Genomic DNA, 144,179 nt, shown 5'->3' on the forward strand with positions numbered 1-144,179 from the left:
TCTAATATTCGCTTATAAAACACAGCAAAATGCAAGCCCCATCCAGCCCTATGTTACACTGTTCCGTCCCTCTTGGACATGCTTTCATCTACAAGGGTTATTCTCACCTTCCCGTTATCACGTACAGCTGGGGGGGTAGGGCACCTCATCCTTGGCAGGGGGGACGCTATGAGCTAATTCAGGTTTTACAAATGATAACTGAACGGCTCCTCTGCTTGGCTTATTATTTTTAACTCTTCTTGTGCTTTGGCTGACTTGTTTCCTTGATTGAAAGACTCGTCAAAGTGTTTCACATTAACATTAGTGACACGTGCATGATTATAGGAGACTGACCAATCAGCACACAGCAAGAACTCAGGGCAAAAGTGAAATCAAGATCTTTTAATTGAAATAGTAGTTTACAATCCCCATCCCAGCTCATAGTGTACCCCCCCCCCTCCCCTGACATGGATCAAGGGTCACCTTATATACAGCAATGTTTCCCAATTCCAATTCTTGACCATCCAAATACATTGGGAGGGGCAAGCCTTGTGATTGTCTGCTTTTATTTTTCTTTTTGTCCCTGAAGAACAGGATCTTTCACATACTTCACGTTTACCTATCCCTATAAGACACGCCCACTACACCTTCTGATAATAAACCCAAAGTTTATTAAAACTCTGCATTGTGTAGATCTATTAGATGATAGACAGACAGACAGATGGATAGAAAGAAAGAAAGAAAGAAAGAAAGAAAGAAAGAAAGAAAGAAAGAAAGAAAGAAAAAAGACTGCATGGCTGGAAACAAATCACACACAGTTTAGTTTATATGTTTATGTCCATTTGTGAGGAAAATTCATTATGTACAGCAATAAATAATATTGTATTTTAAAAGCTCTAGAGGCATTTTTGTGATTAATACTGTAGGTGCTTAAATGAATCTAGTTTTTGCTTAAGTGCAAATCCTTCAGATAACAGGAAGAATGATGAAGATATTTCAGAGAGTTTGAGATCTTCACCATCTGGAAAAAAATGTCCACTAGGGGTCCGACACCATGTTTGGTCGTTTATCATCTGGTGAAGCTTCTCTTTGTAGGTCAAAGAGATTTGATGCTACTCTCCTCTGTTCAGCATTTGTACAAATATCTAACACATAGTCAAAAACTAGAGAAATCACCCAGACAGCTATTTCACACTTACAGGTGCATCCCAGCATGATGCACTGATAACAATGTCACTCTTATTAAGAGATCTGTTCTTGATACATAGCTGTGCTCACCACATAAAAGGCCACGAACCTCCGATTATTCCAGATTATTCCAAAAAACAAAAACATGTGCTGCCATTCTTCCTGCCACTGGAGCCTTCCAGTCTACAGGGTGTAGTTAAATTTAAGTTTTAATACATTTCACCGGCTGCCTTGAATTACATGATATATTATTGGAAAGGAGGCTCATTCCAGACTTGAAAAGTTCAGTCATGTGACCTCCCAAAGCCAGTTAAAATGTTGCATTGCCTTCCCACCCCCATTTTTACCCATTTAGGCAACTGAATGTTTCAGTAGAAAGAGGGATTGCAGACATGCAACCTCACAGTCAGAAATCCATGTTGTTACACCCCTCACTGCCTGCCTGTGCATCAAAGCCGGAGCAAGTTGGACAGCCCAGGGCTCTGGCCTCAGATATATGCGGCAGCCGAGGAGCTGTAGCTCACTATTAAGTGTATTTTCCAGACTGTAATGAACATTTTCAGCACAGGTGGTACGTAAATGTACAAAAACACAGACACGGTATAAAGACCTCTTTAAATTTATGCCAAAATGTTTTATGCCTGGGTTAAATATTTTTTAAAAATCACATTTAAATGTTGAGAAAAAGAGTGGATTCAAAGCGGTAATATAAAATCAGCTTGCAGAAATACGTATGACAAAAACATGGAGAGCCTGCATAACATAGGGGTGCACGATCTCAGAGCTGGGGGGGTTCGGACAGATGCCGTGAGACGTGTAGCCCCCATATCTGCTGGCTGGTGTTTCCTCATCCCCGCATTGTTCGCTGATGTATCCCAACAGGGTCACGTTTTTCTTTCACGAAAAAAATGAATCACTTTGTTTAATGGTGTTCCTCGGGCGCAAGACCGTAAACAAACAAACAAGAGCTGGGTCTGGGCTCCTGCATTTCCAACATGGCAACGTCCGGCCCCTCCTTGTGACTTCCTGTCCCAGACAGGAAGCAGCGCGTGGCCAGCGCAGGAGGCCTCTAGGACCTGCAATGACACACCTCTCTGTGAACCTGGCATTCCAACTCATTTGGCAGCAGGGGGACTGGGGTGTGGCCTCTGCCGCTCCAGCTGCTACACAGGAGAAAAAAGGGTGGGGCGGGCGACCAGAGAAACAGAAAAGCAGGAAATGCATGGCCATGATGCTAATGCTAAAATGCTAATGTTGACCGCAAGTGCGAGAAATGGGAGAGGGCGAGTGTGTGCAGCGATACGTTCGGCCAATTCCTCCACCCCCTCCCCCCACCCCCAAACTAGGGGGATGGGGGAGTGAGGAATGTGACGTGAGCCGGGACAGCAAATGAGGCTCTCGTCCCGGTGATGTGGAATTGGCGCTTTAATGGAGAAAATTAATAAATAAGAATCTATGATTTTGGAAATGGGGAGACAAAATAAAATGGGAAAAAGAGAGAGTTAGTTCAGTTTCCTCTTTAAAGGAGATTCCTAATCCTGCTCCAGCCTCCCTACTGCATCTGCTGTGGTTTTCCTACATGAGCTCCTTGTTTCCAAATTCAGACTGAGCTGTTGACAGATGTCACAATTCATTCAGACCAAATGGAACTATTTCAGAAGGTCGATCCACGCTGCTAAGCAGAATTATTAAACTTTTAAGTGTTTTTTTTTTTTTGTTGCTGCTCTGGATACATTTTTTCCATTGTAACTTGATTATTTAATCCTTGTGCATTACATTTAATGAAACCAAATCGTAACAGCCCTTAATCACACCAAAACTTAATGGTGACATATCTGGAAAAAAAAGGCGTATTAGGTATTGCATTTGCGTCATCCATTATGTCAACCGTCCATCCGAAGCTTGCAATTAAGAGCTTAACCGGAAAAAACTAGGAAAGACAGAAGATCGTCGTGACCAGGATTACAAAAACTGCACTACAGAGCAGGTGAGGGCATCAATGCAGAGGAACAAAAAACGCATGTGGCTTGTTAACTGTAAAATTCCTCACTATCAAATCTATGTTTAATATATACAAAGTACTGTAGCCACTATTAGGAATAAATGAGCATTTGGAAAATGCTCATTTAAAACTGTCCGTAAAAACTGACTTTCATAAGGACAGAGTGGATGTAGAGTAGTCTTAAAAAAAATAAAACCTGTATACCTGATCTGAATGAAAACCAGTCTGTCTGATAATTTTACCATAGTGTGTTAATGGTTACTTAGTTTGGGGGGGGGGGGGGGGGGGGGGGGGGAAAGGGACTCCTGAGCTCCAAGTCCTTGGCCTCCCTTTCAACACCAAAGTTCACAATAACTTTGGTTTAATAGTTGGCCCGGTCACTTGGTCCTCAGACATAAACCTGCTATGTGCCTATGAGATTGCGAGGGTGGGCTTCAGAGGGGGCTTAACCATAGTTGTGTGCTTCACAGCAGTGCATGGACAGGGGACAGGGGACAGGGGACAGGGGACAGGGGACAGACCGGGGAACGACGCTGACAGTAGTCGCTGAGACAAAACCGCAGACAGGAAATCTACACTAACTGTTCTAGAACAGTGTTTCCTGATCCGGTCCTCGGGGACCCACAGATTGTTCAGGTTTTTGCTCCCTCCCAACTCCCTGACAGACAGTCCTCCCCTACCCTGGAGCTGGGAGGGGAGCAAAAACTTGAACCGTCTATGGGTCCCCAAGGACCGGATTATTAAACACTGCTCTGAGGTGTGGACATCAACACTGGAATTTTGTATTGTTAAAATTAAAATTACAATAAAAATAACAAAATGAAGCATTTCAGAATAACGCAACTTATATTTGGAATCTGCCAAGTTATCTGGCGCCCCCTAGCGTGCAGGGCTGGGACTCACTCGGATCCTGAGGAGTCCCCATCGACTGTCCCTGCCTTGATGCTCATGGCCACAGGAGCCAGAGAGACCCCCCCGGCCAGTTCCTGCGGGCTGCCGACGGCTCCCCCCCTGCGGCCATCGCTGGAGGAGCTCCTGGAGGAGGCGGGGGCTGGGCACGGAGCCCTGGGAGACAGCATGTCGTGGGTGATGATGAGGCTGTTCCTCTCCACAATGGGGGACAGCGGCTTCCTTTTCAGGATTCCTGCGGTCAGCAAGCAGACAGTTGAAGTCTTCTGTCATTAATACACCCAAATCCTAGGCATGAATGAGGCCTGTACCTCTCTGGGGGTACGCCCCCTGCAGGAACAGCTGCATGTTGCCCCGCCCATGCTCCTCCCCCCTGTCCTCAGGCCCCTCTTCCAGCAGCTGTCTGGCGTTGCGGGGGTAGACTGGGTGGGGGTTACTCAGTGACTCCACATCCAACCGCTCTGCGCTCCACAAGCACTCAGCGTCATTCAGCCCATGCTGCTTATCTGGAGGAAAAGGAAATAGAACCAAAAAAGCATTTCTATATTTTTTATTGATATTATTAAAGTAACAGTAACGTAAATAATAATTATTTATGTCAAAAGTTACGGTTTTTTTTTTGCTCATTTTTGCAAAAATAAGGAAAAAATTGAATGCTCAGATTTTTTTTAGACAGGAAGTGACATTACTCTGGAAGGAGGTCACGGGTTCAGGAAGCCAAAGCACAGGATACCTTTGATGGCTTCATGCTGAATAAGCCAGCTGGCACTGAGGACAGCCAAGTTGTTCTCCCAGCATGCCTCAGCAGGATAGGGTCCCTCCCCCTCACTGTCTGAGGAGCGGGAAGAGGCGAAAGAGCCACTCCGGTCGTCCTCCAGGGACGCCTCGCTCTCCGAGTCGGAGGCGTGATCTAAGGGCACAGGGGGAAGGGACAGTCAGGGGTGGGAGACAGTACCTCTGTGACGGGGCTTCGAACCTCCGCTTAGAAATTCATGCTTTCAGTTATGGTGACTACAAAAGGGAGGAAGTGACATCAGAGCTTGACCAGGGCTATCAACACTCACTTATCTGGCGAGACACTCCCACTTTTAGACTCTTAAGCAAGAAATCTTACAGCAAATCTATATTATTTATTATTATACATCAAAAGTATTTGGGTAGTTTGCAAACCCTGCAGACTATTTACAAGGCAATGAAACTGTTACATACATGTAAATGCAGAATTGAAAATCGAATTGAAAATCTCACCCCAGCCAGCTGACCAGAGTTGGCAATGCTGGGAAAACTTTCTGCTCTAAAATGGCTGACATTCCCAACACGAAGGGGTGGCGTTACAAAGCTGGCATACATTTAGAAGATTCTATTCACTTTTCAAATGAAAATCAAGACTAAATCTAATCAAATTGGACCAAATGCATAATTCACCTCTGCAGCGGATGGCATTTCATAGAGGCAGCACATAAACAGCTACAATCATCATTTTTACTAAAATGATCAGGATGTGGGTGTGAGCAGAGTGGCAGAGGAAGGCTTTGACCATTAGCCTGGTCCTCGGGCTCTCGGAGCAGGGAGCTGTGGTCTGTCAGCGGGAGGTGGCCTTGGCGTATGTTCAGGCCGCGGTCGTCCCTGGAAACACGGCGAGGGGTTAGAGGTCACCACAGACAAGTCATTTATTCTCAGTTTAACATTCACTATATGGCGTGAACCACACGTCTGACGAAATCCACTGGCATCACATGGAATAGCATCAGAGCTGGATAGACCCTCTCAGATCAGGAAGGAAGAAGGAATCAGAAGGAACTGAAGAAGAATAACCTTCCATCCAGCAGCTTACATGGATTGAAATAATTCCGTTGTCCAGTTTAGGTTAATCGGTGTCTCTAAATTGCCCTTTTAACCTGTGTGCGCGTGTGTGTGTGTGTGTGTGTATGTGTGTGTGTGCGAGCAGGTATACCTTATCATATGGGGACACAATGTCCCCACAACGTGATGAATACCCATTTTTTTTCCACTTATGGTCCCCATAAGGGAAAACTCAATTTAATAAAAATCTGTGACTGCAACGGAAAAGCTCTTGTATTTTGCTTGGTTACTTATGGTTATGGTTAGGGCTGGGTGGGGGTTAAGGTTGTCATAGTTAGCATTAGCAATTTCCCCATAGAAATGAATGAGCGGGCCCCATAAAGATATGTTTACCCGATATGTGTGTGTGTTTGTGTGTGTGAGTGTGTGTGAATGAGTGCGTGCGTGTGAATATGTGCCTGCCCCTGTGACGGACAGGTATGCCTCCTGAGATGTCACCTGCTTCCTGCCTTACCAGGTCCAGATACCAGAGAAGCATGACCAGGTAGCTGAGAAGATGGATGGATGATATGATGTAACAGGGACACTGTAAATTAACAGGGGGTTGTGTGTGCTGGGTTCGGAAGGTCACTGGTTCAAATCGTTCGCAGTGTGATGTCACTGTTGGGCCCTTGAGCAAAGCCCAAGTTACTGTGGAGACTCTGAACCTGTTTGTAAAATGTACATCACTTTGCATAAAAACGTCTGCTAATTAAGTGTATTGCATTTTACTGCTGTCCTTCTGCACCACAAGGTCCTGGTGATAATCCATGACTTTATAATCCATGACTTTATAATTAGCTGGCAAGCGGAAATCAGGTGTGTGCAACACAATGAGAACTATCTGGGGTTGCCTGATCACTGGGGCGAGACCCTACATAGCGTTCATCATAACCGGGGTTATAACAGAGAGAGACTGGGGCAGTACCGGAAGAGGAAAGGAGCGTAGCTCAGCTGGCTCTTCCCGGAGGGCAGCGTGCCATTGTGGGAGATCCCGGAGTCGCCAAAGGGAGGCTGGTATAGCCGGCTGTCCAGGTAGGGGGCACTGTAGTTACAGGACTAGAACAGAAGGGTTAAAGGTCAGTCACAGAGCTCACGAGGAACCCAGGGGCCATCAAGTGAACAAAGGACTGATCTGTCTTCAGTTGGAATTTGTTTATTTATTTATCGCTGGGAGAACTGAGGATAAAAAAATCGGAAACACCCCTATAACATTCCCCTACTGTCACCAGCATTACGCAGCAGCCAGAATGAATGGGAGAGGGGCAGCCCACCAGATCCAGAACTGTACTGCTCCTTTAGCTGCTCTCATCCTCGGCAATGGTGCTGAAATCTTTAGCAGAATGTCCAAAAATGGGGCCCTATTCTAACATTCACAGTCCTTCAGGTAACGGCTTCCATTGTTTTTCTGAGAAATCATGCGACACATAGGAACGGCACTTGTAGAGATTTACTTCAGCACACCGAGATGCTGATGTAGTTCTCTTGGGGTGCTGTAGGAGGTGCTAGGTGCAACTACTTAAAGGAGATTCGAAACCTGTCCTAAAGTTTGTTTGAATTAGTCTGCCCTGCCCAGCACAAGGCCTGTTAGTAGTGGTCCCCCACACCGCCCCCCCATCTCCGATGCACCTCACCGAGGCCAAGGACTTGGAGCTCATCATTTCCTTGTGCTTGTGCCCACAGCAGCGCATGGCCCTCCGGGCCTCCTTGTCAAAGACGATACGGAAGAAGAAGATAACGGGGCCCTGGAGCGGAGGGACATCAGACACGAACAGTTGTACAGTGACACTGGAGGGTTCAAAGGTCACAAGCAGTGGTACAGCGACATTGGAGAGCCAATAGGTCATGTGCAGTGTTACAGTCACAGCGGAGAGTCAAAAGGTCACAAGCAGTAATACAGTCACAGTGGAGAGTCAAAAGGTCACAAGCAGTAATAAAGTCACAGTGGAGAGGTCAAAGGTCACATGTAGCAGTACAGTCACACTAGAGGGCTTGGGGGGGTGGATGGATCGTCACAAGTAGTGGTATAGTCGCACTGGAGAGGTCACAGGTTATAAGCAGCAGTACAGCCATACTAGAGAATCCACCATAACACCTTATTTGTGAAAATATACTACACTAAATAAATAAAATTCACTGAAAACAATAGCTTCATACACACAATTATTTGTGCTCATTAAAATGTAGGACTATATTACTACGTGGATTTATTATTCAAGCCTTTCAACAGATATGCTTTTATCTTTCAGTAGATTCTGCTTATTTCTTTCATTGAAATGCTTTTCTTCCTTCAGTAGTTGCTACTTAATTTTCACTCATATAAATTGAAACATTAAAAACTTGGCAAAAACTCCATGGCAATTTCACAAGTCTGCCAGCAGATGGATGGATATTCGCACTTACAGTGTAGTCTGCTGCACATGGGGAAAACATTTTGTTTACATGCTTGTTTCAACAAAGGAAACTAACTTAAACTGGAACAGTTTGTGTAGTGAATCACCAGAATGAACAGGCAATATCTTAAAGCAAACTCTTTTCTGTCCACAAATAATTGAATTATCCTACATTTTGGTCTCAGTTCAGATGCGATTCACATAACGTTTCAGTCGAGGTCACTCTGCCTGGAGGTCATTACCTGCATGCAGTTGAATATGGCAAACAGGTAGTGCAGGATTAGGGATTCGCTGTTTACTGACAGCAAGGCCAGCAGGCAGGTGACCGTGATGAGCAAGAGACCGGCGCACGCTGTTCGCAGCCCCAACCTGCAGGGGGCGACATACAGCCCCATTCAGGACAAAACTGACCACATTACAGCCACTGGTACACATCAAATATGCTAAGAATATTTCAATACAATGTAACAAAAAAAGCAATGAACAGTCAGAAACACATTTATACCTGTAATACATCTCATTCATTCTGGAGTAAAAAGGAAATAACATTTCAGCACATCAGAGCCAAGAATACATGAAAGGAAACATACAATATGAAAATATCTGGGAAAGCAGCACTATTACCTATTATAGCCTATTATACAGATAGTCTGAGGGCTCAGCCTGGCTCTCGACAACACAGCGCATCCACGCTGAATGACAGCGCAGGGCACAGTTATCCAGTGCCACTGTAAATACTGGACAACCAGCAGTTATTACAGAATATCGTTTTTTACTGCATAGCTGCAATCCCATAAAAACGCTGTATTTGCTCGGGGTGCATATTTATATCCGGATGTTTCCAAAATCAGATTCTAGCGCCCTGTCACACACGAACAATACTCCTGGTAAACAGACATGTTACTTCTTTAAAAGCCACCCCACCAGAACATACACTGTCGAGTCTGTTTAAGAAGACTGAGGCTACTTTTTGTGTCTGTCAGCCTCTGAAAGAGTCTAGCGCCATACACTGGACAGTTCATTCTGATGCCTGACAGTAACCATTGAGTGATGTGGGGGGGCGGGGGGTGCATTTCAGTCTGCAGTGGGTGGGTACTCACACTGGGCCTTTCTTCTCCAGGCCGAGCCGGTGAAGCGAGTGGGAGGCCTTGGCTGTCAGGATGTACAGGAAGATGCTCATCTGGCAAGCCGGGGGGGGGGGGGGGGGTTGGGTCAACAATACACAATGAGGGCGGTTTGTGTTATCAGTTACACGCCTACCCGTTTACACAGGTGGTCAAACGCAATAGCTAGCTAGCTAATTGAATAATAAATATATAAATGTGTGTGTGTATGTGTGCGTGTCTGGGGGGGGGGTACTCACGGACACAGCTAGGACCACGGGTCCAGCGAAGCTCCAGATTAGCGTGTCGTAGACGGAGAGCCAGCAGAAATCCGGGTTTCCGTGCCCCTCTGGGTCCAGCCCCACAGACAGCCCTGAAAGGAAGAGTCGCAAGGTGGGGGCCGGGAGGGGAGTGGGGCTCACACCAACACACACCTACTGTAGCAAACCTACAGGAAAGAGACCTAGACAACCTAGTGCTTGTTTTTATATTCTCTATTACATGGACAGGGCAGAAGGCAGAGAATGTCACAGGCTGTAACGGTTCCAAGCCACCAACAGGGGGCTCACCTGTGATGAAAGCGGGGATACCCCATCCAATCATGTAGTAGAAGCGCATGGGGGCCGCGGTTCACATCGCGCACCTCGCTCAGCATGCGGTACATGTGCAGGCTCTCCAGGAAGAGCCAGGCAAAGGTGCACGTGTACAGGAAGTGCAGGAGGATGCCGATCCCCGTGCACAGGACCTGCATCACAGGGGGACCGACAGGATGTCAGAAGCAGGAAGCGGGGCTTTCCTGTGAGGCCATAACACAGCCAAATATAATACTTTTAGGGCTTCATGGCCGATCCTCTGACATACAGTCCTCTTGAATTCAACGCAAACCCAGAAATGTCAGCCAAAATATATGACTTGTAAGTCAGTTCAAACGCTAAAAATCATAAACAGAATGTATGATTGTGCTTTCAGCAGACACTGCGGGGATTCCGTACCGGGCTGTCAGCCTGATTTATGCCGAGGACGAAGAGAAGCTCGGAGAGCAGGAGCGCGGCAGCGCCGTTGCAAGCAATGTTGCTCCGGTTGCTGCGTACGGTGCGGAAGCAGCCGAGGAGGAGGGCGGTGAGCAGCAGGAAGGTCAGCGTCACCCCAACGCTGCCCCAGGTCACCAACTTGGCTGGCAGGATCTCGCCATTCTGGTAGTGTGAGGGAGAGATGGGGGCAGGCAATCCGGGGGGGGGGGGGGGTTACGTATTAATCGTTTGATTAATGGATTAGAGAGAGAGTGATAAATCAAAACACCATAAGACCCTAAGCAGAATTAGGAGGCGGAGTTTGAGTACAGACAGATGATAGGGCGACAAAGTGAGATGGGCGCTTTCGCTGCAGGCTGACCTCCCGCTGAGAGACGTCCATGAGCACGGCGAAGCTGGTCATGTGACTGCACCGGCAGCTGATGTGCGTGTAATTGCGGAAGACCAGCTCACAGCCCTTTGCAGACCAGCCGCCCTCGTCTCCAGCAGCCCTGACAGCAGACAGGAAGAACTGGCCTGCTAGCATCACTTCGAAATGTAATTAATACTTATCGTTAATTAACTCTTCGCAGGTGTGTCCGCTCATTGATGCCAGACCTCGCTCATGCCAGTTTCTCGCAGCTTGCTGTGGTTTTTAATTTAGAAAGATAAGAAGCGATATTACATGCTGTTATCTCGGCTGTTAATGATAACAATGGTGGTGGGGAATTTAACCCAGTGGGGGCTGGAATCTGAAAGCTGTGACTCCGTGTCCAGAATAGTCACACCAAGCCGCCTCTGAAACCAGTTAAATGGATTTGAATCCTACCAGACACTTTGCAGTCTTGCATAACTAACTCTGTTAAACTGGTCCTCTGAGCTCCTAAGGATTTTCATATATTTGGACCAAGCCCCCCACCTCACACCCTGTGCCAGATTAAAGACATCTACCATGCTAATAAGAAAAGACAAAAAAATCATCTGTGCCAAATTAAAAAGCAAACATCAATAATCTTTTTCTAATGTGTGTTAAAGACGAACACAATCCCTAACTCGCACAGCTATGCTCGCTCACATTGTCATCGCACAGTTTTGACGCTCACTTAAATTTGACGATTCATTCTTTGAATGCACCATTCTAATGTGAATGAGATAACTAGCTGGTCAGGGGTGCATAAAAGCCGGGGTGCGTGCATGGTGGGACACGACTCGGAGGCTGACTTGGGTGCTCACAGGAGGGAGTGGTTCCAAAAGACGCAGACAGGTTTGGCGCGCTCCTCAGTTCGGCTGAGCCGGAAATGCACGACGACGGGCCTGTGAAACAGCTCGTCGTCGTCATGCACCGTGATGCTGACTACGGGGGTGTTGATGACAGGCCGCTTTGGAACCCTGTGGAGTAAATTAACTCAGACCTCCACCCAAATTCCACTACAAGCTTAACATTATACCGATTGTATAATTTAATTTATTATAATATGGGGCCGGGGACACCCTGGATGGGATGGAAGTCTATCACACACGCAAACAAAGAGCTGGAGCAGAAATCAAACATGCAACCACACTAACAGTGATTCATTTGTTTTCTGCATCAGTAAACAAATCACAAACATGGCTCACCCCAAGGAGAGGGCAAATGCTACCCAATCAGAAGCTGGTAAATTTTCACCCATTTTACACTTTACACATAACTGCAATGTCAAAGCTTCATTAGCATTACAGCAGCAGTGTTTCACCAGCAGGAGGCTAACCTCAGGCTTCTCTTGTCTGGGTCATAGCGTGGGGGTAGCAGGGAGGCCAGGCTGTGGAAGATGATGACGCTGGCCACTGCTTCGCGAGCTCCTCCACCGGGATGCCTGCGCCCGCGGCCCGCCGCGCCATCCATGGGTCTGTCTCTGGCAGCCGCGGGGTCCTTGATGAACACCATGTCCGGCAGCGTGACTGAGGTGTCAGGGTCTGTGGGCTGCACCCCCCCGAGGGCCCCGTAGCGAGGGAGACGCGCACCGGAGAAGTCATCTTTGTCCAGACGATCCACCGAAAGGACTGGGGTGAAAGCAGAGACGGAATGAGAGCAGGACACCAGGGCACAGCCTCTGAGAGCCACAGCACGCAGAGTTGCACACTGGCCTGCAGAGTATAGCCACACATTGGCCTGGGGAGCAAGCCGCACACTGGCCTGCGGAGTACAGCCGCACACTGGCCTGCGGAGTACAGCCGCACATTGGCCTGAGGAGCGAGCCACACACTAGCCTGTGGAGTACAGCCGCACATTGGCCTGTGGAGAACAGCCGCATACTGGCCTGAGGAGCGAGCCGCACACTGGCCTGGGGAGTACAGCCGGACATTGGCCTGGGGAGTACAGCTGCACACTGGCCTGCGGAGTACAGCCGCACATTGGCCTGCGGAGTACAGCCACACATTGGCCTGGGGAGTATAGCTGCACACTGGCCTGCGGAGTACAGCCGCACATTGGCCTGGGGAGTACAGCTGCACCCTGGCCTGCGGAGTACAGCCACACATTAGCCTGAGGAGAGAGACACACACTAGCCTGTGGAGTACAGCCGCACATCGGCCTGTGGAGAACAGTCGCACACTGGCCTGGGGAGTACAGCCACACATTGGCCTGGGGAGTACAGCCGCACACTGGCCTGCAGAGTACAGCCGCACATTGGTCTGCGGAGTATAGCCGCACACTGGCCTGCGGAGTACAGCTGCACATTGGCCTGGGGAGTACAGTCGCACACTGGCCTGGGGAGTATAGCCGCACACTGGCCTGCGGAGTACAGCTGCACATTGGCCTGGGGGAGTACAGTCGCACACTGGCCTGGGGAGTACAGCTGCACATTGGCCTGGGGAGTACAGTCTCACACTGGCCTGTGGAGTACAGCTGCACATTGGCCTGGGGAGTACAGCCGCACATTGGCCTGCGGAGTACAACCACACATTGGCCTGGGGAGTACAGCTGCACATTGGTGTGCCGAGTACAGCCGCACACTGGCCTGGGGAGTACAGCCGCACACTGGCCTGCGGAGTACAGCCGCACATTGGCCTGAGGAGCGAGCCACACACTAGCCTTTGGAGTACAGCTGCACATTGGCCTGTGGAGAACAGCCGCACACTGGCCTGGGGAGTACAGCCGCACACTGGCCTGCGGAGTACAGCCACACAATGGCCCACAGGGTGCAGCCGCACACTGGCCTGTGGAGTACAGCCACACACTGGCCCACAGCCGCACACAGGGAGCACGATTGATACGGCTCACTGAAGGTAGCACAATCCACAGCACATGCTAAAGCAATGACGCACTGATCCACACCGCTGACAACGAAGAGACAAAAAAGAGAAAGAACACATGCCAGAGAACAGGAAAAACAACAACAAACGGCAGCAGCAGCAGCAGCACACAAAAGCTTGTCTGGTGCGTCCTCACCGATGTTGGGCGTGACCACAGTGAAGGGCCTGAGGTAGGTCCTCCTCATATTCTGCGCCAGAGTATTTGCGTACTCCTCGTAGGCGCGCAGCAGTGATGCCGTCGCCCCTTCTGTCCGCTGGATCAGCTCCCAGTGAGGCCATGTGACAGGGGCCAGGATGGAGCTGCCCACACGCACCAGGTTCTGTGAAAGACAGGCCAGATGTTCCTCTCTCCACACTTGCACCGTGTTACGTCCTTTATGTTCCTCTCCCCACACACGTGCTGCACTAGTGCTTCGCAATTCACGCATCCCTCTCCCTACACGCTTGCCGCATTAGGGTTTCATGTTTCATTAAATCCTCTCCCCTCACCCTGCATCCAGCCCCCACCTCAGTGAAGCCTACGTCCTGCGTTGCGGCCAGTCTGAAGCCACGCTGGCCCCTCTCACGCCGCAGCAGGCTAAGCGTCAGGCTGTAGGCCAGTCTCACGTCTCCGCCGTAATAATGTTCCGTGTTCTCGCTGGCGTTCCACAGCGCTGCTGCCATCTGACGGGCTCGGGCCGTGTCCAGGACGGAGGGGTCATGGGACAGCTCATCTGACTGGGGGGGAACCGGAGAGAAATCCTTTGGGGTCTGTGATCCTTGCTCTCTCACCACCAACTTTCTGATTCTGAATTTCTAAAAGTGATACTTTTGTCACATTAAGCTGACTAACTAGAGAAGATTAGTTAGTGAATGTTGTGCTTGGCCGGTACTCAGCTGTGTGTGTCGATAACTGGGCCCAGTGTGGGGCACGTACCACGGCCTTGAGGCTGAAGAAGGTGAGGGAGGTACAGTTAAACAGATCTGGGGGCAGCCAGCCCTGATGTTCGTCACAGTGCCGTATGGCTGTGCCTGAGGGGGGGGGGGGGACAGAAAATAACCACACTAGATCCTTTTTATCCAAAGTGACATACAACTGATTGAACAGATTCCAGGAATCCCTGAAGCAACTGGGGTGAAAGGCCTTGCTCAAGGGCTCAACGGTGGCAGTCTGCTGACCACGGACTTTGAACCCACGTCCGATAACGAGCACACACCCCCAGAGCCATGAACCGGCCCATTGAGACCCAAGATTGTTTACACGGGTGACAAAGGGGCAATAGGTGACGCTCTAGACCAAACTAAGGGCAAGAGAAGCCACATCGCTGACAGGCGAAAACACGAAGCTTATGCTCCACTACAGTGATGTCTAATCAGCTTCTCTGCTGACCGACCTGCTTCTAAACGCTAAAGGAAAAGAGACACAAACAACAGGGGAGACAGTACCGATGGACCCCTTTGGGCAGGAGACAGCGGCCGGTAGGCCGAACCTCGTCCTGGGCCACCAGATGTCGGCCTCCATGGTCTGGGGACAGCTGTCGTAGATCACTGCCAGAGAGAGAGGAGCGAGAGATTATTATGGACGTCGGATGGTAAGAGCTCCACCGACGCGTTCCCATCCAGCTGGATCCACACCAAAACCCTAAGCCAACTTTCAGAAGCGTGACCACTTTTATAAAACCATGACCTTTATGATAATTTGCATGATTTTAGCATAAGTCCAAACCTTGATCGGAATCCACAATAAGCCCTCACGAGAACAGAGGTATTTCAACGGCAGCAAAGCGCAGGGGTTTGCGGTCAGAGCTGCCGGAATGTGCCATATTTGGCGCAAAGCCATCAGCTTAGATTGCGGGACCGGGGGTGTGATGAGGCTTCCTAGGGGTCACGCAAAGGCCTGTTTTTTAGTAGAAGTAGAGTTGGCTTTCGTGTAAACTAAAGACGGCTGGATATGGGTGACCAGCTTAAAAAACTTTAATTTAAAAGAATTATTTGAGCCAGCAGGGGGCAGCACCCCTGCCAGTAGGTGTACCCTCACAGCCGGTGGCTGACACTTCAGCGAAGGGGTTGTCGCTAGCAGGTCGCAGCGGCGCCCCATCACGCCTGGCTTGCAAGGGCACTGTCCCGACAGAAGATCACAGGCCCGGGAGAGGGGAGCCCACGGCATAACAATCGCAGCGCAGGCAGGAGGTGCTGCCCGCAGGCCGGTAGTGATTGTCCTGAAGAGATAGGGGGGAAGAGTGGGAAGGGGAGAGGGAGTGAGAGAAGGGAAGGAGGGAGACAGAAAAAGGGAGTGAGAGAAGGGAAAGAGGGATGGAGGAAGATAGGGAGTGGGGGGAGGGCACAAAGAGAGAGTGAGGGAGGGGAAACAGAGGGAGAGAAGCAAAGAAATGAGGGAAACAGGGAGAGAAAGAAAGGAATGAGGGAAACAGAGGGAAAGAAAGAAGGGGAGGGAGCCAGAGGTTTTTTGTTCATCTGGCACATTGCATACAACATTATAGAAGCAAATGGGTTAATTCTGCTAATAATTAACTTTTTATTTGGTTCTCTAGATATAATAAATTTGTATTATAAAAGCACACACATCACAAAATAATTTTAAAAAGTTATGTATTAATATGGTTAATATTTCTTTGATTATATAGTTGCTCATAATGCCCAGTCTGTAATACACAAGTTATTCACCAGGGGGGTGCAAGAGTGCAGGAATGATGATATTACAGGATGCGGGACAAGCAGAACGATCTCCCATGAGGAGAGAAGCGCCCTCGGGGCTGGCTCACCTTGCAGCGACACTCTCCATTTGTCTTGTTGCAGTCAGTGTGGAAGCCTTTGTCCGGCCGGCAGGAGCAGGGCCCACAAGTATTGTGCCCCCACCATCCCCGTGGGCATGGCTGGTCAATCCTGGGGAGGGACGTGCAGCATAATGGATGCTGACTTGGGGGTTTAGGAGTGGATGATCTGTCTGAAAGGCTTGCTTGCGGCTGGGAGGCACGGAACTCAGGTTCCGAGCAAAAGTGAGACGCTTTGTGGCACCATGTCAAGTCTCTTGTTATTCATCCATTCATTTATTCATCCATCCATTCATTTATTCATCCATTCATTTATTCATCCATTCATTTATTCATTCATCCATTCATTTATTCATCCATTCATTTATTCATTCATACATTTATTTATCCATTCACAATAAGCATTTATGTTTTCACCTACTGTGGGTCACACACCGGTTAGGGGAAGCTGGAGCTGATTATGGTGGGGGGGGGGGGGGGGGGGGCAGACGTGCCTGGGAGCAGCAGCTCCATGGGAAACTGGACCGTCAAAAGAGGGCGGGGCTTATGCCTCCTGGGCTTAAATGAGCGCTGTCATTGACTGCATGCTCACCTGGTCTCGCAGTACTGGCCAAAGTAGTTGCTGGGACAGTGACAGGCAAACCCATGGGCTGTGTCCGCTTTCCTCACGCATGTCGACTGGTTCTCACACGGACTCAGAGAACAGACATCTGTACAGCGATCACCATAGTAACCTGGTAGCAACAGAGACATTTGTGGCTGACAGGCAAACTCCATTTCCATTTTATTGGCTGGTTATTCATTTCCAGGTCGCAGTATACTGTCAAAAAACATTGTAATTGTACAATGCTTGAGGATACAATTATTTTCACTGGGGCTCTACCCTCGAGGGTCTGTCAGTTATACCCTATAGATGTAGGTGGCGGGGGGGGGGGGGGGGGGGGGGGGGCGTGATATGGAATATTAGCCTAACCCTACATGCTGAAGAGATTTACAGTATCAAGGTTTCCTTAATTGCAATATCTCCACATGACCCAGCAGGTGACACACTGATCAAGAAACTGAACTTGCTGTTAAGAAAAATTCCAGGAATATTGTGACATTTAACAAACAAGTTACAGCTCCGGGGAAACACTCATCTTGCTATAAAATGTTGACTTCTAAGTAATCAAGTTAAAAGCCCCCCACCCTGCCACCCCCCTCACCTGGGTGGCAGGTACAAGTGTAGCCATCCCACTTGGTTTTGCATTCACTATTGGCAGGACAGGGGTTGGAGTGGCAGGGGTCTGGAAGGCCACACCCACGCTGCACGTTGAGCCGCCTGGCCCTGGAGAAGCTGAGACTCGCGGCACTGGGGGGAGTCTCCCCCATCCGCAGGCCCTGAGGAAGAGGCCGCACATGGCGAGGAGGAGCCCATACAACAAGGAGGAGGATATACACTGCAAGGAGGTTACACACGGTGAGGTCGAGTCCACACACAGTGAAAAGGAACCCAAACACAGTGGGAGGGAGCCCAAACACAGAGCTCCTCAAGACTCCAAAGAGATTCAGTGCTGCAAACACTTTGGGTGCACTAGAGAATGGGGTGCACAATGATGATGTCATCTACCTGCAGGCAGCCACGAAAACCATGCTGCACCGTTCCATCGAGAGCGGGGACACCTCCCACAGTCATGGTCTTGAGCTTCAGGCCCTTCAGCTTGCTGTCCAGGTCCATGCTGGCCTGCAGGGATTTACATACACACACACACACACACACACGTTTGTGTTCATATCCATCCATTTCCATGGGCATAACCTTAATCTCAACGATGACAACCTTAACCCTACTCAGTCCCTTGTGGGGACTGAAAAAATCATCCGCACAATGGCAAAATAACAGGTTTGTATTACATTGTAATCTATACCACACACACACACGCACATACACATACACACAGGACATACTGTATGCACGTTTCAGCAAACACAGACACAGGCATACAGCACACATAAACAGGCAGGTGTGCATACACACGTCTGTCTTTATAGTGCAAGCTGTGTGCTCTGCATTATGGCAAATCCTACTTTTGAAAACCTACAGCATTCACATGAGAATGGAGTGGAGACCCTGGCATCTGCAGCCAGTTCTCTGGGAGATATCATTATGGACACCAGTTGGTACAGCACCACTTATCCGGATCTGATCCAGTAGAATTCATGCCCAGACCCTGATCCACGCAGATCTGAGAAGCATGATTTTTTTCTTTTAATCATGACATATAGAATGATTTTCACTTGTTTCTCAACATGACCTTTACAATTAGGAGTCTCTGGTAAAATGTCACCCATACGGACACCAGGTGGTGACACTGGCATGATGGCACTTAATAATAGGTCAAAACCTAACACTGATTACTTCTATAACAACGCCGATCACAGATGTAAACAAATACACCTGATTCAGAAGCAGACAACAGCGCCATTTCTAGGTCAATCACCAAACGGCCAAGAAGACAGGATATGATGTCATGACTTCTCTCATTCACATGGCACCCAGAACATCAGCATGCCCTGAGATACCATTCCCCGACTCACCATGTTCAGCCCATAGTCGAGGGACAGGATGGCCTGGTGGGGGGCAGCCGTGCCCCCCGCACGTAGCTCCACCTGCAGGTGGTGCCACTCTCCATCGTCTGCCCTCCACGCGTCCAGACAGGAAAGGAATGAGTCCTCACCTCTCTGCAGAGCCACTGTCACATACCCGTCCCGGAGCTGCGAGCAGAGGGGACGCAGTGCTGCAGTGTGAAGCGCAATTTCCGTAACTCATTACAGAAACTTCTGTAACTGCATTTCACCTGCAGTTTGGATCTGTGCTCAGCTTATTATGCAGGCAAAACGCAGCTTAATAACAATGGCTGAAAAAAGCAGCAGTCTTATCAATCTGAGTACCAATCAGGCTGTTCTTCACGTATGAAGTGTAGGTTAGTAATCGCGCTGCCATCAAAATCGGCTTTACCCACCAAGTACATTTAAATGATGGCTAACAAGACTCCACTACCCAGAGTGCACTTTTAAAATCCAGAATATATAGACAATCTACAACAACTGTGACAAAAAGGGAGATTAGAGAAGAAACCTGGAACAGCATCAGGCTACATGAGGCGCCCCTCTGGAGGACACACTCCGAAGTGACCAGCACTGCTCCCAACACTGAGTTAATCACACCATGTCAGCACAGAACGCCGAAAAGTCGGCCACTTTTAACTAGCTATTTGTAGCCGGAACTGGCTAATTTATGAGTTACCACAAATAACATCCCGGTTTTAACAATTACTTACATTTTGCAGTGCTGTACTACTAACAGCGACAGTTACAGATTCAACATAATTTTTTAGGTTGCCTAGCTAGGTAAGTTGCTAAAACGGGCATATTATGGTTGGGTGACTGTAAAGAACACCGCACGATATCCTTCTGCTAGGGTTTAAAAATAATTCGGATATTTCCATCCACCCTTATAGCAAGCTAGATCAGGAGGTTAACGAGCAGCGTTTAACTCTCTCAGTAAATGTTCTTCTTGAGCTGCTGTTTTCAGAAGTGAAGAGAGGAGCTTGTTGTTGCTAATGTGTTTCTCTAATTGACACATCGAGGCCGTTTAGATTGGCATTATGCTTGGATTCTGAATATATCTCACTTCTAAAAAAGAAGTTAAATTTCTATTAATGCATTACCACACTTCTGTCTAAAACGTCATTTAAATGTTAGTTCACACAATACAGAAATTTGCAATTGTTCATTAGATACAGAATGAAAGTTATTTTCTTTAGAAAAAAAAATGTGTAAGGAAAAATAATGACTTGTCTTTGTTAACTGGTGACTTGGACTTGACCACTGATGATGTGTTACTTGACTCAATAGGGTGATTTTCCTACAACACTTACCTACTTACAGTAATTCATTGAACGGACATGTGATGCAATACCTGAGATAGCCAGCAGGGGCACTAGTTCTAAAAGTCAAATTCAGTAACTAATCACCTTATAGAATTCTTAACCCTTTTTAATGATATGAAGAAGGTTTTTATTGCTTGAAGAAATGTGAGAGAAGGGAGAGAAACTCTAGAAGCATTCCGAAGCACATGATGTCAGCACATTCTTAGATCTGCTTGGGGGGGGGGGGGGGGGGGCGCTCTTGCTCACTTGCAGTGAGATGCTGTAGTGCAGTGCGGCTGCTGCCCGGAGCAAGGTGCCACTGGCCTGCCTGCTGCGGAACATCATCTCTGCATACCAGGGCACCGCGGCAACCGCCTCCAGGTTATTCCACTGTATTAGGCCGTTTCCCTGGAAACGCTGGGGACTGCCCATTTCTGCAACACAGGAGCAGAAGATGGGGGGGTAATGAGGGTTTAGGAGCAGTTAACTGCTGAGTGGAGTCGGCACCAGCTAGCTGGACCGGGAACAGCGTTTGGAGGGCAATGTAAAGTCCAAGCTGCAAATGAAGAAACACAATTCTGTTCCGTCAAGACATAAAAGTCTATGCAGTCCTCCAACTGACATATATATCTCTAAAAGAACAGCATGCAGGCTGCAAAAGGCCACGCCCCCTCCGCATCACCAACACCAGCGCTCATTGCAGATGGCGCGTCCGTAAAACCGTAAGCAGACAGCCTGGGGTGAGGATACTTTTTCCCACTCAGGCCTGAGACAAACCTCCATAGGCCCTGTGACAGGCCCCGATGATGATAATTCATGGTAATAAACAACCTGTGAGTGGCACTTCGAGATCAGTGGGAGGGGGATATAATGGTCCAAAGAAAGCTCTGATTAAACATTGCTAAAAATACTGAGACGACAGCTGGCACGCACGAAAATAAGGCAACCGGCCCCGATTTCTCTACAAATATGAAAAAGCAGGGATGGGGGGCATGACTGCTTATAATGAAGTCTGCAGACTGAGAACTGGAAACTGCTTGTTCTACTGTGTGTATACCCCCCCCCCAGAACCTTGGTACCTCAGCCCCACCAGAACAGGCATTCCTCAAATAAATGACAAATCAACAACTGGCCACTGGTACCCTCTGCTGGGAGGAAGAGTTTTGTTCCTCCTAACTCCCCCCTCACAGTCCTCCATCCACCCAAGACTCTCTCCCATGACCCCCCCACTCTGTGCCCATCCTGACTACCCTTTGCGGGGAAATGGGATTAATTATGCAAATGAAGTCCACGGGAACTCCGCAACTAAAGTACCCAAAGAAAGAAGCAGGCCCAGGGTCTCTCAGACAGTCCCCGTCACGGATACTCTAAAGCTCCCAGCATGCCATGCGGCAAGAAGAAATGCCCACAAGGCTCACATTCCTCCAAAGAGATCAATGCATTATGGGTATAAAATCACAACTGTCAGTCACTCATTCCCAGCATAAAGTATAAAATGCTGTTTTCTGGTCCAATCTCACTAACTTGGAGCCAATGGAGAAGCCAAACCCTCTTAATTTCAGCCATCAAAATGAGGCCTTTGTCTTTCGTGTTAAACAAATTCTGTCGCCTTGACGCCTTCCCCACCGCGCCTCTCCCGAAGCAGACGGCTAACTAAGGCTTTCCAAGGCAGCAAAGGGCATAGTGTTATATGGCTTTGTTCACCAGTACGTTCCCAAATATCACTGTGCATATACAAAGCTATAATGACTTCTAATGGTGCTATCATCCCATAGTAATAAATGACTACTAAAAACAGACTTTTTTTATATATCATTACTATTCAAACTACACTTTCATTCAAACCCATCTGGTATAACGGCTTATCTAACACAGAGTGACAGTGAGTGTGGAGCACAGGACGCTGACTGTGGCAGGTCTCTCCATCACAGGGCACCAGCACACAGCCGCTCATTTCAGGCCACAAGAAGATGGAGACATGCAAAGTGCATACGCAGGGGAAGGCGGGCTTCTGAGGGCGGGGTAGCTGCCCCCCCACCAACCCGATTTCTTCCCCATTAAAATTCCAGGCTCTTGGCCCCCAAGGCCAGGAATGACCAACACCAAACGATGTGGAATCTTTTTGAAAGAAACAGCTGAATCAGTCCACCCCTTCACAACGAAAGAAGGTCTTGCACTGTAGCCACCCCCCCCCCCCCCAGACCTAAACGCCTCAGCAGAGAAGTCTCTCTTCAAAGCCAGTCGTGCGTGTAACAGCACAGGGAACCACAAGCGGAACAGGAGCCTTCCAGTAATCTCTCCATTAGCGCCTGCGAGAACAGAATCGCCATCAGGCTGGCACAGCGAGTCCTGAGGAACCAGCAGGGCTCTGCTCAAAAGCACCAGCGTCTCTTGCTCCTGCTTCTCCTCTTCCTCCTGCTCCTCCTCCTCCTACGAGGCAGATCTATACATAGCAGCAGGATTTCAGCCTCCCTGACAGGCCATCCCGCACACCCAAGCTGGGGTTGCGCGACTGGCGTGGCACGGGGAAGCCTACCGTGGGCGACGGCGACAGCAGAACAAAGCGTGGAAAAAAACTCACAACCTTCTGTGAAAGGGCTTTGAGCCAAACGATCAGAAGGCTAAGATCCACCTGCAGACCCACTCTAGGACTCACTGGATCAGCCTCAAAGAAGGAAGGTGGTTTCAGAATATGGGAGTCTATTAAATTCAGCTACAAACGCTACATCTCATGAAAAAAAAAGTCTTTCATTATTATTAAAAATTAGCTATTTGGTGTGCAGGAAAGACTGGGGAATGCAGGTGTTTGTCTCAGGTCTGCAGCAAATGACAGACAAACGACAGCATCCGCTTGCCGTCTCTCTCTCTCTCTCGCTCGCCCCGACCTTCTTCCACACACCAGGAAGGGAATGGATGCGTCAAGTTCCTCAATGTGTGTTTTATACCAAACCGAGCTGCACCAACGGATCCCCAAGAGCTGACAGCGCCTCCAACTGGCACCGTTCATTTAAATATAGCTGAATGAGCAGTGTGGCGTTTATATAAATGTTACATAAACGTTATATAAATGTAAAGTCCCCCCTTTAACGCTCCCATTCTTTTTCGCGATGACAGATGGCAGAAAAAACACACATCATAATTTCCCAGGCTGTAGGGGGAATACGGCTGAAGCGCAAACAGAAAACAACGGGAAATTCTGGCGAGTCGATGGGATGAATGACTTCACAGCATCTCACATTTACAGGCCTGCAGCGTCTACACAGCGACACCCCCCATAGTGAAACAGGAAAATAACTTCTGCCATTCTGGGTTTTAACTAAAAATGCCACACCACTACATTCAGCCAGCTCGTACTTTGCTGTTACTCTCGATGCCAACAGTCTGGCCAAATGGTGATTCACTGGTGAGCAGTTTTTATGTTTAGCCTCAGATTTCTGTGGCACAGTGAGGGGAGACGGTCAGGTATTGCGTTTCTTCGAAGGTGGTACAATATCACCTGGGTAATGCAGAGGACTGAAGACGTGTATCGGCCCAGCCACCTTCCATAATCCTGGACCGGGTCACGGGGGGGGGGGGGGGTCACAGAAGGGGTCACGAGAGGTCATGGGGGGCTTGGAGGCTTTCAGCAGGAGGCACAGAGTATAGACACTGTGGGCAGCTTATGTGTCTGTTCAGCCCAGGCAGCGGCGGTCCCCACAATGTAATGTAAACATAATTCACACACACACACACACACACACACACACACACACACACACACTTGGCAAATATGTAAAACACACCAGCATTTCCTGCTTCTCAACTGAAATTGACTGCCTGAGGGCAGGACCATCATCTCACACGAACCGCACACTGATTTCCTCCTTTCATACTTCCCTACAGTAGGGCCTGCAAAAACAATGTTGGGGGGGGTGCATCAGGAGCCATATTTATGGGGGTGTTAGGGAACAAGAAGGAACTGATCCACCGACACGTCTGATAAGCTCACACAAGCGGCGTCTGCTTGCCTGTTTGATAATCGATACTGATGAATGCTGTGCCGGGAAGCTCCGCACTGAGTGTTCTGTCCTGAAGCGACAGGGCTGCCCCCCCCACCTGTCCACCCCCTACACTTCTTGGTTATCAGTCATTACCATGCAAACACCAAACTGTGAATGGTAACATTATTTCGTCTCTATCTCCTTCACATGACGATCAAGCCACCTTGGTTTCAAACTGACGAACAGGCTGATTCTGAAATGTCTGTTCTAGTGGCAGGGAGGCCAGCTTCCCTGAGATTTTCAACCCAGACACACATGCACACGCATTTACATGCATGTCACAGATTTGTTACCTTGTAAATAGTCTGTAGGGTTTGCAAACTACCCCAATGCTTTTGATGCAGCTAATATTAGGTTTATAATAGAATGATACATATCTGCTGCAGGATTTCTTGCATGAGCAGGAGGGTTGGCAACCCTGTATTGGTATCATGGAAACTCTTACACTAACATATATGGCCTGGTGTGCTGATTTAGTGTTTATAACCACTGTCCCTGTGTGTGTGTGGAGATTGTATACTGTCCCTGTGTGTGTGTGGAGCTTATATACCGTCCCTGTGTGTGTGTGGAGCTTGTATTCTGTCCCTGTGTGTGTGTGGAGCTTGTATTCTGTCCCTGTGTGTGTGTGGAGCTTGTATTCTGTCCCTGTGTGTGAGTGGAGCTTGTATACTGTCCCTGTGTGTGTGTGGAGCTTGTATTCTGTCCCTGTGTTTGTGTGGAGCTTGTATACCGTCCCTGTGTGTGTGTGGAGCTTGTATTCTGTCCCTGTGTGTGTGTGAAGCTTGTATACTGTCCCTGTGTGTGTGTGGAGCTTGTATTCTGTCCCTGTGTGTGTGTGAAGCTTGTATACTGTCCCTGTGTGTGTGTGGAGCTTGTATTCTGTCCCTGTGTGTGTGTGGCGCTTGTATACTGTCCCTGTGTGTGTGTGGAGCTTATATAACGTCCCTGTGTGTGTGTGGAGCTTGTATACCATCCCTGTGTGTGTGTGGAGCTTGTATAACGTCCCTGTGTGTGTGTGGAGCTTGTATACTGTCCCTGTGTCTGTGTGGAGCTTGTATACTGTCCCTGTGTGTGTGTGGAGCTTGTATACTGTCCCTTTGTGTGTGTGGAGCTTGTATAACGTCCCTGTGTGTGTGTGGAGCTTGTATACCATCCCTGTGTGTGTGTGGAGCTTGTATAACGTCCCTGTGTGTGTGTGGAGCTTGTATTCTGTCCCTGTGTCTGTGTGGAGCTTGTATACTGTCCCTGTGTGTGTGTGGAGCTTGTATACTGTCCCTTTGTGTGTGTGGAGCTTGTATAACGTCCCTGTGTGTGTGTGGAGCTTGTATACCATCCCTGTGTGTGTGTGGAGCTTGTATAACGTCCCTGTGTGTGTGTGGAGCTTGTATTCTGTCCCTGTGTGTGTGTGGAGCTTGTATACTGTCCCTGTGTGTGTGTGGAGCTTGTATACCGTCCCTGTGTGTGTGTGTCTTTCCTTGGTTTACTCCAGGTCCCAGCCACTGTCTCACAAAGCACGCCTAGCTGAGCTGACATGGATAAATTGTCCATAATGTGTGTGACTCTTTTTGTGGGCAATGGACTGGCATCTCAATCAGAGTGTTACCTGCCTTGTTACCTGCACTGTCTGCTATAGGCTTACTGCCTGCTGGGGTCCTGTACTGGGTAAGCGGTTATGGAAGATGAAAGGAGTGAAATGGCATGCTTAGACCGAAATGCCAATGCTGAGGTGTATAATCCCACATGCTGACTAGGCTGCTGCGTTAAAGGTCACGGACGTCACAGCCAACAGTAGTGTTATTTACCCTAGGAATTACAATAAAATCACACAGCCAGAAACTGCTGCAAATTACACGATAATTCCCCAGGCACGTGTGGATTTCCTCCGGGAGCTTTTACAGTGAAAAAGCAGGAGGTTAATCGGACAAGTGTCCTGAGAAGGACTGGCATCCTGCTCCACAAACCAGAGCCTTAGAGGTCATTGTATGGTTCTTTCTGGCACCTCAGATTCAAAGTGCCTGAGCTCTTACCTCTCTCGCAGTTCGGACCTCCAAACCCCAGGGGGCAGCGACACGCAAAGGATGCCCACTGATTCGCACATGTGCCCCCATTCAGACAGGGGTTTTTGCTGCAGAACTCCCTTTTAGAGGGGCACCCTGGAAATATCAAGGGATTTTGAAATGGGTTACTGCCCCAAATTCATTCCCACAACAGCCACTGAAACTTAACGTTTTAGAAGCACCGAGTGTCTTTATAACCTTATACACTATAAATAATAATAGTAATAATAGTAATTATCCACTAAATATAACATAGCAATACAATGACATATAAACATCACAGGTCTTCACTAAATTATTAATGTATTCTAACTAGACCAGGGGTCTCCAACGCCGGTCCTGGAGAGCTACTATCCAGTAGGTTTTCTGTCCTACCTGGCTTCTGATTGGCCAGCCCTGTTCCTGGTATTTACCTGAGAACAGGTGTGGCTCATGAGAAGCCAGGTAGGATAGAAAACCTACTTGACGGTAGGTAGCCCTTCAGGACCGGAATTGGAGACCCCTGAACTAGACAAATTTTATTTCAACTCCATAATAACTTTTTAAATAAAATGAATAGCAATAGATATAATTATGGGGAGATGCTATTTCATTCAGATTAAGTATAACGATTTATGTTACCTGTACCTTCATAATGCATTCATAATGCATACATAGAACATTCATAAGCAGCATGTAAGTATACCTTAACATCCTAACATACCTTACAGCTTTAATATACATTAATAACAAACATTATATAATAGTAACAACCATTGAAATAGTATAATCATGTAATGTTTTAGGTTTGTTATTAATGTGTATTAAAGCTGTTGTTGTATGTTAGGATGTTGAGTTATACTTACATGCTGCTTATGAATGTTCTATGAATGCATTATGAATGCATTATGAAGGTGCACTGAATCGTCGATAATCCATAATGAATACATAAGAAAGGTGCAGTTAATGTAAAGCGTTACCAGATTAAGCAGTGATGTAAGTCATTTAAGTATATTCTTAATTCTTGTATGGCTACTGCATTAATGAAGATATTCTGGGGTTTTTTTTCTGAATTGTGCATATGTTTGTTTACAATTTTATAACTTTTAATTTGACCATGAAAATATCAGCCAACTACATTGAAACATCCAAGACACAAATGCCCCTGACATGCACCCCTACACCCCTATTAGGCCCTCTGCACGGCCCATGACATACCTGGCATGGTACCGTTGTTAGCAATGTAGCCGGCCATGTCCACAAGCTGCCGGTCAATCTGCAGGTCCTTCATGCAGCCCACAAACTGCCGGTTCCGGACAGGGAAGTCCTCCGGGAGTCTGGGTACACCCCCCAGGAGTAGGGGCCCCGTCAGGTCCAGGGACCTGGGAGAGGAATAGCACACAGAGGACTGAAGACATGTGTGACTGTTAAAAATTGCACAGAGGACTAAAGATATGCATCACTTTTAAAAACTGCAGAGGACTGAAGATGTGCATCACTGTTAAAAAGTGCATAGGACTGAAGACGTGCATCACTGTTAAAAATTGCATAGGACTGAAGACGTGCATCACTGTTAAAAAGTGCATAGGACTGAAGACGTGCATCACTGTTAAAAAGTGCATAGGACTGAAGACGTGCATCACTGTTAAAAAGTGCACAGAGGACTGAAGACATGCATCACTGTTAAAAATTGCACAGTGGACTGAAGACATGCATCACATGCATCAGATGTTTCCATGGCAATAAACATTATGCTCACTTGTGGCATCCATGAGGCGTTCATTTTTTATGATTATTTTTAAGCTGTATATCTTTAAAATATTCCCATTTACAAAATTCCCATTTAATTCTTCACAGCCAACTCGTGAATAATTCAACTCAAGTTTTTGTAATTATTACATTGTGGGGATCAGATTTTTTCTGGTCCCCACAAGGATAATCTCAATTTTATAAATATCTGAGAGTGCAATCAAAAAACTACAAATGCCAAACAATATATATTCTATAGCTCACAAATTCAATCAAGTGATGCTTTGTAACATCTGAGCAAGCCCTGAGATTTGGCCGTCTTATCAACATGGGGTGTCACTCAGGGATGCATGTGAAGGTCGTGAGGGGACTCTGCGTAGAGCCAGAGGGGGATAATGTGACGAAAGGCGGCCCATCTTACTTTTTGGACCCCGACTGGCTGCCCTGGGCAGCGCAGGAATAGTTTCCGATCATGTGACCAAACTTCAGAGCAACAGACGTGTCGCAGTCGTCCACTGTCACCACGGCGACCTTCTGCTCGGAGGGGCCCTGCGGGAGTCCGGCCTGACTTAGGATTGGCTGGAGAGGATGGGATTGGGGGGGGGGGGGGACATTAAACAACGAATCAGTGACAAAGCTCCCAAGATTTATAAAAAGAAATTGCTAATGTCTGGTGGAACAACAGACAAACAACAACTAACCACAGACATATAAAGTCAATAAATAACATATAGCCTTTAAATTGACTTATGACTCGTATTAGTTAATCATTTATTGAGTCTTTTGGTCAATGAGAGAAGGGTTACTTTTAACAATGACCAGCATGTGAGATGAGGGACATGGATACCCCAGACACAGGCCAAGCCCAATGGTCAGCTCCTTCCACTCGCCTTTTTATGGAGACAAAGCAATCTTCTTAAACCAAAGGCGATTGGAGCATTTCCTGCAGAAGCAGCAGTCTTGGCTGTGGGCTGGGCAGGTCCAGCCTGTACACGGAGGGTGCTAATAGCATCCCTGCTCCACGCGGCAGGGGCCATGACATTTGGACATATTCTGCGCGCCAACAGATGGGAATTTTACGCAGCATTATGAGAACAGTTATTCATGCTTGTTTTCAAATCCGAGCCGGGCTGGAGTCACCTGGCCCGTACAATGCCATGGTGAGATGGGAAGCACTCTTAGTCCTTAATCTTTTTCTTAACCCATCTGTCTAAAACTGATAGAGTTTTATTTATTTATGAATTTGGCTGATGTGTTTGTTAGAGTGAGTCTAACCCAATACCCACCTGACAGGAAGCCGTATGGACACTAAGCCTTACCGTAAGAAAGAGCCAATTACATCTACTGACTTAAGTGCACAATGTGGGATTTGATTCGGACAAAAGTATCGTCCAACAGGCAAAAGCGATAAAAAGGCCTCCGAGGTTCATTTAGGAATTTTTGCCTTAAGGGTCCCAATTTCCTCAGAGATGTTTTCTGTCTCTATGCCCTCTCTTTGGGATGTGCGCTCTTTCCAAAAGCAGGGAATGAAAGGCTGATTGCAAATAAAAAACATCTAGCAACATTCCTGCTGTTTAAGGACAACAGCTGGTAGACGAACAATATCCATCTATCACACACACACACACACACACACACACACACACACATACACACACACACAGGGCAAGGTACCTATCTAAATAGGTACGCTCCGTTCATTTTTATGGAGAAAACTCCGATCCCCGCATTTTTAGTTTTTTCATTGGATTCAGGGATCTTTGTGGGGATCTGAAAAATGGGCCCACAACATAAATATAACAGGTTTTTATTACATTATGGGTAATATTTGGTTCACCAAAACATCTGGTCTCATATAAACCACAGACAGGGTCACCAAGACATCTGGTCTCATATAAACCACAGACAGGGTCACCAAGACATCTGGTCTCATATAAACCACAGACAGGGTCACCAAGACATCTGGTCTCATATAAACCACAGACAGGGTCACCAAGACATCTGGTCTCATATAAACCACAGACAGGGTCACCAAGACATCTGGTATCATATAAACCACAGACAGGGTCACCTAAAACATTCAGCCCCAGATAAATCATAGACCAAACCTGCAATAAAATACTGTATGAAGGAGATACAGGTGCAAAAATGACTGACTTCCTGGTGAAAACCCGCATTTACACTTAAACGTCCACAGGCCATATCACACTCAGCCCAGGCCCCTGTTATTGGAATCTTCAGAGAAAAGCTTGGAACCCAGCTAATGATGCGTTAATTGACGTGTGCTAAAACCTAATTACCGATACCCTAAAAATTCCCCAGTTTCCAGACGCTTCACAGGCTACACTGGTAGGTGCATTTCTGGAGCACTGGCAGCTGAGCTACAGATCACCCAGAATTATTCTGCTCGCGTGGCTAAACCCAGCTAACGGATGCCCCTGATTCCAGGACAACAATCAACAGCCTCCGGCAGCTATTCTCCAACGCAGCCATAGTGTTTGTATCCTGTTAGAAGCCACTGCCTGGCATACAGGTCTTCCCCAAAGGAGCTTGTGGGACAGGCACCAAGGTCAGATGTTCCAGACTTGGGGGAACATGCTGGAAGGAATACCTGCAGAGTGCAATGGGGCGTATCGCTGAAGATGGCCGTCCTTCAGGATCATTCCGGGCTTGAGCGCAGATTCCTGCCTGTTAGCAGTTCTGGGTCAGCCAAGAGACAAGACACTTGCGGACGTCACCACGCGGGAGAGAAACGAATAACACAAAGCTTGCGATTTAAGGTCCTGGAAAGGGTTGTGCTCTTTGTACAGCACTTGACCCAAACTCCATAAAATGCCCATATAAACCTCAAATGACAACAAGTCCACATATGTAGGTCTGTAACAACCAATCAGAAACAAAAAATTAGATCGCCAGACCTACAATACAATACCAGTGGGGACAAGTGTTTAATGTCAGTTCATAAGGAATATTTCATTGATACTCCTATACAAAAATGACATGCCCAGTCTTAGAGCCTATGAATGAACCTGCTGTGATAAAGTTTAGTTCACAAAGAGAACGACCACGTAAGAGGGGTTTGTGCCCAGCTCTGTGTTCGGTCTAGGTTAGAGGGGATAGGAAGGATCCAGTATAATTGCCACGGTAGGGGTTGCCCGAATTTGCTTTGCCCACTGGGGCCACTAAGAGCTTATGTTTCCATGGTGCCTCAGGCCGACATGCCATGTGACAACAGAGCAGGACGACAGCCTGCCAAGCACCACACCGTCCCCATGATCCCTGTCGCCTGACAAGCCTGTCATCCCTCGAAAACGGCCAATAATGGCACTGAAATCCGCCCTCCCACAGCAGACGATGCGTGCTGCTGCCCTCTGTCATCGCGATCCACGTCAGGTCAGGTGACTTCTGCTTACAGCGAGCAGATGACTCTGTCGGAAGGCTGCTATAAATAGACACACACTTAAAATCATTCCTGAGAAGCACATCAGCCTGTCATCGAGCACGATGCACTCCAGGGCGGTCATCAGCAGCACTGATTCAAACTGAGGACCTCCCGTCAAGAAAAACGAACAAATGAAGATTAGGACAAATTTAAAAAATAACCATCTGCAGTCATTCAAGCCGTCTTTGATCATTATCATCATTACGGCAGAGATGCACTCAAATACTGTACGTCCCTAATGGTCTCTTATCAGTCACAAAGTTTTTAATGACTTGCAAATGGAAACTTAAAAGAAGTTTCAAGTTATAAGCATTTTAACTATTTATGAATCGTAAATGAGAATGACAAACACATGCACACATACGTTCAGTTCTTTTTGAATTCCATACATTTTCTTCTGTTTCAGTTCATATTCACAATATTTGCCAAACAGATCCTTTCTGTCCTCAGGAAAAAGGATTTAGCTTAACACCGCTTAACATAATAACCCTGCTGGATATGCATTAAAAAGATTCTGATTATGCAGCTTTGCCTTCTCCGACTTCACATACAGACATCCGTCTCTCCGCTTCTCCAGCTCAGGGTCACTGCACGCCTGGAGCATGTCCCAGAAAGCGAAGGGCACAAGGCAGGGGACACCCTGGATGGGATGCCAGTCCATCGCTGACCAGATATGCGCGCCATGAGAGATTCCAGGTCACCACTTGACCTTACTACATGTTTTGCGCAGTATGAGGAAGCCTTATTAGTGGGAGGATATGTGGGGAAGGCACACAATCTCCTCTCATGGAAACAGAACGTATCACATGGAGGCGCGAGGCCAGTGTTCATGAAGACGGACACCGCTCTGGAGGCGCGAGGCCACCGCACATGAAGACCGACACCGCTCTGGAGGCGCGAGGCCGGCGCGCATGAAGACCGGCACCGCTCTGGAGGCGCGAGGCCGGCGCGCATGAAGACCGGCACCGCTCTGGAGGCGCGAGGCCGGCGCGCATGAAGACCGACACCGCTCCGGAGGCGCGAGGCCGGCGCGCATGAAGACCGGCACCGCTCCGGAGGCGCGAGGCCGGCGCGCATGAAGACCGACACCGCTCCGGAGGCGCGAGGCCGGCGCGCATGAAGACCGACACCGCTCTGGAGGTGCGAGGCCGGCGCGCATGAAGACCGGCACCGCTCTGGAGGCGCGAGATCGGCGCGCATGAAGACCGACACCGCTCTGGAGGCGCGAGGCCGGCGGGCATGAAGACCGGCACCGCTCTGGAGGCGCGAGGTTGGCGCGCATGAAGACCGGCACCGCTCTGGAGGCGCGAGGCCGGCGCGCATGAAGACCGACACCGCTCTGGAGGCGCGAGGCCGGCGCGCATGAAGACGGACACCGCTCTGGAGGCGCGAGGTTGGCGCGCATGAAGACCGGCACCGCTCTGGAGGCGCGAGACCGGCGGGCATGAAGACCGACACCGCTCTGGAGGCGCGAGGCCGGCGCGCATGAAGACGGACACCGCTCTGGAGGCGCGAGGCCGGCGGGCATGAAGACCGACACCGCTCTGGAGGCGCGAGGCCGGCGCGCATGAAGACCGGCACCGCTCTGGAGGCGCGAGACCGGCGCGCATGAAGACCGACACCGCTCTGGAGGCGCGAGACCGGCGCGCATGAAGACGGACACCGCTCTGGAGGCGCGAGGCCGGCGCGCATGAAGACCGACACCGCTCTGGAGGCGCGAGGTCGGCGCGTATGAAGACCGGCACCGCTCTGGAGGCGCGAGGCCGGCGCGTATGAAGACCGGCACCGCTCTGGAGGCGCGAGGCCGGCGCGCATGAAGACCGACACCGCTCTGGAGGCGCGAGGCCGGCGTGCATGAAGACCGACACCGCTCTGGAGGCGCGAGGTCGGCGTGTATGAAGATCGGCACTGCTCTGGATGGGCATTATGTTGCCTCAAACATAAAGCCAGCAGCTTATTTCAAAATGACTCTTCAAAACAAGGCAGACACTGCTGTCTTCCTGTTAAGTACCAGGCCTGCTGTCACATGCTAATGTGTTCAAAATGCCTGGAATCCCACGAAACTCAAAGTACTTGGAATCATGGTTATATTTAGGTATTTCTATTTCCACATTGGCTGATTTATGTAAAAGAAATCTCTTTTTTTTATCTATCTCAGGATTTTAGAGCAACAAGAACCTTCTGAAATGGTATCATCTAACAGAGTTCTAAGGTGTGGAGAGTATTTTTTCCCCATATAAATTAAATTGGCATATAAACGAAACATCTGCCAGAAATAAATGTTGCATTGAAAGTGAGCTATAAAGAGTCCTATTGTACTATTCTGTCATACAATCCCAGCAATATGGTATTTAGATTTAGAGACATTTTTTAGAAGCAGTCTAGACAAACGGAGAGCATCAGCTATTACCCATGAGCTTCTGGGAAATGCTTTTGCACTGCAGATGAAAAGTGGTCCATGGTACATTTAGGATGATGAGATTCAACACCCCCCACCCCCCCCACCCCCCGCCATCCGAAGCCGTACATAATTTGAGAACAATTAAAAGCTTCGGTTATAAACAAGCAGGGGACAGAGAATCGGCTGAGACCAAGCGAGAACATTTTCTCTGCTTCTCAGATTCAGTCTCTCACTGTCTCTCACCTCGCTCAAGCCTCTGATTGTAATAGTGAGAACATCCGTCCATTTTCCATAACCACTCACCCTCTGCGGGGCCTTTGAGAGCCTGGACTCATTTCCAGGAAGCACAAACCCTGCTTGATGGGATGGCAGTCCCTCGCTGGACCGCCACACGCATATTACGGCCAATTTAGAAATACCACTTCAGATAATTGCATGATACTGGACTGCAGGATGAAACTAGAGTCCTGTGAGGAATATGTCAACTGCACATGCACAGAACGGGGGGGGGGGGCTCCCCAGCCCTAACCCACGGAGGTGTGGGGCCCCAACTCAGCCCACTGAGGCACAACAGCACCCCCCAGGAACGCAATAAACAGTGATACATAATTTAAAAGTAATAAAAAGTAATTAATAACAATTTTTTGTTTTTTTTTTTCATATGTGATTGTTTCCAAACCCTTCAGCTATAAGCAGTTCTGAATCTCACGTATTGTTCTACAAAGGAGCACATTTTCTATGCAGGAACACCACCGTCATTTTGGTTGGGTTTATTGTTCAGCTCGTTCAAACAAAATTAATTAACATCTCAGAAAGAACAAAAACTTCAGAAACTGTGTTCCTAGGACGGGCTGCAGGACCACAGCAGGCGCGCAGGGCCCCACAAACGGCGAGGAGGGCAGAGGGACAGGAGGCTTCATCCCTGCCTGGCATGGCCGCCGTCCATCTCGCAAGCTGTTTACTCTCAGGCCAAGTGAGCCGGTTGGGCCTCCTGGCAGAGCCCGGACTAATACTGGGGGGGGGGGGTGTCTCACCCCCCTCACCATTTGGACCAAAGCTGGTGCTGTCAGGCCTGATTGAAAATTACATATTTGCTCTTCACTGCGACAAAAGGGCCCCATTACAAGGGAGGCAGTTTGGAACAATCTGGGAAACAGAGGGCTGCTGTAATGAGCACAGACTTGGAGCCTGTCACCCAGCGTCGCGGGTGGGGGGAAGCCAGGGATGGGGAGAGAGAAAGAAACGTTGGGGGCCGGGGCTTGTCATTGGCCGAAAACCATGGCAACCTGGAGGCGAAAGCTCCAGGGCCAAATGTCAGCCTGGCAGCCTGTATCGCCCCTTTTCTCCCCCTTTTCAGTCACACGAGAAGAAAACTGCCTGATGGAAGCTCTGCCCCCCGCCCCCCCATAATGGTTATTTCTGTGGGTGTTTGTGACCTCAAGACAGCGAGCAGTGTCACCCTGTCCTCTCAGCAATGGCCTGTCTTTGAAGGACATCAGACAGTTCCAGCTGACCGTAACAAAGAAGCAAGAAAAAAGCAGATAGATAGATAGATGGACGGACGGGCAGATGAATGGATGGATGGTCGGATAGATGGATGGATGTGTTTTCCACTTCTAACACTAACCCCCCCCCCAGATTGTCTAAATTACTCACCTCAAGCAAGTGAGTGAGCTTAATTGCCAGCCCTAATAACTTATCACATCCAGGAAGGACCCCAGCCTTATTCACTATGCTGCTGGGACAGGCTCCAGGCCCCCCTGGAACCAGGATAAATGGTTAAAAGATGGATGGATGGATAGATGGATGGATACACTATAAGGACACTAACTAAAAGGATTTTGTTGCAAATATGAAACATTTTTGAGTATTTTGAGGGTATTCAGAGCGGCCTTTCTACACACCACTCCTACACGTGTTATATTTGTTATTTTTGCACTAGTGACCTCCCTGTTTGCCTTAGCATGTCTGGCCGTTCTCCTCTGGTCTCTCTCATTAGCAAGGTGTTTTCACTAACAGAATAGCCGCTGTCTGTAAACCCTAGGCACCGTAATGTGTGAAAATCCCAGGAAGGCGGCTGGGATCAGCAATCACACCACATGTGCCAAACAGCCAAACAGCAACCAGACTCGTTGACCATGTCACTGTTTGAAGGATCCAGTTGGATGTGTTAACAAGCAGGCATAACTAACAGGCGAAAGATGGCAAAAGCATGAACTGAATGCTGCATTTCAGAAACCTAGCAGGAAGGACAAAAAAAAAAAAACAATATTATAACAGGATCAAGAAGGAAATAAATGTGAGCTGGTTTTTATAAGACGCTTCAGAAATTCCAGTTTCAAGTGGGTATGCTGGTAAAGGTCAAGGGGCAAAGAGCAACTGAAGGAACAGAGAGGAAGCAGAATGACCAGACGACCTCTACAGTAAGTACATCAACAACCAAAAATTATTTAATGAGGTCAGATACCTGGATGAACCGTATATAATATAAGAGAGGGGCATAGCCAAAAAGGGAAGGTCATGGGGAAAGGTGCATGTTTCAATTACGAAGACGAAAGACCTCACAGGGTGTGCAAACTAGTGTGCAATGACCCTCAGATCACATGCCAGCAAGATTCAAAAGATGCCAAAGATCTAAATATGCTAAATATCCTTGAGCGAAAATTACAACACAACACAGAAGAAGAACCTCCTGGCTTACAAGGTGAATTCAGAAAAGGCCGAGAGACATGGGGCATCATTGCCGATGCACGATGGATAATGGAGAAAACCAATGAATATGAGAAGGTCAACATTTGTTTTATTGATTACGACGAAGTCTTTGACTGCATCAACCCTGACAATCTATGGAATGTTGTGAGGAAAGTGAGTGTACCAGAGCATCTTATGGTCCCTATGAAGCATCTGTACACTGGACAAGGAGCTGAATTCAGAGTGAAATATGGAGCAACTATAGTAAAAGAATTAGACCAGGACACATATAATTAAAGTAGTGGAAGAAGACAAGTGTGGACTCAGGATTGGTGGAAGAAACATCAATAACCTTTGATATGCTGATAGAACCACAATTACAGAGGAAAATGAAGAAGATCTGAAGACAGCAACGTTCCTGACCATATGGCCAGCAGCTAACATTAGTGTTTATAAAGGCAGCGTACGGCTCAGCGAGCTAAGCCTCCGTGCCTGTGATCCGAAGGTCACTGCTTCAAGTCTGGCCTTGGAATGTCTGTGGGCCCTTGATCAAGACCCTTAACCCCCAGTTCCTTGAGTAGTGCTACAGGTGGCTGCCCATTCCTGCCAAGCTCCCTCTCACCTGTGTGTGTCTGTGTGTCTGGGGTAGGTGAAAAGACAATTTCCCCCCAGGGATCAATAAAGTTGGAAACTGAACTCCCCAGCCCTGGCAATCCAAACACCCCCAATGTTATCACTACTATTACTAGAACTGCAACTTCTACTACAATTGCTAATAATTAACCTCCATCCATCCATCCATTTTCCAAACCGCTTATCCTACCGGGTCGCAGGGGGTCCGGAGCCTATCCCGGAAACTATGGGCACATGGCAGGGAACAATGCAGGATGGGGGGCCAGCCCATCGCAGGGCATAATAATTAACATGCACATGAATATTGCCAAGTAACTCAAATATTGCTGCCATTTTCTCGGTCAAATTGGTAAAATCTAAGTCACTAAATACAACATCTTTTTTGCCAGTCTGGTTTAAACAAAAATGATTTATGTATCATTTTGCAGGAAGTTACTAACTGCTGACTAGCGCTTCATAATAAACGGTTACCTTGTTCCTATCCATCACTGTAACTGCTGAATCCCAAATGGAGCTGCAGGGGGGGTGGGGGGAGGGACTGGAACCTATCCCAGGAACAACGGGTGAAGGCAGAAACCAACACACTGCAGGGGGCACACAAAGGGCCAACTTAGATTCACCAATCAACCTATCCGATACACTTTTGGACTGTGGGAGGACACCGGAACCCCTGGTGAAAACCACCCCACATGGGGAGAGCATGCAAACTCCACACAAAAAGGTCCTACACCTGACCCGGGGACCAAACCACTGTGCCACCGCTACGCTGTGCCCTCTGACGTGAAATCTCCACATGCCTGCTTACAAATGACAGGCACTTCTCTCAAGGTTCCAACGCAAGAGAGTCATACGCAGCTTATGCCATAATGTTATCATTCTTTCCAGCGATTATGATTTTATTGATTCAATTAATAGTTTAATTATCTAAAAAAGAATGTTGTTTGTACTGGTATTTCCTGAAAATTCTACACTGAAGAAAGTAAGCACGACATCAATGTATTGAACGGTTTTAGGTTTTAGACTATTTCTCCGTTTTCTTTTAATAGCTTGCTAATTTTCAAATATAAGAGGTCCTACAGCAGAAGTCACAATCTTGGCATTTGCAAAACACACAAATGGCCACAATTCCCTGTAGTAATGTAAAAAGTTCATGTTTTAAAGTAAAAGCAAAATTTGCATTTTGCTGACCTTGAACTACTCATTTGCAAATTAAAACCTATACAGTACGTCCCTATGTCTACAGAACATGAATTAACCGACATCAGAAAGTTCTCGACTTTCAGGTCTGTGAGCCAGGCCAGCCATTTGAGGCGATGGCATAGTATCTTATGAAATAAAAGTCTCCCAGTCCTACATTCAGGCAACATTAGACCAATAAAAACACACATGCCAAATGCGTCATGACTGAGTTACTGCAGTTAAAGTGCTTCTGGTCACCTGGTCAGCTTCTGGTCATCCATGACAGAATACTTCATTACTGCTTCATAATACATCGTCCTTAACAAAGTTTGCTGGCAGTGATTCTGGTATGTTATGGTGTCTAATTCACTTAAATTAAGTTTTTCTAGTAGGAAACTCAGGAGTGTGCTTATCTTACCATAGCTGTGGGCCATAACTGCAATAATTTGTACAAGTTACAAATGTGTCTGTTACGTGAAACAACAATTATGGCCACAGCTACAGTTCCAAGAGGCAAAACATCAACTACATCAACTAAATAAACCCATTAACCTACAGCACGGCAAAAAGATGTGATTAAACACAGTTGTACATAATAGATTTGCGTGATTGCAGATTTTAAGTCTTCACAAATGAGGGAATTGGGCTGGTCTCGACCGGATCATAGCCTCTGTCCCGTCACCCATGACACAAAGCAAGCTCATTCAGTTCCTGTGTTTAGGCAACCTGAGATGCCGTCAGTGCTAATGATGTCCGGCTGGTCTGCTAATGAGCGTTCCATCGGTTTCAGGTGTGTTCCATTATTCCAATTTAAATCAAACATCAAGAAAGCAAAACTCATAAGAAACTCGGCATGTCTTGCGTAGAATCAGTAGTTTAGTACAGCACTTATTTTTAAGGTAGCTGAGGGCTCATAGCTAGTTTTTGAGTATTAGCGGAGCATTTCGTCAGCACAGCTGATAGGATGTGGAGTGGCTCGTGGCTTGGTACCACTCCCTCTATAGCCAGAGACTTTCACCTAAATGGCAAGTAATTACACCCTTATAATTCCAACATGGCAGACATTTCAGCCAGGGTGGGGGGCGCTAGTGTTAATTGTACTGTGTGGTCTGTAGTTCTGGTGTGCATTAATCCTCTATGAAAGCTTCTCTGATGCAGTCAATAGCCTTCTGATGGTTGGGAACCGTCATGTCAGCGATGCTGCCTTGCAAATGGACAGCACCCGCAGAACGGAACGGGGGGGGCAACGGGTGGCAACAGCTTTATGATGCTAAGTAACTCCCCCAGCTAGATGAAATGTCACATCCTGTTTATGGAGAAGAATCTGGAATCGGGGAAGAGGTCCATGGGGGGCTGGTCCAAGAATTCACAAACCACACTTGGAATTTGTTTCCCTTTTTTGAATATAGGTCTAGCTGTGGAATGGAGTGTCCTCGTTTACAATTCTTCTAGCCTCCTGGTGCCCCCCCAATCCATGGGCACACCTCAGTGGAACCAGGCAACTCCTAAATGGGGGTCATCTGTAATTAATATGCAGGACAGGTCAGGGGATCTCTGTGCCACGCCAGACTTAAAGAGAAGGTCTCGTATGCTGTCATGTTTAACAAAATGACAGTATATGAATCTATAAAACAGCCACAATAACGGCAGAGCAGCCTTCGCTTCCATTGGCAAATCTGTACCAATCACATTTTGATGGATTCACAAGACAAAACACTATTATTATACTGAAACTGTAAAAGAAATTGGATGGAATAGGTATCAGAAACAATCAATTTCTCTCCTTCACAATTTCACAATTTTTTTTCTTTACAGTTATTGTATTTTGCTGCTTCCAATAATTCAGTACTTCCCAAAATCCATCTTCCAAAATTCTCAGCCTTAGAACATTATGTGCTGCTGGCTGTCGCAGACCTAAGCGCTGCTTGGAAAAACTGACTACAGGAATCTAAAAACAGAGATTCAGAAGCTGGGCAGCGTGGGAGAGGCAAGTGAACGGAGAGGGAATGGAGTGAGGAGGGTCAGTGGGAGCGAATATAGAAAAGCAGCAAGAAAACATGCTAAGAGAAACGAGAGAATCACACACTTCACAACATTAGTGGGAATACAAACCAGATAACTGAGCACAATGCACACACGACCCTCCCGAGTGATGCAGAGCCTCCCACTGCTGGTACGACCTGCCAGAATGCTAACCTGCCATCTCAGTTTTGGGCTAATTATGTCCTGTGAAGAGAGGCTTGGTCAGTTACTAGGTACTTTAGAGGCTTCACGCCTCTTGGTTCCTGTGTGTGAGGTTTGCTCTCCCTGTCTTTGCTCCCTACAGCTACACCAGCTTCCACCTGCAGGTAGGCCATTTTGCATCTCTAAATTGTCCTTATGGTGTGACTGCACGCTCTGTTCCCCCGTTTCCTGCCCTGCGTTTTCTGGGATGTACTCCAGGCTGGCTGGCCACAAACCTGCAGTGGGTAACTGGTAACAGAAACTGGAGGGATAGATACATGTGTGGCTTAGCATTCTGATCTGTGCGGGTTCTGTGATCGGAAGGTTGCTGGTTTGAGGCCCGGTCTTAGCTGAATGGTGATATCCGTGACTGCTTTTTGTTAAAGGTGAAAAGAGAATTTCCTCATGGGGATCAATGAAGTATTATTATTACTATCATTGTGATTAAGCTGGTAGACAGTCAGCAACAATCACTGAGCAGACGTCTAGCTGCTCAAAGCAGCAATTTGGGAAATCAAGCTCTGAGCAGAAACACACATCTGCCAAGTCTCTTCAAACTGTTGCATTTGCGTTCCGCTATTTTTTTTCCTCTCCTAATTTTTTACGCGGTTATGAGTGCCAAGTTGGCAGCACGTGTCATGAGATAAGCCAAGGCAAACAACAAAGAGATGATTCAGTCCATTCACTCGCATATAAATTCTGTAAATTGTTTTGTAAGGTAGCGGCACACGAACAGCTAATACTAACATCTCACATCCAGGCTGCTGGTTTGACTCCTGCCTCCAGTCTCTGTGGAATTTGCATGTTACCGCCGTGTCATTTGAGGTTCCCTCCAAATACTCTGTAGTGTGTGTGCCCTTCAAGGGACTGGCATACCATCCAAAGTGTACCCCAGCCCTATTCCCTGTGATGGACTGGTATCCCACCCAGACTGTACCCCAGCTCTGTGCCCTGAGATGTACTGGCATCCCACCCAGGCTGTACCCCAACCCTCCACTATTCAAATGTGAAACTCCAAAAAACAATGCATAAGACATAAAGCTGATGTTTCGTACATGGAGAAATATGCATAGCCTTTATAACGAGCGAAAAGAGAGCCATGCTTTGCACTTACAGCGTCAGGCACCAGCCCCCTTACCTTGTTGTAGTAGTGGATTTGCACCACGTGCCACTGGCCATCACTTACACCCCCCGGGATAAAGGGCGAGACTGTCGTCTTGGTCTCTCCTGCACAGTGAAATGTCAGTGATCAGAGAATATATACCACTTGTGTCTTACTTGTCATGTGACCCTTCTTCCTCTCACGATCTCTCCCTCTCACGATCTCTGACCTACCACAGTTCCTCACCCGTCATATCGATAAGCTGCAGCAGTGCTAATCTAAAGCAATGCTAACATCCCCTAATTCTAAGCAGTGGTCATGCTAGCCTGAAACATCCAGCCATAATACTAACACTGCATGCTGGCATCCAGGCATTCGCACACCATCAATTTTAAAGACGCTCCTTATCATTAAGTTCCACATTTCCAGTCGGCAACAATTCTTCAGGCCTGCAGATGTTTACAATACAGTTTCGTACTTCGAACAGCATCTCGCCAAAAGCCCAGACATTTTTGGACACGAGACCCGGCGAAAGCGGACCTGCCGAGAAGGTCATCTGGACCTGTCCATCAATGATCTCCATGGCGACGAAGTCATGCTTCTCATTGAACCGGCCATTGTAGAGAAGCAGCCCTTCCTTTTCCACGGTGGCAAACCTAGAAAACAGACAAGTGCACAGATCTGTAGAAAACGGGCAGTAACTTCAAGCAGGTTTATGGGCCACATCATGCAATCGAGTTTCTGCAGCCTGGACTCACACTGCCTGCTGCAATCGAGCTCATGATCTCTATCTCACTCTGCTCTACTCCCACTGAGAGCACCAACATGATATTGAAGGGTCAACGCTTCCACTGAGAAGGTCCATAACATATACCCCCCTCTCAATCACGTCCTGGCCTCCTCACTGCCTTAACTCTCCTTCCACTTGATTTGTTTTTGCCCCCGAGTCCATGAGTGATGTTTATTTACTCCGTGTGCAGAGGAGCATAGAGCCGAGGAGACCGGCCGCGAATCCCACATGCTCGCGAGGTTACCTAACAAACTGGAAATCATGACGGAGGCTGCATTTATTTGAAAGCACGATGTCCGTTTCTTGACTCTGTTAGCCCTTAGATTCCAGGATTAATGCACCAGTATTGGCTCTCATGTCTATTACAGAGTTTCCAAAAAGAGGCCACAGGTGGGCTGGATGTTAGACAGAGCGCTTGGAGGGTCTGCGAGATTCTCTAATATATAGGGTGGTCTTGAAATCTACAAAATCCAGCAGGGTTTAGACAACCACTACTAAATATTTACAGTCAATGTTATGGTGACGTGAATAGAACAGGGCAACACTGCAGGGTGAACCGGGAATCTCGGCGGGAAAAGTGATCCTATCAGCCTCTCGCTCGTGATGATAAGGTGTGTCCGTCCGCATCACATTAATGGCTGTCCCCCAGACACTTCACAGTCAGCACCATCGCTGTGAGAGCATTCGGACTCCTCACATTGGCCAGCATCACTGCAGAAATGCATTAGCACTCGGCGTAAGTCAGCATTACCCCAAACACACTGCCATTAACCCCTCTTTCTGTGAATATGGTTCAATGGCTGACGTGAACTGGAAAATCGCTCGGCACAGCCTTAACTCTCCAACCGGCCAAATGCATCTCATTCAGGATCAAACAGAAGAGATCAAAACCAAGTTACTTCTGGGCAGTAATTTTTCACATAATTACATGGTTATCTGGCACAGGAGAATATTCTGTAACACTGTACATTAATTACACATTCATAATACCTTTATAATGCATTCATGGATCATTCATAAGCATTAATTTAGAATACTATAACATCCTAACATACAACAACAGCTTTAATACACATTAATAACAAACGTCATATGATTATGTTTATCATATAATGCTTGTTATTGCTTGTAATGCTTGTGAAAACTGCTGATGAATGTTATTATTTTAAGAAGTGTATGAATCTTCTATGAATGCATTATGAAGGGGCAGTTAATGAAAAGCAGGACCTTAACTAAATTAAGTTAAAATGAATTTTAAATTAAATTAAAATTACATTAATATTCAGTTTCTTAGTTTAAAGCTTTGGCCTCTGTGGGCAAAAGCTATAGAAATTAAGCTGTTCCTAGACTGGGGGGGTGACACGGGGGGTTCGGCTGCAACTGACACCCAACCAGAGAAAAAACCTGGAAAAATATTTTTCAAAGGAAAAAAAAGACAGACCTCGTAGGATATCTTTCATCTCTGTAACCATTTGTTGTCACATTTTAAGGTCTCTGATGTACAGTGGATGTAGAAAGTTTTTTGATGCAAAAAATGAGACCATTAAACGATAAATCATTTCAAAACGTTCCCCCCCTTAATGTGATACAAAACTTACAATAAGCTGGTTGCATGAATGTCCACACCCATAAAGTAATACTTTGTTGAAGCACCTTTTGATTTAATTACAGCTTTCAGTCTTTTCGGGGAAACACGTCAATTAAAGTTACTCTGATTAACTGGAAAAAAAAAACTGTTGGGGGAAAGATATATATTTTAAAAATCCTGCATCACAGAAACAGGGTTGTGTACACTTTGTATCCACTGTGATACGTGTGAAAAGGCAAAAAAAAACCTTTCATGTTTGGCTCATGTGGTTACAGGAGACGGGGACGGTCATTAAGAGGTTAATTATAAATGGGCCTCCCCGACACAGCGAGCAGCCAGCTAGGCTCCGGGCTCAGACATGCTGCTCTGTCTCATCTCACTCCTTCTTATTCGCACTCTTATAACCCATTTGCTTTGTCTTCGTCTTTGAGGACTGTGTCCTGCTTTTTTTTGTTTTCCCCAGACTCACGAACCATCTGCACCTCTCCTGCACACCTCATTTCACATCCCATCATCCAGCCTGGGGTCTCCTGTCCCAGCGGTTATCTGTGTCCCACACCGTCCAATCCAATGGACAGATAACCTGACATCACAGGTGGGCGGTTATCTGTGTCCCACACCGTCCAATCCAATGGACAGATAACCTGACATCACAGGTGGGCGGGACAGCCTGGATCCGGCTGCTGTGTATCTGGATCTTGTCCAGTTTTACAACAATATAACCGGTTTCAAAAACCTTAAGTTCATTTGTGAGTTTCTATCTGCTTATCCAGTTCTGGACCATGAAGAATCTGGACCCAATGCTAGGAAATTTAGGGGGTACGCTAGACAGGATATCCACCCCTCACAGGGCACACAGACACATGAGAAGCCAGTTCACATATTTGCGTTTTTGGACTGTGGTACAAAAGCAGAACAATGGGAAGAAACCTGCAGAACATGGGCGGAATATGCAAACACACACACACACACTCACACACACACAGGCACACACACTAACAGACACATGCACACACTCTCACACACACACACACACACACACACACACATTAACAGACACACGCACGCACTCTCATACACACACATCATGCATGCATGCACGCACACACACAGTCACATCCATGCATGCACACACACATACATTTGTATTCATATGTGGGGACCGTCCATTCATATCATGGGGAAAACACTAATCCTAACAATGACGACCTTAACCCTACCCAGCCCTAACCCCCACCCAGCCATAACCTTAACAATAAGTCACCAAGCAAAATGCAAGATTTTGACATTTGTGGTTTTTTGATTGCAGTCACAGATGTTTATGAAACTGAGTTTCCCCTTGTGGGGACTGAAGAAATGGTGACACAATGCAATATAAACATAACCCCCCCCCACACACACACATGCAAATAAATAAATCAACAACCAAATAAACAAACATACAGTGAGACAGACAGTGCATATTATCTTGCATAATTGTGTACCAGAACAGCACTGACACAAGTGCAGTGGTGAAACACACCAAAAAACACATGAAGGAAAACACAACTGGAAGAAACGTGATAGTTCTGTCTCACTGAGGATGGTGCAGTTCTACCCTTCAAAACAACAGGAAATCAGCACTTTCACACTGTAGGATCAGCTACAGGAAACCTGCAATAGAATGTCTATTTTGAATCAATACCAAACAGTGAAATATGTAACGTGATGTGTAACGTGATGTGTAACGTGATGTGTGACATGATGACATACGTAACATGATGTGTCTAAAATGATAATGTGCACAGCACATCTGTGAGCATCACACATAGAAATTACACATACTGTGTAGGAATTAATATTAATTAAACGTGCAGTTTCTAAGTGGAGTAAGTGGGATGTCCTGGGGTGGGAGGAACACAGGGACAAGCCCCTCAATAACCTTGAAGCTGTAAACTGACATTTAATTAATTAATGGTTAATTAGCATTCACCTGTGATCAAGGAGAGTATAGACTAAAACAGGCTCTCGATCTTTCTGACATAACGAACGTCCTCCTTACACCCTCATAACCCCAACATCATGTGGGTCTGCTCAGCATTCTTACAGCAAGACTTCTGCATTGTTTCCCACTTTTCAGTGATTGCTGCAGCATTGTTTGTGAGCCAGATTCCTCAAATGAATAAATAAAATGGGACAAAAATCAGCAAAGGTGCTTCTCAGACCATCGATGCGCAAAGCAAACCATATGTAGCCGGAGAATTCTAGTAGGTCATTGCTGAGGACACCTGCACTTCCCACAATGCACTGATCTCTCCCAGAATGCCACTCATCCTATATCCTGCAGTGAGACTCACAATGGAACATTGCGGAAGGTCAGGGATGGTGTGTCTCCTTATAATAATCATTTATTAATAATGATTTTGTCCTTTTGTACCTGTACTGGCTACAGCAAAAATAGAAACCAAAAGTAAACTTACATACGTATTTAACACATATTTGGAAAAAAAGGTCATATGTGGAAATGTAAATAGGAGCACACAGCAACAAAAAACACTAATAAGTACAGTGTCACCTTTTTTAGCAGCTTGTGGATGCAGCATTGTGTAAGTTCAGCTTCCAGGTTACCCAGAGACCGAGGTAGAAGACCTCAATGACGGAAAATCATTCATTAAAGTACCGAAAAGAGCAAAGCCAGACTAAGAACTTTCGTTTGTGTTCTCCTCAAAGAAGGAAACAGCCCCATTTTGGGTGGGCGGGGGGGGGGGGGGGGGCAGCAAAGCCTGGAGAACGACTCCAACCCCCAGCTGGGCCACAAAAGGGCCGCGATGGTCCCCAAGCAATGGAATGCATCCATCATTCTTTCTAGAACATTCCATATGAAAAGGGCCCTTTTTGGTCATTCCTGTGCATGATCCTGGCATTTGCAGCCCATATTATTTTAAAGAAAACCGTTGCCCTCGTCCACAATGTCACCGCGCCTGTCATTAAAGGCGGCTTCACCCCTCCAGCTAGACATGCACCAGCTCCCCAAACGCTCGCCGTTCTTCCACCATGAATTCCCACACCACGCTATAAACTTTGCACATTATTTCAATAGTTTCTATGAACTTTTTAAAATTCATCTCACGGCTGAGGAATAATCTGCACCCCTGGGGTACAAGACCGTTAGCCGCACAGGTTATGACTGTTAAGTCCTGCTCTAGTTGCATATTTCAAAATAAAAGGATTTAAGATTTAAGGTTTTGTGATTTTTACAAGGAACTTTTACGAAGCCTGTGGCAAGAGATTCATGCCATTGCATAGAAATTACTACAGCTAGTAGAGGGTGTAGCTAGAGACACAGCAAAACATGATCAATACTGATGTAACTGCAATATTAACCCAGTGATTAACTGGGGGCAGCTAATGAGCAGTGGTACAGTCCTGCTATCACTGTCACTGTTGATTATGCTGTTAAAGATGCCAGGCCACTCATGTGAGAAGTCATTGCAAACAGCAGCCACAGAGTCAATGAGTCAGATATGGGAGTCAACCCTCAGCTAGAGAGGCTGATCCAGACATTTTAATTTACACTATTGAAATATAACAGTACTACACAGAGATATGAAAAAACAATAATTTGTCATAACCAGCTTACTAACTGACATGAATTATTTCCATGTCAGCAGTAGATTAATGCATCCAGTTAATAAAAGCATGTCTGTACTTATACGAACATCATCGGTCCAATAAAACTGCATGCTAGCCATCTGGCACTGTCATTAAACTACGAGGAAGCCTTGGACAAGATATCTAAAAAAATAAATGTCCCTGACGTGTGACTTACTGGTTTAAACTGGTTGGTGAAGGTGAAGCCAGCAGGGAGGAAATGCAAAGGCAGGGCATGGTGACACGTGGGCATTTCACATGTGCTGTGGTGCGCTAGCGAGGGGCACCTGTCTCTGCGGGGAGGCCTGGGCCAGGGGCAGTAGGTTCCCCACCGGTGATGGCAAACTGGGCCAAGCACCCTGGCTTCCTGCAGTGTGGCAGGCCTGATCCCCCCACCCCCTCCCATCCCAAACCCCGACTCGGCACTGGGTGAGAGTGGCTTGGCACTAACAGGTACTGACCCAAAAACGCCAACCGACTGTCAAATGCACGGCTCCAGCTCCCCACTACCACCCCCCCCTGTCTCTCCCCCCCTCCCTCACAAGACCCCCATGTCATCCTACCCCTACACCTGTGGAGAGGTTTTTCTTTTTTATATTTAATTATTCATTTGGATGTTACAAAAATACCTAGATGAAAATCTTTCTCAACCAAACTAGTTTTATATAAAGTGCAGTAATGTCTCTTGGGTCTCTCGGTAATTAATGTGAAAATCAAATAAGTTCCCTAAAATAGAAATGCATCTGCGGGGACAGTAAGCTAGAGCAAAAAAAAAAAACTACTGCAAAATAAACAAAAAAATCTGTCAATATCTACGAACGAACCGGTATCATATTCTGGCCATGATGCGTATAGTGGGGAGAAATGTAATTTAAAAAATAAAATAAATGTAATTAGTCTGTAGCTACCCCAGTCACTGGAAAGGAGGGAATCGATCGTGAGTGTGAGGGAGGGCTATTTTTGGTAAGGAGGTACAGGCCCCCGTGAGGGTGAGGAACATTCATGGTTGGGGGGGGGGGGGGGTGGTTACTCACGTCAACGAGAGGGTGAAGTGGAAGCGCTGACGGAGCCCCCTGAAGGTGATGAAGGATTGGGGGGGGAATCCACGGGCCGACATGTGGCAGAAGGGCTTGTCGTAGGCGCCGGGGGGGCACTCGCAGCGGAAGCCGCCCACCAGCAGGTTGACACAGGAGCCCCCGTTCCTGCACACGCCAGGGACACAGCGGCCTGAGTGGGACGACAGCTCGCACATCTCGCCTGCGGAGACACGGGGGACGGTGCAGTTGGTACCGAAACACACCCAAATCTCTCAGACTCCGCCCTCACGTCTGTGATGCTGGAGTTACATGCAGACAAGAAACAGAATCTTTAATAGAATGTGCGGAAGGTTCACATGCGATTTGGCACAGGTCCTGTTTGGCCCCTCCCACTCTGACATACATGGACAAACGGCATAAATAATAAGTCCCCAGGACTCATAGACCCCAACCTTCCCTTTGCTTCATTGTCCTGATGCAAAGGTCCGGTTGCCATGGTGAGACCCCCCCCCAGGATTTAAAATCTGTGTCATTAAGACCTGTAAGGGAGTGGAAACACTGGTAAGTCTTTTATGACTATATCATTATTACTAGTACAGGTGTTACTGCTCATCCAATCCAGGATGTACCCCAGCCCTGTGTCCTATGCTACCTGGGAGAGGCTACCCCCCCTGTGTCCTATGCTACCTGGGAGAGGCTAGCCCCCTGTGTCCTATGCTACCTGGGAGAGGTTACCCCCTCTGTGTCCTATGCTACCCCCCCCTCCCCCCACCTCTGTCTGGCACGACCTGCCAAAATTCTGAAGTTTGGACTAATTATCTTCAGCGGTGGATAGTCCAGGTCCAGAGTAAATCCACACCAAAATTTTGTTTCAACCAACCAGTTCGGTCACAGAGGACCTCGACTGGTTGGTTCAAAATCTTATTCTAGTTTTTTATTTTCTAGTGCTGAAGCTAGTGCTGATTATCTCCCACTAAGGGCAGCATGGTGGCAATCACGATTCACACCTCAAGCACTGGGGGTTCGATCCTGTGTGCAGTTTGCACGAGCTCCCCACGATCATGTGGGCATTCTCCTGTGGTCCAAAGATATATGATTAGGTGTCATGGTGTCTCAAAATCTCTCAAAAATGTGGGAATGTTTGTGCCCTACTTAGGTTTGGCATCCCATCCAGGGTCTCCTCTCCTTCTTGGGAGAGACTTTAGGTTCACCATGTACTAGATAAGCAGCTCTGGAAGATGGATGCATCGATTATACAGGTATTACAAATATTACCTCATGTAATATGAAGCTTGTTTGTGCAGCCTCCTGGTAAGAGATGCAGACTGTCTCACACATTTATTTACCTTTAGTGACCAGATGTTTTCACCCAAAGTGATGTATATGTGAGAAAGCAGGCTCAGGCAGATCCTGGAGCGATATGTTTTAAGGGTGTTTCTCAAGGGCTCAACAGTAAAACAACTCTGCAAACCACGGGATTTGAACTGTCAACCTAATGATCATGGATCCACATTCTAACCTATAGATCCATAAGCTCATAGCTAGAAGAGCACTTGTTTGAGTCCCAGGACAGACTGGGTTACCCCTGAGCCAGGTATCAAGCGGAATCAGTAAGCTTTGCTTTGCCAAAGGGTGACACATAAAAAAACCGTGAACCAATTCAGGGCATCGCTGGATTTACACTTACTGTTTTGGCTTTCTGGACTACAGTGGACATTCCCAAAATAATAATCTTATTCTATGGGGGCGGGGGATGAGGAGTCTTTCTGACTGCCTTGGAGTCCAGACACTGACAGGACCCTCCCCCAACTAAAACAACCATGAATCTTCAAATGAGATTTGGCAAGTTGCACAAGACTGTGCTCATGCTTCTGACAGTAGTGAGAGGGACATTTGAGTCCCCCCCAAGCACTCATCCTGACATCTAGCTCTCGCGACACTGATGAACAGAATCTGTTTTGGTGTAGCATTAGCATCGGGATAGCACACGTGAATCCATTCTCGTTACGTATTTCAAGGTCTTGAAAATTCTTTTTCATAAGTCGGTGACCGCTGCTGAAAAAAACCCCACTATTTCAAAAGTAAACTGCTTGTCTATACAGTTCCATCCATCTTCTAACCGCTCATCCAGGACAGCATCACAGGAGGCCTGGAGTCTATCCCAGAAAGCATGGAGCATGAAGCAGGGGACACCTTGGATGGGATGCCAGTGATTTAAAAAAAAATAATAGTTAAAAATTATTGCACAAATGAAACAACGTTAACCTAAAGCAAGACTACAGAGCCATCTGTTACGAAAAGGAAGAGCTCGCAAATAGCATAAGAGTCAAAGGAATTGGCCTTGTTACACAAGAGGAGCAGAGTTCAAGTCCCAAGAAAGGGAGACTGCAGTAGTGACCTTGGACATGTACTAATTAAAACGTTTTCTTTGGACAAAAGCATAAGCTACCTTAAAAAAAGAGTGTGATTTATGTACTTGACTAAGGAACAGTAATGTTAAGCAAACGGTGAATTCCGTAGAGGGGATGGAGCTGGGAACGTTCTACATGATCCAGTGTGGATCACAGAGTTACGGAGTGAGAGTCTCCTCGCAGACTATCACCATGTCTGTGCAGTCAGTGCTGATTCAGTCTCCGCACCACGTGTTTAGGGCCTGGAGTCGCTCTCCAATTCTGCTTCCGGCCAAGACATGTCTCAGTCGCTACGCCCCTGGTCCCAGGGCCCATTCCTTCATTTCTTCGTAAGTCCAGCCAGAGCCACACTGACTCCTGCCTCGCGTCTCCGCTCAGGTCTTGTTACCTGATCCTGCCTGCTGCCTTTCCCATGTTTCACTTCCCACATGCTGAACCTGAAATGACTCTCACATAGCAGATAAAGCTGCGAGCTTCATTTCCGCGGTTCTGTCCGCCGAACCCACACTCCTGAGCTTCATTTCCGCGGTTCTGTCCGCCGAACCCACACTCCTGAGCTTCATTTCCGCGGTTCTGTCCGCCGAACCCACACTCCTGAGCTTCATTTCCGCAGTTCTGTCTGCCGAACCCACACTCCTGAGCTTCATTTCCGCGGTTCTGTCCGCTGAACCCACACTCCTGAGCTTCATTCCCGCGGTTCTGTCCGCCGAACCCACACTCCTGAGCTTCATTTCCACGGTTCTGTCCACCGAACCCACACTCCTGAGCTTCATTTCCGCGGTTCTGTCCGCCGAACCCACACTCCTGAGCATCTCTGACTAGGAGACAGAGCTGCTCTCCGTTAAACAGGCTTCTCCAAAGTATTTGATTAAAAAAATACTGAAGCCACAAGCTTACAGCTCCATAGAGTATTACAGCCAAATGGGCAAGGGGGGGGGGGGGGGGGGCATTATTACTGACAGCGTCCCTTGGCATGTAAGGCTTGACATAATCTCAAATAGACCCATGAAATTAAGGTCCGCTCTGCATTCGCAGTGCGATATGCGTCCAGCCGCAGGACTTCATCTGCAAGTGAAATTTAACTCTTTGCGGAAATTCTAATCGTTCCACTGCTCTTCCGCCATGGTACCCTGATAAGCTCTCCAGCAGTCTGGGGGGACCTTGCTCCGGACTCGAGGGTTGATATGGTTGAACCTTCATCACCTGTCTCCCTCAGGTCCTAGGTTCAACATGGCCACACCCCCCAAGGGAATGTATGGAGCTTTATATCTATACAGAGAGAGACTCTGCAGGTATTATAATATGGTGGAACATTCTGGATGTTACTCACCAAAACGACCTACGTGTGGTGCACAGCTTCCTGTTTGCATCTCCAAGTACTGATTAGCAGTGCATTAACGATATCTGTTCAAATTTATGTTAAATTAAAAAAGGTTCTTTTACACATGCTCCGTACCTGCCGAAGGTGCAGTAAAACATAATAAGGAGGAAGTGTGGTGATGAGAAAAAAGAGTGGGGATGCTTTAGCGAACACTGCTGTGGTGGAGGTAGCCTGAAGGGGGCAGTAGTGATACTTATATCAATGTTTCCCAACTCGGTCCTTGGGGACCCCCAGTGGTCCATGTTTTTGCTCCTACCCTGCTGTCTGCCAGATAGTCCACATTTGGCTGGTAGGGAGCAAAAACATGCACTTTCAGTGGGTCCACGAGGACTGGATTTGGAAACACTGATTTAGAGGTTTAGCTACACTAGCAGCCTGAACAGCGGTCAGCATTCTGAAGGGGGAGAAGAAAGGTTACTAGAGGCAGGGATGCTCTAGCAGCTGAAAAGGAGGCAATAGAGGCACTTGAAGGCAATGGCACACTATACAACAATATTAAGGGGCAATTGAGGATAGATGTGCGCTAAAAGCTTCTAGGACAATGATTGTAAATCTCCTGCATGTGTTTTAGCTCAGAAATTTCACACTGTAAAACCCCAGGTTCCCATGATGCAAACAGGTAGCGGCCAGCAGGATGAAGGCTGTGCAACTGGGAAGGCGGTGAGGTAGTGGCCAGCGGGATGGAGGCTGTGCAACCAGGAAAGAGGTGAGGCAGCAGCCATTGGGATGGAGGCTGTGCAGCCCGGAAGGCAGTGAGGCAGCGACCAGCAAAATGGAGGCTGTGCAGCCCGGAAGGCAGTGAGGCAGTGACCAGCAGAATGGAGGCTGTGCAGCCAGGAAAGAGGTGAGGCAGCGACCAGCAGGATGGACAGCCCCACAGAACAATATTACAGTGAAGAGACTCTCAGCTCACTTTCCAGTGTTCTACCTAAAGTTGGGTGATGCCCTCCTAACTGGTATATGACGATGTCTACAGTGAAACATAATGGACGATGACATGGGGGGGTAGGTCGTACTTTTCCTCCGTATAGCATGTCATGAGTCTTAAATCAGGTACTTCAGTACTTAAACTTATTTTGAGTATGTAAGCGAATGCACTTATACAGTGAAGATGGCAAGATTTAAGTATGCAATTTTAGACTGACAGCTATGCTTACCAATCATGATGTAGTAATGCCGCCGACAGACTTGATCACTAAAAACGGTTTTGCATTTTTAGCACAGTAAAATCTTGACTATTTAAATTGAACTCTTTTGAATGGAAATCCAGAGTTTTAGCTTATAAAGTGTGTTGTTGTTCTGATTTTTTTTTCTAAAGTGTGATCGCGAACAACTTCATTGTTTTATTTCAATTTAAACTAACATTTGTCTTTTATGGCTATTACTATCTAATCAAAATTATTTAAATTAATTAAAAGTAATTAATTATGTGAAGCTTTTGAAGTCCAGCCAAGTTAAACTACCTTGCAGGGGGGGTCACAATGCTGTCTCAACATGGTGGCACACTAAGGACAGGCACTAAGGACCGGACACACTAAGGACAGACACTAAGGACCGGACACACTAAGGACAGACACTAAGGACCGGACACACTAAGGACAGACACTAAGGACCGGACACACTAAGGACAGGACACACTAAGGACAGGCACTAAGGACCGGACACACTAAGGACAGGACACACTAAGGACAGGCACTAAGGACCGGACACACTAAGGACAGACACTAAGGACCGGACACACTAAGGACAGGCACTAAGGACCGGACACACTAAGGACAGGACACACTAAGGACAGGCACTAAGGAGCAGACACACTAAGGACCGGACACACTAAGGACAGGCACTAAGGACCGGACACACTAAGGACCGGACACACTAAGGACAGACACTAAGGACCGGACACACTATGGACAGGACACACTAAGGACAGACACTAAGGACGGGACACACTAAGGACAGGCGCTAAGGACCGGACACACTAAGGACAGACACTGATGACCAGACACACTAAGGACAGGCACTAAGGACCGGACACACTAAGGACCAGACACACTAAGGACAGGCACTAAGGACCGGACACACTAAGGACAGGACACACTAAGGACAGGCACTAAGGACCGGACACACTAAGGACAGGACACACTAAGGACAGGCACTAAGGACCGGACACACTAAGGACCGGCACTAAGGACCGGAAACACTAAGGACAGGCACTAAAGACCGGACACATTAAGGACAGGACACACTAAGGACAGGCACTAAGGACTGGACACACTAAGGACAGACACTAAGGACCGGACACACTAAGGACAGACACTAAGGACCGGACACACTAAGGACAGACACTAAGGACCGGACACACTAAGGACAGGACACACTAAGGACAGGCACTAAGGACCGGACACACTAAGGACAGGACACACTAAGGACAGGCACTAAGGACCGGACACACTAAGGACAGACACTAAGGACCGGACACACTAAGGACAGGCACTAAGGACCGGACACACTAAGGACAGGACACACTAAGGACAGGCACTAAGGAGCAGACACACTAAGGACCGGACACACTAAGGACAGGCACTAAGGACCGGACACACTAAGGACCGGACACACTAAGGACAGACACTAAGGACCGGACACACTATGGACAGGACACACTAAGGACAGACACTAAGGACGGGACACACTAAGGACAGGCGCTAAGGACCGGACACACTAAGGACAGACACTGATGACCAGACACACTAAGGACAGGCACTAAGGACCGGACACACTAAGGACAGACACTAAGGACCAGACACACTAAGGACAGGCACTAAGGACCGGACACACTAAGGACAGGACACACTAAGGACAGGCACTAAGGACCGGACACACTAAGGACAGGACACACTAAGGACAGGCACTAAGGACCGGACACACTAAGGACAGGCACTAAAGACCGGACACATTAAGGACAGGACACACTAAGGACAGGACACACTAAGATGGTGGCGCAGGAGGTAGTGCTACGGTCGGCAACTGGAGAGTTGCAGGTTCGAGCCCTGGTTCCTCCTGACCCCATCGAAGTGTCCTTGAGCAAGACACTGAACCCCAAATTGCCCCTGGTGCGCAGGTTGGCGCCTTGCATGACAGCCTCCGCCACCGGTGTATGAATGGATGTGTGTGGATGGGTGAATGTGAGTCATAAAAATGTAAAGTGCCTTGAGTGCTCGTAGGAGTAGAAAAGTGCTGTATAAATGCCGTCCATTTACCATTTACTAAGGACCGGACACACTAAGGGCGGTTTTGGGACTGAATACAGAGCTGTAGGTGGAAATCAGCTCAGGGTACCCCCTATCTAACCCAAAGATATAACGAAGTAACAGCCTGAGAAGCAGAACGCAGCTTTTAATATTTTTCTTAATTTCAAAGAATCTTTGGTCAATGAGTGCCTTTTCTGAGGTAGGCAGACCTGTAGGCGTACCTGTCTATTCACTTCACCTGCTCCTAATTACCCAACATATGAGACTGGAAAAGGCCCAAGCCCTGATAGCCCATCACACACAAGCCCTGATAGCCCATCACACACAAGCCCTGATAGCCCATCACACACAAGCCCTGATAGCCCATCACACACAAGCCCTGATAGCCCATCACACACAAGCCCTGATAGCCCATCACACACAAGCCCTGATAGTCCATCACACACAAGCCCTGATAGCCCATCACACACAAGCCCTGATAGCCCATCACACACATAGGCAGCCCTTTCCACAAACGAACCCATTCTTTGGGTGTTTCCCTTCATGCATAAACGCCTGTCCTTTGTTCTCATTCCGCTCCACCATCAAATACACCCCCCCCCATAAAGTCCCTATTCTTTCCGTCTTTCCCCATGTCACATGATTTTGGTCTCCTTCCTATGTACAAAACTGGCAGCTATAATCAACAGCCCATGCACCAAGAATCAAACTCCTCATGAATAACCACTGTCACTCATAAATATTCATCATCACTTATGAGTTATGGGTGATGCTTAGATTCCTAGCGCAGCCACGAAACTGCGAAAAACGCAATCATGCAAAACACAAAAACATGAGCAAAACACAAATTATTACTTTGACACGCTATGGCTTTTTAAATGGAGTATATGAATATTTCACTTTGATGAATCTGAAAGCAGACCTGGTAACATTTGAAAAAAAAAGAGCAAACCAAAAAGCAATCAGAATAATGATGCAATTAGCTCATGTCAATTAAGCGCTATGACAACGTGTCGCCAAGGCGACCAAGCTGAAGTCGTGCGGCTACAAGGCCCCGCCCCCCTGGCTCACCGGTGTAGCCCTCGTGACATTGGCAGGTAAAGCCTCCCTCGGAACTGTGGCACACGCCGTGCTCCCCACAGGGCTGTGAGTAGCACAGGTCGATCTCCGTCTCGCAGTAGTCGCCGGTGAAGCCGCGTGGGCATCGGCAGCGCAGGCCCGCCACAGGTTGGATCGGCCGGAAGAGCACAGCGTCAGAGGCCACAAAGGGTGCCAAGCTGTCGAACTTGAGCACAGAGACACACTTCATGTAGTTCTGGCAGGGCTCGCGCAAGCAAATGTTGTCGTCGAAGGGAAGCACGTGTTGGGATGAGAGCCGTGCCAGGAGGCTGCGATTGAGGTAGAGGCGCTCCTGCAGCTCCTCAGAGCCCAGGAAGCCGGCGCCTCGCCCCCCCACGGTCGCCGACAGGCTGACGTTGAGGATACCAGCGCGCACGTCCGTGTCGTCCTGCACGTTGAAGACCGCTACGTCGTGGCGCGAGGCTGAAAGCACATGGGCCACGCTGTCCAGGAAGCGGGCCAGCAGTAGAGACAGGAAGTGCTCCTGAGACGTGTTGGCCAAGCGCACCGTGATGCTGTTGGTCAGCATCTCATCCGTGATGATGGTGACCTTGAGGAGGCACTGTGCTGACACCGTGTGGACCCCATCTGAGACGGGGAAGGGAAGGAACAGGAGAAGCCCAAGAGAGAGGAGGGCAGGGGACATGGAGAGGGGAGAGAGAGACAGGAGACCCGGGAGAAAGAGAGAGACCAGGGAGAGGGGGAGAAGGGGAGAGAAAGGGGAGAGGAGGAGGTAGAGAGAGACAGGGGTGCAGGGGAGGAGGAGAGAGACAGGGAGAGGGAGAGGAGGAGAGAGAGAGGGGAGAGGAGGAGGTAGAGAGAGGCAGCAGGAGAGGGAAGGAGAAGAGTAACAGGGGTACAGGGGAGGAGGAGAGAGACGGGGAGAGGGGGAGGAGGAGAGAGACAGGGGTGAGGGAAGGAGGAGAGTAACAGGGGTGCAGGGGAGGAGGAGAGAGACAGGGAGAGGGAGAGGAGGAGAGAGAGAGGGGAGAGGGGAGGTAGAGAGAGACAGCAGGAGAGGGAAGGAAAAGAGTAACAGGGGTACAGGGGAGGAGGAGAGAGACAGAGAGAGGGGGAGTAGGAGAGAGACAGGGAGAGGGGAGGAGGAGAAGGGGATATGGAAATACAAAAAGAGATAGAAAAAGAGAGATAAAGAACAGAGAGATGCAGGAAGAAGTGAAAAGTGAGCAGTTGTTCTGAGCACAGATATCAACATCAACAACACAGCAGACTTTTCTAGATACAGATGGAATAAACACAATAGTTTAGTCTAACTGCACAATGTGCAGTTAGGAACCAGTGCGCATGACACCCCACAGCAAAAGTCAGGGATTAAATCTTAATGAAAAGTCAGAGGAAATATCTCTGTGACGTAATAATCATAATAAAGAACAAATAATCTTTAGCCAAAACCTCCCATCAACCCAGCCACCCATTTCCAATAATTCCTTAACCAACACAAAGCCAAAGTGAGCCTGCAACTTTCTCCAAAATGCACCAGGCCTGGAACAGGGGCACCCTGCACAGGATCGTACCCTATCCCAGGCCAATCAAAACTACCATGTCCATACAGAATACAACAACTTAAGAAGGAGCCCCCAGCTCCCACACCCCCACCCAGTGGCAGGCAGAGACAGCAAGTCGGCATTTCACGGAGCCAAAACCCCCCACTAACAATAACGACACGCCACCAAGCATCAGTCCACTGAGAGAAAGAGCCAAAGGGGGAGGGGCTCCCGGGTTGGTACAGCCCTTCCCCCGTTGGATTCTGGGAAGGTACAGAGACACTTTAATCCCATGATAAGCCATGAAAAAACACGTGCGCACATGCACACTCACTGCAGTAAATGTGGCGCTTCTCTCTCTCAGATGATATGCATCTACTGTAGATACACGGCCAGCAATACAATCCGAGAAAGACAGCAAAACATATACAGTAAGGACTCCATACATTCAATTTAACAATAATAATAATATAAATCAATCCAGATACGATGCGATTTTATTCAGTTCTAACTGCATGCAATGTAACATACTTCAGTGTCAGTGTTTTGCTTTGCACTGCACAATCATCAGAGAGTCCAGGTAACTGAAGTTAATCATAAAATCTTAGCGCTAAAAAGTATTATGGTAATACGCGGAAATAGTGAGCCGACAGAAGTATTCGTGACGACTTTATTGGTTTTTGCTGCTAAAGCCAGACTGGGGGCTCTGAATCGATGCTGCCAGATCGTGGAGACTTGGAGCCAATCCGTGATTCAGAATGGCTTCTCGTTACACGCGTAGTGGCAGGCCTCCAAGGCAAGCAAGGAGACAGACCCCTATTAGTCACGTTCAGAAGTAGGACAGCCAGCAGAGCAACGACAGGAACCTCATATGCATTAACAGCATTTAATCCTCCGTGCCTCTGTGCAGTTGCCAACTGCAAGGGCTCCAGCGGAATTCTGGGTAACAATCACAGGCCGACCAATGAACACTGAGCCCCCCCCCCCCCCCCCCCCTCCCCCAAGCACCTTGGGATTCCTGGTCAAGGTGGACATTTAAGCTGTTATTTTGGTTATTATTATTTTTTTAACCATAAAACAAAACAGTTGAACATACCAATGTCTAGGAAGCTCCTGCACTGAAGGATAAATGGGAACCACAAGGGAAATTATGCGCCTGCCGTCAGCTAATTTGAGAACATTTCAGAAACGTTTGAGAAAAAAAAAACAGTCACTGGAGAGGCGACGCAGACAAAGGGAGCTTCTCAGTGTTTGTTTGGATGACAGACCCAGAAGATTCTCTCCATCTAGCTATTGGTGTCACATTACAAAATCAGATTCTCTCTGGTCATTTTGAATCTCACAGATAATATATTACAGGTCACGAGGAAAGAGACGCAAGAACAGAATGTTAAAGCCACATTGGTCATTATTACAATAAAGACAGACGCTCTTCCAAAGGCTGCGTATTTCTGTGCCTGTCTGACTTGAGGGTCCATCTTCTATAACCATAAGCACGCAGCAGAGACACCGCGGATGCAAAGCAGGCCATTGCAGGACTGTCCACCCTCCACACAAAAAGCCCAACACATCGGTTTACCTAACTGCTTGGCACACTGACTCTGTGGGTGGCACAGTTGCCTATATCCTGAATCTCTGCCCTGTGTTGCTTACCTCATGCAGTTCAGTGGCATACAGACTGGCTATCTGCTGTCTCTAAATCATCCTGAGTGTGTGATGGACCGGCTCCCCATGTCTGCTGCATTCTTGGCACAAGTTCCAGGCTTCCCCAGAGACCCTGTACTAAGCAGACGGTTAGAAGATCATCTAACGGCACATTTTCAGACTGTACGCAGAAACCGGATCTAAAATCCATGCAGACGTAAGAAAACGCAAACTCAGGGGCAGGAATCAAACCCATAACCCTACCGCTGCGAGGAACCTGTGCTACTCATCGAACCTTCATGCCGCTTCTGCTTACAGAAGCACAAATTAAAGAGAAATGATTTTGATGAGGTAGGAGAGGCTCCCATTAGTCACGCTATAGATGTTTTCTGCAGTTGCTAGCATTGTGCATGAGGGTATTGGGTGATTTAGCTGTGGATCAGGCCCAAGTGGATCCCGGACTGGGACCACAGAACCACCCGTGGTGGGTCCAGGCAGCCCAGGACCAGCCTCTCCCGGCACCTAATGCTGCTCATGCACTAAGAGCTCTGCCCATGCCTGTGGAAAGGGAGGAGCCCAGCATCCGACTCTCGATGGTGTGTTAGTGAATTGGCGCCTATCCATGGTGTGGGAGCTACCCCATCGTTTGGGACCCCATCTCGCCTGCGGTTCTGTCAACAGCTGGCGTCTAGGAGAGGGGGAGAGGAGTCGTGAAATGCAGCCGTGTTTAGTACCCGCCTCGCTGCTAAAGACCCGAACATCCCTATCAGGCTGTAAACACGAGGGGCTGATACCGGCAAACCCCATGGGTCACTTTCAGGATCTCTTTAATCCCCTAAGAAGCTCCACACTCAGAGAGAAGGCTAAAATAATTAAATCAATCCACTAAACCTAATTAACTGCGTGCAGGGAATCTAATCTGCATTATCTGTATCTTATTAGCATGACATGTTGTGTGCAGTCAGTTACCGATATAAAATATGACAACTACACAAGTATTTAAACGATCCGATCTACATAAACAGGCAATATTTGATGTATGTGGTGTAAAAGGGTTATGGGTTCAATTTCCACTCCCGAGTTTTTAGCTGAACTCATGTCTGCCCTTAATGTGTGAGCCCACACCCAGTCACCTGTCATTCAGGGTGTCCTCGGGCCTGTGCCCTGTGTCGACAAACAGCCTATTAAAAGAGGACTGGACAAAAAAATATATTTTGTCTCCTGTTAACCCCGAGCAGTATTTTCCCTTATAAGGCTAAGCTAAGGAATTCCTCCTGCTCTGTCTTCTGTCTTTTTCTGCTTGCACAGCGGACTGTGTTTTCATACTTTCTGTATATATATATGTGACACACTCTGCAGCCAACTATTTTGGTGCATTATAAAGATACACTGAATTGAACAAAACTGGGCAAAAGTGAGATAATCCATTGTTTGCCCGCAAAACAACAATACACAGTTTAGGGGTATAAAAGTGTCCCTGTTTGAGCAAAATCTCAAATGGAGGGAAAACCAGCATGCAGAGCAGGGCTTCGGGACAAGGTTTGGTAGCTGAGGCCTGAATGTTTACTGTGTGTGTGCAGGTTTAACGGTAAGACTGCACAGCTTATCTGATGGTCTGATTATGCACAAGAAGCTGCATCAGTTAAGGTGCCTCTAGATGCAAAAGTTCAGCTATAGACTGCTGTGATGCGTGTGGGTCATAGTGAATGGGAATATGACAGACAAGGAACACCACCATCAGGAACACGCCCATCAGACACACGGCATCAGGAACACGCCCATCAGGAACACACCCATCAGACACACGGCATCAGGAACACTCCCATCAGGAACACGTCCATCAGGAACACGCCCATCAGGAACACGCCATCAGGAACACGCCCATCAGGAACACACCCATCAGGAACACGTCCATCAGGAACACGCCCATCAGACACACGCCCATCAGGAACACGTCCATCAGGAACACGCCCATCAGACACACGCCATCAGGAACACGCCCATCAGGAACACGCCATCAGGAACATGCCATCAGGAACACGCCCATCAGGAACACGCCATCAGGAACACGCCCATCAGGAACACGCCATCAGGAACACGCCCATCAGACACACGGCATCAGGAACACACCCATCAGGAACACATCCATCTGGAACACGCCCATCAGACACACGGCATCAGGAACACACCCATCAGGAACACGTCCATCAGGAACACGTCCATCAGGAACACGCCCATCAGACACACGCCATCAGGAACACGCCCATCAGGGACACGCCATCAGGAACACGCCCATCAGACACATGCCATCAGGAACACGCCCATCAGGAACACGCCATCAGGAACACGCCCATCAGGAACACATCCATCTGGAACACGCCCATCAGGAACACGCCCATCAGACACACGGCATCAGGAACACGCCCATCAGGAACACGTCCACCAAGAACACGCCCATCAGACACACTACATCAGGAACATGCCATCAGGAACACGCCCATCAGGAACATGCCATCAGGAACACGCCCATCAGGAACATGCCATCAGGAACACGCCCATCAGGAACACACCCATCAGGAACACATCCATTAGGAACACGCCCATCAGGAACACGCCCATCAGACACACACCATCAGACACACGCCCATCAGGAACACGCCTATCAGGAATACGCCATCAGGAACACACCCATCAGGAACACATCCATTAGGAATACGCCCATCAGCAACACGCCCATCAGACACACACCATCAGGAACATGCCATCAGGAACACGCCCATCAGGAACACGCCATCAGGAACACGCCCATCAGGAACACGCCATCAGGAACACGCCCATCAGACACACGGCATCAGGAACACACCCATCAGGAACACATCCATCTGGAACACGCCCATCAGACACACGGCATCAGGAACACACCCATCAGGAACACGTCCATCAGGAACACGTCCATCAGGAACACGCCCATCAGACACACGCCATCAGGAACACGCCCATCAGGGACACGCCATCAGGAACACGCCCATCAGACACATGCCATCAGGAACACGCCCATCAGGAACACGCCATCAGGAACACGCCCATCAGGAACACATCCATCTGGAACACGCCCATCAGGAACACGCCCATCAGACACACGGCATCAGGAACACGCCCATCAGGAACACGTCCACCAAGAACACGCCCATCAGACACACTACATCAGGAACATGCCATCAGGAACACGCCCATCAGGAACATGCCATCAGGAACACGCCCATCAGGAACATGCCATCAGGAACACGCCCATCAGGAACACACCCATCAGGAACACATCCATTAGGAACACGCCCATCAGGAACACGCCCATCAGACACACACCATCAGACACACGCCCATCAGGAACACGCCTATCAGGAATACGCCATCAGGAACACGCCCATCAGGAACACGCCCATCAGGAACATGCCATCAGGAACACACCCATCAGGAACACATCCATTAGGAATACGCCCATCAGCAACACGCCCATCAGACATACACCATCAGGAACATGCCCATCAGGAACACGCCATCAGGAACACACCCATCAGGAACACGTCCACCAGGAACACGCCCATCAGGAACACGTCCATCAGGAACACGCCCATCAGACACACGCCATCAGGAACATGCCCATCAGGAACACGCCATCAGGAACACACCCATCAGGAACACATCCACCAGGAACACGCCCATCAGGAACATGCCATCAGGAACACGCCCATCAGGAACATGATATCAGCAACACACCCATGTCTCTATAGACCTCGGTTTGTGCACTGGAACACATGCTGGAACAGAAAAGGACCTTCCCCAAAGTTTTCCCACAAAGGTGGAAGCATAGAATTGTCCAAATGTCTTGGTATGCTGAAACAGTAAGGGTTCCCTTCGCTGGATCTAAGGAGCCAAGCCCAACCCCTGAAAAACAACCCCATACTATTATCCCTCCTCCACCAAACTTTACAGTTGGCAGAATGCAGTGAGGCAAGTAACATTCTCCTGGCATTCGGAGACTCCTCAGACTCGTCCATCAGACCTGGAGCGGACTCCACCAGCCTAGTAAAAGTCGCTAGATACTCTGAGTACATCACCAAAGAGCCTTCGTTCTTAATCGTCACAGATCAGTACACAAGGCTCTGTTACAAATGCCTGTGAACATATGCAAATTACAGCCAAGAGCTGCTGACAACATAATTAAAAGCCGGAGACGTCAGATGTAGCGACAGACCAATAATTCCTCAGTAAGAGGAGACTCCACCAGCATAAACAAATTGAGCTGCTTGCCCCCCCAAGCACAGTAATCATGCCTGGGGGGGTCCGGAGGGCAGCTCACATGAATCTGAGGCAGTGGGATTTCTTCATCTAACACATCGGATTTGCACACGACTCCATTGACCCTCATGTGACTCATTAATTTACTGCTATTGGCACTGCTTGTCCTATAGTACCCCCCCCCCCCCAACCCCCATTGTCACCAGCAGCCACATCCTGTCAGCGTTCGAGTCAGAGCACGAGCAGAGAGTCTAAAATCTCGGTCCAATAACGGGTCTCTGCTCACATAAATCCTTCTTTAGGCGGCTTGTTTGCCAGAATCTCATTTCAAAGCTCGGTTCCACACACGCTGATTCAGCTTCTGCCGTTAATCCAAAGCAAATGACAGTTATTACCTTGATACCTATTTTTTCATCAGCAAACCAGGTCACATGCTTCATGGTGGGAGATTCCAGATTACAGGTCCAGAACCTTAAAGACTATTTAGTCCGCCTGTCCGGATTTGAAAAAGATGATCCTAGATGGTTTGGTTCAACTGCAGAGCAAAGTTAAAATCACATCATGTTTCCAAAGCATCAGTTAAATACAAAGTTATGTTTAAAGGAAACGGAGGAATTTTGTGTCGATGCAGCCTGTTTTGATCCACCTTTACTGGGGTTAATTTATTCTGTTTCATTAGCTGGTACACTGCAGCAAAATGCAAAATGTATTTTTAATGCCTAATAGGCATTAAAAACCTTCCGACTTGGCTAAATCATTTGCGGAATTGCAGGTATCATGGCACCCAGGCTGGGCCCCTGAAATGACCGGCCACTAGGGGGGTGTTGCACCAAGAAGGATTCATGATTGTCCAATAGGAATGCTCCGTACCCAAACTATCATTGGATGATCATGACTTCTAGCGTAAGCTAACCCAGCTAACTGAGAAATCCTGCTTCAAGGAACACCTCAGATCAGCCAAATCAGTCCACAGACCGTAGGACCTTCTGAAAACATTGCCTGGTCAATGTGTAGGGAGATAAATTCCCCACTGTCACTAATAGCGTTTATATGACCTCAGACCCTCAGCCGCTGTGACTTATGCTCACCCGACTGTCTGTGGGGGGTGGGGCACAATAACCCCCCACCCGCAGTCCTCCAGCTATCAAGCTGCCCCATGAGATCTGTAGCTGGATCTGCCCACCGGGATATATCTGAGCACGGTGGTCTTCCATAGACTCAGCAAAATGCTTCTTCTGTGCAAAAGGTTTAGCAAAAAACAAACCTGGGACTTTATTGTGAAGGACGATTTAAAACAGACCGGTCTGGCTCCCCCTGTGTGTCCCTCTTGTTCACAGATCTTTCATGGCATTCAGGACCAACGTCTCACAGAGGCATCAAAGGATTATGGAGTAGAAAATGCTGGCAGAGAATATCCCCTGATTGGGACTCAATACAAAATCAAACTCACTGAGTTCTAACTAAAAAATTGCACTAAGGTATAGGAGCCATTTCTCCTGCTTCCCACACAAAGTTTTCCTTGTTCCTTGGTCCTTCCCCTGGAGGTTTTTTTGTCTGTTCCTTCCTGCCTATTGCACTGCTGGCCCCCCGCTCGCCATCAGAGAGCATCATGACCGAGATACTGACCGTAACATGGTGGTGGGGGTTCTCTCTTTAATGCTTCAGCCATTTCTGCCCCAATCAGAGCCATCGCTGTTACACCCCAGAGACAGTCTGGGAATCATGCGGTGACCCTGATATACAAATTGTTCTTTAGACAGAACAGCAACGGAAAACTAAAGACTAGAAGGCTAAGAGAACTGGCCTCCCCTTTATCTAAAGCAGTGTTTCCCAATCCGGTCCTTGGGGACACCTAGACAGTCCATGATTTTGCTCCCTCCCAGCTCCTAGGAGGAAGCAAAAACATGGACTGCCTGGTAAAGAACTTGGTGGCAGCAAAAACATGGATTGTCTGGGTGTCCCCGAAGATTGGGTTGGGAAACACTGATGTAAAGGATAAGTCCATGAAGCAGTCTTTGGCTGCATGCTTTCCTTGCAATTTCTGGAATAAATAAATCTACTGTTGGCCGTGACGTCCGTAACCTTTAACGCAGCGACCTGGTCAGCGTGCGGAATTATATACCTCAGCATTGGCATTTCGGTCTAAGCATGCCATTTCATTCCTTTCATCTTCCATAACTGCTTACCCAATAGCATACCTGGATGGGACGCCAGCGTATCACAAGGCGGGAGCACATCTGGATGGGACACCAGTGTATCACAAGGCGGGAGCACATCTGGATGGGACACCAGTGTATCACAAGGCGGGAGCACATCTGGATGGGACACCAGCGTATCACAAGGCGGGAGCACATCTGGATGGGACACCAGCGTATCACAAGGCGGGAGCACATCTGGATGGGACACCAGCGTATCACAAGGCGGGAGCACATCTGGATGGGACACCAGCGTATCACAAGGCGGGAGCACATCTGGATGGGACACCAGCGTATCACAAGGCGGGAGCACATCTGGATGGGACACCAGCCATTCACAAGGCGGGAGCACATCTGGATGGGACACCAGCATATCACAAGGCGGGAGCACATCTGGATGGGACATCAGCGTATCACAAGGCGGGAGCACATCTGGATGGGACACCAGCCATTCACAAGGCGGGAACACACCTGGATGGGACGCGAGCCCAAGAAAGGAGCACAACCTGTATCCGTCACTCCCCTCCATTTTTCACTTATCTAGTACAAGGCTGGGGAGAGTTTGGAGCCTATCCCAGGATGTACAGGTCAGGGGACACCTAAGATGGGACGTCAGTCCATCACAGTGTGGACACACATACTTACAAAGCAGTTGTCTCCCGAGGAAATCCACAAAATAATGCAAATTCCACACACCGAGCCAAGGGGAGTGGCCACTTTGTGTAAATGTCAAAGAATGTGTAATTCTGTCAGGCTGTGATGTTGTTACATGGTGTCATAAAGCACCAGGGCAAGCATGCTGGGAATATATACAGCACCAGTCAAACAAGATAACAACCCTAAGCACACCTCGAAGTTATGTAGTAAGTATTATCTTGTGAAAAAGGACACAAAATAGAGTGCTGTGACAGATGATCTGGTCCCCACAATCCCCCGACCTAGACCATTAAGACGGTGTTTGAAATGGGCAAAGATCAGTACTCTTGTTTTTCTGTGTTGGTACATAAGAAATATTCCTGGTATTCTGAAGATAAAGACAAAGAGGTGTTTACTGCATACCTGTGAGTACCAGCCCACTTAAAGCACCGTCTGTACAGCTGGTGCAGGATGAGTTGGATCAAAGAGTAAAAGTGAGGTAGCCAACTAGTGCCCCGAACTTATGGAAACACCTTCAGGACTGTTGGAGAAGCTACATCTGGAAGCCGGTTGAAAGAATAGCAAGAGTCTGCAATGCTGTCATCAAAGCAAAAGGGGGCTGTTTTGAAGAGTGTAAAATTTGAGAAAATCCTGAGATGTTGACTACTTCTCTTGCAATATTGAATATGGACTGCTTCACCGCCTGAAGGCCTGTTACTATTAGGCGAAGAAACAGCAAAAACAGAGACAGACACAGTAAAAGCAGGAGTGTATAAAATTAAACCGAAATGAGGTTGATTCAGTGAATTCAGCATGACTGCAAATTGTGATTAAAAGTCACCCTCCCTCGACTGGGAGATGATGTCATCCACCATGCATCCTCCATTATAGCAGAGAAGCAGTGAGTCCATCCAAATGAGGGGAACATTAGGGGCAGGAAGCAGCCCCCCCCCCCCCACAGCTGACCTCACTGACACAAAGTCCATTGGGAGTCAGTCATTCTGATGAATCTGCAGCCCACAGCAACCCTCTGAAACGCTGAGATTCATGACTGAAGGGGAGATTTCAGCACCACAAACCCCCTCAATCCGTCACTCCTAGACTTATAAATATATTAAATGGGCATTGAAACATCTGCCACGTCTGCTTCACTGCTCACTGATATCTAGAAATGTCTCACAAATTATTCATCGGCCAAAAGGGGAAGAGAAGAATTCATTTGATTCAAAATCAATGGCAAATGCTCCCCCTGCCTCGGAAGGGCTGTCATGCAACATGAGCCCCCAACTCAACTCAACTTTCTACCAGCTGTGAAGGTGATGGCTGGGTTTCCGTGCATCACGTCTGTGGGGCCACAAGATGGGCGGGAGAAGCAGGAGGAAGTTTAAACCAATGAGCATAGGGAAGGGCGGGGCTTCACTGAAGGAGGGGGTTCTGTGGAAGAGCCGTCATGTTGCTCTTCATGAAGTATGAACAGCTCCACTCGTCATGCCAGAACACAAAGAGGCCCCCACCCAGCACCCACCCCCAACCACCAGGCAATTCGCATGGCTGGGGTCACCAGGACAACAGCGGCCAAACAAAGAATTTCTCAGCATTTTGACATTATTTTTCTGCTGACATTTTTGGCTCTGAGCTCTGACCGTACTTCCCAGGATAGACCCTGGGCCCCTACTCTGACCATACTTCCCAGGATAGACCCTGGGCCCCTACTCTGATCGTACTTCCCAGGATAGACCCTGGGCCCCTACTCTGATCGTACTTCCCAGGATAGACCCTGGGCCCCTACTCTGATCGTACTTCCCAGGATAGACCCTGGGCCCCTACTCTGATCGTACTTCCCAGGATAGACCCTGGGCCCCTACTCTGATCGTACTTCCCAGGATAGACCCTGGGCCCCTACTCTGACCATACTTCCCAGGATAGACTCTGGGCCCCTACTCTGATCGTACTTCCCAGGATAGACCCTGGGCCCCTACTCTGACCGTACTTCCAGGATAGACCCTGGGCCCCTACTCTGACCGTACTTCCCAGGATAGACCCTGGGCCCCTACTCTACCGTACTTCCCAGGATAGACCCTGGGCCCCTACTCTACCATTCTTCCCAGGATAGACTCTGGGCCCCTACTCTACCGTACTTCCCAGGATAGACCCTGGGCCCCTACTCTGACTGTACTCCCCAGGATAGACCCTGGGCCCCTACTCTGACCGTACTTCCCAGGATAGACCCTGGGCCCCTACTCTGACCGTACTTCCAGGATAGACCCTGGGCCCCTACTCTGATTGTACTTCCAGGACAGGCTCTGGGCCCCTATGGCTACACATGTTTGATGGGTTATTGCTTTACTACAAGCTGAAGCTTCTTAGTTAAGGCTGCACATTGAGTCAAAAGGCTAATGGACTAGATCAGTGCTCTGCACCCCCTGCAGGGCAGTAGAGGAGTTGCAGGGGGCTCATAGAAAGGTTAAATGTTTTGCAATGAGAAAAGAAATTCAAGGGCCCTTATCCCCAGTTCGAGTGAAAGGACACCCACACACACACACACACCCCATCCCCCCAATGCAATCATTAAAGCTACCCACAGTCACCAGCTCCCAGGTACTTATGTGATGGTCAGGGCTCCATAGCTCTGGTCAGGCTGCCCCCCCAGGGGCTCCCTAGTTTAGGGAAAAGATTTCTTTTAACAGCCTAAAAGTCCTGCAGAAATGTCTGTTGGAAACGTCTGAAGTTACGATGTCCACATTTCTCCAGTTCATGATGCTGTTTTCGCATCTACCAGGAAGGCATATAGGTGCATGTGAGACAGGATGGAGATGAAGTTTATTCCGAGTGCGGCCTCTGCTCCCTCGGAGGGCTCGCCCCCCCCCCATTCCCTAACAAAAGCAGCCTCAGTAATTATCCTCACCAGAAGCCTTAGCAAAGGTGAGCTGTCCCCTAACTTCACCCCCCCTAACCAGAACGTCCACCTCCTGACTCTCCACAGACGCGCTGTTAGAGAAACACGTGGGCTGAGACTGGGGGAGCCCTGGAAACCGCTGGGCACGGTGCTCCCATTCATGCCCAGAGGCGGAACACCACGGAGGATTCGCCTGGTCGGGCACCGACACCTTCGCTTCAGGCAGCCTGAACAAAGGACCCATCTGTAGGCACCACTCATCAGCAGACTCAGAGAATTCTGTCATGACAGCAGTGCAGGTGGCGCCCTGGCACGGTGGCGGGTACAGGCAGCCGGGGGTCCAGTCAGAGCCCCCCATGCTTCCGCCTGCTCTTCTCTGCCCTGAATCGGACCTTTGTGCCGACGGAACCCGTCGTCGATTTGTGGCATTTTAGAGACAGCATGCGACACAGCTGGTGCGCATTTGACGGACTGCTTATTGTGTCCCTGAAACCTAAAGAATAACGTCATTATGTCAAACCCTAACCCCAAGCCCCCGTTCTGCAGAATTCAGCTAACCCCAGCTCCCCAAGTCATTCATCAATCTTAGATTAGCCTAACTAATCACAACCACAGGATTTTTAATTCCCAAATTAAACAATGCATCTTTTTATACAGATACACTGTACGCTGAATCCATAAAACACTTATTCTCCATGAGAGACACAGACATACATGTAAATATAGGGATTTGGGGTTAGAGGTCGTGCTTAAAGGGTTGATGGTGAGAAGACAACCCTTCCAGACACAGGATATCAAACCTATCACCTTCTGGATGGAAACTAAACTGAGAAACATTTATCTGGCTGAGATGAGCAGAGTGTATAATGTAAACAGTGTCTTGCAGTTTCGTGTTTAAGTGTCTTACACACAGCACCCAAAGTTATTCCAGCGACCGCCATCCATCATCCCTTCCGGAATGTTCCGTACTGACAAATGTCTCCCCCAAGGTGAGACCTTGCCTAAGAAGCCTAGCCTGGTAATGAATTAACTTCTCAGCCGGAGCGTGTCTCTGTATTCAATGCTGAATGCCCCTTCTGCTATTGTGTCTCCATCGCCTATTTCTGAGCTCCCCGAGGCACCCTTGGCTTGTCCCGGATCATCCTATTCCTCTTCCCCCTCCTCTCCATCTCTGCCCCAGCTCTGGCAGATTTATATACCTGCCCACTGTGACGGCCCTTCAACATGGGGGTTGTAAGTTAGATAACGGTGTTCATTCCCTCCTGCCACGACAGGAAGCTAGCAAACAATTTTATAGCAGGGGTGGTACCAGGAAAGAAAGATCTGCTAGGCAGCCACTGTGGCCCGGGGGGCAGCACTGTTTCCTTACACTTCCGGGAGGGACGTTCAGACCGCTACCCTGGTTCCCTGAATCGCCTGCATTTTCCCTGGGTGCTCTGGTTTCCTCCTGCACTGACGCCGCCGCTTGGAGTCTCCACATTACCTGTCGCACTTGTGCCCTGTGATGGACTGGCATCCCACGCAAAGTACTCCCTTCCTTAGTGCTGCCCAATGCAGACCCCAGTAACCCTGACTGAGGATAACTGGATGGATGTGCATCATGAAAAATCGGTCCGGAACCAGCAACAAACTCACTCCCAGAATCAAAGTCCCAGTGTCATTCTGTAAACGTGCACGAAGGAGGCTGTTATAAATGCAGTAGTCCGTCCGTATCCACAGTTTCAGTTATTCACGGTTTACCACGATCTGAAAAAAAATCTGTAAACTGTGAGCCTGTTTTCATTGTTCCCTATTGCTCTGACATCCCTTGATACATGATATTTTTTCATTGTCTTTTGAGGGACAGAGTACAGTACAGTACTGTACAGCACTATTTATGTATTTAATGTTGGTAATGTCTTACTGCGCGTAATTTATCAAGTACCATATGTAAATTCATGAAAATCACTTTATATATGGAGTCTGCAGATGGTTAGCTGCTATCTGCGCTTCCCCTGATCCCTGGTAGGTCTTGGAATGTGTCACCCTCAGATATGGGGGACTACTGCACAAACATTCTTTAAGCTTGCTATGTCCACTTGCTGTTTATTTACAGTCCTGTCCATTTTCCATAAGCAATTTCTCCAATAGAACAGTGTTCCCCACCCCAGTCCTTGGGGACTCACAGCGGTACACGTTTCTGCTCCTTGCCAGACAGTCCACATTTTTTGTATGAGCTGGGAGGGAGCAAAAAACTGTGTGCTGTGAGTCCCCATGGACTGGGTTGGGAAACACTGCAATAGAGAAGCATGGTGACGCCGGCAGCAGAATGCAGTGGACCTCCTGCTTGGGCCGCCAGTCCATATATTATCCACCTCTTATCCTAATCAGGTTTGGGGGGTGGGATTGGAGACTGTCCCCCGAAGCACAGGGCGCAAAGCTAGAATACAGAGATAGGAAGGAATATATTTGCACTGCTGGTGTAAAACAGAGTAATGAAAGTAAACTTACACAAGCATGTGAACAGAGCGGAACTCAGAAGAAGTGCCACGGCCACAAAGACAGACACTGAGCTAACTGAGCTGCCCTATTTACTTAGAGAAACTGTAACAAAATAGCGCATTACACAAGAGTTAGTGCTGCTAGTGCAGAAACTAATTAAAAGGAGCCTTAAGGAACTGCCTGCCTACTGCACTGAGATTCCAGTAAACTTCACAAATCACTTCACAGCTGTCATTAAACACTCCTGGAAAGTTAACACCATCACACTCCTGCCTTAAACAAACACCGCTGTCCACCAGTGTAAGATAAATGCTCTCTCATCCTCACACTAAATATCTTCTGGCTGCTGGTAGATGCCCTATGTTACTCGGCCTACTGTTACCGGACTTCTCAGTGTCCGCTGTGCTCTCGGGGATTTTGTATGGCCTCTGGTCCTCTTCCAACCCAATTCATCCCTTAGCATTGACCAACCCAGCACCATCCCAAGACAAAACACCTGTTACATCTTCCCACTTTTTCATGAATAAGGAACATTTCCCGAATCATAAACTAAACAAGGTACCACGTTACAGTAAGACTCCCTTTTGCCACTTTTAAATGGTAGTAACTCATTAATAAAAATTGTGTTATAACTTGTTTAAAATTGTCTATTAATATTTTACAAAGTGTTATAACCTAATTAATAACCAGATTATAAACCCTTCATAAACTCTTTATATGGGTAGCCTTATTGTAAAGTGGCACCCAAAACAATTACTGGGCAAAAGAAAGTTTTACTTTTAAGGTTGTCTAACATATGTTAATATTCCATTAGATTACATGAACTTTTAAAATATATATTAAGTCTTTGTTTTCCATTTTTATACTTTACTTTTCATGCCATGGAAACAACAATAAGCTTAAAAAGCAAACCAAGTACCAAAAACTACTAGAAAATACAGTGTCAGGACCCTTAATCATACCTGACACTGAAATCTTCATGGAAGCCTCCAATGGCCTATTGCTATTCAGGTCATCGCTGAGTCGAAGCTCTCCAGTGCTCTGGTTGAGGATCACGAGGTTCAACTCATTGCCGGCTTCGAACCTGTAATGGAGCCGGTCCGATACATCTGGGTCATGAGCGGGAATGTGGCCGATGGCCCCCGAGGGAAAGCTGCTGGACTTATTAGTGACGTAATGGTTGAAGATGATCTGAAAGTTCTTGAGCACAGGCGGATTGTCATTCTTGTCGATCAGCTTGACGTGCACAGTGGCTCGGCTGACCAGGGGCGCGGAGGTGGCCTGCACTACAATAACATACTCCGAGTGTGCCTCGTAGTCCAAGTCCATCAAGGCTGTCAGCTCTCCAGAGAAGATGTCCAGCTGGAAGACTTCTGGGATGTTGCCTTCCACAATCTGATACATGACCTGAGCATTGCTCCCTTCATCTGGGTCAGAGGCTGAAATGTGGGCTACTACCAGGCCAATGGGGCTGTTCTCTTCCACTAGAATGTCGAACTCATCTTTCTCGAACACCGGTGGGTTGTCATTGACATCCAGAACTGTTGCCTGAATGTCCACGGGTGTCTTGAGTGCTGGGAAGCCTTTGTCCACAGCAAAGGCCCGCAGGTTGTACTTGGGCACATTCTCCCGGTCCAGACGTCGTAGAGTACGCACGATCCCCGAGGTTGACTCAATAATGAAGTCACCGTCACCATCATCACCCCCCTGGAAAGTATAGAGCACTCGCCCGTTGAGCCCAGAGTCACGGTCAGTGGCAGACACCTGCACCACGCTTGTGTACACCGGTACATCTTCTGTGATGGTACCCTGGTACTGGTCTTGTAGGAACTGGGGATAGTTGTCATTCATGTCGATCACCGAAATCTCGAGGTATGTCGTGTCAGACTTCTGCGGGATGCCATTGTCCTGAGCCGTGATGGCTAGAGTGTAAGAGACCTGATCCTCATAGTCTAGTTCCATCTGAGTAGTGACTGCTCCAGTCGCTGGGTGAATGCTAAACTGGGGAATGCTGTCCTCCATAATATAGGTGATGCGCGAATTTTCCCCTGTGTCCTCATCGGTGGCGCTGATGATGACGACTGTGGTGCCAACGGGTATGTTCTCGTTGATGTTTACGGAGTAGTGGGAGCTCTGAAAGACAGGCCGGTGCGTATTAGCGTCAGTGATGTTGATGTACACTTGGCTGGTGTCAAAGAGCATGCCATCAGAGGCTGTGACACTCAGGATGTACTGCCGCTCCAACTTGTAGTCCAGTGGCAGTGCCAAGGAGATCAAGGCACCACCACTCTGGCTGGTGATTGCAAAGCGATTTCGAGTGTTCCCACCAGATATCTGGTAGGTGACCACACTATTGACGTCCCGGTCCACGGCAGACAACATGACGACACTCGTACCCACGGCTGCATCCTCGTTTAGCCGCAGATAATAAGCTCTTTGAGTGAACTCTGGCTTGTTGTCATTCACATCCAAGACAGTCATGGTCACACTAGCTGTTGAAGACATCGGAGGGGAGCCATGATCACGAGCCTCAACGGCAAAGTTGTAGAAGTCAACCCTCTCCCGGTCCAGGTCATCCGAGACCATGATCCAGCCTGTGCTGTTGTTAATGGAAAATGGGAATCCTGGCATCGTCTCGATGAGGAGGTACTCAAGCCTTGAGTTCTCGCCTGAGTCAGCGTCGATGGCTTGGATGTGGATAACAGAGTAGCCGGCTGGAACATTCTCCAGAACAGATGCCTGAAATGGTGTGCTGACGAAAATTGGAGCGTTGTCATTGACGTCCAGAACCTGCACGGTCACAAGCCCACTGATGTTGGAGAGTGGTGGGCGGCCACCGTCTTGAGCCCTGATGCGTAGCGTATACTCCTTGCTAGCCTCATAGTCCAGCTGGCCCACCACATCCATCTTTCCTGTCTGTGCGTCAATGTAGAACTGACCTCTGGTGTTTCCACTCATAATGCTATAGTGCACCACTGCGTTGCTGCCACGGTCACGGTCCATGGCAGTCACCTGTAGGATCTCGGTGTTAGCTGGTATGTTCTCAGGGACCTGTACCATATACCGCTTCTCACTGAATTGGGGGGCATTATCATTGTCGTCCTCTACGGAGATGCGGACAGTCGCCGTGGCACTCCGCGGCCCGGGGTCGCGTCCCTGGTCATCAGCCTCGACCAAAAGAGTGTACGCCTCCACCTGCTCGCGATCAACGGAGCCTTTAGTGCGGATCACCCCCGACCTGGGGTCGATCTCAAACACCTCGTGGGAGCCATCGCTGTTCAGGATACGGTACAAGATGTTGCCGTTGATGGGAGCGTCTCCATCTGTAGCTCGCACCGTCAGCACCTCATACCCAATCTCCAGGTTTTCCCGGATGCTCTCCTTATAGTCCTGCTGTTCAAAGACGGGGTCGTGGTCATTGGTGTCGCTCACTACGATGGTGAGTGTGGCCACGGCGGTGCGCCGCGGTGCGCCGTAATCCACCGCAGTCACCCTAAACACATGGGTGTCCTTTGTCTCCCGGTCCAGCACCTCTACTGTGGTGACAGCACCGTTATCAGGGTCCACGGCAAAAAGTCGTTCTGAGCGGCTGTCAAACAAGGCGTCAATGAAGTACTCCAGCCTGCCAGCCTCTCCTTCATCCGAATCCTCTGCCTTGAGTAACACAACAGGTGTCCCTCCTGGCCTGTTCTCAGGGACAGATGCCTGGTAGATCGGGGGTTGGAACTGGGGACTGGTGTTAACATTCCTCTTCTGCCTGTTTACACCACCTGAACCTACACCTGCCCCTGTATCCAGCAGCTCCTCCAAATGCTCCTTATGTGAGGATCCCAGCCCTATTCGCCAGTGCACTGTGAAATCTTCTGAACCCTCTATACCTCCATTGCCTCCCACTACAGTAACATGTGGCCCTGAGTTTGAACGCCTGTCACAGTGCAGGTCTAATTGGAGCATAGTGCCATACTTCAAACAAAGATGCCTTGATAGAAAAAACTGTCCATCACGAATGAAGAAGTCCGAACCACCAGTCACGCTGCACTGCATCCCGCCTCTGTTCGGCAGCAACTCCCCAAGGGGGAACAGCGCAGTGTCACCGTCGTAGCAGGCTTTCTGGTATCCAGGGACGCTAAGCAAACTGATTATGTCAGCATCTGGCTTCGTTCTGCTTTTTCGCTTATTGTGGCAGTGCCTGCCGTGAACATGTACATCGTACCGATTAATGACGAGGTGGGTGAAACCGGGCGCGATGCTTGTGCACCGTGAAACAGCGCTGAGAGTGAACGGGTTGGCGGGGATCCATCGACAATCCGGAAAGCGAGAAGCGATCACGAGCCCCGTCGCCGTGTCCGCTTCCACCAAAGTCCTGGTGAAATCAGGGGTAGTAACCTGCTCCAGAGTGCAGGTCCCATTCTGCCCCAGACTTTGGATCAGGATGCCGGCTTCCTCCTCCTCCTGGACGTGCACGCTGTAGCACTCCGCAGACGGAACGAGTTTTAGCCAGGCGATGATGATCAGCGAGAAATCGCACATAATGCTGAACATTTTTAATGAATAGGGTCCGCTCCGACTCAGTGTAATTTACGGCATGCCTCTGTCAAACTTTCCGCCGAGTCAGGCTCCTTTGACGCGGTCCTCCCGTGCTTTGCCTGCGCGGCTGCATCTCCAGCTGGACCGTGATGAGAACCGCTCACTCGATTCCGAGGGACCACTGAATGTCGTCTCCGATGATTTTTGGATGAATGATTAAAATGGCCTCTCTACTTATTCCTGCGCCTTGTGGGATTCTCATTATCATAAACCAGTTTCAGTACAACAGTAAGAGGAGAGAGAGAGAGAGAGAGAGAGAGAGAGAGAGAGAGAGAGAGAGAGAGAGAGAGAGGAATTCAACGAAGACTCAGATCTTAAAGGAGCTGAACTGATCAGAGAAGTGAACCGTCGTTTCATTTGCCTTTTAAAAATAGTTTTTATTATTATAAGCCAGAAAGTATAAGCACATTGTGGATTCCAGAGCGTTTTCCAAGAACTATCATTTTAACACAACGTGTAGGCAAATACTTTGCATTAGATGTAGGTGCACCCGGGCTCAGGAAGTACTGTAAGCTAATTTATAATAATGTAACGTGATCTTATTTGTTTTACATATTCTGCATGAAAGAATTTCCCATAAAGTTGAATTGCATTGTTTTTTTATTTGCTTATTATTATTATTATTATTATTATTATTATTATTATTATTATTATCATTATTATTATTATTGTTATTTAGCGGCTACTGATATAATGTGGAAACTAGAACCATAAACGTTTTTTAAATACATACGTTATCTATGCAACAATATATCTAAGGAGACATCAATGAATTCAACTGAACTGCTTTACATCCACTTATCTGATGTAAATATTTAAGATAACAGCAATCCGACCAGTCACATACTCATGCCTCAAGCACCGGTTTAAATAAGCGCTTCTTTCAAACCTGTACTGGACGGTTAGGTGTCTTTATAGAGGATGGGGTTTCGTATATAACAACAGACAAACGATGAATCCCAACGATGAACAAACCAAAAAAAATCCATAAACTTAACGTGAGACTTTTATAGCTTTCATCAGTGGCCAGCAGGGGCGTTTCTAAAGATATCCCCCCCCCCCCAGTCAAGACCCATCCAGCTATTTTCCAAAATTTTTAGGACCTCTGTCACTCAGGGGGCCTAGTAATCGTCCTAACCGCCCCCACCCGTCCTTACGGCACCCCTGTTGACCAGCAATGTGTCATGTTCACCGATTACATGCATTTCATCAGCTAGTGTAAAGGACTCCCGGAGAACCCATATCCAGCTATTAGGATCTCTTAAACTAGAGCATAAGAAGAGACTCATGCTTTTAAAATAAAGATACTTTATAAAGCCTCGTCATTTCCACATCCTCCAAAACCGATCGATAACACAACGATCAGCGCTGAAAATGAACAATCAAATGCTAGGGGCATTTAAGGATTATAACTACCAATATGAAAAGTTCATTTTAGATCTGAAAAAACCTACTGCAAACTTGTCAGCATAAATATCGATAGAATAATTTATATTGAACTATTCAGACTCATATATAACACTTCGGTACAGTTACCAGATGTGCATGCAAAAATGCTGAGTATTAAAAGCAGGTGGAACTCCGCCTAAGCAAAAATAAAAGCAACTGAGCATACTGAGCAATGCAAAGGGTGTATGCAGTTGTAACTGGGTCTCTGTTTTGTTTTACATAACTGGAGATGGGAACTTGTACAAGAAAGATAGCAGTTACCTGTATTAAAACTAGTGAAGTGTTCCATTGAAAGAAACGTGCGAAACATAATAAACAGTGCCATCTCGTGGACAATCCCTACCAAGGACAAGAACGTGACGTCGAGTCGAGCCTAATGACGCTCGGGAGCGAAAGACTGCCAGGCTGTGATCATCGTTCCATTTAAATACACAAAACATCTATCGTATCGATAGATCAGTACCCAAATGCAGGCTTTTTATTGGTAAACTAGTTATAAAGGATTTTTTTTTTCTAAATTCATTTATTGTTGTAAATTTCCCATCCTTCTAATTCTGAACCACATATCCTGGTCAGGATCAAGGGGGAAAACCGCCTGTACAAGGCAGCACAGGGCACAGCGCTAGGGTACAGTGACAGGGTACAGCGCTAGGGTACAGTGACAGGGTACAGCGCTAGGGTACAGTGACAGGGTACAGTGTTAGGGCACAGCGCTAGGGTATAGTGACAGGTTACAGTGTTAGGGCACAGCGCTAGGGTACAGTGACAGGGTACAGTGTTAGGGTACAGTGACAGGGTACAGCGTTAGAGCACAGCGCTAGGGTACAGTGTTAGGGCACAGCGCTAGGGTACAGTGTCAGGGTGCAGCGCTAGGGCAGGGCGCTAGGGGACAGTGACAGGGTACAGCGTTAGGGCACAGCGCTAGGGTACAGTGACAGGGTACAGTGTTAGGGCACAGCGCTAGGGTACAGTGACAGGGTACAGTGTTAGGGCACAGCGCTAGGGTACAGTGACAGGGTACAGTGTTAGGGCACAGCGCTAGGGTACAGTGACAGGGTACAGTGTTAGGGCACATCGCTAGGGTATAGTGACAGGGTAGACCCTTGGTAAGATGCCAGTCCTTTTCTAAATATTCCACATGAAATGGCACCTATGATTTGGGTAATAAAATGCAGATCGCATTGCAGATCCCCAAAAAAAATAAAACATCACTCATTCAGGCGTCATAGGCATTAAAGAAACGTGACCCTATTAAGCAGCATATCCTGCAGCACGACTCAGTGCCAGTCACCTCCAAGATTTATCCTGTCCATCAGACTTCCAGCTGTTTTCCCAGTGACATCACGCATCCAAAACTTGATTATGCATTCTAAAAGCAAACGGTATTTAGAAAGTATATTGGATTAAAATGAAAAACGTAGACATACAGACACGTGTAACTGCCACAGACTAAGAAAGCGATATCCAGACAAGATTCATTCAAACATGTGATTTCAGCAACATTTTGGCACCTAAACAGGCAGTTCCATATACTATGGGCAGGAGTATGCAATGTTATCCAGAAGGGCCGTTGTATGTGTGGGTTTTCGCTCCAACTTCATATTACATAACTTATTAGGGAACTGATTGGCTGAAGAGTCCTCACACCTGAGTTTGAAGAGTCGACCTAAAGGTTATCCCAGAAGCTCGGTACACACTGGTCGCTTCACATGCCCACTCCTGTACGAAAGGCTCAGAAATGTGGTAAAGTCTTGAACTATATGACTGTCACATGTGCACATCTTGATAATTTATATTAAGTTCTGCACAATGTCGTGGTACATAGTGTAAATGTGCATTGTTCCCACGCTGTTTTGAGATTTCTCAGTGTTTTGCATCTGTGCACTTCATTTCTTTGCTGCTATATGCAAATTTTCTCTTGTGATCAAAAAATGCTTCCTGTTGGTCCATCTTCTTAACATTTAATAGCACGTTTATTTACACTGACAGAACTATGTAGGTCTGTCGTTAACTACAGCGCAGTTTCACATGAGAGCTGTAAAATCACAGGGGGTCCTACTGCAGATTTTTCAGTTCTCGACAAATGGCAACGCAATTTGTTCGACTTCCTTTTTTTGCGCCTCGGTTTTTTGCGCAGCTGCGACGTCTGGCTCGCAGAGGCGGTGGCATGGCGGCAGGCGGGGAGTCAGCATTAGAGCAGTGGCGGTTTATCACGTTTGGTTTTTATTGATGATGGATGCTCTACCAATACGAACAGACTGTAAGCATTCCAAGAACAGAAATGACTGAACCGACAAAAGTACAAAACAAAAAAAAAATAAAACAAAAAAAACGCTCCCACAAAGCAACCCCCCCCCCTAAAAAAAATGTGGTGATATCGGTTCACACTGTAGACATATTTCCTCCTCCTATTATGACTGTCCTTTTCTATACATCTGAGTATTTGTCAGCAATTACCTCCTCCCCCACTAGAGGGCAGGATGGGGGCAGGATACGAGAGGGGTGGGGCAGCAGGCAGCAGCTGGAGGCCCCCACAGCACAGGAAACTGATGGGAGACTCCCTCGCGGGGCTAAACAGTAACATTTTACTTTTTACATGGGAAACCTGGAGGCGTGAGAGGCGGAGCTCAGATTGAGCGCAAAAGTCAATATTACGCTTAGAACACAGATTTTAAAAAAAAGATGCAGGAAAAAAAATGTATTTTCTCTAGCTCCACTCCCAGCCAGGCCCAGCTGCCTTTAGTAGAAAAAGCGAAGGTCGTGGTGTACAGCCCCATCCAAATTCCCGGCAAGAAAGCGGGTAAAGTCGCTGTGGCAACCAGCGATACCGCACTTCTGCCATCGCAGTCTGGCACTCGGAGGGGAACACGGCCAGGAGGGCCGACGACTTCCACGGCGATGAGGTGCTCCCGGAAAAAAGAAAAACAAAATAAAAATAGCTATGAATAAAATACATTTTCCTTTTTTAGCCGATCGACATGAAAGCAGAATAGACAAAAATAAGAGACAGAAACAGAGAGCTTTTGGGCAGACAGAGGACCATAAACAGTCCCTGGGGAAGGGAGGATCAAAGAAAAAGGGGAGAGACAGGACAGAGAGAAAGAGAGAGAGAGAGAGCAAGGGCATTTCTAGCTCTGTTGTTTGCGTTTGAGCGCTTCCATCAGGTCATTCCTCAAAGCCTCTTGCTTGGATATATCAGCCAGGGTCTGAATACTCCTGAAAAAGAGGGAAAGAGGGAGACAGACTGAGTGAGAGCTGAACTTTAAACAAGGGAGCGTTTCCAGGCACCTGTGCAGCCAATAAGGAAAGCGTTATAGTGGGCGGAAGATTAGTCCACTTAGCATCTGGAACGCGGGAGGTTTCTCTGATTAAAATCCAGTCGGGGGGGGGGGGGGGGGGGGACTTCAACAAGGTTAATAAATTCATACATTGTTAAACAGCATAGAAGCAAGTTTAGTAGAGTCAGTGTCCGCGCCATCAGGTGTCACCTTTAAAAGACAGGCTCAGTAGCTAGAAAACATGACACGGTTTGCTGTTGTATGATTAGTCACTCTGCAGGCTTTGCTCTCTGTGATCCTAAGGCCACAGATGTCAGGGCGACCAGCAGGGGTAACCCAGCATTTGGGATCACCGCCGGGGGTTCAGGACCCAGCCTCGCACCACACCATCCCCACACCATGCCAAAGCGCAGGACAGCGCCGTCTGTACCTCCCACGCCCTAGTTGTCGGCCTGAATGAGGCTCTGGCGTTGGGTTGAGAACTTGAGAAAGCTCCTTCTGGAGCTGACGGTACCTTTGGTTATCGGGCAAAGACTCAATAGATCTGGAGAGGGAGGGGAGGGGATGGAGGACAGGGGACGAAATGAGAGGCAGGGAAACAGAGGCACGATGGGGGGGGCAGCGATATGGGGACAGATAAAGACAGGAGAAAGAGGGGAAAGTGAAGGATAAGGATTTAAATGTGGGATCATTAAAAGGAGGAGGGTGAACAGGCTGAAATGGTACACGGGAGGAAATGGGACATTTCAGGAAAAGGTGAAAGCTCACAGGGCACAGTGGACTGCAGTTAAACTGCAGCCAAACAGGGACTCCCTCTGTCAGGCAGCTGGGAGTGGCTCACAGAGCTGCACAAACCCTCTGCCGTGTCAGATCATTCTCCCCCAAAACTCTTTTCGCTTTGTTCCGTTTTTGAACGCCGTTCCCGACAAGGAGATATTACCTCAGGCCATTGACAATGTCCTTGGTCTTCCCAAAGTAGATCTCGTTCAGGGTAGAGCGGATTTTGTTCTCCATGTCCTGAGAGAGAAGGTAACAAGAAACTTAATGCCGGAAAAAAATAAAAGGCAAAGACGACTCCTGTGGGGGACGTTCCGGCACATTCCACAGGCTGTGGCAAGGAGAGGCCAGTTCTCCTCACCTCCACGAGGCGGCCGATGTTGGCGATGTGTGGAGAAGAGTCTCCCACCGTTTCGTCTTTCTCCATCTATGGGGGAGGGGTTATGAAAATGAAAAATCAGAAATATGCTTATTATACATCAATGTGACATTTCGCTTATCAATCCAGCATCTGTCCAAAGAATATATACAAACTTCATTTCACTCACATAAGCAGTGAAAGCAGAAATGCCCCTCTCCCCTTAACCCTCTTTCGTTTTCTTGCATGCAGAAGCAGATAACTGGTAGTTTCATGCGATGTCCCCTTGGAATTTCACCACTGTTGAGACCAGCCATTTTTAATTATTCAATAATGACTTAATTAAAGTTTCTTTGTCTGAGCTGTTGACTGAACTAATAGCCTAACACATGCTTTTTTAACATTTGCCTTCAATTTGAATTTGCAGAGGAATTTGCCAGATTTTAAAACTGCCACAGATGTTTGAGGAGACAAAAAGCATTTTGTACTTAAAACTAAATGGGGCTGCAAGATGAGGGGGGGGTCTTTTCCGCCTCCCCCCCAGTAAACAGGCCCTCCACACTGTTTCTGTTGAATAGTTCTGTGATGCTGTCACAAAATAAAGCCCCTATTTCTTGCTTGTGTCCCCGATAACAGATGGGTCTGTTCATTGTGATGCCATAACATTTCACAATACAGGACTGAAGACGACCACAGATACACATGGCAGACATTTAACATCCAAGAAAGCCGCGAGATTCTCAGATGCATCACACCCCTGGGTGTGGGGTATCTCTGCTTCCTCTACTAACACAGACATCACCTGATTGCAGGATCAGCTACATTAAAAAAGCACATTTGCACACAGGAGGTTATATTAATACATGTGGTGACATCACTGGGGGGGTCCCATTCACAGCAATGTGATTAGGTTGTGGAAATCCATAAGTAACCAGGGAACCGCCTCACAGGCAGAACTTGATGTGGTGTGAGCCAATCAAATCCATACCCATTACCTCCCCGGCATGCCTGATGTTAGTACAGTCTGCAGGGGGCCATTACCTGTCTGGTAAGGCTACCCCCAAGGTTCATGGTGCCAGATCCCGTCTTAGTGGTTTGGAGCCACAGCATCACAGTGGAGGTTAGTTTGTAGTGAGCCGTGCGCCCACTGGACTTCTCCTGTGTGTGAGAGAGAGACAGGTAGGAAGGGTGAGAGAGAGACATGGGAGAGAAAGGTGAGAGACACACAGAAAGAGAGAGACAGGCAGGAAGGGTAAGAGAGAGAGAGAAACAGAGAGAGAGGCGGGGAAGGCTGAGAGAGACACAAAAAGAGAGAGACAGGCAGGAAGGGTAAGAGAGAGAGACAGAGAGAGAGAGACAGGAAGGGTAAGAGAGACACACAAAGAGAGAGAGAGAGACAGGAAGGGTGAGAGAGAGACACAAAAAGAGAGACAGGCAGGAAGGGTGAGACATGGAGGAGAAGAGTGAGAGACGGAGAGAGGCAGGATGGGTAAGAGAGAGAGGTAGGACGGATGAGAGAGACGGAGGGAGAGAGAGCAGCAGAAACGGTGAGAGAGACAATGGAAGGGTAAGATTGAGAGATACGGATAAGAAGAGCAAGAGAGAAGTGAAGAAAGACATTCAAACATTCAAAAAGAGTAAGAAAAGAAGGACAGGAAGAAGTATGTGTGTAGACAGGCCTCGCAATAGCAATGCAGATGGAGGGAGTGTAACAGAGATGGAATGAGCCCAGCAATGGCAGGTCCTACCCCGACTCACCTGCACCTCCACCACGTGGATGGAGTCCCAGCACCCTTTGATCTTCTTGGAGCCATCGCCAGCCTTCTTGATGAGGATGACGCCCGCAAAGCCATGGTCCAGGTCCCAGAGGTACACCGATGACACGCCTCCCTCAAAGTACCTGTCATGGGACAACAGCTCAGAGGGGGAGGGGCAAGAACCCGCATAACGTGAAAACTACAGAGTACACACGATCATACACAGCACCTCGCACTAAAATAACCGGCCAGTGACAAAATCTCTGCTGTCACACTATACTATAATCATAACTTTGATTTACTGCCACACCCCACACAGTGGCTTATGTTGCCTGAGATGCAAGCACTGGCTGTTAATCACTATAAATCACAATGATGGGGTACTGAGAGTTCCACCTAACAAAAAGGAATTCAATTGCGTGTCACAGATCACCTGACCCCGTGGTCACTGTCAGCGAGAAATATGATGTCATGACACCCATGAGAGGATCCTGGCCTGTAGGATGCTGCTAGGCCTCAATGGTGTATCGACTTTTTACAGTATATTGATATATTTTCAAATGAGATACAGGAAGAGACAATACGTGGGTATGCACTGGTACTGCGCATCAATTTTAAAGCCAAAAACGTTATTTCTTTGACTGCAGTAATGAATGTAGTATTTTGATAGACAAGTGGGAGAATAGTACACCACAGTCATGATATTGCTGCACACTCCCAGAATTCACAGCGAAATTCTAAACATTCAGTTAGCGTCTCATGCAGAAGCTGATGGAGAGGAGAGGTGAGGGAACAATGTTATTTAGTTCATTTTGTTTTAAAAAAATTGACAGACGGCCGAGAGGATAAACATATCGTAACTCGCAATATTTGTTTCATTTTATTGAAGGGTAGTACCATAAATGTTTTTTTTTCTTCAGTTATTAAGTGTGCTTTCAATGGCTATCGGGCTGTTGTTCTTTTAAAGCCATTTACCAAACAGGTTTTAGATTTTTATTTTATTTTCTTACTCCTAACCACTCATCTTCTGTTTTGAGAAAAAACTACGTCTGCTGGTGGACGTTGTGGAGTGAAATGCTTCTCAAGTCGCAGCTGCTTTATTTGACACCATAATAGATGCAAGTTAATTTGCCTATATTTTGAGACCTGTGTGCGCAATAAAGACATTTTTATGCTGAACAGTTTCCAAATGCATATTTTCAAACAGGGAAGGAAACCCCGCACTTGCATTTTGTTTTGACCAAACTCTGCTTTATTAAGAGTGTTTGAGACATGTGGCTTCGACTCAAAACTGTACATATAGCCCATTCTTCAGAAAATGTTGAGATAAATATCCTTTGCCCCAATTCTGCCTAAAAATTTCAAGATATGGTTTTTGGTCCATACCGTTTAACCCTAAATACAACAATATTCATGGGGAAGATGCAAAAACCCCAAGGAGGAAACCAGCCAAGAGTCAGAAAGATACGTGTTATGGTCTGACCCACTGCAGCAGACAACCCAAGCGATGAGCCAGCAGCCCAGGTCTAACACCATGCTGAATTGCCCTCGTTTGTTTTTAGCCAATCAAAGAGCTCATGTGAGAACAAGATGCTTTCCATTGGTCCAGAGCCCACTCCACCCTACTTAGCAAGCAAATCAGGGTACAGAGGGGGAGACTACTCACAGGTCTCTGTACTGGTCGAAGGCATTGTTAGCCTCCACCTCTAGCTTGCGCAGGCGGGCAGAGGGCATGGCGCCGTCGTCGATGGGGGGCTCATACTTGTTGCTCCAGGGGGACCTGCAAGAAAAGGTTGGTGATGGAGTCAGATACGTCCCAAAAAAATGGTTGTATATTTATCACATGTTTGAGACAGCTCTTTCAGGCGACCAAGAAGGGGCTATTAAATTTAAGAACCTTCCACATGTAAGATATAACCCCCATTCTCAAGGTTTTGAAAGCCTTTCTGCTATTAACATGAGCAGCAATGAGATTGCAATTCTATGAATGACCTGTAGGAGTCGCCGTCACGATTGTAGTCACACAGTAGGTAGTCCTTGCCCACCACCTTGTCCCGGGCGATCTTCAGGGGCTGGTCGACTGAAGACAACAGGTCTTCACAAAGGCTGGGCACCTGGGGGGTTGGGACACACAACGGGAGGGTCTCACTGGGCTCATCTGCACCACTAGACATCAGGATCTAGAAAACTCCTACCATGCTTTCACCACCGTCTCTCTACCAGAGCTCCACCAGTATGTTCAAACATACCAGAACTGGCTGTGGTTTGGTGCGAAACATGAAGGACAGAAAGTGCTGGGTGGTATGACTAAAAATTTGTATTATGGTTTTTTTTACGATGCTGGCGGTTTCACGGTATTTTTCACGATGCTGGCAGTTTCACGGTATTTTTTACGATGCTGGCGGTTTCACAGTATTTTTTCCCCTGAATTTTCCTTCCCCAACCGCAGTAAGCATTTACATCAATAAAATATTTTTACAAATGTTTTTCAAAAGGTGTTTTTTATTAGGCCTATAAAAAGTTTAAGCTACAATTAGCTTAATAGTATTACTTGCACGTCTTAGCTTGATAGTTTAGTTCGACAGCGACATGTTTTATTGATTATTACAGAGATAAATTGATAATATTTTGCTTTTCCGATATGCATTAAATTGCAAACCTAATTATATTACACATAATCCAAATTTTAGGTACAGACTGAAGCAGTGCTATACTGTAAATACAATAACGCTAAACAGTTATATATGGAGAATTGTTGTTATAAACATATAACTGTTAGTAAGAAGGATATGCACAGATAACAGGGGTCCGCTCTCAATGCACAGCGGCCCATAGCGCTTCTAGGGGTCAACATTATATCAATTGCTGCCTATTGAAGCATTACAGCTGTCGTTGTAGCTATAGTACATTATGGCGGCATATGAAAAATCCGTATCGTACAGGAAATTAAAACTGATATACCGGATGAATGGGTATACTGCCCAGCACAAAAGACAGGACATTATTACGAGACGCATAGGAGAAATGCTCCACAGTGCATTATATGCAAAACTAAAGAACCAAGTTAACAGAGAAAAATGGTGCAAAGATTTCCTACAAGCAATAACATAGCATATGAGAACCATGTGCAATTGACTCAAAGTGCAAGAGGAACAGCATCCAAAGAGTGATGTGCAGATTTCACAGATGCAAAACAGACCAAATAAACCACATTTATAAAAGCGACCCCCCAGACTGCCTGCAACATCACTAAAGACCCAAAACTTGCGAGGCAGAAGGGCGGATCTGCATGTACTTCAAGGTGCACTTACACAAGAACAGAGACGGTAATGGAGAGAGACAAGGCCGACATTCTTGCCTCACTCTTGAAATGGACACATTGATACTTAAGCAAAGTTGGACGGCTCAAATTCTCCAGCTGCCCCCCCCCCCCCCCCCCCCCCCCCGCCACTGCAGCGACAGCGGCGAGGGAAGCTCTCTTGGCGGGGTTTGTCCAAAAGTTGCCGTGCTCCTAAGTACCTCAGAAGCGAGAACGAAGACCACTCTCACCCGTAACCATTCCTCTGCAGCATGAACCCAAAAGCCCACGAACGATGGCATTGATTTGCAAGTTTAAAGAGAGACGGAGAGATATTAAGTGAAACGGGTATGGTGGAAGTTATAAATAAATAAGAAGAAATGCCAAGTGTGATCTCAGCTACAACTACAGGCAACAACTCAGGAGGGAGGGAAGGCGAGATGCGGGAAGAGAAAACTTGAGATGCTTTCAGGGAGAAACAGACCCTTTGAGACGACAAGCGACAAATTGCTTCTCACACAAAATCCCCCCCGCCCGTCAGACAGAGGGACACAATGGCCACCTTGTTCCCCAGTTACCATGGAAATGCTCCCACACCTGGCACAACACCTTATGCCTGGGACGGGCACAAAGGAAAGGAAATGAGAAAGGGCCTGGGAGACGAGGCGGATCTTTGGTGGTCTATGTGGCTGGGCGCTGAGCGACCGGTCAGACGGCTGCCTAGCGGGTCAGCTGACCCACTCGTGCATGGCTCTGCCTCTAGGGGGCAGCAGAATGATTGGCAGCTCCAATAATGACTCTTAACAACCACACACAGGAGGGGAACCGGTGCGCTGTGGACTCCGGGGGAAGGAGCAAGAGGGAATTCAGTTAGACTGATAAAAAGGGGGTAAAAAGGAAAACATGGACATTTAAGCAGACAGTGCATGGGAGCATCTCGATTTAAAGCAGTGTTTCTAAACTCAGTCCTCGGGAAACCTCAGACGGTTCAGATTTTTGCTACCTCCCAGCTCCAGGGAGCAAAAACACGGTCTGTATGGCAGTCCCCCAGGGCTGGTTTGAGAAACACTTATTTAGAGACTAGATCTTTAACATACTGAGACATCGGAAGGCAAAACAAAATTCTCAATTTCTTTTGTTGTATTAGACTAGAAAATAGAGACCTTTACCACAAGATATCAATGCCACCAGCAAACTGAGAGTCCCCTTTGACTTTACACTGTGATACAGCTGACACTGCTTCTTGCCTGCCCAGTACACTGCAATTTATATCTGCAGTTTTTAAATATTCTGTACAGTCCTTCAAAAAAATCAGAGCCATCCTGACCCCTCAGCAGACAAAGAAAAATAAAGTAAATCCACACCACAAAAAACATTCTTCCATTTTTCATAAAGCAAGCCCCCTATAAATCTGTCTTGTTTTTGTTTTGTTAGCTTTTAACCTAACCAACTCTCTAACATATGGACGCCAGCTTCTAATTACTCATTAACTTCTCAACTCAATTTCAGTTTATTTTTATATACAGTCTTTCCTTAAACTGTTTCCTCAACATTTGTTTGTTACTGGCACTTACTGACAACTCGCTTCTAAGGGTAACAACAGTGTAAATGAATAGTCAGAGATATAACACAACATTCATCTGCTGGGTGACTTACCAGGTCGATGAGGTCACTGAGGTTCTTCTCAATCTGCTGGGGAGGCAGACGCCTCATCAGGTCCAAGGCACAGTCCAGCTGCTGATCAGTCTGCAAAAACACGCAGGCGCGCACGCACGCACACACACACACACGCACACACGCACACACACACACACACACACACACACACAAATGCATCAGCATCATGGACATGACTACCATCTCTCAGGCATCGGCAAAATTGCATAATCTTAACTTTTCATCTCCAGAAACCCAACTGAGAAACAGGACAGGAGTCCATCATTCTGTAATACCTTCGTGCAAAAAAGACCCCCAACCTACACTCCTCTACATGTGCTGCTCCGACCTGTTCGTCATGAAAAAAGACCCACTGACACAAATTGCATGTGCTTGAGAGAAATTCAATAAAACAGCATACAAACAGACATGACCAAAACATGGAACGCACCATGCTGTATTCCCAGAAGGCGGTGAGGGGAATCCCACCTTTATACACTGCGCTTATGCTTAATCAAACCCAGGGGTTACCCCATGCTCTAACACACACAGCACCCATCCCTGTCCATTGCAGGCGTGTCTCACAGACATCACATTCCTATGTGTGAAGAGGCCACACCATGCGATACTCGGGTGAAGGAACTGACGAGACACATCGAAACATCACCACAGGCCCATGAGCAGATCCTCAAACCCCAGCTGCTCGAAACGATGCCAGATAAATTGCTGACCCTGATCTCTGACCTCAAAACCAGGACAAGATGGAGTCCGTGAAAGTCAAAATGAACTCCTATGTACCTGCAGGTTTACTGGTACTAATGGCTAATAAAGTATGTTTCATTTCCAAACTCAAGAGGTAACCAGCATCCCACCTGAGGACAGACACATGTGACTAGGCTGCCGGAGCAGCACCCACCTCCCACATGCACCACTGTCTCCTTCAGACACAGATGCTTCCCCGGGTTGTTCTCCGACATCTTTTCGTACCACTAATGAACATTCCTCACTTTCCAAAGCAGATATCAGATGTTCTCCCACCAAAATAAATAAATAAAAAATCTGAACTGGGGTGAACTATCGCCCTGAGCTACACTGCCATGTAACTGGAATCTCCTCGGGGCACTAGCCCAGCATAAACACGCTGCAACTCACTGCAGACACATCACGCAGTACTGTGACCAGTGTGTGGACAAGCACTAAAGGTCCACCCATTTCAAAATACTTCCAAAGGCTGCAAAAAGCAACAGTTAGTGCAGAAAAACGGCCGGGCAGCCCAAGGTGGGTGCATTTCACTCGGCCTTCTCATATCCACCAAACACGTCCTCAACCCTCTCTGTGGGACACTTTCCTGTTTCCAGATAACATCGGCCCACGCCTCAGGATTGGCACATCCACTCGTACCCCTAACCCAGTTAGTGTTTCCATCACAGGGGTATGCACTGATGGGAAGACCAGGGCAGTGATTTTTGGGCAGACAGTGTGAGGTAGAAACAACAGGAGTGCAGACACATAGTCGACAGGGTTACAGTTGCGAAACATCTGGTTCTGCCTTAAGTAATCAGCGGCTTGGACAGAACACTGTTTGAGGGTTGGACGCACAAACTCTTTTTTTTGGCCCTTGTGTTCTTAAGACTCCACATTGTATGTTTACACATCAATCTGAAACATCATAGATTCTCTTTTACCCTGCCCATTACCAAAGCTGATGTAAATGTAGTAATCTGGCAGTAAATACATTTAAACCTTTTGTTTATTGTCATCTTCATTTTAAGCATGAGTCGTATAAAACAGAGAAGACAGAGTCGTCACGTTAGCCAGCGATTACTCGTTTGCGGTTTTCATAATCATACTTTAGGTTTTTGAAATAAAAAAAAAAGTAGGAAAATGAAAATCACGGACAATTGCACATCAAAGAAAAAAAATAACAATTAAGTGGTTACAAGGGTACACTATTCACCATGTTGCTGTCATACAACAGTAACTCACTTTTACTTTCACGGATCTGCACATTGTTAATAGTCACAGATTGGCCTTCCTGTTCTTCTGTGTTGCTGTCAGATGTGCAACTGAGAGTCACTTTCAAAAATGACATATTACTGTCACACATCTGTATTTACTGTACCCAAAGGACCTGTTACTGTTCCACAACAGCACGAGGCAGTCATCGATCTGCATGCTACTATTGCTGACTGAGCTGGCCGCCTTATTGTTATTTTCCGAGAGTCACATCACATGTTACTTCTGCTGTCACATACGGGCAATCACGGCGCGCGCCCAGAGCACGCTCCAGATGACACACTGGCTGCACCAGCGGGAAGCTGCTTCTCTCAGTCGCTGGCAACAAAACGTGTTTACCCTCATATTCTCTTAAAACTGTTCGAAATCGAGGGAGGGGTGGCACCGTGCATACGAAAGATGCAAAACCATCAGTCGCACTGGCATCGGATCCGTATCAGTGGCCGACGCGCCCCTGAAACACAGGCGCGCAGAAGGGGCACTTTAGCCGCACAAAGCAGCCTTGCCCTATTACCATTCTAACCCCAGTCTGTATATAATCATGAGGGGGCGGTCAATTTCACAGCCTTCCTTAACGGCTCGATCCAAAAAAACTTCCTGCGAACCGTTTCAACTGCTAGCCGTCAATCAGCTAGCTAGCCTCTTAGCCCAGGGCTCGCTGATGAAAATAGGTGCCCGCGCGGACAGCTCAGTTCCCGGGCGTTATTTATCGCTCATGGCTGTCAATCGTGCCGGCAAAATAAAGCGCTACGCAGGTCACTTCCTATAAAGGGCAGGAGTTAATTTACTCGCTCTGCACCCCTCCCCAAAAAAAATCATATTCCCGCTCCTCCTGCGCCTCTACGGCCTTACCATGTCTGCGACTCGGCAAGTAGGTCTCAGCAGTTAAATGCTTTCCGCTTGTTTATTTCGTTTATTTATTTATGTACGCGTCTCCGGCTCGTCTTTTCCCCGTTTAGCTGCCGTCGCTTCCCAACGACTGCTGTTTATCTTCGCCTCGCTCTCTCTCTCGGAACCCAACCCTGTCAGCGATTTCACTTCCTCAACCGAAGCAAATCAGGACGACGGGGGAGGATGAGGAGGGCGACGACGGCTGCGATGAACACGGCGAGGACAGGGAGGGGCAGCCGCTGAGAAAGCGACTGGCGCATCCATATCCGGGTTACGCTGACTTCTTCGGAGGGACAGCCAATCAGAGAGAAGCAGCAAAGTAATGGCCAAGTAAGGAAAGCGAGGCGAGGGGGCGGGACCAATGCTTCGGTGGGCGTGTCTTTCACCAAAAGTCTGTAATACCGGATGGGAAATCAAGGTTTCCTTCTCAGACTTTATGGGAAGGTTCTCTTGTTTCCCTCTTTGTTGCTTAGCGTCGATTGAAACGTTAAGCAGTTTTAAACGTCAAATATGCAGAAAGCGTCAAGCCAATAAACGTTTTTTTTTGTGAATGATTAGTGATGCGCTGCACTGTCAAATGAACTTAACTTGTTGAAAGACACCTGATCTGATCTTATTTACGGAGCTGTATGAGGATGTCAGGTCTCTTCTGTTATGTAATGCAATGAAGCACATTCGTCCCTAAATTTACTTAAATTTGGAACTACATGTATTGTAAAATTTGTCAACAAAAGTAAATGAATGGGTGACACAGTGGCTCAGAGACGCTATTGCCAGACTTCTCCAAGTAGTGGGGATTGAATCGTCTGCTCTGATCGTGTGGAATTTTCGTGTTCTCCCCATGTTGAATTCTCAGGTCATCTGTGAATTCCTCATTAGTAGGCTGAGAATGTATTTTAATGCTAAAATCAATGTTCTTAGTTTGTGCTCCAGACATCAGAAAATAATTAAAATTTGACCGTGTTGGTGCACCCCAAGTTGCGATCTTAATTGATGCCATAAGAAAGCTATCACGGAGTCCGAGTCTTAAAGAGTCATAGCCCATATATTTAAATTAATGCTTAATTTAAAAGCTGAAGCAGTGGGATGGCGGGATTATTTACAAAACAAACATTAACAAAGCGAGCAAGAATGCATGCAAAATCCTGCATACTCCGTGGTTCACTAAAACTGGTCAGCTGCTGCATACATTTCTGATATAGCCATAAATCACTATAGCACTTATGTTTAAAAAGTGGGAGCATTTTCATTTTGATGTATTTTTTTTATTATTCAAGCATGCAGCTCTTGGCATATGCTGAAAGTGGAGCGCTGTATGCTTGGTGTTTTGGGCTCACAGTGACCTACGTCAGGAGGGGCCTCCGCCGCCTGAAATAGCACCACCTCTGTAAGGAAGTGAAGCCGGCACGTGGGAAAGTGCTGAGAGGAAACGGGCAAAAACAGCCCCGCTCTGCGGCAGGACAGTGCTGTTGTTTACATTCAATGCGGATTGTGTTGCGGAGAACAACTCATGCAATTGTCCTGCCACTAAATTACATTTCTAGGTTTTATATAGCAACCATTATAATTATGTGATACTGAAAAATAACAGGATAATGACTTATCATAACAATACTAATGATGGTAGTTCAGGGTGGTTCAGAGGGTTGTACAGCTGCCCCCCCCGGCCCCCCCACCTCTCCTCTATTCAAGGGTGTGCAAACGTATGCCCTGTAATGGGTGGGAATCGCAGTACACTGCAATACTGCCTGGGGCAGACCTGCTCCTCTGACTCTCTACTGAATAAGTGATGAGGAGATGGATGATAGCATCTGATGACGTATTAGCACAGTCGTGTCACGCATCAATTCACATCATTGGCAAAGGCTATTTGGCATGCTCTCTCCATGAAAATGCTCATTTTAATTGTGTACTTTAATAGAGCGCATGTGCCTGTGTGCTCAGTAATGGGCTGCCATCCTGTCCAGGGTGACCTCTCTCATATATCCCATCTTTCCCAAGATAAGACCGAGGCTCACTGGAATCCCGTAGAGTGATATGGACAATGAGTGGATGAATGTACGCATGGACGGATAGATGGAGGAACTGCATCATAAAACTACAAAGCAATCGTTATCAGTATTTCTATGTGACATTCACAAGGTTTAAGCGATATCCTAACAACCTTAGAACTTAAGGGTGAATGCAGGCAATTTATTACCCAAGATCTTGAGCTGCGATCTATATACGAGTATCTTAACCAGGTTTTAAAATCCACGATATCGATCTTCATTATTAAGAAGACTAAAGCTAATTTTAAATACTTTATGGGCAGTCTGTACGCATTTATTTATCCACATCACAATTGTTATAATTTCGCTTAATTTGTTGTTTGATCAATCTCTCATTGTGTGTGTGTGTGTGTGTGTGTGTGTGTGTGTGTGTGTGTGTGTGTGTGTGTGTGTGTGTGTGTGCGTGCGTGCGTGTGCGTGTGCGTGTGTGTGTGTGTGTGTGTGTGTGTGCAGTGTGTGGGTAGGTAGGTAGGTGGGTAGGGGAAGGGGGGAGTTTCCAAAAGCCCAAAAGTATCGAAGGCTAAGTTCGTGAATTATTATTTACATTAAAAGGGGAGAAATATGCAAGTTAAGTGCAATACGTAATTTTACGGGTTTGTGCTTTATTGCCACAGTTTCCGACAGTGTGAGAGAACTTGGACGGAAGGTGGTTCGCTGCCTGGCAGATTGTGCTGTCGAGCTCTGTAACTGTCATAATAAATACTGACTGTACTAATAACTACAGTTTGGAAAATACACGTGTCAGGCCCTAGGGGGACTGCAGCTGAGGTACTACGGTGCTGCCATTAGTTATCAGTGGAAGGCGACTGTAGAGAGGCCGTTAATAGGTCTACAGTCCGGGCTAATTAAAAGCTACTTCTTCCTTTGTATTCAGTCAAACAACGGCTAATGGCTAGTGTTGATTTTACAGTAGCTTGAAATCCGAGCGGCTTGGTCATAAATGTCAGCTGTAACCTGTTATCCGACTACAACCTGTCAGTAACCCAATAACCGGTAAATAAAGAACGTGTAAATTACGTATGATCATCGGGGCAATCGGACAAGGGTATTCCCTACTCTTTCCCTTTTTCTGCTTCATGTGTAAGAAAAAAATATGTGCAACAAACAAGCGAAAAGGAAAGGATATAAAATACTCGTGAAGTTTGGGAAAGTGAATGGGGAGGGGGGTGCGTAGCTTAGTCACGGTTTAGTGGGACAGCCAGGCCAAGTGTGTTTGCAGTCGCCTTACCTGTGAGCTGGTCTGGATGGTGCTTTTCTGTAAAATAGCCTCCAAAGTATTGTCTTTCGCTGCAAAATACGAGAAGGAGACGTTATGTCTAATTAATGGATGTGACGAGAAGTTTTTAATTCAGGAGAGGACTTGGAGCTCACAAAACGTTTGCAGTCAACGTGTGCTTTATGCAGTCATTTTATGCATTAAAATATATTATCGTCACAAAAAGGTTATTAAAACTAGTTTGGAAATTGCAACTCCTAATTGGTTATTTGAAACATTATGTAGCATTTCGGGGGGGGGGGAAATACTGTAGTCATTAACTCAAATAAGTTTGTGGGTGAACTGACATATAAGTATTTTTTCATGGTTTTAGCAGGTAGGAGCATCTGCTGAAATTGTGATTTTCTGAGAATACAACGGAGCTATACGATTTTCTTCACCTTGTTATTCATCTGCCCTCGCAAGCGCAAAAACCATAAACAGTAATTTAAGTATTAAATCTTTTAAGCTAAGACAGGAAGCTGTCTCCTTCGGGCGAAAATGTATTAATTATAATAATAGTACATTACAAAGCAGGCAGTGCGTGAGGTGCAAGCTGTTATCGGTGAGGAAGAAAAGCGTGAGGAACTGAAGCGCGCTCGGCTTTGCGGGAATGGCCGTCGGTGATCAGTGACGCCGCGCGCAGGTAGAAGGACGTAACATGCCGACAGGATCCACCGGGCACTTTTTAAGTTAATGTGTTCATGGGACACTTAATTTGTCGTGTAGGTGGGAGGAAAATATAGAGAATATGGAAAAAATTAAATTATAGAAGTAAAAGGAAGTATAAATAATTGTGAGCATGGGGAGGAAAATGAAATGTGGCCCGATGGGGAAAAAAGTATGAGCTGAAATTTACATACTGACTGGCTGTACAAGCATGCGCCAAACAATTCTTCTGCTCCTTACATCTATTTATTATACAATGTTATCCAAAGTGTTGTGTAATTGAGAAAGTGGGGTTAGTCAGTGCCGACAGCATTGGGGTTAATGGCCTCACCCAGGGGCCCAACAGTGACTCTCTCTGCTGATCATGGGATTTGATCTGGCAACCTTTTGATCTTGGGTCCAGTATCTTACCTGCTGAGTCACATACCGCCCCTTTTTTGTTCCCATGTGGCACACTGGAACACAGTCATACAGAAAACAGATAAACCACATACACAGGCATATACTGTATGAGTAGAGAACCAGCGCGGGTCTAGCGTGTGCGTGCTTCAGGCAGACACTCCACCCTTATTGTCCTATACGTGACACAGCATTTAAATGCTTCATTGATGTTGTAATTTGTGACTTAAAGTCCTTGGATCCACAAACAGTCTATGTAACCTGACATCAATGTCATTTTATTGATGAGCTGAAATGTGGGTTGCCAAACAGACTGACAACAAAAACCAACAAGGGCAAAGTTAATCTATCCATCTTCTGACACCATTTGTCCTATTCAGGGTAACAGGGGGTCTGGAGCCTATTGGTCCAAGGCAGGGAATAACCCAGGATGGGGTGCCAACCCATCACAGGGCACACATACACACCATTCACACACTTACACACCATTCACACACTTACACACCATTCACACACATACACACCATTCACACACTTACACACCATTCACACACATACACACCATTCACACACATACACACCATTCACACACTTACACACCATTCACACACTTACACACCATTCACACACTTACACACCATTCACACACATACACACCATTCACACACTTACACACAATTCACACACTTACACACCATTCACACACTTACACACCATTCACACACATACACACCATTCACACACATACACACCATTCACACACATACACACCATTCACAGTACGGGCAATTTGGCCACTCTAATTAACCTTAGTGTGTTTTTGGACTGTGGGCGGGGGGGGGGGGGGGGGGGGGGGGGGGGGAATCGGAGTACCTGGAGGAAACCCCTTGACTACATGGGAGAACATACAAACACACAGGGAACCATGGCGGAGACTCAAATCCGGAGGAGTGAGGTTACAGTGCTAAGCTCTGCACCATCGTGCCTCCCCTGTCTTACTGGATGTTACAAATGAATTAGGTGAATTGACGTCTCAGAATTTTCTAAAGTGTCTGTGATGGGTGTGTGTGTGTGTGTATGTGTGGATTATGTTAATATTACATTGTGTGGATCAAATGTCCCCAAAATGTCATAAAATTCTTTTATTTAGCCCCCACAATTTTAACATTGTGGGGACTATTTTTCAGGTCCCTATACAAAAATCTGTGACTGCAATCAAAAAGCTAAAACTTCCAAAAATCTTGTATTTTATTTGGCTGCTTATAGTTAAGGTTAGGGCTTGGTGGAGGATGTCATTGTTGAGATAAAAATTATACCCATAGAAATGAATGGAGAGTCCCCACGAAGACATAGTTACAAACGTGTGTGGCGCGCGCGCGCGCGTGTGTGTGTGTGTGTGTGTGTGTGTGTGTGTGTGTGTCCGCGTGCATGCCTCTGCATCCTGTGATGGCCTTGCAGCCCATCCACTGTGCCCCCCCCTTTTGCCCTGTGCTGCCTGGAACAGTCTCCACATTGACTGTGACCCGTCCTCCATAAGTCATCATGGCATTATGGAAAATGGATGAGTAAGAACACGCCTAAATGCTGATGGTTGGGGTGAGGAATGGATCCAGAAAGAAGAACTGACAAGTGATAGATGGATAAATAAAATGGAGCTTGAGGTGGAACCAGGGGAGACGGACAAGAAATATCCTTGAAAGGGAGAGAGGAACATTAAATGAATAAGCGTTCCACTAGGTGGGGGCGGGGTCAAGAGAAGCTGCCACAAAGTTGTTTATAACAGGAAACGTGCACTGTATATGAACCACAGTCATTTACATTGGGGGGGGGGGGTTCGGTGTTTGACACTGCCTCAGTGAGTGCTGGTTGTTATGGAGGGGACCACCATTCTGGGGTGGCTGACTGAGAATCTCGCCGGGACATTTCTGCTGGCTGCAGAACCTACACAGGCTTCTGTATTGAGCCCTGAAGATCTGATGGCAAAGCATAAAGCAGATATGCTTCTACAACATGTTTTAAAATAACTAAAGTATTAAATACATTAAACTGGGTGGTTGATTGGTTCTCTATGTTAATAGAAATCACTCTTTGAAATTCAGCTTCTTCTATTCATTATTTAAAACAATATTTCTCTGGGACTGTAAGCTACAGGACAGAGAGCTGTGCAGCATCTTGGTGTAAGAAATCCGGGGGGGGGGGGGGTTGCCAGCCTCCTGTACTGTTCTACTGTATCAAGGTCATTGGACAGAGCTTGCGGAATTAAATTAAGGAGGGATAGTATTTTGTTTCTCTACGCCTCTGCCCCCAGCTGCAGTGCCTGGGTAGGGCTTCGCTTGAAGGAGGCTGAGATACAAACACAAACACATTCCTGACTCGGCTCCGTCCGGTCTGTGATCGGTCCACTCTGTCCGCTGTTTCTGCTTGTCACACTTTCCAAATCCACACCCCAGCTTCTGAGCTCCTCCTAATGAGCTCGGCCTGGTTCGCAGGTGCCGCTTACCCGCTCCGGGGTTAAAGGTCATTTCAACCCCCACCATGCACCAGGGCCTCATTACCCGTGCTGTGAGGGAGGCATGGCGGGAAGGGGCACATGAATACATTTCTGAGTATTTCCTGTTTGGACTTGTGTTTGTGTTTGGTGGTTAAATAAAACCGGTTTTCCCCACTCTCCTCGGGGGGCCGATCCTGGGGTCGGTTCAGTCCTCTCATTCGTCCTCCTCAGGCATTCATTCCCATTGTGTGTCTTCTGGGAAGCCAGTGACCAAGCAGACCTTAGGAGGTGCCTGCACAAGTGTGGCCCAATGGGGGAGGGGTGGTGCGACTTTGGACTCGCGTGCTTGACATGACTAATGTGTGAAGCTGTCTTTTTTTTTGGGGTGGGGGGCAGCAGGGTTCGGATTCGAAAGCCCTGGGTCTGCTCCCTCGTCTCTGTGCCTGTGGTGTTTACCTCGGCAGCCGGACTCCGCTCACACTCCTCCGATTGCCAGCATGCCTTCCAGTCTCTGCTCTCATTGCACGGAAGCACGGTGAAGGTCAGCGTGTTGGATCTGAGGCCAGCAGCACCCAGGATCTCCTCCATAACCTGTGTGGGTCTCTAGGCTTCCTGTGGCATTTATAATCCATAGTTTAGTGCAGAGTTAATAAGACTTTATTTAGATTTCGGTGGTGTTTATTAAAATATAACATTCCAGATACATAAAAAGATGAATCACAATTAACAGCAAACACCATCGCACTTCCTTCTTTTTCTTTCTTTCTTTCTTTCTTTCTTTCTTTCTTTCTTTCTTTCTTTCTTTTCTTCATCCCTTTCATCAGAAATTCATAAGAAATGTCGGTATTCATTTTGCCTGGCTGTGTATGTTTATTTGTCTGTTTTTTTTTTCTGAAGTTCACCTAATATAACAGCTGATGTCCCAAATAATAATGTAAATAAAGTTTATTTGTAAAATAAAAATTGCTTGTTGTCAATGGCGCCTGAAGAAAAATGATTATTGTGGTGGCTATACCACGTCTCTTCTATGGTTCTGCTTAGAAAATAAAAGAATCCTTATTCTGTGTTTATTATTTTCTTGGGGGGGGGCACATATTTACTAGGAGTGGCCCTGGCGAGCCCTTAGATCCACCCCTGCTTGTTCATCCCTCCATCTTCTTTCCATTTCTTTGATCTGGGTAGCACACAGCTGGCATGCGTTCTGGGTCAGATGCCATCCGTTGCATGGTACCTATATGCTCACACTCATGTTCTGTGAACAATGCAGGATCCCCAGCTATTACAGCAGAGGAGGACATGTGCAAACTCCACACATGCACATATTGGAGGTGGGTTTCGGACCCCCAACCGTGGAGGTGTGAGCCAATCATGCTACTCACTCACTATGCGATTATATCCATCAACCTGCTTTCATTTATGAACCTTTCTCTGTAGGCTGGTGAGAACACATCATGTGGAAAAAGTAATAAAATTATATCCTGTGATTTTGTAAAAATTACTTGGCTTCCTCACAGGGGCCATAAATCGAGGGAACGTTAGTACGATTCCAGGAGTCCCTCAGTTACTGGGGCCCTAAAAAATTTGGAACATAATCTGATCGATCTGGGTTGGGGGCCCAATATAATTACGCTTTGGGGCCCAAAATCCTTAGCAGTACACTTGCTTCTTTGCACCCTGGGGAAATCCTGCATGTCATCATCGCGTCTATTCTCACTTACTTCTTATTTGGCATTTCTTGTTCTCTGTGGTACCGAAGAATGTGTCTAGCAAAGCCTTCTCGTAAGCAGGGGACAAACAGACGTCAGATGTCATTAAAATGACCAGTAAGCCACTTTCGGGGGGTGGGGGGGGTGGCAGCGATTCTGGACCAAAGCCTAGCACCTGCATCCCTTAAAGACAGACTGGGGGGTGGAAGGGGGCTGTGGAACAAAGTATTTTGAAGGGGGGTTTGTTTAGTTTCACAATTTAGTTCCTGCATGTATGGAATTAGTGGTAATTCTCAGTGTAATGAGCCAAGGATGATTAAATGCAGTTGTGCTTTCAAAAGCATGCAAAGCATTCTTATCTAGGAAACAGGGCTACATGTGCTGCATCTGCTCGCTATCTGGGGTGCTGGGGGGGGGGGGGGGTAATTAATGACATGCTTACTTATAGCTAAAACACCATGGTGAAGAGGGGTATCACATGCGCACATGTTTACTGGTTAGCGAGAGCATGCATACATGCATGCGTCTGCATGCCCCCACAGCTATGTCCTCACGCAGCAGGTGCCACACTGGTGGTGAAGGAGCTGGCTTCCAAAGTGGATTCAACTAGTATCATTTCTCACCCCCACGCCCCACGTGGGTCAGAACTCTGCAGTGGTTCTGAGCGTGTGTGCTGGTGTACTGTCAAACCTCACCCCCCTCCGTACACACATACACACACACCCTAACCCCCACAGGGCTGCAGAATGTGTGGAATGCATCAGAACGCCAGACCCATGCTGGAGTTCAGCTCTCATTAATAACAGGTGAGTGCCTATAATGCACAGTGCAACGCGTACTCGCACACGAACAACCGCACGTTTCATTACACGCGCTGAAAACTTCACGGACACTTCGTACACATGCTAGCACACTGCCAAAAAGGGAGAGAGAATGAGAGAGCCTGTCGATTCCACTCTTGCTGCTTTTCTGCTGCTTGCCAAAATTATTTGTCTGGCAGTAAATCGAGACGAGAAGAGGGGTGAGTGGGTGAGTGAGGGTGGACGGAAGCCATGGCACACACCTGCAAAGAAGGGAGGACAACGAGATTATCTGCCTACGCCTGTCTGAAGGCCAGCCCGGCACGTAATCGATCTCGATTCTTATAATGATCGACGATATGCATGGTAACGGTGATCGATCACTAATATAATACAGTGATTTATACAGACGCTCTTCTACTTACGAACTTTCAACTTACGAACTTTCAGACATATGAATGAAGATCGTTGGGCTCCCGTTTCCTGTCCGCAACTTCAAAGTTTGTTCTGCATGCCAATTCCGCCCAGTACCACTTCTGGCCGCTACTCCTGCCGCTTAGCCGCGTAGCGTGTGTACTCCCAGCATCCTAGTCCTTTGTACTGGCATATGCCCTTAAAATGATGTCGAATAGCGACTTACGAACATTTCAAGTTACGAACGGTCGCTCGTAACTCAGTCGTAAGCAGAGGAGCGTCTTTATTCCTTAAAAGGTTTTTTCTCATCCTTCATTATTCTCTTCCCCAGAATGAATAAGTCTGAGTACTTTAAACGAGGGTCACGCCACTGACATGAGAGGAGACATAACGTCCTTATTACATTACATTACCCTCCTAAATTTAATGATGACGTCTGGTTCCTTTTTGCCGAAGAGACAAGCGATTCGGGTCGAGGGACCCGAAACACATGGCAAACACATGTGAAAACGCACAGCTGGAGGAGCTGAAGAAGCACAGACACGATCAAGGCCCTCGGCGTCTGATATGGGAACCGTAAAAGAGGAGAGTGCGTGAACACACGCGGGTCAAAATCAACTCAAACGGAACATACTTCTCCACCCCAAAACGATACTTGCGTTATTACCTAATTGTTATCTGATCTCATAATTACTTGATGGTTATTCCTAACATAATGCAGATATTAATTTGGAAACTCAATTCTAATTCTGCATTTTACTGTGCTTTACTGTAGGGATCCCATTAACATCATGAACTTGGTTTTTGTGGGATGGGTATAGGAAGAGATCTTAGACGAAGAAAATTGAACTAGTCGCGCTTTAATGTAAGCAGATGCATGGCAAAAAAAAGTTGCTCTTACGTTTTGTGGTACAGCTATGTCTGAGAAAGAAAAAGGAGAAAGAGCCCATATGCTCTGTGCGAGAAGTAAGATTCAAACCTGCCAGAATCAACTCAACTTTTTTTCTTTTTCGTTTTTTTAACAAAAAAAAAGTCCTAAAACTCTGCGGATCCCCAGTCTAGCGTCCTAGCGCCCACAGAGACAACGAGGAGTGGCAGAGAAAGAGTGAGAATGGAGATAGGGAGAAAGTGAGACAGTTTAACACGAGAAAATGGTCCAAAATAGGGAAAGGGGCATAGCACACATTTTTAAGGAGCCTCACTTTTGATTTCGTTTTTTTTTCGCAGAAACGGAATACAGAGCCCAGCACCGAAAAGAGAGAGATAAAGAAAGCGAGGGGAGGGACCCAGTAACTAGATTGAAAGAAAGAGATAGAGAGTATTGGGTAGCCTAATCTATCACCCATCCTCCCCTCTATGCTTGTCTTTCTTGTGTGATACAACTAATTTCACTGCAATTACCTAATTCCAGTTACCAGAATGCGTATCCTTGTGCATCTGTGGATGCTTTTCTTGTTTATTTAATTATTATCCGCAGTTTATTTTCTTCACTGATCTTTTCTCTCTCTCCGTCTTTCTGCTCTCCTGCGGGGCGGGTAGTCTGAGAGGGGAGAGACGGTAAACCAAGCCAGGGTGGCTCAATCCAAGCAGAGTCCCCCGGTTTGTCCTCTTCTCGACGATTCTCAAAACGTAAGTCTGTGTTTTCTTTGCTGAATTTCGCCTCTCATGAATTCCACACACTTTTCTCGCTTCCCAAGTTTTCTGCTTTTTTGCCGTCTGTCTGAAAGAACTACTATTTGTTCTCAAAATGTCAGCTTACAAACCAGGTTTATCCAACTCCTTTCCCCAGGTTCGATCTATACTTACCTTTCCTGACAGGCTTTTTATGAATGCCCTTGGAGACATCCACCACAATATTACTTCATTATCGGTTTACTGTGATTAATTACAGCGTTTTGCCTGTCCGGTGCGATAGTCTCACTCACCAATAATGAAATATTTGTGAAGTGCGTCACCGATCATCTGAAAATTTATCATAACAGAAAATATTATCTAATTGTCAAAAAGATATATACTTAGTATTTTATAATTTGCTAAACACACTAATAGTAGTCTAATAAAAACATTTCGTATAAGATGTGAAGAATGACATAGTAAGAAGGCGATAAAAGACTAACCAGAATAATTATGACTGTGGCTGTGTAAAGTTTTTCATTTTGATTGTGGACCTTATGAGCAAAACGGTGGAACGGAAAGTAAATATTCCGTTTTCTCAATTTGAGTCTCTCATCGGGCTATTGCATACTTCACTGAGGAATTAGGGTTTTACTGCCGGGGGAATATTTTCTAGTAGGGGCAAAGCGTTATGTATAGCTTACCTGTAGAATGTTATTGCTATGTGGCTATATTGTATTTATCTAAAAACTTGAGAAATACCCATCTTAAGCCGCAACGGTGAGCCGGCGAGGTAGGATGCGAGACACTGTAGGGTTAAAAGGAACGCAAATAAGCCTTTTGGAAATGCATCGCTTTGCAGTACTTGTGCTCCACTTTATTGGAGTCAGGTGGTATCGTGCAAACTTTTTCGGCTCTGTCAGCGCGTGCAAGCCGAGCCAACAATACTGTTTCCCCCAAGAAGACTGCCTTGATCTTTATTTTGTGTAATGGACGCTTGGATAATTAAGTAGAAAATACGATGCGGTATATAGGTGCCAACATCAAAAGTAAAATGTCTCAAGACAAAAAAAAAACTGGGGGAGCAGCGCTTAAGACAAAGCTCGCATCCCCGCCTACTTTCATCATTGTGCTTCATTGCTGTATTAAGCTTTCATCGATAATGTAAACTGCATTTACCGTGTTATGCACAGACTGCAAAAGAAATAGCATGTCTAGACTGGTTTGGACTACACGAACCATCACAATGAGAGCTACAGATGCCCAGAGTGCAGTGGAACTAGCTGTCCTAATTATGCGTTAATTTGACCGCACTGCATTTTTAACAACTCTGGGCACAAAGAAGAAAAAAAAAAACAACCTTAGTTCCTTTAGAGACATCTGATGTCAATTAAAGACGGAGAAGCTTTTGCGCACTTCTAGATGGCATCGACGTAACGCCACCACCCACAGTTACGAGCGTCTCTAACGATGACGGTGTGGCTCCGCCCCTCCAGGTGCAGTCATGTGGCAGTGCGCTGTGATTGGCTCAGCGCTGTTGGCCTTGTGCTCTGCAGCCCCGCCCCCGCACATCAACCGCCTGGCGCTCTTCCCCGACAAGAGCGCTTGGTGTGAGGCCAAGAATATCACCCAGATCGTGGGGCACACGGGCTGCCAGCCTCGGTCTATTCAAAACAGGTTCGCGCAACACCGATGGTCTTGGTTCCGGGTTGGTCCTGGTTTTCCTTTGAGTTGGGCTCAACTTTCATTCAGTTCCAACCCACGTCTTGGTGTTTTTGTGGTCACAGTGTAATTCTTTTGAAGAATACACCTGCCAGCCAACTAATAATACTCGTAATATTTCTTATATGTCTTTTAGCTTTATAGCATATTTACTTTTCTTTCATTATTTCACTGTTCACCCATATGGGACCTTGAACTGTAGTCTCACAGCTACCCCCCCCCCCCCCCCCCCCCCTCCACTCACCTCTCTCACCAGGGCATGCCTGGGACAGTGCTTCAGCTACAGCGTGCCCAACACTTTCCCACAGTCCACAGAGTCTCTGGTGCACTGCGACTCCTGCATGCCAGCACAGACACAGTGGGAGGTGGTAAGTGTGTCCAATGTGTCTAGGGGCATGTCTGTGCTCACACCCTCCTTATCTTGTGTCTGGCATGGTGGCTTATGGGACAGCACTACGGCCTGTGAGTTTGATCCCTGCTACAAACTCTGTGTGTGTGTGAAGTTCACTTGTTTCCACCCAAAGTCCAAAATCAAGTGTTTAATGTAACGTGGTGTCTGTAAATTGCCTGGTACCCTGTGCTTCCTGACACAGGCAGCAGGCTCCCCTTGACCCTCTCCAGGAGGGGGGGGGCATATCGACGTCTTACTTATCTGCCACTAGACTTAACCATGAACAGATGTGATTCTTAGACACATTCTGTCTAGTTTTTTTTCCATCTTAAAGTAATATGAAAATGGTGAATCGAGCCAACCTGAAAAATTGAAGCATGAACCATGATGATTAAGTTAGACGGTACCGAGTGGCCGAAGTTTACTGGTGTTTTTTTGGCTTTTGGCATCCATGTGGAGCAGGAGAGCCAGTCACGCTTCAAATTCAGCTGTTACGATAAGTGACTTTTGCCTTCTGAATGATTACAGATGTCCCATGCTGACTGATGCTAATGGCTTTTTCTGCCGTGTACTGCAGACTTTTGACAGACCTCTCAGAGTGCTGTTGTAGCTCCGTAGTGAGAGCTGCCTACTACACAATGTATAACCTCTGTGTGTCTCAGTGGTTCCTCTGCTGTAACTTACATGCTGCTAGTAAGTGTGCTTCATGGAACAGTGTGCAGGGTAATATGCAACAGTAAAGTCTCCTCTGTTGATGATGTCAGACAGGGCCGGATTGATCTAGGAGTATTAATACCGTAAAGCCTCCTGATATGTAAGACAGCTGAATTACAGTAAAGCTTGCAGATGCTATTCATTAATATTTGGACAAAACTTACCCCCTACTTTCCAAGCGTCTTCCAACCAGTTATCCTGGACAGGCTCCCGGGGGGAGGGGGGCGTGGAATCTAGGGGTATACCCTGCACGGCACTCCAGTCCTGCAGTGTCAGAAAAAAGGACAGAACTCTGGTACAGTTTTGTTTCTCAAGGTATAAACCCGAAATGGTACAGACATGTTCCTCAAAGTCCATTTCTGTACCTTAAAAGGCACATTTACATACATCCAGGGTTTAACTGGCAGACCTTTTCTGATAATGTGTCCGTCACTGGATACTTTTACTGTAGACACTCACTGGCAGTTGCTTAGGGATACCAATAAGCCTATCTGCATGCCTTTGAACTGCTGGAGGATACTGGAATAGCCTTGTATGACAGAGGGGATCTTGCATCATGTCCATCATACCCCCCCCAGCCCACCTTGACTAAGGTACTTTGCTTGAAGGTCACTTTGGAGTGTCCCGGGAATGAGGAGGTGCCCCGCGTGGACAAGCTGGTGGAGCGCATCTTGCACTGCAGCTGCCAGTCCTGCAGCAAGGAGGCCGGCCAAGAGGGGGCGCTATTGCAGCTTGACCCATCAGAGGTGGTTCCAGAAGCCCCGCCCTCCCCACCAGTCGACGACGAAGTCGCCCACCCCCACGCCCTGGCCGACTCCCACGCCAGAGCGCAACCCCAGCATTCTCACACGCACACGGACGCCGGCCAGCACATACATACTCCCACTGGTGGGTAGTTAGTGGGGGTGAGAGGAGATGGGCGGGGCATCTGCCATAGACCCTCTTCTGTGTCTCCACCACTGGCCCACCCTCCACCTGTGTTTTATCACGCCCCTCCCTTTCCCCATCCTCTCTCCTTCTCATATCCCAACACAACTAGAGCACTTTCAGAGCCTCAGTCTACACACGCCCAATAGACGGACTGACACGCACACGCACAGACACGCACACGCATACACCTCCACGTGCTGCCTGCAGGAAACTGAAGACGTGTGCAGTGGCACGGAGACGCACACACATCAGTACACACAACTTACACAAATATATGGTATGAAAAGTAAATTTTCACTTGATGTAGGAAAAAACTCTCTACTATCTACGCCCCACTGACACTGCTGTCTGCACTGGCCCAGCACACATGCCCTAATGTCTCAATGTACTCTCACCTATGCGAACGTGTCATAAGATGTAATAAACTAGCGACTCCTCACCTGACCCAAAGATTTCTGCTGGTCTGAGACAGCATTTAGGTAGGTGAACAGCTTGCCCTTTCACTGACAGGAAGTGCTTCCGTAATGTGTAGTGGTACATAGATTTTGGTAAGATTAAAATTCGTTGAAGGCTTTATTGTAGATTTAAAAAAAGTAACTTTGTAATGTCGTTTTTTATGATTTTATTGCTTGAAAAATACCTGCCATTGATAACAGAGAAACAGCAAATGTATCTGTTATTCATCCATCCATTTTCCAAACCGCTTATCCTACTGGGTCGCGGGGGGTCCGGAGCCTATCCCGGAAGCAATGGGCACGAGGCAGGGAACAACCCAGGATGGGGGGCCAGCCCATCGCAGGGCACACTCACACACCATGCACTCACACATGCACACCTACGGGCAATTTAGCAACTTTATTTAGCAAATTTAGTACCCGGAGGAAACCCCACGACAACATAGGGAGAACATGCAAACTCCGCACACATGTAACCCAGGCGGAGACTCAAACCTAGGACCCAGAGGTGTGAGGCAACAGTGCCACTGCACAGTGCTACTGCACCACCATGCCGCCCCCTGTATCTGTTATATTATTTATATATATGCCTTTACGTCATAGAACATTTCACATGGTGTTGCACTATTTTTCAAAGTTACACATTGTTAACATTTTAAACGTTTAACTGTTTGGCGCTGGATGGGGGTGTGAGCAGTTTTAAGATTCCTAAAGGAGCGGATCTTATCAAACTCGAAGTTCTTTAAATACATTTTAACTGATCCCACGTAAACTTTTTAAAATTAACATATTCTAAGGTACACGACGCGTGAAGGGGAGAATCGGGGTGCCGTTCATGAACAGCGCGCCCCCGCTTCAGTTAGTGAAGTCTTGTTTTAATTTGGGAGCAGGTATTTTAATCCAAACAGCAGGAAGTAGGACGTAGAAATAGCCTCTTTATTTCCAAGTAAGCAATGCGTAAAATTTAAATACTTTCAGATCAAGGAAGAATGCAAAGAAATAGCCCTGAATAAAGACATGCGTCATATATTTAAATGGCATAGTAATGCAAATTGTTGTTGCATATCACGTTTATATGTATATGTAACTTTAATTTGGTATTGATTTTATTTAAATTCACATTGAATTGTCTATCCCCCATTTCACCACATGAAATATCTAAATTTAAAGTCATTTGTGGAGTGTTTTCTTCTTTTTCGTCATCGTAAACGCGTAAAAATAAACCATCTGGAATGGATTTTCCACAGCGCTAAGAAACGGCGAATTGTTATGGATCAAACAAAAAAACCTGAATTCTTAAAAAAATAACCGAGCCAATTAAAATGACTACGAAAGGCGTCAGATTGCAGTGGCTTCAGAGCCAGAGCAGCATTTAGCGTGTCGCTACTGCCCCCTACTGGCAAGTATGAAGAAGTGCAGCTGTTCTCTCCAGCGGGTCGGGCCGTGAATGATTGCTTCGGCTGGATAAACGCAGAAGTAGATAGATTGTAGCTTGTTTAACGCAAGAATGAAGACGCAGCAGGAGTCAAAAATAAAAGTTTCATCAGCGTGTATACTCTTATTGTGTAGCAGTTCACTTTATTATGTCCCAGGCACAAACGTACACTGCTATATCATATTAACTGCATTTATTGTCTTATAATCAGAAGAGGATCGTTCAGGTCCTGAAAGTATAAATCCAGACCAAGATATTCTTCCATCCAATGAGTTGAATACTCTGTGAATGTGATTCTTTATACTCAACTGGCTGGCTGAGACAAAACCTTGGTCTGGATTTGTCCTTTCTGAGCCTGAACTTTCCACTTCTGCTTATAATTTCACATGCCTTCTGCTAGCCATCACAGGACACTAGAGTTCTGTTACTGGAGGACAGAGGGCCAGTTCCACTAGCTGTGAGCAGACATATTCCAGCTGGGGATGCAGATCTGATGTAGGAAGGGGAGCAGAGAGGGTCTTTGGAGGGGGAGAGTGTGTGTGTGTGACAGAGTGAGAGAGAGAGACAGTGTGTGTGTGACAGAGAGTGAGACAAAGTGTGTATCTGTATGTGTGTTTGTGTGTGTCTGTGACAGAGAGCAAGAGAGACAGTGTGTGTGTGATAGAAAGAGAGACAGTGTGTGTATGTGTGACAGAGAGAGAGACAGTGTGTGTATGTCTATGTGTGACAGAGAGAGACAGTGTGTGTATGTGTGACAGAGAGAGAGACAGTGTGTGTGTGACAGAGAGAGAGACAGTGTCTGTATGTGTGACAGAGAGAGAGACAGTGTGTGTATGTGTGACAGAGAGAGAGACAGTGTGTGTATGTCTATGTGTGACAGAGAGAGAGACAGTGTGTGTATATGTGACAGAGAGAGAGACAGTATGTGTGTGTGACAGAGATAGAGACAGTGTGTGTATGTGTGACAGAGAGAGAGACAGTGTGTGTATGTGTGACAGAGAGAGAGACAGTGTGTGTATGTGTGACAGAGAGAGAGACAGTGTGTGTGTGACAGAGAGAGAGACAGTGTGTGTGTGTGAGAGAGAGAGACAGTGTGTGTGTGTGACAGAGAGAGAGACAGTGTGTATGTGTGTTTGACAGAGAGAGAGACAGTGTGTGTGTATGTGTGACAGAGAGAGAGACAGTGTGTATGTGTGACAGAGAGAGAGACAGTGTGTGTATGTGTGACAGAGAGAGAGACAGTGTGTGTATGTGACAGAGAGAGAGACAGTGTGTGTATGTGTGACAGAGAGAGAGACAGTGTGTATGTGTGACAGAGAGAGAGACAGTGTCTGTGTGTGTGACAGGGAGAGAGACAGTGTGTGTGTGTGACAGAGAGACAGTGTGTGTGTGTGACAGGGAGAGAGACAGTGTGTGTATGTGTGACAGAGAGAGAGACAGTGTGTGTGTATGTGTGACAGAGAGAGAGAGACAGTGTGTGTATGTGTGACAGAGAGAGAGACAGTGTGTATGTGTGACAGAGAGAGAGACAGTGTGTGTGTGTGACAGATAGAGAGACAGTGTCTGTATGTGTGACAGAGAGAGAGACAGTGTCTGTGTGTGTGACAGAGAGAGAGACAGTGTGTGTATGTGTGACAGAGAGAGAGATAGTGTGTGTGTGTGACAGGGAGAGAGACAGTGTGTGTATGTGTGACAGAGAGAGAGACAGTGTGTGTATGTGTGACAGAGAGAGAGACAGTGTGTGTATGTGTGACAGAGAGAGAGACAGTGTGTGTATGTGCGACAGAGAGAGAGACAGTGTCTGTATGTCTATGTGTGACAGGGAGAGAGACAGTGTGTGTATGTGTGACAGAGAGAGAGAGACAGTGTGTGTATATATGACAGAGAGAGAGAGAGGAGTCACACTGCTTGCACTTATAAACACATTACACACATCCCAGGTCAAATCTAAGGGGGGATCATGCCCCCCGCAAGTAAATATGTGGCCACCCCACATTAAAATTTAAAAGGAAATATTCATTATTCTATTTTCCAAGCAGAACAATAGAATAGATAATGTGCAGTGTGGCCACCCCCAATAGCATAACTGCCCCCCGATGACCACCACCCCCATCAAAGTTTTCTGCAGGCTCCACTATGCTCATTCTTCATATACTACACTGTCCAGCATATATACACACACACTTAAAGCATCCTCAGTCGCACGCACACTCCCCATGACACACAGATTGTCAGCACACACGCAGCTTCAGGCAAACACACACACACACAGTCGCATAGTTTGAGACCCAGAGATCCAGGTTTCTTCTCCATCTTAATGGCTGTGGGTACATGAGGTCACCCTTTGGGTGGGATCGTTTCTCCTCTGCGATAATCGGCTCAGCTCCTCGGATCGACCTCCTTTGTGTGGACCTCAGTTCCAGAGAATTCTTGGTATTCACAGGGAGGAAGGATGCATTGGTAGCTTGGTCAGGCTGAAGCTCCAGGCCTGTTTGCCCGCGATAGTTTACTCATGCTGTGCCGCTGGAATTACAAGTATTAAAACAAAAGAAAATAAACAGTCTTCAGGCACTGAAAGGTTCAGATTCATTATAATTATAAAAACAAGCCACAACAGTCCAAAATAAAATCCTGGATTTGCAGGAGTGGTTATCTGGACACATCATCAGTTACACAAAAAAAAAACAATTAAGCAGCTGTATTTACCATAACGGTAATATTCTGGAAGTAGACCATTAAATTATTTGGCAACCATTTCTGGCGCCTGGTGTGGGGGGGTACCCCAACCCCTAAGGCTGCTTGGAAATCGACTCCCACATGATCCTGTCCAAGCTAAGCAAAAGATGGATGGAGGGATGCATGGATGGATGGATGGACAAACAATTTAGGTGCTAATGTAAATTGTATTCCTTCACAATACACTATCTATCCATCTATTAATTTTCAGACCCAGCTGAAAAAACATAAAATGAATATGTGCACGAGTCTATTATTAACCAACATTTTCAAAATTATTTGATTATTTCTCCATTTCAGAGGCTTGTTATTGTCTGGATTCTCTCTCTACGTGGCTCGTGCCCGTCCTCTTAGCTTAAGTTTGCCCGTCATTGAGTCATCAGCAGAGCTTTTAATGATGACCCCTTTGCCCAGAACTTGTGACTACACGTGTTTTCTCAGAACACGCCAGAAGCCAATTACGTCGGATTGCCATTGTCCATGCATTCATGGCATAGAGCAAGACCGTTACTGCTTGGTTTCCACAGTGACCGTGAAGCTTTCAGGACAGTATGTGGAACTTCTCATAGGCGCAATCATTCGGACGCACTGTGGGTTCGAGCGGCAGGAGAAACAGTTACGGAAAGCTCTAGAAAGACTGCAACTCATGACTGAAAATGACTAGTCTTGACTGTCCATGCAGCACAGACTTTAAGCAACAGAATCTCGAAGTCGTTAGCTTTTTTTACATCCATCTTATCACCATTACGGTGTGACAGTCTGAAGCTTATGAGAGGAACTTCAGGCACCTTGGATGAGATGCCATGCACAAATTTACACACGCAAACACAACGGGCAGTTTCATTAGTTTTTTTCCAATTATAATTAAATAATAATAAAACACACTTGCGTGGGCAATGAGTGCTGTGCTGTCACGACGTCTGAGGCAAAGTGAGATTGGCTGGCTAAGTCATCCACCTTAGAAGCAGTAGCGCCCCCTGCAGGGCCGACAAAAAACAAGCACGCCTGCTAGGAACCAGCTGACTGCAAAGTGGACATGAACGTTGACATCATTGACAGCCTCGGTTGATATTATCATATATTACATCAAACACAATTCCCCAGATTATCTTCTTCAGAGAACTAGATCTCGCTTGTATAAATACGGGGAGCGAAGGCTTGTGTTTTTGCGTGTGTGCATGAGAGACAGAAAGCAAGTACCCTGTGATGGACTGGTCCAGTCTAGGAAATAGCTATTTCTGTGCCTCCATATTCAAGATCAGAATATAATCGGAGGCATAAGCTACTCCATTGCACCTGGCCGTCTACCCCGCTGTACCCCGCGATGGACTGGCGTGCCCCCGCAATGTACCCTGCGATGGACTGGCATGTCCCCCAGCTTGTGCCCTGCAAAGGACTGGTGTGCCCTGACCTTGTGCCCTGTGCTGGACTGGCATGTCCTCGACCTTGTGCCCTGCGATAGGCTGGCATGCCCCCCACCTTGTGCCCTGCGATAGACTGGCATGCCCCCCACCTTGTTTCCTGCGATGGACTGGTGTGCCCCCCCCCCCCCCCCCCTTGTGCACAGTGCTTCCTGGGATAGGATCCAGGCTCCAGTATAGGATAAATGGCTATGGAGAATGAAAGAATGTATATCCAAATGGCTCATAATTGGCCCCGTGGTTCATAACTGTAGCATAGCACCTCCGGCCTCCAAATTCAGTGCATGAAATGCAAACAATGTACATCTGACCCTATAAGCCCTCAGATCCTGCATGTTCTGTAATGCGATCAGGTAGCAGGTCTGTAAAGTACATTACATTCCTCTACAGGCGTATTTTTGTTACTGAATGTTATTGAATCTTCATCCAGAGCTGAATATCAGACATTTATTTCCCCGCGTGGAAAACGTGATCTTCTCATGACGCTTGGTAACCGGTTAAGCAGCTTTAACAGCAGTGACTGCAACAAGTGCTTCTGCTGGTTAATGATTGGTTATGGTTAGGAAAGGTTACATTCAAGCTTTCAGATTAGAAACCTAGTCAAGCACCTGTGCACAGAGCAATTAAGAAGATACACTCCATGGTTGTGTGTCTGTGTGTGTGTGTGTGTGTGTGTGGGGGGGGGGGGGGGGTTATATATATATATATATATATATATATATATATATATATATATATATATTTGTATTACATTGTGGGGACCAAATGCCCTGTTACTGTGACTTTATGGGGACTATTTTCTCAGTTTTATAAAAATCTCTGACTGCAATCAAAAAACTAAAATCTTTTTTAACTTTTATTTTATTTTGTTTGGTTGTTTATGGTTAAGGTTATGGCTGGGTGGGGGTTACGGGTGTCATTGTTGGGATTACAGTTTCCCATAGAAATGAATGGATGGTCTCCACAGTGTTTGGGAGGATGTTTGTGTGTCATTCTTGTGTATGTTTAGATTTCACTCCACATTGTAGTGGCCTGTGGATTGGAGTCTCTGTGCATGTGTCTCTGCCTGATGATGTCATAGTGTCCTGGGGCTACCCAACACAAGGACGTGCGGTTCTGGAAGGTGGATGGAATGGATTTGGAGATTTTTTTCCCATTTTAATAGCTTCAATTGTTTAAAAATTGGTCTCACAATCTAATAATAGCAAGTTGTGATTGGGGAATTATCATAAGTATACCACAGAATACAAAACGCTTGGGGAATTATCATGAGTGTACTATAGAATACAGAATGCTTGGGGAATTATGAGTGTACCATATATTGCAGAATGCTTGAGGAATTATCATGAGCTTACCATAGAATACAAAATGCTTTGGGAATTATACGTATACCATAGAATACAGAACGCTCAAGGAATTATCATGAGTATACCACAGAATACAGAACGCTTGTGGAATTGTCATGAGTATACCATAGAATGTAGAACACTCAAGGAATTATCATGAGAATGCCATAGAATACAGAACGCTTGTGGAATTATCATGAGTTTACCATAGAATGCAGAACACTTGGGGAATTATGAGTATTCCATATAAAAAGCATACTTGTGGTATTTTCCCAAATACATCATAGAATACAGCCCACTAAGAGAATCATCATAAAAACATCACAGAATACAGCACACTTGGGGAATCATATTTTTGTGCTCAGATTCTGAGAACTAGCAGAGCCACTCCCTTGTTAAGAAAGTTAACTGTGAGTCACTGAATCAGTCCTCGCTCTGTTCACATTTAAAGCTGCGTTTTTGCCTCTGCTCCACAATGGCACCCAGGGCTGTTCGTGCCGCTGCTTCGCCTGTCTCTGTGACCATGGACACAGCTTCTGCATCCCATATATATATTTTTTTAACTGTCTGTCAAGCACAAATAAAATCCAGATGTGGAGGAGAAGAAAAAGCAGAGAACGATATTTAATTGCCCCCCCCCCACCAAACTACTACTGATGGAGTGATGTATAAGTACATCTGCTAAACAAGTAAATGAAAATCCCCTTAAAATTAATTCATTTTATGTTTCACAAGCCGAGAGAAGCACACAATATTTTCACCTATATTTACTATCTAAAAAGTACTTTCAAGCTGTAATAGTAACAGAAAAATTAAGCGAAAAGAATAAGTTTGTGGCAGTGGTGACCCACTGGTCAGAAGGGCAGAGAGCGGGCCGACAAGCTGGTGCACTGGCTGGACCTCAGTGGTGCACGACTCTCATTGTGAGGTCACTTCCTCTTGTCACCAGGGTTGCCTCCTACTTCCCTGATGGTAGAGAAAAACGCAGCTGTGACAGGATAATTTGTTAAGCTTGACATGTGACATTTATGGTGCAGGTGATGTGCTTGAAAATGTCTCCCTCTTCAGACCGTGACAGCATCCATGGCTTACAGGGTGATGGCAGGAGAACAGTTAACAGGGTTGCCAGCTCTCACGCATCCTGCGTGACACTTGCTATTTCACAGTCTCACACTCATGCTAGAAATCTTATGGAAAATCTATATTATTCCACTATAAACCTAAAATTCGCTACATCAAAAGCATTGGGATATTTTGCAAACCCTACAAACCATTTACAAGGCAATAAAACTGTTACATACATGTAAATGTATGTGCATGTGTACAGACTTGTCTCGAATTGAAAATCTCCAGCCAGATAAGCGAAGTTGGCAGCCCTGCAGTTAATCCAGGTGGTGCAGCCTCTGAAGACTCTGGTGTTTTGAATTATATTCTCTCAAACCTCTTCGGAATAAGCATCCATCCATCTGTCACTCTGTTTTCCATGAATGCTGATCCAATTTAGGGTCAAGGTGAGCCTGCAGCCTGCCCCAGGAAGAACAAGGCACAAGGCAGTGTCATCTAAAGGCTATTTAACATCTTGTCTGCATTTCCCAAAAAAACATGTAATAAAACATCTGACAAATCAAATAAAGTCACGTTCTCTTCTCAAAATATCAAAGTGTCTCTTTTTCACTTGAGCCCACTTGTGGTAAGGATCCCCATTCGTTGCTCGGATACAAAAAATGTCATTCACCTCCACGCAGCTCATAAATAAAGGATGCCCTTCTGAACATCGCACCACAGACATTAAAGGCAGGCCCCTTAACAACAACAAAAAACGATGTGGTCTGACAAATTCATTTCCAAATGTCTCAAGAGCAGCCTGTTAGTGTGACATGTGAATGATAGCTACAGGTCAGTTACCTGTATGTTCGATGGGCTTGTCTACGCCTTCGAATTCCAAGCACCTCTCGCTGTGGTCCGTCAATGGCAGGCCGACATGTCATGTCTTCACTGCTATCTCATCGGAATAATTTCACCTGTATCTGTCATGAAAATAGCTGGTAGCACTTTAGCTCAGTGTTTCCCAGTCCAGTCCATGGAGACCCACAGACCGTCCACATTATTGCTCCCTCCCAGGAGCACAAATGTGAACACTCTGGCAGGGAGCTTGGAGGGAGCAAAAATGTGGACTGTTTTAAAGTCTGGGTTAAGAAACATACTCAGTAATGAGTTACAGCTGAACATTTACAAGCTCTTTGGTAAATACTCTGGGAAACAGGAGTAAGATATCATTGTAGTGCATTCCTAAATTTCTTTGTAAGTAAAACTTTCCTAATATTTTATTAAATGATTAGTAACAGGGGGCGGCATGGTGGTGCAGTGGTTAGCACTGTCACCTCACACCTCTAGGATCCAGGTTCAAGTCTCCGCCTGGGTCACATGTGTGCGGAGTTTGCATGTGTGCGTGAATGGTGTGTGAGTGTGCCCTGCGATGGGCTGGCCCCTCATCCTGGGTTGTTCCCTGCCTTGTGCCCATAGCTTCCAGGAGAGGCTCCGGACCCCCCGTGACCCAGTAGGATAAGCGGTTTGGAAAATGGATGGATGGATGGATGGATGGATGGATTAGTAACAGTTTATTAATTATTAAATTAAATTGTTAAACTAAAGCAATGCTGAATATTTAATAGGTAATTATATTGGCTGGGGTGTCTAATTTACCTCTTGAGGTGGCAAGTTCAAGCAGTCTGACTGGGGTGAGGTTGTTCCGGTCACCTGACTCTTACATCGGTCACCTGACTCTTTTTCAAGTCATCTGATTCTTATTCCAGTCAGCTGACTCTTACATCCGGTCATGTGACTCTTATTCCAGTCATCTGATTCTTACTACCAATCTATATGTCAGATTGACTTTTCCATTCCCAAGGTACCACCAAATGATCCAGACCCTGACACCCAACCTTCCTATGACTTGACCCCTTGTATTGATTATTTACCTTTATTCAGTTAGCAGATTCTTTTGTTTGAAGCAACATGTACACTATGGACATTATTGTGGACAAGTATTGGGACACCTGACCATTACACCCACAGGATCTTTTATGACATCACGTTCTAAATCTATAGGCATCAATATGGAGCTGGTCCCCCCTTTGCAGCTATAACAGCTGCCTCTCTTCTGGGAAGGATTTCCACAAAACTTTGGAGTTTATCTGTGGGAATTTTTGCCCATTCATCCAAAAGAGCATTTGTGAGGTCAAGCACAGATGTTAGACATGAATAACTGGTTCGCAATCTCCATTCTAGTTCATCCCAAAGGTGTTCAGTCGAGTTCCTCCACACCAAACTCACCCAACCATGTCTTTATGGAACAGAAAAGGACCTTCCCCAAAGTGATCCCACAAAGTTGAAAGCATATAATTGTCCAAAATGCCTTGATATGCATACCGAGAAGAATGGGATGTCATTAAAGTTCCTGTGAGTGTAAAGGCAAGGTGTTCCAATACTTTAGTCCATATAGTGTATGTGTGGCAGGTAACGCCCACATGAACACACGCTGACCTGCACAGCTTACACGAAAACGCTTGTCTTCCGTTTTTTTCCTTTCCACTGCCTGGTAAATCCATCTCCCTTCTGGGTCTCCCTCCCATCCCTGTAGCACGCTGCTCTGCTCATCGTCTCACATGGAACGAGTATCACATGCAGTTTATGAAATCTCATAGCATTTCCAGCAGCGCTGGGCCATAACAGAGGGGGGGAAAATTGTCTGAGCTACATAAAATGTTTTATCTTGATTCATGCCAGGCAGCACAGTGGGTAGCGGTGTGGCCCTTATGCCTCTAGGGTCGGGGTTTGATTCCCACCCCCCTGTTCTGTGCTGGTAGAGCTTATCCCCCAAGCCCACGTCTTCAAATTCTGTGGTTTCATTTCAGTCCAAAGCCATGTGCTTAGGTAAACTGCTGCCTGCGAATGGCTCCTGGGGTTTGCTTTGTGAGGGATCGGCAATCCCCCGCTCTGTGCCCTGCACTGCCTGGGACAGGCTCCAGGCTTTTAGTAACCCTGTACTGGATAAGCAGATATGGAAGATGGGGAAACAGATGTGCTTATTCCTGTGATGTTTAAAACACGGTTCAAAAGTCTACAAATGACATTTTTGGATGAGCCAGTGAAAACAAGCACATTATTGAGGAAGTGGATGGTGAAAGTCAGGTCTATCAAGGGGGGACGTGGTCTGTTTTTCAAGAATTCTGCCATCTGGACTGAGAGCAGTTCAACCAAACACAACAAAGAAGCATCTTTAGTGTGTTTAAACTGGGAAAACAACTGAACTCAGAGGGGAAAGATGAAACAGGGAATTCTGGGATTTGGTAATTGGCCTCAGAGAACTAAACAGAGCAGAAAAAAACTCACAGCTACACCAGAAACAATGCCAGGTGAACTGAGCTACCTGACTCACTGCTACAGTCCTCGCACACATAATACTGTATTGTGCCGCATAATAGCGTTGCTCCTTAACTTCTAGAAGGAATGTTTCCATCGATGCCTTTGCCTTCGCTGCCATCGTCACAGTGACACTCCACTGGGAGTGTCAGAGATGACGCATGTATCTTATTTGAGGAAGAAAAAAAAAGGTCAAAGGCAAACCAAGAATATCTCAAATATGCTGTGTGGCTAATTTTTCTGAAATGCTAATTCAATAAGTCTGCAGCAGGAAAGAGCGGCTACAAAGAAACATACTGTTCCCTTTAAATTCTGCTTTGAAATTCCTTTTTCTTGACTCCCCCTCAAACATGCATTGAAACATGCAATAAATGTGCATAAATATACATTATTTCTGTGTATCTATCCCTCTACAAGCTTATATTTAAAAAGCCCCTCGTTCGTCTGCCCTTTTGTCGTATCTATCTGCACGCGCCACGTGGGATCTGAGTGAGCTGTACAGCCTGCTCAGCTACACCCGCGCTGGGCTTTTCAGGATGGAGGAATAGGAAGAATGCCACACCCTTGACAGCAGCATAAAAGCCCTGCCTGATCTGGCAGAAGGGCAAAGTTCAAGGGTCTTTCTCAATAGCAAGAACGCAAAGATCGTGGGATTGGTCTAGTTTGGCAAGGATGCAACTGATGTATCCTTGATATTCAGGGAGGGGCAAGAACAACATTTGGGGGATTTTTACCGTCCTCTGTACGTCTGTTTTTAGTATCGAAACTGGTCTTCGGCAATGGAAGATTACCTAAAGCAGGTACACGAGGACACAAGTACGATGAAGTATGTATATTGAGAAATACCACAAGTGAACCTTGGGGGGGTGGGGGTCTTGTTTGCCAAGATGTAAAGCGGATGACCTCAGTGTTAATGGGGACCATCAGGGTGGTGACAGGCGATGAGACCCAGCCTGCTTACTAAGCATTGGAAGATGAAAGGAGCAGAGGGGAGAAGCAGGAGGAGGCGAAGGAGAGAAAACAGCAACGGCAGACTACCTCCGCTCGTGATCCCCAGAAAGCCCTCCCCTCAGAAGGCAAGATGCCGCAAAACTCACGCTATCGAAAGAGTCCAGTTACGCCAGGAGGCTGCTTCCAACGAGCCACCTCTTCAACGGCCAGGAAAGACAAACCACTGTTCTGCGTGGTTTTTGTTGGCATGGATGTATGTATGTGGAAGACAACCGTCAGAGCCAGGGTGGGTATTTCCGCGAGTGCTGTGCGGATCCACCGAACCCTGCGGCGCTGATCCCTGGCATTCAGTGCTGTGGTTCCTGATTGTGGGGAACCCTCCACAGGCCACTAGTACTACAAGACAAAATTATGACTGCAAGCATTTTTGGCAGCTGTAACCACCCACCTGCCCCATGTTACGCTCCATTTCCACTCACTTCTGCTCTAGTTTGAGGTTTTCCCAACTGCTTATGCTCTTTTTCTTTTACTGCTCTGCTCTGTTCCATTCCACATAATTCCCACTCTTTTCTGACTTAATTCCACAGTTTTCCTCCACTCCATTCCCACCGCAATTTGCCCCCGTTCTGTTCTCTATATCCTGGCCTATTAGTTACTTTGTTCCCACGACTCTCATTTTATTTCCGTCCTGTTCCGTTGTGTTCCACACCAGCTTAGGTCTGCTCTGCTTTCTCTCTCTTCAGCTGTAGGTTTCCTGCATGTCCTCCATGCAGGGAGTGGATTAGTGGTCATTTTTCTTTCCTTAACTCTCCTTTCTCCTTAGAGTGAGCTCACTCTTTCTCCTCTTCTCGACGGCCCACTTTAGCGCCTTCTCTCACCCTGCTTTCCGTCTTGTTCCCGCTGCATCTCCCCATCTGCTTCAGTTGAGATAAAGCAGTGGAAAGTAGATTTTCCCTCCTTTTATGGATGTTGGGCCCTCAGCAGCAGACAGAAAGTCAGGTGGAGAGACGGGACAGAGCAGAAGGAGAGCCTGAGAGGGGCTGAGTGGGACCGACTGCACTGAGATGAGAGAAAGGAAAGAATCTCATTAGCATTAGTGACTGAAGCGGAGGTCAAAGGTCAGAAAGAAGAGATCTTCTCTGCCACATGACCAGCAGTCCCAACAAGGTGCTCACAATATTGTCACCCCCAGGGGAGTAGCTAGGCATCCTGGGCCGGCTGAGAAAATGTCACCTTGGGTCCCCTGCTTATGTTGCCACTTTCAATCGTTCTGTTGATTTTGCCAAGTAGGGGGGATTTTGGGAGCCCTACAAAGTGCTAAGCCCCCTGAATGGTATCCATGCCCCTCCTATGGCCCAGGTCACCCCCCGACGTCAATTCGCTCTGGAAATCAACGTAAGAAAGTGATTCAGTTCCTTCTGCTTGATTTATGCCTGAATCAGCCCCAATGTGGCCATATTTGGTAACACATCCTACATGGTTTACAAGTTAGCTCTGCCACAACCCGGGGGGCTGCTTTGATGCCACATGTTAAAACCTGGAGGGGGGGGGTCACAAAAACAAGTAAATAATGTCCTAATTTGTTTCAGTGATGCCGTCAGTTTATTAGGGTCCATAGAGTTTCCATAATGGTCAACGACTCATTTCCTGTAGAGAGGGGTGTTGGGGGCGGGGGGTGGCGGGTACGCAGCAGTTTAAGTAGAAACGTAGAATGAACAGGAACACGTTCTCCTTTAGCGAGTTCTGAAGTGACACTCCACAGAGATAATGCAAGACTATCACCATGACGACCCTGGTGCGGATGCTGTGCGCCTGGGCGGGGCTTGCTGTGCTGGGAGGCAGTGTGGGGAGCGCGAGACAAGCTGTGCTCTGCGTCTCCTGAAAACTTCACGTGCTGATTATTTTTGCATTTACAAATAACAAGTGTGGGAGGGTGGGGGAGAGACATCCAGGGAGAAAGACACACAGCGGACAATGTGGCAGTAAGGCTGCAACAAACAGAGAAAATTAAGTAAATTGTCTATAGCCTTTTCAAGCAGCGTTGCACATGCATATATTTACATCACGAAGCTCTGCACTTGTGTGATTCCTGGCCTCCTCACATTGTCCCCAAGTTCAGTGCAATCAGGGTTCAAACCACTAGGCATGACTGAAACCCATTGGTTGGGTTTGGTGGCTCTGGGAGGGAGGCAGCCAATTGGAAGCTATTAAAGGACACTGAGTAACCCCGCCCCCTGCATAGATTCTTCTGGGTGAAGCATGATTCAGTGACCAGCAGGGGGCGACCTGAATCAACCTGTGACAGACTCATATTCATTACTAACATTTACAACTACTAATTTTGCTAATTCTTTAGCGCACAGCAAAATACAAGGCAGATAATACATGACACAATTGTCGAGGAGCCAACTTAGGTAAAAGTGTTGAGAAGTTAAGTTTCTAATGAGCAGCCAGTGACAAGTACAAGGTATTAATATGAAGAAAAGCAGAGCTGCTCAGCACTCCGGCTTCACACCTCCAAGGTCTGACATATGTTTTAGGTGGATTGGTGTCTCTGATTAACCTTAAGCGTCTGTGTGTTGGTCTAGAAGCTTCCCTTGCGCATGACCCTGTACAGGATCAGCTCCTCCTGAAAACAGGTGGATATCATTTTATCTTCTACCTCCATTGTTCTTGTCCAATGCTTCTGCCGGCGCAAAGCATGAAAAATTCGCCTACAAGGTCTTTCTGAGGCATTGAAAATCGGGCACAGAAGGGCGGACGCAAAGCTTTTTCAAGGTGAAATTGAACTGCAATCAGCCGCCGTAATGGTTACTTAACAGAGATGGAGGCAAATCTACAGGCCAGTCTGGGACCGTGTAAAATGTTACTTGGACAAAACATTATTTGTCTTTGCAACAGATACCATGGAATTTGTGAGACAATACACCATGATCGCCTCACACATCTGTGGCGGTGGGTATGATTAATGCTCTGTCATGGTTTATTGTGATACACACGTGACCATTTTCACAACAAACGGACAACGAGGGGTGTCAGACAATGACTGGGATGACAAGGAACACTGTGTATGCAGACTCAGGCAAGGGTCATCAAAAAATAACAATAACAATGGAGACAGCGACACAAAACCAGTTGGGCATTTAGAAGTGATGAATTTATGTGGAGGCCGATGTGCAAAGTGTCCAGCAGGTGTCAGTGTCAGTGCGATGTGCACCCAGCGCAGTGAGCATGCAACTGTTAGAGTGATGGGGGGGGGGGCTTTCAGCTTTCAGCCGAGTTTCTGTGCTCTGCCTTTCTAGTGAGAGTTCCGCCTCCTGTGTTTCCTCACCCATGACGGATAAAGCTCGTTTTAATCTCCTGTTCCTGCATTTCCCTGCTTTAATCCTCGCTTTGTGTCACCTCTCTGCGTTTCTGCCCATTTGGGTGTGTTTAACTCCCTCTTTAACCTTCAGAGTGATATAGAGATTGAGATAGATGGCTGGAAGGGTGAATATACAGGCGGGGGTGGGAAAGGTGGGCAGTTGTCATGGGAGGGGGGGGGACCGATCGCTGTAATCTCTACAAAACAGTGGTTTGTGGGAAAAAAACCAGGAGAGATTGGAAGAAAGATTAGAAACAAAAAGAAGAGAGATGAGTGACTAACAAGTTGAGGATGATGGAATAAAGAAAAAGGAAATGCTTCTGTTGCAGCCCTTTCTACTATTTTTCATTTCATTCCAAGGTAACACTCACCCTTGCATTCCCCCGCACCCCCACACCCACGAGGAGTCTTTACTTGCAGTTGACTGTTTGATCCATTAGACTGACAGATAGAGACAGACACCTAATCATAAATGGACAATCTGTGGCTCTGTTTATTTCCGTTCTGCTGACCTGGACGTGCACGCCGGCCCTCCCACAACAAGTAGGCCACAGCAGCGCTGGCACCTCCAGGGGGCCCTCAGGCTGCTGCCGAAATAGCCTGATTGATGTGGGATGGGTGGGGGGGGTTTGGGGGGGGTGACTGCATTTCAGAACCATGTCTCTCTTCACTCACACTTTTCCGGGCCTGTGATGTTGATGGTATCATCATTTTCATTTTTGATGTTTCTCAAGAAGAGTTTGTGGCCCAAGAACCATCCCTGCTAAGTTATTTTGTAGCTCAACAATGCAAAAAGATGCCACCGGGGTGAAGAAAAATTCATCCGTCCATTTTCCATTGGCAGCTATCCAGTACGTAGTGGGCCTGGAGTCAGGACTGGGAATCAGGACCGGGAGTCAAGACCAGGAGTCAGGACCGGGAGTCAGGACCGGGAGTCAAGACCGGGAGTCAGGACTGGGAGTCAGGACCATGAGTCAAGACCGGGAGTCAGGACTGGGAGTCAGGACCGGGAGTCAGGACTGGGAGTCAGGACTGGGAGTCAAGACTGGGAATCAGGACCGGGAGTCAGGATCGGGAGTCAGGACCGGGAATCAGGACCGGGAGTCAAGAACGGGAGTCAGGACCGTGAGTCAGGACCGGGAGTCAGGACCGGGAGTCAAGACTGGGAATCAGGACCGGGAGTCAGGATCGGGAGTCAGGACCGGGAGTCAGGACCAGGAAGCACAGGGCAGGAGGTAGTGGGACACCCAGGATAGGATTTCAGTCCATTGCACATTAACAGCACACACTCACATACATTACAGTTAAATTACAGACACCAGATCACCAGAACTATATGACCTTGGATCGCAGGAGGAAACCCATGCAAACTGAGTGAATGCAAAACATGCCGATAGTGAGACCCAGAACCACAGGCCCGGAAAACTGAGGCTATTATGCTGGCTGCTGAGACACCACGCCATACAGCGCACATGAAAGGGGGAAGGGTCTTTAGCCAGAGGAACCAAATGGTGCCCAACATGATTCCTAAAAAAGTATTTGTTGTGCTTCCCGGAGGTCACAAATGGACCACGGAACACATCTGAACATAGGGGTGTCATGACGAGGCACGTGGAAGCAGGGGCGGTCCATGGGGGGGGGGGGGGGGGCATAAGAACGGGGGGGGGGGGGGGGGGGGCTTTATTATGGAAACCCAAACAAAATAACTTTTGAAAGCAAAAGGACCACGAGGTGTCAAAGAAAGATATGCAGGTTAGACAAGGATTACAAGGATTGGGACCAAACTAGGGGGGAAACACAAGAGGAATTTACAGGACTGGGACCATGCAGGAGAGTAACACACAGAATTAACAATAATCACATGTACAATGAGCAGCACAGGAGCAGGACGAGGGCAAGCACATATATACACTTATAATGAGGCTTACATGAGGGACAGGTGCGGACCAAAACATACATAACAAGGCACGGGTGAGGGTCCTCATCCCTGAACACTCAGGGCTCAAATGCTAGGAATGGAATGACCAACGACACCTGCAGGCCGAGATGGAACGACAGACAGGACAAGGCATGGACATAAAGGGGCACATAAAGTCATGTCCACTTATCTTTTTGCTTTTTCTACATGACAGAATGTTAAATATACAGACTACAAATGTGCAGACTACAAATGTGCAGACTACAAATGTGCAGACTACAAATGTGCAGACTACAAATGTGCAGACTACAAATGTGCAGACTACAAATATGCAGACTACAAATGTGCAGCACTGCATTTGCTAATGATGCCCCGCCAGCTACCTGTGATTAACAGCTGGTATGTTTTTCTGTGGGTTAGGTCTTTGAGCCTCTGATCAGACAGTCGGCAGGTCAAATCCTGCGATTGCAGTGCCAGTCAGGCCCGCTCAGTCTTACAGGCGAGATGGGCAGCTGCCTAGGGCGCCAGCCTCTGTGGGGGCACAGAGCCCGCTGATTTCACTCGCATAGGACAGGTACTGCTGGGAGTCTGAACCTGTGTGGACCCCCCCAAAAAAAGCGACTGGTAAATAAATTTCATTGCCTTTTTTGTTGTTGATACTCTGGCATTTTTATTCCAACCAACATAAATGAAACCCAATATTCTTGGGCCAAAACATAAGCACTTCAACCAACAAACCTAACCATCAGTTTAGGACTGACAAACTATGAACTACGAATTCTTACCCTACATGGCTTCCCTGCTGGTCGACAGATTTCTTTTGCATCACCTCCTTTCCCCTACAACCCTAAAGCCTTTCCATTTTCCCCTCAGATCTCATCTTGCCGACCCTCTACCCGTTTGCAACCAGCTCCACCCCATGCTCCGTAGGCGCGCACACACGCGGGCAAGCGCGCGCACACACACACACACACACACACACACACACGCGGACGGACGCACGGGGCTGCGCAGCAGTCGCGGCTGCCTCCGATCGGGCTTTTTACGCGTGCCGATGCTCGTACGGTCCGTCCGCCGGCGCACAGCAGCTCAGCCCCGACTCACCGGGCAGCGCGGACGCCTCGGGGACTCGCTTTCTTTAAGCCGAACTCAGCAGTTTGCGGACAGAAGCGCACCGGGACCACAACGCCAGGTGAGGGTTCCGCCCCAAAATACACATATAATTATAAAAACACCGCGCAGATAAGGACCAGATATCACTTGTCTTTGATTATGATGGTGTGATTTATAGTGGACATAAAGATGATTGCAGTGATCATTTCTACTGCTGCTGATGATGACTGTGTGACAGGTGAGGATCAGTAGCTCAGTCACTAATAAGTTCATTGGGAAATGCAGAGGCAAAAGGGTGAAAGTGCTTCATATCATTTATCGGATCGTTTCTGTTTGCTTGCGATTTCATTGCTGACATTGTTCATAGTTATGTAGCGGCAGAGGCGATTGACAAATTGTGTGTGAACATAAGATAACAGACTAAGCGGCAACAGCTACGCTTTTACGCTTTGAACTTGCGTGCCTGTGTTCCTGAGTGTGTACCTTACCTTGATTAGATGTTTTTCATCAGTATTTTCTCGCATCCGCATTTATTCCCTCGTTTCTTAGGGCCAAGACACTCGTAAGAGCTTTCAGATTTATTGCATTATTCCCGTCCCACCCGTCATTTCAAACATGGGTGCGAAAAATTGTTTATCTGTTCTTCACCGGTATAAAAAACAACAGATATGAATGAGTGACCAGGTGATGGGAAATATCAATGAACTGAGAAGATGCCAGAACAATATAAAAAGAATAAGCAAAAATAAATCATAAAATTTAAAGGCAAATAGAATGCAAAAGGAGGAAGCTACAGGTGATCAGTGTTACTACAGTGAGATCTAATCACTTCACAGTTCCCAGTGATTTTCCTTTGGAGTCCTTACAGCAGTACCCCCACACACGCCTTCTGTCTTGTGTTTGTTACCTTTTCCTGTTACTGGTGGACGCATCCCGCCCTCCTCTCTTGCTCCACCCCTCTGACTCAGGATGTGCGGCATGGGTGTGGACTTGGAGGAGAGCAGCTCAGGAGAGGAGGAGAAGGACCAGGAGGAGTACGGGATGGGGGAGGGTGTGAGGATGCTGCTGCCCCCGCCCCCAGCACACAGCGAGGAGGGTGCCTGGGGTGCCCGCCGGAGACCCGCCGCTTGCCTGGCCTGGGGGGCGGGGCTGGTGCTGTGGAATGTGGGCGTGGCCACGGCCTGCCTGCTGGTCCTGGTCGCCGTGTTCGCCCTGGTGCTGCTGCCCGTCGCGCTGCTGCTCTACGCCGGCTTCCTCTGCCACTCACGCGTAAGGAAGCGGCTGGTCGCTCCGCCCCCCAGCCTGACCAATGGGGCTTCACCCGCCACTGGACAGTGCCGACCACACATGACAGCACATGGCACAGCACATGGCACAGCACATGCTGTTTTATGTTTGCGTGTTTGCATGCATGTTTTCTGTGCGTAGCGTGTGATTCCCCCTCATCATGCTTGGAAGGTCAAACACACTCCTACATGATGGAGGTGAGGCAGGATGTCAGATCTCAACAACTACATCAAACACCCCCCGCAAAAAAAAACCACATACCTGTCTCCCCAGACCGATGTGCATTTTAGCCACCTCCATGCGTTCAGTAATAAAGTGAAGGAATCAGTTCAGGTTGCGGCCCTGGAGCAGCACTGCAGAACGACAGCGGGGGGGGGGGGGGGGGAGTGATGGAGTGAACTGAATGGAAATCAGAGAGAGAGGGAGCGCCAAACTGTAGTCACATGGTATGCCAACATCGGTCACACCCCCCCCCCCACCTTGGTGCTGCGGGGCTGTGTGTGTGTGTGGATTATGTTTATATTACATCGTGGAGACCAAATGCCTCCCACAATGTAATAAAAACCTGTTATTTCGGCATTGTGGGGACCATTTTTCAGGTCCCCCCAAAGATCCGTGAATGCAACTAAAAAAGTAAAAATGCCTCGAATTACTTATGGTTAAGGTTAGGGCTGGGTAGGGGTTAAGGTCGTCATGTTGGGATTAGAGTTTTCCCCATAGAAACAAATGGAGAGTCCCCAGAAAGATATAATTACAAACCTGTGTGTGTGTGTGTGTGTGTGTGTGTGTGTGTGTGTGTGCGTGTGCGTGTGTGTGTGCGTGTGCGTGTGCGTGTGTGTGAACGTCCAGCGTACATGTTATTTTTACCAAACACTATATCTGAAGAATCTCAGACATTATTAACACCTGTCCCCTTCCCACAACACCTCTTTCGTCTCCCCCTGTACTGTTTTCACTCCCTTGTCATCCTCTCTGGTAGCTCACTGACAGCCATGGTGCGGGGGGGGGGGGCTTCACCACTTATGACTGGACAGGAGACTGAGAGCCTGTCGCACACGTTGTCTCACACACCCGGGGCTTTGTCTTCAACATACGGCCCTCTTTTCAATTAACCCCCATCTCCCTTCTCTCCCTCCCCCCTTTTGGTCCCAATTTCCAATCTTTGTCCACCAGCTTCTTGCGTCGTCTTGAGTTCATAAATCTTTTTTTTATGTCCATTTGCTATCATTCTGGAACGTGGCAGCCAGTTTTAATTTAAGTAGAACAGGTATAAGATTCATGGCGAATCCTTTCTCCAGTTAATTTCCTGTTAACTTTCTCTTCTGTTGATACATTTTTGCACCTCATTCTCTCACTCCTTCCCCCTGGTTTCAAATGCCTCCTCTTCCCCAACAGGTCATGAACTCTCAAGCCAGTCTCTGCCAGTACCTGGAAGACAACAGCTGCTCTGCTTTCATAATCCTGGGCTTTGTGATGATGTCACCACTGGTGGTAGTCGCCGCGGCGACCTTCTGTGGCCTGGCACGCAGGCTCCGCCTCTTCCTGCTCTTCCAGCCCATTGCACGTGCTTGTTACCGTGGAGAGAGGTTCTGGGTCTGGGGTGGAGATGTTAGGGCCTGGGTGTGAGAGCGCTTGTCTTGTGCCCTGGGGGGCATATTTCCCAATCTGGGGGGGGGGGGGGGGGCTCTAATGATGGTTGCTGTGTAATTTATCCCAATCACAGCTCCTCTACTGATGTGATCGTTGTTTGCAGGGACTGAAAATGACTCAGTGAATTCATGATACTCATTGATCTAGTATAGGATTTCGATACGAGCCATTAATTATGAGGGAAGGTTTCTCACAGGAATTGGGGATAAAATGAGTGTAAGTCTTTGGGAGTTAGCCACCTACTTTTGGCCAGTAAAAATAATGCATAATCACTCGAAGAAAAAAAAACATTAAGATGTGTTTTACTGCATAGTCAGGAACAATACTAGGTTAGAAAAGAACGGAACATTCGCTCAGAGTGGCACGGAACAATGTTGGATCCAAGCTTCTCATCAGTTCCTTGTAAGTTTTATTCCCTCAAACTAGCTGAAGTAAGTAGCTTAGATCTTACTTAGTTCAGCTGTTATTCGGCGAATAGAATCAGCTCAATATTTTTGGGTTCTCATGTACACTACCAGTCAAAAGTATTTACACACCACTGGATTTTACAACTTTTCCATTTCTTTAATAAAAAACAGATTTTTTTATCCTTCTTAAGCATTGGGAAGTTCAATGAACAACTATAAATGAAAAAATAAGTCAAATAAAATAAGTTTCCTTTATAACACGTAAAGGGTAAGTAACAGTGCATGTCTGGCATCCTATTAACTGGTTGTATTTGACAGAGTCAAATTCTAGGCTGTCCTTTAACTTTAAATGCCCTCGTTAATCGTATGATGCCATGAAACACAGCGGTATTTAATGCCTCTTTTGAACGCCTCAAATCTTCTCTGCTGTTATAACTGCTAGAGGAGGTTACTTTGATGAATCAAAGATATGGCATTTTCTTGCTAATAAAAGTACTCAAATGATGAACATATTGTACATTTATTTGTTAAAGAAAATTGAGTGTATTTTTCGTAAATGCTAAGTGTGTAACATGCAAATGTAGAAAATCTCAGTGAAAAAATCGTTTGACTGGTAGTGTAGCTAAGCCTGCAGCCAATGGGCCTGATTTATGTGAGATGTGGCCGTTAGTCTCTGTCGCCAGGCAGTTTAATTGTGCTTCAGAACCACGTTCTGCATTGTAGCTGTATTTTCCGAAAGTCACATCTGATCACGGACGCTTTTCCCCGTGATGCTGATGTTACACACTCATCACAGCGCCTCTGCTGCTCGAGAGGTGGAAGATCGCAGGGGGATTTAAGTAACTAAAAATGTTTCGTTTTGCTATTCTCTGCTGTACCGATGATAGATGTGACGTTCCCTGTTTACTTTTTACATCTCACAGTCTGCTGGTGTACCTGTATATCTGTCACTGTGGATATAAATAAACGGAGGCATTTCGCAGTGCGTCTGCAGTTTTTTTTGCCCAGCAGGAGTGCTGTTAGGAGTGAAGCTTTTCGGTGCTGTCGTCTGTCAAAGGTATAATGAGGTGGAGACACTAGACAACACGTAAGTGCCCTGGCTTCATGTTACATGGGGGGCCTTGCTGGTGGGTGTCATGAGGAGTGGAAACAAAATGATTCCTAACAAAACTAACATAATGTTCAGCAAAGTCACTTTTTCTGCCCTCATGCCTTGCTGGGTGTACAGGAGCCTCTGGAATCTCTCGATGGGAGAGAAGAGGCTCAGATAGGTAAGGGGTTGGGATCATCGTGCCCTGAAAATCACCACCTGCTTTGGACCAATGGGAAGCAGCAGGAAGTGCTTTTAGGTGGGCTGTGATTGATGGCCCCCAGTGATCACACCTACCACGGAACTGAAAGCCTTGTGTTGCCTACGCTGTTGGAAGTTTGCTGCTTTGAGAACAGGCAACCTACTGGTTATAGGCCAGTATCACCTCCTGCTGGATGTTCTCATATCAAAAGTGGGGCGTGGGCATTCATGTGATAGTGTGCGATTACGTCTCAATGTATATTATCGCAAGGGGGGGGGGGGGGGATGTAGTGTTTTTATGAGTATTATATCGAAATAGGGGTATTAGATCTTTGCTGAAAATCATTTTGTATCATTAAAGTGGGCAGCTGGTATTATGTTTCAAAGAAATGTATTATTGGAGGCTCAGCGGGCATCACTCATAACTCCAGGGCTGGGCGCTACATGGCCGCCTCTGCTCTGCGTGTGCCAGTCACATGTTCAGTCCCGTCGTCATCTGCAGGGGACACCGTGGCACCTCCTCACGGCGTATGATTATGTGTGTGTGGGTTATGTATATATTACATAGCGGGGATCAAATGTCTCCACAATGAGATAAAAACTGCCATTTTTGGCATTTTGTCTCAATTATTTAAAAAATCTGTGATTCAGATGCAATCAAAAGGCTTGTATTTTGTTTGTTTACTTATGGTTAAGGTGAGGGCTGGGTGGGGGGGGGTTAAGGTCGTCATATTCGAATTAGAGTTTTGCCCATGGAAATGAATAGAGAGTCCCCACAAAGATACAGATGCCTAATCTATATGTGTGTGCCCTGTTATGGACTGGCACCCTATCCAGTATTGTGCTCTTTGCTGGGATAGGTGGAAAGAAGATGGATGAAAATTATTAAAATAAATGCTAACCCATGTCTCCCCTCCACTTTACACTACATTAAACGCTGTGTAGAGCAGTGGGGGGTGAGTGATATAGAGGTAGACGGGTGAAAACTAGGCCTATTCATGCGTAATGCAGGCCAATAAAAACCAGCAGGGAGGAGGCCTCACGGGGCAGGCAGGCCGGTAGTCACGCAAGTAGAGCGTGCTCCTTCCCATTCTACAGCGACCCATCAATCACCCCCCCCCCCCCCAGTACCGTCACCAGTCACTCCTTCTCTGACTGCTCTTTATGAGCCCCTGAAAGGCAGTCTCTTGCTCGACTGCTGCCACCTAGCTGTGACTGAAGTGAACTTATAGCCTGTCAAGTGATTCATTTTACTAGTGACCATGGGACTTATAAATCATGTTTTAGGTTTTCCACAGAGCTAAGCTGAGTTATTAGGAATTATTATTTTTTGCTAATGAAGGAGAAGATATTTGTGTGGGTTTAAACAGCGAAGCTCGTCTTCATCTGTATTCCCTGAAGCACCACTTCAAATTTATTGATCTTAGTTAACGACTGAACTAAATTTTAAAGGTCTAAAAGACAATCTAATAATAAGCAGCTTCCTGTTTTTCTGTTCTTCTATGTAATTATTATTCAATAGTTTCATTTCATGTTAAATTTATAAAAATCAAAAAACAAAAGCAAGCCACCCAGACCAGAAAAATGGCTAAAAGATAGACAAGACAGACATTAAAAGTTATAAAAATAAATAATTGTTTTGTTTATATTCCTGGAAAACTTGATATAGCAGGTACTGAATCAGCTTTCAAGAGACATTTGTTCATAATAGGTCTGTTGATAATGGCCCGACATCAAACATTTTGAATTCCAAAGCATATGTTTATTTTGCGTCCTTGAGACAATCTGTATACTTTTTATCTGGGGAGATAATATTGAAACAAAGCAGTAATATTCCTGTTGTTTCTATAGAGTAACAAAAGACACCTGCAGAGTACAGGTGTGATGCACTTCTGTGATGACTGCCAGTGCACTATAAAGTAGGCAAAAAAAAGCCTGTTGGTGAATCTAAATAAAACTTTTTCTAAATACTACTTTAAAACTTTTCACCCTTTTGAATATGTCAAAGAAAGTTATTTAGTAGCGAAATTATCTTATTTCAGGCATATTAATAAACAAAAAAATGCATAAATAAGTCATGCAAATGCATCTGTCCCATTGAAAAAAACCAACCAATTTCTCGCATTAGAAGGAGCTTTTGAAATGAAGCCCACTGGAATTTTTCCTGCAGTAAGTTCATCTCATCCTTTCAGCTCCGATGTCGCTCCTTTCTGTCTGCTTCTGTCTGAATGTTATTCCCCGGCCTCACATCCCCGTCTGCTGAGGCTCAATTAAGCGACCGTCCGTCTCTGTTTTTCAAAAGTCTGTTTACCTTGACATTCCACAGACTCCTCTTCTCGGGCTACAATACTTTGGAGTTGCAATATCCGTGTCTTGAAATCTTTTTGTTTGTTTAATTTTATTGTGTATTACTTATTGCAGGGGAACATCCATCCCAGAGCACAGACAGTACATGTGAATACTGTTGGCAAACTGTTTGTGTTTGGGCTGGAATGAATTTGTGGAATTACTGAAATAAGAAGGTTTATGTGTTTACATTGAACACTGATTTGGCGGAGTGTCGTCGTCTCCCCCCCCCCCCCCCCCTCCACCCCCCATGCCTGGAAGAGGGCTTCAACTCTCAGCTGGGGCCAGCTGTCATTTATAACAAACAGCTGGAACCAGGTCAGCAAGGGGGGGGGGAGCTGATGACTCTGTTGTCACTCTAAAACACATCATGAACAGCACATTGGCTCTGGTGCTGACTTGTTTCCATGACAGCACAGCACTCAGAGGTGTTTCTGTCACAGTGAATTAGGTGTTCATTTCAATGTTTATTAGCAACGACTGACAATGGAGCTGTGCTTCCAGCAGATGGATGGTCTGATCTAGACGGGAAGCAAGAAACGCCTTAAGACAGCTCTTCTGCATATGCAGAGTTCTTTATTCGGATCAATAAGCAAAGGTGACCCTGTCAGATTGGTGTGTTCCCCCTCTCTCTCCCCGGGGGTGCTATTCTGCTCTCCCCGAAACAGAGATGGTTTATTCATGAAAGCTACTGAGACCCCAGACGGTGATCCTTCAAGCCCACAACAGGTTGCACAGATCCAGACTCGCCTTTCACCCACCTGCATACACATGCACAGAATTGGATGCCATTTCGCTCTGACCTGGAGTTACTGTTACACAGAGTTGGGTAATTCAGGTCCAGAGAGTAAAAGTCCTGACCAGGATTTTGTTTCAACCAAGCAGTTGAGCATAAACACTCACAGTCACAGAGCACTCAGCTGATTGGTTGAAACAAAATCCCAGTCTGGACTTTTACTCTCTGGAACTGCATTACCCAACTCTGCTTTTACACATATATAATACACTCATGTGCCACTTTATTAGAAACACCCTAACCCTTACTTACTAGGATCCCCTTTGCTCTCAGCACGGCCTGAATTCTCACTGGCATTGTGGGTGTCATGGTCATGGCATCTGGTGCATGTTGACATGATTACATCATGTCCTTGGTGTGTATCAGCTGCACATTCCTGCTGTGATTCTCCAGTTCCCCCAGATCCCAAAGGTGCTCTACTGGATCTGGTGACTGGGGAGGCCACTGGAGCGCGCTGAACTCATCGGCATGTTCATGGAACCAGCTTGAGATGACTTGTGCTTGGTACCTGTTGGATATAGCGATTAGATGATGGGTACCCTGGGGCCAGGAAGGTTGGCATGTATTTGAGCCGTGGCATTTAAGCAATGTCCTGCTGATATTGGGGGGGGGGGGGGGGGATGCGTGCCAAGAAAACATTCCCCCATCATTACACCACCAACAGCCTGAATTGTTGGCACAAGGCAGGTTGGATCCATGGGTTGATGCTATTAAGGCCGAATTCTGACCCCATGATCTGCATGTCGCAGCAGTAATTGCAATTCGTCAGAGCAGGCAATGATTTTCCGATCTTTAACTGTCCAATTTGGGTGAGCCTGTCACCAGCCCCCACTAACGATTTTTCGTTCTAGGAATGTTTACCGGACTTTACAATTAAGATATGTAAACGTTCAAAGTGCCCAGCGTTCCTGATATTCTCAGAACATTATCTCATTACTACAGCTGATAATAATGATACACATCCTGAAAAGTGGCATGTTAGGGCTGTGGGTCACTTTTCTGCTGACAATCCCAGGAGATATTCCCAGCAAACTCACCCAAAGTCACTTGGATCATATTTTCCCCATTTTGACGTTTGAATTGATCCTTAACTCAAGTTCTTAATCTCTGTCTACATGATCTTATCTACTGAGCTCCTGCTATGTGATTGGCTGATTAGATTTTTGCATGAACACGGGGCACAGGAGTCCTGATAAAGTGGCTGGTTGGAGTATAACTAACACTCACAAATAGGATCAATTTTTGGATGGATTTCGACATTTCAGCCAAACACACAAAGTTATAAATAACATTTGGGCCCTGCCTCATCCTCCAGCTACGCACATGTGGCTACGCATTAACATCAGATTTGGATTCATACCAAGAAGCAAAAATAGGTGGGACTGTAAAATGCAGGAGGTGATTCAGTGCAGCTCTTACAAGAGCTAGAAGGGTGAAGTCTCTGACAGGACGTGTCACGTCGGGGGTACTTCTCTACGCAACGTGTTTGGAATTCCTGTAATTCAGGTGGGAATTGTGGGAATACGCAGCGCTGGGGGGGTCACACGCTGCACATACACAGACATCCTGTGAAAAAGTAGCACGAAGGGTATGGTGCTGATCTTTTTCCCATAATGCCGTTGGGCATTTCTGTAGGCATATCGCTCCATCCTCTGTGCCGCTGGCTTTGTCCTGCCACCCTGTGGCCAGTATTGATTGATGTGGGGCTCTCACACAAGGCGCCTGTGTACAGACACGTCCAGGTGAGATGCTACATTAGACAGAGATGATATCTCGCGTTCCTGCATTGTGCAAAGCGTGTCTTTTCTTGGCTGTTATGGCCAAAACTCTGGCGACCCTTTCCATATGTGGGGGTGTCGTGCGAGGGATGTTACTTGGTGCGCAGACCTTTGTTTATGTTTCTGACAGGCCTTGCGGAAAAGGCATCCTGCCCTCTTTGAATCACCGTGGCCTCCTTGCCGTCTGTCTGATCTCAGGGCACTTCCTGTTTTCGTGTGCGTCCCCCAAAGCCGGCTTTGGGCCCCTCGCCTGCCGCCACCCGGCTCGCTGAGGGGGCAGCTCCTGTTTTCCTGTCCTCCTCTTGGCTATTTCTCTCTGTGAGTCTGTGTGGGTGGTGGCGCTGAGGGGAGGTTTATGGGATATAAGAATGAGAGCACAAATGCTTCATTGTCCTGGGTTGCTCTCTAAACACACATAAACACACACGCACAATATGTCCATGACTGGAGCGAGCTGCTTCGGGCCATCGCAAAGATCCATCTGGAGCAGCACACAGCTGCTGGCACTGATCCCATTCGCCGCTCTGATTGGACGTGCGAGGGCTCTTCCGCCAATCAGAACCCTCAGTCGCCATGCATCCCTTTTCTCATTTCACCACTGACTTTCCGATATTTATCTTGACTTTTGTTTCCATTAATCCCCCACCCAAAAAACAAACAAAAAAAGAAAAAAACAGACAAACAAGCACATATAAAAATAAAGACATATTAACATATAAACCTGAGCACTGGGTCATGTAAAATCTAGCCATTGGTGCGAATTGCCCCACCCACCACCAGAGGGCACTGTGAAAGGCCTTCAGTAGGCTAGCTGATATTAAAGGCATTAGTTGCCAATCACGTTAACAGCAGATGCAGCGAGGAACTCAACATCAAAATCTCATCGATATGCACACGTTGTGGGATCCATGTGGGGGGGTCACTGGTGTTTAATCTTCCCATAGTCAACCTTAGTGCTGCATAACATTTTAACTATCTGCTAACATTGCCTCTCCCAAGCAGACACTAACCCCAACACTAACAGCCCTCCCTTGCCCAGCTGGGGAGGAGGAAGGCTATATGAGTCCTCAGAGAACTGGAACACTCTAAAAATCTGAATCTAAAAATGGAGAATACAAAAATACGAAAGTCGAAAGACAGACAAGAAGGCGGTGGCCAAGGGGAGCTGTAATTGCTTGAACTATGTGAGCTTGGAAAATGCTTCTTTTAACAAATTGCCATGTATTGCACACAGGTGCTGCTTGTGCGTTAATTACGCTCGTAACTTCCCAGCATGCTCTGGGTCATGTCTAAACAGCCCAAGAAGAGCTGGAAGCCCGTAATGGTGGTGAGACTTAGCCTAGCTGGCGCAGTGCGGCCAGTCACTTTGAAGATCCATTTACTGCTAATAGCTATTTAATGATCTTAACCAATTGTCCTCCCACATTTTAGTTACACGCATATATTCCTTTTCGGGAGGCTCCTTCAGGATGAAATTGACCCCACCCCAAGGTACATTTGAGTCACTTAGCGATTCGGAGTGAACGACGTGTCCGTTCCCCTTGACCTTCCCAGCAACTGGCTCTGGGCCCAAATGGCTGCATTCCAGCAGACTTCCCCATGGCCATTAGTCAGGTATCCGTGGCGGAAAAACCTGGACACATTTCCTGATAACAGCAGGCACCCTGGGACCCACAGCCCTGTGCGTGTCTTAGGGCTGATTTATACTTTTGTGTCGAGCCTACGCCGTGACCTATGTCATCACAAGCATTTATACTCTGTGTATCTGCACGCTGGTGTATCTGTGTCACTCGGCAATATAGTTTTGGATGTTGCATTTATTGTCTTCCCACCCAGCGATAAAATCAGTTGCTGAATCACGCATTTGAAAGAGAAACATATATTTTTTTAACGAAGTATCAGTTTTCTGAGTCCTGGTTTGTGCTGCTCCAAATTTCCCAAAGATAGAAATTTTTTTTCTCCCATAAAAAAACGGAATGCTACCAAGTGGAGCAGGCAAAGTTCACTGTGACCTGTAGCTACATTCCTGGAGGGCTGCGTGTCATGCTCCACGGCTACAGGATAAGGGGACTGAACGCGGCCCAGCAGCCCCTAGCTCTCTGGGCCTCCGGTTACGGTGAGACTGCACCATGTCCGTGACTTTTGCTTTAGCTACGCCTTGGTTTCTGAGTTTTGCTTCTACGGTAGCAGCGTTTTTTTCTTGCTTTTGTATTTTTGCTGCAGTTCCTGATTCCTGCGTCACGGTTTCTGCTCCCTTTTCCTCCAGTCCTCCATATCCGGATCTTCTTCTGTACGTGACATTCCGGAGATGTTCATCCTGTCAGACTCTCCGACCTGCTTCCTGCCTCATACTCAAGAACCGTCTGGCAGAAAACCTGGAATTGTGGGGGGACGCTCTGAATCTGCATGTCCTCCATCGGTTACTTTGTCAGCTTATGGATGTTTCACCAAGCCCTCTGTGTCCCGCTGCATCGTGTGCACGCGTCCTGTCCCATCCTGCTTCTTGCTGACCCCCTTGTCTGCATGTTTTGCTTTGTCTTCCAGTCCTGAAGGTCCCTCCCATAGGTCTGCCACACCCTGTGGCGTGTAAACCGCTGGAGAGACAGATGTGCGCCCAGCTGCTGGGCTCGAACGCGAAGCACTGCGGAACACTACCTCACCCAAACGAAATCTTTTCTTCCGTCTCAGATGACTTGCAAACTGCTCTATCAGCCCTTTGGAAATCTAGAAATGCTTGAGATTTATTTTCTAGTGGAAATAAACATTTCCCTTAGAAATTCTGTCTGACTGTTTGGGTTGGAGATTAATGAAGTTAATATTGGGCTCGCGTGGTCTTGTGCGAAGACGGATCGCGGTAATTATGGCCTTATCGCGATCAACGTAAATGTCGGCTTAAAGCAGCGGCAGGTTAGAGGAGGCGGAAAACGGGATTGACATCCACGCCGTGATTGATAGGAAGAGGCTGAGGGAGCAGGTGAGGTGACGGAGGTCTCTGTCTTCACCCCCCAATGCCCCCCCCCCATTCTTTTTATTACAAACATAATCCTCTGTGCCAGAAAGTGAGTTACTGCAGTGCCCCCACCCCCCCACCACTTCACCTGTTCCGACTTCTCAGCTTCTTTGCTTTTACATGAAGATCAAGGCTGAGTCACGGTAGAGAGGCCCGCCCACCCCCACGAGGTGACGGCACGTTCCCATTCCGTCTGACCTCCTCGCTTTCAATTCTTAGTGCTCCTCTCCGACTCTCTGTCTCTCCGGCCTCCATTATTCTAATTAATTGCATCCCCGCTCCGTCTCCCATTCCCCATCCTCCAGCAATCAGCTGGGTCTGTTTGCTGTTCTCTCCCTCCTTCTTTCTCTGCTTCCGTCTCCTTCTGATGGATGAGAATCGAATTCAAAAACTGCATCCCCCTTTTTTTCAGCTGAATCAGATGCTCCCGCAGCAGACATGACAAACGCAGACAGAGCAGGCGCTGGCAGAATGGGGGGATCACTTTATCACCGGACAGGTGACAAATGTGTGGCCATTTGCTTGACAAGGTCCTGGATGGATTCTTCTCTCCACCCAGGCCTGTAATATCTCGCTCGGATCAAAATAGAGCGTGACATTTCTCTCTCCTACACAAATTTCAGACAAACAATGGCAAAACACAGCTAGACATACACGAATAAGTCTCAGCTTGTAGGCCACGGAACATTCCAGATCATTGAGTGAGAGGGCAGTACCAGTGCAACTTTGTTTTCAAATGACTGCTGGAGACTTTGAAGGCGATGACTGTGTTTAGCGGGCAGCACCAAGGCTGAAACATCAGTGCCATCCGGCCCCAAAAAGCGGACGACTAAATCACTCTGATGTGCGACTTCTTTAATGATTCCTACCACTCCTCTCCACGGACTTTCCCTTACATTTGATTCATCCTCTAACCGATGATTTCCCACTGTTCTTATTCATCCTGTTATTACATTTAACCTTGCAGCCACAAAGGCGAGATAATGAACTGCAGGCCCCCTCTTGTCTAGTGGCGAGACAGTTGGCAGCGTTGGGCCCCAGCGTCGGGCCACAGCATCGGGCCCCTCGATAAGCAGGCTTTCAGGGGCCTCTAACAGTGAATCACCATCGACAAACATACATGCTAATATAATAAATAAGGGATTTTCACGTCAAGATTTACGTAATTGTAGGGCTTGCATGAAGTCAACAAAAAACTGGCAAAATGTTTCAGTTTTGTTATACTCAGATCTAAATTTTTTTGAATTCCCAGACTGCATTGCAATTGTTCAATGGAAACACATCGCCTGACTGAGATGTTGGGAGCTGGTGTTCAGAGATCATGAGCCATACGATGTGGGAGGCTCCGGCGGGAGAGTTGGCGCGTGTTCAGGCGAAACTGTACGCTGTGAGTAATTACAGACACATTAAGGGGAATTCGAAGGAACAACCACTGCAGACTAAGGAGGGTGTAGTGGGACATGACCGCAGATGGCAGGGATAGCAAGGGAGTTTGGGGGGGGGGAGGGTACAGACATAAGGGAAGGAGGTGCAGAGCGGGTACAGGCAGGTGGAGGACAGGAGTGCCACAGGTAGGTGGGGGTGATGCCAGCAAGGGTGGGGCAGGGCAAGGCCCAGATTCTGAAGGGCAGGTGCCCAACGTGGGGGGATCAGTAATCAAAAAGGGGCAGTAATTACCTCGAAAGGGGGGCACGACCATTTGCCCTGCATGGGGTGCAGTATGTAAGGAGATGGGGGCCTGGGCAGTGTTAATTTTGTTAACGAAACTTTTTTGTCATCGTTATCGTCAACGATCTTTATCAACAGACTAAAACAAGACGATAGCTAAATAAAAATGATTTCCCGAGGCCTAAGACTATGACGAAGGGTATTGACACTTTCAACAACGAGCAAAAACGAGACGAAAATGTTTGCGGGAGATGAGATACAATCAGACCTAATGTAGTTCGCATACAGGGGTATTCAGCTGTATTCAGAGGTCCTGTTAGAGAATATTTCTTGAAGCTAAGGTCCGGAAGATCGTAATGTCTATTTATTTAGTGTGATATATATTTAAGTAGCCTGTTAGTTGTATTAATATTGCATGTAATCGATACCTGATGGTCAAATCAAATTAATTTAGTACAATTCAAAAACTTTTTTTTAAATTTATTGTCTCGTGACATATATATGTTCTCTATAAATCACTGCTGATATGTATGTTTTATCATTTACTAGCTTTAAAAGGACATTTTAAAAGTACGGCTGCATTTAAAAATATGATCAAATAAAATGTGAAAATTGTGCATGTTTAAATAAATGCTTAACTCAAGCCATAAAACCCTAATACAGTCGATTTTATTTCATATATATTAGTGTTCATGGATTTAAGTATTGGTTTTGATAATCCCACACCGGTAATAAAATTAAAGTCTCGTTTTAATATAAATACATACAAATTTATTACTTCGATCGCTATTAAAGTAGGATATTGAAGGTCATATTATTCCAAAAAGATATAAAACATGACATGTTTTTCTCATATTAGCTTTATATTTGTCGGAGCAACAACGCAAATGGAATGACAAGCAGTTTCAGGCGAAAACAGCGCATTTTACTTTTCATTTCAAATTAAACGCGGGGTTGCCAACTTCGGCCAGTTGACTGGAGTGAGATTTTCAGTTCGAGTTGTCTGCACACATACAGTATGTAACAGTCCTTACCGCCTAAATAGTCTGCTTTTGTATTTATTTATATAACAAAATAACATTACTTTGTACAGTTCAACGAACATGAAAGCACCGATACACTACTTCTACAAATATTTATTATAATATTTGTATTTTAATATTCAGAGAGAGCAGGCCTGGTGGCATTATAGCCTATACACTTTTTCTTTGAATGAATTTTATTTTTGCGCTAATTTCTCTACTGATTTTACAGTACTCAGTTTCCGGGTAAATAAACGTATGTTTGTGTTTCAAATAAGAGTAAAATCTGTATCTTTGTGTACTGCACAGTCAGACCTTAACACGATTCCTTAACATTGGTTTCATGTCATCTTGGTGAAAATAATGACTTTCAGAAATCGAGGGGAAACTTTAAACATTAGGCTTTGCACTTTTAATTTTAGTCGACTAAATCAACTGTAGTTTTAGCCGGCTGTAATCTTATGATATTTAGTCAACTAAAACTAGACTAAAACTAAAATAATATAGATGACTAAATTATGACTGAAACTAAATTACATTTTATTCAAAAGACTACCACTAAAACTAAACAAAAATTTGCTGTCAAAATTAACACTGGGCCTGGGGGGCACTCCGCAAATTTTACCTTTCTCGTTGGCAGATGGAAAGCGAGCAGGCAGTCAATAAGAGAGCCAAATCCCATGCACAAAAGCCTTGGATGTGGGGGGGGGGGGGGGGGGGGGGGGGACAGTGCGGGAGATTAAGCTGTATAGAGACTAGGAGGCCAGGGGAACGTCACTTTCAGATGCGGCCTACTGACAGCTGAGGCTTTCGGGCTGTCATCACCAAGTCTTCGGAGACCTCCCGAAATTCCCTCACATTCCGGCACCCATGTGTGCACATGCCTCTCAGCCCCCACCCCCCCAAGCCCAAAAGGTGTGCAGGGCTCCTAGTGCTGCTGTCCAACCTAACCACTCTCACGGCAGGGGACGGGAAGACACCTGCCAGCACTTGGCCACCAATCAAATGGCATGGAGGAGGAGCCACAAGCAGCATGGAGACTCATCCGGCCAATAAGTGCAGAGCAGCAGCACACCACCGAGAACCAATGAAGAACCATACATCACGCCCAGCAGGGGAGCACGACAGGACGTCTCGGCAGGTACCTCTTGCCAGAGAAGCTGCCTTATAACAGAATAAGATCTCAAAACATCTATGACACAATCAATACTGTTTATGAGCAACTGAGAGTAATTAAACGGTCAGAGTATATAGTCCATTGGGTAATACTTTACACTAACTGCACCTTCATAATGCCTTTATAATGCATTCATAGAACATTCATAAGCAGCATGCAAGTATACTTTAACGTTCTAACATAACTTAACACCTTTACTATATATTAATAACAAACAGTATACGGTTATATGAATGAGTATGAATTTCTTATGAATGCATTATGAAGGTGCACTTAATGTAAAGTGTTAACAGATTAAGAATTAATGTAAGTAATATAAGCATGTTCTTAATACTAGTAAACCTAATAAACATACGATAATAACAAACATTATAGTCGTATAATGTTTGTTATTAATGTATATTAAAGCTGTTAAGATATGTTAGGATGTTAAGGTATACTTACAAGCTGCTTATGAATGTTCTATGAATGCATTATGAAGGTGCCGTTAGTGTAAAGCATTACTGATTATTGAATTGATACAGGTTGCATAAGATGATCAAATAAAACAAGATGGCGATTAAGAAAATATGAAAGGAGTTTATCTGCCATCCTTTAGGGGACAGCAAGCT

At 46.9% G+C, this 144,179-nt stretch overlaps 4 protein-coding genes across 5 annotated transcripts; 2 read left to right on the plus strand and 2 right to left on the minus strand.

Annotated features, from left to right (window-relative positions):
• Positions 1–361: 361 nt before the first annotated feature.
• On the minus strand, positions 362–77,601 carry celsr2 (cadherin, EGF LAG seven-pass G-type receptor 2). The gene is given in 37 exon segments (XM_049023878.1): positions 362–2,330; positions 4,073–4,313; positions 4,390–4,584; positions 4,812–4,988; positions 5,616–5,704; positions 6,849–6,979; positions 7,555–7,665; positions 8,556–8,682; positions 9,414–9,493; positions 9,677–9,789; positions 9,986–10,037; positions 10,039–10,161; positions 10,409–10,609; positions 10,809–10,938; positions 11,660–11,815; positions 12,175–12,466; positions 13,854–14,037; positions 14,225–14,434; positions 14,634–14,728; positions 15,143–15,244; positions 15,729–15,774; positions 15,777–15,848; positions 15,850–15,915; positions 16,480–16,600; positions 17,081–17,222; positions 17,694–17,868; positions 18,098–18,211; positions 19,066–19,242; positions 20,667–20,833; positions 26,467–26,592; positions 27,694–27,857; positions 28,646–28,803; positions 41,932–42,020; positions 42,436–42,551; positions 48,938–49,160; positions 57,052–57,687; positions 73,715–77,601. Coding segments are annotated over 37 exon segments (9,075 nt in total). The 5' UTR covers positions 77,295–77,601; the 3' UTR covers positions 362–2,236.
• A 3,387-nt stretch (positions 77,602–80,988) lies between these two features.
• capzb (capping actin protein of muscle Z-line subunit beta) lies at positions 80,989–93,077 on the minus strand. Of its 2 annotated transcripts, XM_049022854.1 has the most exons (10): positions 92,781–93,077; positions 89,913–90,002; positions 86,951–87,072; positions 86,625–86,738; positions 84,960–85,101; positions 84,243–84,359; positions 83,205–83,270; positions 83,007–83,083; positions 82,497–82,610; positions 80,989–82,004 (listed from the first exon to the last, which is right to left on the minus strand). In XM_049022854.1, exons 1-10 carry the CDS (start codon positions 92,781–92,783, stop codon positions 81,917–81,919), a joined length of 933 nt encoding a protein of 310 aa, XP_048878811.1. In that variant the 5' UTR covers positions 92,784–93,077; the 3' UTR covers positions 80,989–81,916. The 2 variants fall into 2 exon arrangements, with proteins under 2 accessions (XP_048878811.1, XP_048878812.1); XM_049022855.1 differs by lacking the exon at positions 82,497–82,610 and having other exon boundaries at positions 92,781–93,076.
• Positions 93,078–103,672: 10,595 nt separating this feature from the next.
• nbl1 (NBL1, DAN family BMP antagonist) lies at positions 103,673–109,983 on the plus strand. Its single transcript, XM_049023596.1, has 4 exons — positions 103,673–104,233; positions 105,715–105,895; positions 106,197–106,308; positions 107,654–109,983. Exons 2-4 carry the CDS (start codon positions 105,723–105,725, stop codon positions 107,939–107,941), a joined length of 573 nt encoding a protein of 190 aa, XP_048879553.1. The 5' UTR covers positions 103,673–104,233; positions 105,715–105,722; the 3' UTR covers positions 107,942–109,983.
• Positions 109,984–126,892: 16,909 nt separating this feature from the next.
• On the plus strand, positions 126,893–131,446 carry LOC125748207 (transmembrane protein 88). The gene is made up of 3 exons (XM_049024135.1): positions 126,893–127,215; positions 128,105–128,405; positions 129,819–131,446. Exons 2-3 carry the CDS (start codon positions 128,106–128,108, stop codon positions 130,047–130,049), a joined length of 531 nt encoding a protein of 176 aa, XP_048880092.1. The 5' UTR covers positions 126,893–127,215; position 128,105; the 3' UTR covers positions 130,050–131,446.
• The last annotated feature ends 12,733 nt before the right edge of the window (positions 131,447–144,179 follow it).

Source organism: Brienomyrus brachyistius, chromosome 8 (genome assembly GCF_023856365.1).
Source record: "Brienomyrus brachyistius isolate T26 chromosome 8, BBRACH_0.4, whole genome shotgun sequence".
NCBI classification, from domain to species: domain Eukaryota; kingdom Metazoa; phylum Chordata; class Actinopteri; order Osteoglossiformes; family Mormyridae; genus Brienomyrus; species Brienomyrus brachyistius.

Bases quoted from the DNA above. Each gene is read 5' to 3' on its own strand.
- capzb (XM_049022854.1), bottom strand. The intron at 85,102-86,624 runs GTGAGTAGTCTC...GTCCCATGACAG, and splicing joins TTCGACCAGTACAGAGACCT to GTACTTTGAGGGAGGCGTGT. The intron at 83,271-84,242 runs GTAATGGCCCCC...CCTCCCCCATAG, and splicing joins GGGGTAGCCTTACCAGACAG to ATGGAGAAAGACGAAACGGT.
- nbl1 (XM_049023596.1), top strand. From the start codon at position 105,723: ATGTGGCAGTGCGCTGTGATTGGCTCAGCGCTGTTGGCCTTGTGCTCT. The intron at 105,896-106,196 runs GTTCGCGCAACA...CTCTCTCACCAG, and splicing joins CCTCGGTCTATTCAAAACAG to GGCATGCCTGGGACAGTGCT. The intron at 106,309-107,653 runs GTAAGTGTGTCC...CTTTGCTTGAAG, and splicing joins CACAGACACAGTGGGAGGTG to GTCACTTTGGAGTGTCCCGG.
- LOC125748207 (XM_049024135.1), top strand. From the start codon at position 128,106: ATGTGCGGCATGGGTGTGGACTTGGAGGAGAGCAGCTCAGGAGAGGAG. The intron at 128,406-129,818 runs GTAAGGAAGCGG...CTTCCCCAACAG, and splicing joins GCTTCCTCTGCCACTCACGC to GTCATGAACTCTCAAGCCAG.